General features: G+C 41.1%; 2 protein-coding genes across 6 annotated transcripts; one reads left to right on the plus strand and one right to left on the minus strand.

Moving 5' to 3' along the window:
- Positions 1-4,267: 4,267 nt before the first annotated feature.
- LOC113008964 (PH domain leucine-rich repeat protein phosphatase 1-like) lies at positions 4,268-26,933 on the minus strand. Its single transcript, XM_026146947.1, has 17 exons — positions 24,835-26,933; positions 18,519-18,715; positions 17,710-17,835; positions 15,572-15,720; positions 13,093-13,239; positions 11,087-11,314; positions 10,546-10,748; positions 10,404-10,464; positions 10,207-10,302; positions 8,692-8,847; positions 8,373-8,573; positions 7,937-8,099; positions 7,491-7,621; positions 7,286-7,402; positions 6,982-7,176; positions 6,659-6,896; positions 4,268-6,064 (listed from the first exon to the last, which is right to left on the minus strand). Exons 1-17 carry the CDS (start codon positions 26,408-26,410, stop codon positions 4,919-4,921), a joined length of 5,130 nt encoding a protein of 1,709 aa, XP_026002732.1. The 5' UTR covers positions 26,411-26,933; the 3' UTR covers positions 4,268-4,918.
- A 1,059-nt stretch (positions 26,934-27,992) lies between these two features.
- Positions 27,993-89,219, plus strand: LOC113008965 (tensin-3-like). 5 transcript variants are annotated; one of them, XM_026146948.1, is made up of 27 exons: positions 27,994-28,378; positions 32,913-33,086; positions 33,690-33,740; positions 33,824-33,946; positions 34,056-34,120; positions 35,519-35,602; positions 35,862-35,974; positions 36,855-36,915; positions 37,011-37,086; positions 37,686-37,815; positions 38,044-38,109; positions 42,485-42,589; positions 47,241-48,200; positions 52,111-52,238; positions 53,405-53,513; positions 53,600-53,668; positions 81,710-81,857; positions 82,423-82,856; positions 84,579-84,662; positions 84,810-84,938; positions 85,177-85,272; positions 85,505-85,582; positions 86,653-86,730; positions 86,823-86,991; positions 87,087-87,155; positions 87,957-87,986; positions 88,351-89,219. In XM_026146948.1, exons 2-27 carry the CDS (start codon positions 32,937-32,939, stop codon positions 88,490-88,492), a joined length of 3,747 nt encoding a protein of 1,248 aa, XP_026002733.1. In that variant the 5' UTR covers positions 27,994-28,378; positions 32,913-32,936; the 3' UTR covers positions 88,493-89,219. The 5 variants fall into 5 exon arrangements, with proteins under 5 accessions (XP_026002734.1, XP_026002733.1, XP_026002735.1 ...); XM_026146950.1 differs by having other exon boundaries at positions 27,995-28,378; positions 35,949-35,974; XM_026146949.1 differs by lacking the exon at positions 53,600-53,668 and having other exon boundaries at positions 27,993-28,378.
- Positions 89,220-144,179: the final 54,960 nt, after the last annotated feature.

The raw sequence follows: 144,179 nt of genomic DNA on the forward strand, positions 1-144,179 counted from the left end.
CTGTTTGTGTTCCCCTGTTCTGTGCCAGCCATGACATCACTGCTGTCACACAGTGGAGCGCACACATACGCAGGGAATCAAATCCCGCAGTGCCAGACGTGTTCTGCTGCTGAAGCCAGTGCATGTCCACGCCCGTCTGAAGTTTGCCAGAGAGCACATGGATGATACAGCAGAGGATTGGAGAATGTCATGTGGTCAGATGAAACCAAAGTAGAACTTTTTGGTATAAACTCAACTCGTCGTGTTTGGAGGAAGAAGATACTGAGTTGCATCCCAAGAACACCATACCTACTGTGAAGCATGGGGTGGAAACATCATGCTATGGGGCTGTTTTTCTGCTAAGGGACAGGACGACTGATCCGTGTTAAGGACAGAATGATGGGGCCATGTTATCGTGAGATTTTGAGCCAAAACCTCCTTCCATCAGTGAGAACTTTTTGAAGATGAAACGAGGCTGGGCCTTCCAACATGACAATGATCCAAAACACACCGCCCGGGCAACAAAAGGAGTGGCTCCGTAAGAAGCATTTTGAAAGTCCTGGAGTGGCCTAGCCAGTCTCCAGACCTCAACCCCATAGAAAATCTGTGGCGGGAGTTGAAAGTCCGTGTTGCTCGGCGACAGCCCCAAAACATCACTGCTCTCGAGAAGATCTGCATGGAGGAATGGGCCAAAATACCAGCTACTGTGTGTGCAAACCTGGTAAAGACCTATAGTAAACGTTTGACCTCTGTTATTGCCAACAAAGGTTATGTTACAAAGTATTGAGTTGTATTTTTGTTATTGACCAAATACTTATTTTCCACCCTGATTTACGAATAAAATTCTTTACAAATCCTACCATGTGGATTCATGGATTTTTTTTTCACATTCTGTCTCTCACAGTTGAAGTGTACCTCTGGTGCAAATTACTGACCTCTGTCATCATTTTAGGTGGGGGAACTTGCACAATCGGTGGCTGACTAAATACTTTTTTGCCCCACTGTATTTAACTACAGCAATGGAGTAAAAGTGCAGTTCCTTCAAATAATAATGTGATACTCAAAGAGAAACTGCTGCCACATCTGCTGCTGGAGTAGTTTTACACCTCTGTCCTGGTTTATCAACATCACAGATTAGCAGGAACAACAAAAGTACAAGTGAGCCATGAGTCTAGTGATATTACATCTGCATTATAATTTGCAGATCACAGTGGCTCTATAAAGGCAAAATGTTTGAAACAATGGTGTCGCATCACAACAACAAGAATAGCAGTGCATTTAATCATGAGGGGGGAAAAGCATCATGATAAATTAAGAGCATAATTGAAACTTGATTTCACACTGTCTCTGTAAGTTATAGACATAGGATGTGTGTTTGCATATAAGCTTTGACTGTTTGTAGCTCCAGTGAAAAACTTGCATTGATTATGGGTTTACACTAACTACAGCGGGACAGACAAGCATCCATGGCTAGTGCCATTATAGCCAAAACTTTGTTTGCTGTACTAAGCCTTTAGAAAACAGTAGTGAGGAATAAATACATCTGTATGTTAAACTGTACATAAATGTACATTAAATCTTCAAAAGGTGTTGAGGGATTTCTAAAATAATGCTGTGCAATATTTCATGTAGTGTGATGTAGAAAAGATCTCACCATGACTATTCATTCCTTACTCTACAGGTTTTTACAACTATGAAAAGTAATCATGGACTCATATTAATTTAGTGAATAAAGAAATGCAAAACACGAAAAATAAAAATAAAATTTACATTGCAAAAGAGAAAATGAAGGCTCAGTGACGCATCATAGGAAATCGTACTCATTCATTTATATTTAGAAATTAAAAAGCTGTTGCATACCCTTTTTGTTTAAATGCACAATTGAACACAGGGTGTGGTAAAGTGCGTTAGCAGAATGATTTGACAAAAGAGGAGATGAATGTCTGAATGTTCATGCTGTAAAAATGTAAACACACCCAATCCTGAGCTCACCTGTTCAGTATATAAAGTGTGGGAGTGCTCCTGAGATTTAGTATCACAGTCCAAGGAAACTAATCTGCAGAACTGACCTGTTCATCACAATGAAGCTGACTGCTCTAATTGTCCTTTGGGCACTCTCCAGCACAGGTAACTGCTCTTTTCCTTATCATTCAGGATTTAATTTAAACATTTAAAGTCTAAATTTTACAATAGAAGAAAAATAAAACCTTAAAGTTTATTTTATATAGATATTAAATGTCCTTTTCCAAGAACATTCAAACAGTTTACAAGATTAGGTAACTACATGAGCATCACACCACAAACATAACTAAGTTTTCTCTCAAAGCATTATCAGGAAACCAAATATCTGTCAGCATATATGTAGAGAAAACCGATCAATGAGTGTGATACACCCAATTAAAAAGCAAACAAGCAAACAAAAAAAAAACCAAACCAAAAAAACCCAAGACGCTCTGAGAAAGATATGCCATACATTTTGTTTTAGTTTATAAATTCTGTTTCTGAATCTGTTTGGCAAACTGATGTGGAAATCTTTTACTTACGCCAAATCATTTCACTGAGTGGATAAGTTCTACTTCATGCTGAGCAAAACTGGGAAGTGGACATTTCTTAAAGGACAGCAGTGATGTAACTGCGCTGACAACACAAACTTGTCAAAATTCCCCAGAGTGATAAAATGACCTGACTTCTAAATTTACCATTTTAGACAGCCTGATCATCACAGCAGCACTAACAAATTTCTTCTTTTGGTTATGCTCTTTTAAGTTTGGATATTCTGGTTGCTCAGCTCTGCCAACATACCTGTTTTAAGATAATAATAATGATGATAATAATAATAAGGCTGCAGATAACTCTTATTTTAAATATCAGACTGAAATAATTAGCTGACAGGAAACTGATGGACAAGCAAATGTTCTCCTGCTCCAATTTCCTGTGTTGTCAGCAAAGGGACGTGATGAAAAAAAATATATATAAAGCTATTAACAATTAAATATCTAAATTATATATCTAATAAAAAAATCGTGAGGAGCATTTTCCATCTTTAAAAATGAAGGAAAAAATGTGGTAGACAACAGTAAAAGTCATTTCACCTCTAGACAATTATTGACTTAATCTTCAAATACACGGTGACCATGTATCCTTGGGCAAGATACTGAATCCTGAGTGACCCCAATGCATCGGTGTGTAAATGTAAGAAAATGAATATAAAAGCATTGCAAGTAGGGCTGGGCCATATAATACCGTTCACGGTAATACCGGTATAATGTTAGGCAATGATAAAATGAAAGATCGCGATAGAATATGGGTAAAACGCGCATGCGCAGTGCCTTTGTTTTCATACGCACATGGCGGAAAAAGCATGGTGGCGACGGAGAATGAGAAGGGCGGAAGCAGATCGTTGAATGAAACGGATGAACCAGAATTTGTTTGTAAAAATGCTGAAACTTCAGTGGTGTGGAACTGGTTTGGCTTTCGTCCGTCAGATACTCACCAAAGCACAATTTTCAGTAGAACATGCAAGCGGGCCGTCGTTATCGGAAAAGAAGGGTTAGGGATCGGAAAGGAAATCAGTGGTATCGCACATCACTACATTACAGCTACCGTAGACAGGAGCCTCGGCGGAGTAATATGTACTGTGCTTCAACATAATATTACCGTATTGTGACTTTAAGTTTTGTGGATATTATACATCGTTATGCTCAGGATATGTGAGCCAATTTCCACTGGAAATGCCTTTAGTCAGCAAGGAATTTGCATTTGCACTGATACATTTTTATATAGCTTTAAATGCACATAAAAAAAAACAGCTGCTTGATTAAGTGAAAATACACTGATGGGGGTTTTTTTGCACTAATAAAGTTGTGGAGTTGTAAAGTATTTTGCCTCGCGTCAATGTAGTCAGTTATATCGTTATCGCAAATTTTCAAATATATATCATGATAAATATTTTTGGCCATATTGGCCTGCCCTAACTGTAAGCGTGTGTGTGTGTGTGTGTGTATGTTTGTGTGAGAGAGAGAAATTAGGTGAATAAGGCTTGTAGAAGAAATGCACTACAAGTTGAATTCTGGAAATACAATCATTTCACCTTCTCAGTGCAGCTATACACATACACACGTTAAATTAATTAAAAGAAATGAGTGAGCATGTGTGGACTGTATGCAGGTGACAACCGGAAGTTCGAGAAGCAGATGTGTTTTAATCTTATTACATAAAAACATAAAAGTGATACTGTGTGGATGGTTCTGAATGAGCAAGATTTTAACAGATAAACCCAAGTCCGACATGTTTTGGTTATCTGAAAACTTTATTATATAGCAAAAGTAGCTCTCTTGTGCGGTTTGCTGAAAACTGTAACACTGTTTTGAGAACATTCATTAAGCTGTCAACCACTGATCAGCATGTAGCCACTGCAGCACCACTAGACTCTGCACACCCCGAAAAACAAACATCTGGAATATCAGCCTTCACAAATAATCATCTTTTCTCTCAGAGAACATTAGCACGCTTCAGTGACGAGGTCACTTAAAAGTATTCAACTCCTAAGGGAGTTAGTCCAACCGTTTTGCTAACCCCAGTAACTGTAAGGCCATCAGCCATGGCGAGCAAGGAGAGAAACAGTCTGCTCTAAGACAAAAACAGACAGGTCCGACTCTAAGTACCAGTGAACATAAAATCAATGAGGCTAACACAAAGCAAAGTGCTTCAAATCAAAGATGTGGAACAAATGAATTTACAGGTGAACATTTCATCAACATGAGTGTTAGAAAAGTTTCATTGGTTTCAAGGTGAAGTAAACAAAACAAAAGCTGTAAGGAAACAGTGTCAAAGCCGGGTCAGAGTATTCTGAGGTCTTGAGTGAACTTAATGCTGAGCTCGTTCACAGACTCTGTGGTCTTGTGTGAAACAGACTGACTCCAGTTGTGGAGAGCAGCTGTCAGAGGGGTGTGAGGAAGTAGTCTGCAGGATTCTGGTAGTTGTGTGCTTGCTGGCTGTGTGTCTGTAGCTGCTGTTGCTGTTGTTGGATGATCTGCCGGACTTCTTCTTCCAGCTCCGGGGGAATGATGAGCTGATCATCGGGGTCTGGCTGGGCAGGGGCGTTGAAGTAGCCCCCCTGCTTCTTGACAGGAGCATCGGCAGCCTCCTCAATGAGGTCCTGGTTCCTGCCTTGACAGGCCACAGAGCCATTACCTCGAGCCTTCCGGCCCAGAGTTCCTGACCGAGCCTCCCCACCGAGGTAGGGAGAGGAGGGCGGGACGGGGGAGGCAGATGGGGAAGGGAAGGCCAGAGGCAAAGACTCACTCTGCAGCGTGACAGGGGGAGGGCTGTCTGTGCTTTGCTGAGACTGAGCACAGTTGTGTCGTAAGAGACAGTGGACGTCAGCTTCCACCTCCACACGGCTACCGTTGGAGAAGACACCAGCGATGGGCTCCTCGTCCTCGCTGTCAAGCCCGTTATCAGACAGTGCTCCAGAGAACTGCCTGTGGAAGCTGCTCCCCCTACAGGCGGGTCTGTGCGTGCCAGCTCGCCCCGGGAGGTTCGGGTGAGAGGTTGGGGGTTCAGCCTGCGGCAGCGGTTCCTCCGAGGACGCCGTTGATCCCACCTCGCTGCTCATCTCAGATGTGCTCAACTCGCTGCTCAACTCACTCACTGTTGCTGAGGAGGTGGGCGGCGGCTGTGGCAGCGGAATGCTGCCATCACTGCTTCCCGAATAAGGATGTAAACCGGGCTGAGTTGCCGGGCCAGGGCTGGGTGGTGGCGGTGGCGGCTCGCAGAAGCAGCAGCATTCTTCAGTGATGCTGAGCTTCACAATGACGGCACTGAGGCTATCAGAGCAGCCGTAGCTCTGAGCCAGAGTCACCAGCTTCTTTGCAGCAGCCAGAGCATCTGGTAAGTTCCTTACCGCCTCCACCGCCTCACTGGGCGACAACATGTCCCACAGTCTCCGGCTGCCCAGGAGAAAAAACTCGTCCTGCGGGGTAAGCGCCACCGTGGAAACATGGGGGTGAGGTGTCACTGATGGGCAGAGGAAGGAGTAACCCATAATCCTGGTGGAGTCTGTTACGCCGCTCACTTTGTTATCCTGCAGGGAGGAAAAGGACAAACAGAAGCATTTGTATTTCCCCCCTGGAAAAAACTCGACAATAATGACATTTATTTATGGTTTTGTAGGGTTGAAAACGGACTGCTGACTGTTTCAGTAACAAGCTGTAAAACAAAACCAATATTCTCTTGTTCCAAAGTTAATTTTTCTTTTTGTCTGTTTAGATTCAGTATTTGTGTGCTCTATATTGTTGGTCTCACCAAACTAAATGAATTGAATACAGTTTACTGTCAGTTATTTTAAAAAACATTACAAAACAGTCTGTGAATAGATTCGCCCCATCAGTAGTCCAAAAACTGGTGTGGTTTAAGACAGAGAACAGCTTAAGCCAGACAATATTTAGCTCCATTAAATGGCCAAAATCTGCCTTTTTTCTTATTTTCTATTATCCATTTATATACTATAAGCATGCAAATTCTGGCTGCTCATATTAACCATGGCTAAAGTTTCAAATATGCAAAACAACTCTATTAGAGTCCAAAAATACAAATATGGAGCTGGAAGTGAGAATCACAGGTGTCGATAAATGGACTTGTTTCAGCACTTTGTGCAGCATATGAAACGTGTCGTTACCTCAGTGATAATAGCGTTATGCTGCCGAACCCTCTGGTACTCGGCCTCGTCTTTGACAGTGTGGATGTGTGAAAGTTGCATAGCTTTGCCATCTCGGCACAAAACAGCCTGGCACCTGCCAACGTTGGCAGTTTTCAGAGTGAAGCAGCCACCATGCTCACTGGACGCTACCGGGTCATGTCTGATGTGACACAGAGCTGCTGACCCGCCCATCCTCTGGCCTGCTGTGCCCAGTTTCCTGCAGGAGATGGGCACACAACATCCTGAGTGAGGTGAGGCTGTTTTCCTTCCAAATCACACATCGTTTGGAGGTCAGTGTTTACCTTTGCATGGTGAGGAAAGTGTTGATGATGTAGTCCTCTTGCCTCTGGCCCCTCTGAAGTTCCTCTGCGAGCACATCTCCCATGGTGCACTGCAGCAGATAAGGCACCTCGACATTCCTGTCTCCATCAAAAACTCCATACAGAGCTTCATGAATGCCGCAGAAGCTGTCCAGAGCCAGAGCAGCCACACACAACCTGAGAACAGCAAGAAGGAGGCAGTTTAGAACAAGAACAATGACACAAAGCCAGAGATGGGGCATAAAAAACAAAACAAAAAAGGCTGAAGCATCAAAGAAAGACTGACTTGTTTTTCACTCCAGAGGCCTCCGTGTAGCCATGACTCCAGACTGCAGGGACTCCTTGGCTCTCACTCACACAAGGAGCTGAAGGTGAAGGATCCACCCTCAGACATCGGATATTACTACAGAGAGAGGGAGAACAGGACAGGTCAGGCAGTTGCTCTTTTATTCCCAAGCTCAGGTGGTGGTGTGTTTATGAGTGAGTCATACTTCAGGTGTTCCAGGCTCTTGTGGTCGAGGCTGAGTCGAGGATTTCCTGTGAGGTCGAGCTCCTGGAGTTTTGAAGGAAGGATCTCTGGCAGAGTCACCTCAGTCAACTCATTGCAGCTCAGATCAACACACTGAAGAGAAACACAGTGTCAGTCCTGACATGTGCACACGAGTCAGATTAAATTAAGTGTTTTTGTCTAATTTATCATCTTTTTCCAATTTGTTTTATAAACTGCATAAATTCAATTTTCTTTTTGCATTTCTTTTATTTTCTCTTTGTTTCTGTTCTGTAACGCTGGATAATCTATCCAGCATTAGCATTACCACAGCTACCTCCTCCTCTCAAATAATACTTCTGGCAGGTAAGCATTAATTCAGTGAGTGGCATTAGTACACTACAGCTACCTCCCTATTACTAGGTGAAAAAGAGTTAAGTTAAGATTTACCTTAATCTCAGGCAGCTGGAGGACTTCAGGGAAGGCGCTGATACAGTTGGAGTGGGCAGAGAGCGTGTGCAGGCGCTGACAGTTGAGAATGGTCGTGGGCACCGCTCTCAGCCTGTTGCCACTCAAATCCAGCTCCTCCAGCTGCTCCAGTCGAGCTAGTTTACTGCAGGACGTGGAGGTAAAAAGGAGTAATCATGACCTGCACCAAGGCTCAGATTTTATACAGGATGATGAAGGATGTGTACCATTTACTTAGGAATAGAACACCTTGTAAAAGCAAAGGAATGTGGGAATTGGTGGTTAGAGGTGGAGTGAGTGAGGATAGTGGAGCGGAAATGATAAAGGAACCCTACAGTTAAATCTAACATGTCCAGATGTAAAGAAGCCTTTATGGTCACATTTTAAAGCTCAGTTTATATCAGGTGCAGTATTTCACCTGGCAGTGAAGGTTTGCAGCTGGTTGTAGGCGAGGTGAAGCACTCTGAGGTGGCCGTGTCCAGTCAGAAGAGAGATGCACTTGTCAGTCAAGCTGTTATTGGTCACGTAGAGCTCTTGTAGGCTGCTGAAGGCATCCTCTGATAGGCTGGCTGCAGGGAGGTTCTCCAGCTTATTGGCCGACACATTTAGGTATCGCAGGCTGGGAGGAATTTCCAACAGAGGGTACAAATTTAGTACAAGATAAATAACGGATACATGCTGATGGGAAGAAACACACAAGAAAAGAACAAAAGGAGGGAAGAAAAAGATGTGTCCACCTCTGCGCTTTGATGAACAAGTTGTGTGGGAGCTCAGTTAGATGGTTGTGTTGGAGGTCCAGGACTTCTAGCTGTGATCGCTCCAGCCTCTCATCCAGCTGACACACATCGTTCCAGCCTGCCAGCAGCTTTCTCAGGCTCCCACTGGACAGCAGCCTAAACACAAACAGCACAGCCAACTCAGTGTGTGTGCTGTACATCTGTTAGTGGGACCACCATGCTGAGCACCATCTGATTTCCCATGGAGGTTCAATGAGTTCACTTTGTATTCAATTAATCTATGCTTGAGATTCATGTAGCTGGAAACTATCATCAAGCATGAATGAACCCAAATAACTGTGATTGTGAATGCAGGATTACATCATACGAATGAAAGAAAATCTGTCTGTTCATCCGTTTTTCACCCATCTCAACAACTATTCATAAGATCTGCTTAACACTTGGCAGGTGTGTTGCTCTAGGTCTGAATAAATGAAGTGGTGATTTTAGGCCAGACTTGATGAGCAGTTCTCATATTATGGCTGAAAGCACAGTGTTGACACTGTGACTGCTGCCTACTCCACTCTGTATGTGGAGAGAGACACACACACACACACACACACACACACACACACACACACACACACACACACACACGTTTGTTTTGCTACCTGTGTGAAGACATTCACTGATAATAATGCCATATTTACCCATAATTGCAATCATCACAAATAAGTGCAAAATAACTAATCTAATATAATTCTAATTAGAAACTTTAAAAACATGTTTTAACCCTAACACAGGCCCCTGAAGAGGTGTAAAATTGGAGCTGACAATTTTTTTTAAAAGTTAAAACTTCCAAATTTTGAGAATTCCAATCGGCAAAAATGTAAACTGGTTCTCACAGAAAAGCTTAAGGCGCTTTATTTAAATGCATCATTTTGATATCTTTGGTTTCCTGTGATAAAGGCTCTAGCCACTCATGTGGTTTGGATGAAAAGAAAACTGCAACCCACAATCTCCTCATTCTGCACAGCCACGTTTTAAACAAAGTAACGTGCACAGACACACAGACACATGTAGTCAGTGGATCCTTTTAGCTGTCCTCCTTTCTAAACAGTAACTTTATGATTATTGTATGTGATACATTTAAGGGGCACGTTTAAATTGTAGCTAAAAATGTTAGGTGATATCCCTCATACAATTAATCAATCAATATCATACAGTTTCACGATTTGAAAAAAAGAACTGCCTGAAAGAGATGTAGTTTTGTATTTTTTCATTAGTTTTTATTTTCAGTAATAACTTTCTTCAGTTTAGTTTAATTTTTGCAAGCTTGGTTCTTAAGTCTTTTTAAATGTAATTTAATATATTTTAAGAACCTTACCACAGGCACATTGAAGATCAAGTAAGTTCCAATGATGCATTATTATCAGCTGTTACGTCCAAGCTGCTTTCCCTCACTTTGATTTTTGTCATTTCCCCACCTGTTCTTTCATGAAAAGCATAAGAATCATGTGTCTGTGCAATGCTCACCGTACAGGCAGCTCAGTGACACAGTTATGGCTGATGTCCAGCACTTCCAGTCTGCTGCTCTCCCACACCCAGTTGGGGACACATCCCAGCTTGTTCCTTTAGGAAAACAAACAGAGTCAGCACTCAGCTTACAACAAGCACATGTTCTGTTCTTCTAGATTGTAAATAGGACAGTGAAGTATTCTTAGTTTTTATACCAGGATAAATCCAGCACAGTCAGATTCTCTGGAACAGGATGCACCTCCAGCTGCTTCAGCTCTAAAATCATAACACAACTCTTTATGGCACGAACGTCTTTCTGGATTTAATATCTCTCTAGAAAAAATTAAGTGGTCGTACTGTTGTGTGCAGCATGCAGGCTCTTGAGGGCGTGGCCACAGACTCTGAGGAGGGCAAGAGTGTTTCTGTCACAGCGGAGGAGCTCCAGCTTGCAGAGAGAGCTGACATCCAGCTCGTCTAGACCTGTATCCCTCAGGTCCAGATGAACAATGTGGGCCAGCTGCTCCACATCTGCCACTGTCGCCTTCTGAAGCTGGTTCAGCCTGTTCGAGGCATACAGCACAGAGAGGAACAGAGAAGGGGGAAGTAAAGGAAGAGGGAAGAAAGGACCAGAAGAAGCAAACACTTTAACCTCTGACCCGTTTCACATTTCAGAACCTGAGAAGAAGTTGTTAGGCATTCGTAGTACGACTGACCAAAATAATTAACCGACAGGTTCCCTTCCTTCACCGTCTCCGTCTTTATTTTGTACTTCAAAAGGCTAAATTAAACCTTTGTTGCCATTTCAAAGACCACCAAACATGAAAGGGGAGTCATGCAGAACTGCAGTATTTGTCATTGGCAATTCTAAAAATGTAAGCTACTGCGCGGACATTTTTACCTGAGATCTATGTAGCGAGCAGACAGCCACTGCAGGCCAGCCAAGTCCAGGACAGAGAGCTTGTTCCCTGCCAGACAGAGTCTCTCCATCCCTCCAAGTTTCTCTAGGACAGGGGGCACACAGCTGAAACAATTGAAGGATAAGCCGAGGTAGGTCAAGCCCTCCAGAGAGCCCAGCTCCACAGGCAGTGAACTCAGAAGGTTACCGTCCAGGAGAAGAGTCTGCAGGCTGGCCAGAGCCAAACAGAGGGAAGGGCATTTAGTCGTAATTACAGTTTTTCTCAAATGCTAAAACACATGTCACAAACGTTACCACCAGGTCCCCCAATGTCCAAACACAACACCCTTCTCTAAAGCTACATAAACACAACCACACCTTCCCACTGCAAAACTCAAACTCCCACACCAAGAGAGCAGCTCGAAGCTGTCAAAACTGTAAACACTATACACAGCATTACACACTACAGCAAAACAATTGAAAACACAATGCTCAATTTGTGAGAAGGTTCTTTGGTTCATAACTGCCAATGCATATTTTAGAAACTATACAGTAACGGATCGTCGTAGATCTCTGCAGAGGATTAGGCATTTAGATTTGTGAGTTTCATATGAGTAGTATAAATCTATAGAAAATCCTGCATGTACGTACACTACTGTAACACAATTCAATGCTAAAACAGAATCTATTGCACACAACAGTAATCTTGAAAACATGAACAGGGTTTGAAGTTTTTTTATTTACGTTATTCACACCACACACACACCACAATCACTGTGCGGCATCATGTCGCTGAGCTGTTGCTCGCATCTCGCCCGTAATGATGGTGCGAGGTGGTCTTGCTCTCCCTCCTGGACCTTCTCCTCTCCCATGTTGGCCTTCTCCTCTTCCTCGTTGGTCGCTCCTCTTCCTCCTCTCATTTGAACTCCTCTTCCTCATTGGCCTGCTCCTCTTCTTCCAGGGCCAGCTCTTCTCCCTCCTCTGCATCAAATTCCTCTTCCCCTGACTCTGCCTTCATCCATTGTGTTTGTTTGGAATCTTCAGCATACTGTGCACTCTGAACTTGCTTTTACATGAGGGTACAGCATTAGCAACAAGTGTCTTCAATTTTGAGTCATTGTGTGTAGTGAATGACGCCAGGTGTGTTCCCTGTGTTCAAAGATTGGTGACTGTGGCAAGCATTTTGCATCACATGGGTTTTCATTTGAGGATATGAGCAGAGTTGTTTTGCAACATGTGTTTTAGCAAGGAAAAATGTGTTTAGATTTATGAGTACAGAGGGTTGTGTTTTGTGAATTGTGTCTTCATGTGACATGTGTTTATGGTACTGGAATATGGTGGCTACATTTAGTAAATGTGTTTAGACTACTGGTCATTTGGGTTACAGGATTGGCTTTTGTGTTTTAACATTTGAGAAAAACTGTAATACAGATACTGTGTGTAAAAAACATATTTGCAAATATAGTGTTAAGAAAAGACTTCAGACACTAAACAGGACTCTGACATTTTTGTACTGACTTGTCTGTAAGTATAAACAAGCTTAATTTGGAACTTTTAAATATTACTTTATATTCAGTTATGGAACATAGCTGAGTATTTTACATTAAAAGTAAAATACTGTTTCCAAATAAACGCCCCGATTCCAAGTTAGACATAAAAATTGTGTTTTGCCTTTTGAAATTCCTAGAAAATTTCAAAAGGAAAAAAAAAAAAGCCAGCATATGCGCAGAAACTCCAAGCTCCCACATCACACAGAGACACTGTTAGTGTCACTGTGTACTATGGGCACTTGGACAACACCTCTAGATTTCTACGACAGAAGTCTGGTGCACAGCCAGCTGTTCGCTCAATAGAGAGATGGATTAATCAACGCTGATGTACCGTAATGGTACTAACAACAACAACTCCAAACTGATGTCTCTGTCAGCAAAATGCAGGTCAGTGAGGACACATCCCATTTTAGGCTTCATTCTTATGAAACTGCAAACCTTGGATCGTCATTTACTTACTTGTGCATTGTTCCTACTTCTGCAGGCACGGAGGAGAGACGATTTCCAGACAGGTTTAGCTCCGTGAGGGAGGTGATGTCACACAGGGCCAGAGGAAACTCAGACAGAGCGTTATTTGACAGACTAAGGCTTCTCAGTTTACAAAACCTAAAGAAAAGGGGAGAGAAAGAGAGAAGTATTCAGCAAGAGTGTGTGAGAGAGGAGGGAAGGGCAAGAGGAACAGGGCCAGACAAAGAGAGACAAAGATATTCATCTCTGTGCTATAATAAGACTCTGGCCTTCTTTAAAACACAAAAAACACACACAGTGAACAACTATTACTTACATAACACCTGCCAGATTAAAAAAGTAAAATCAGCACAGAAGAAGCTAATACAAAGGTTCAAGGACACAAAGTATCACGTTTTCAACAGAACAATGCAGCCTGTGCTTCAGGTAAGAAGCTTGTGTATATTGTTTATATTCATTGCGCTCTTCTCCTCCTAATCCAGTTCACAGAGCAATCAGAGTGAAAGGCTGATCCAGGCCCACATTCTTCTTAGTTAGACTCACCCGCCCACCACAGCAAGGATACAGTCCTTAAAACACTGCATGATATGCATATGCTTGTGCCAAAACAATGACGTGTAGAGATTGCCATCAGGCAAATTTCAGGTTTTGATGTCATGTTGCCTTGACAGGCATGGATGCAAGAAGCCAAAATAAAGGCAGACAGAAAGGAAAACGAGGCTGTTCAGATGAATGCTGCTAATCTCTGACTGTACATAATAGGTTTGTCAGTGCTGGTCACTTTACTTACCCACTTTACCATAAAACGTAACGCTGGTCACTTTACAAGACAATCTGCAGACAGTTTATGCTAGAAGTGTAAGCTATATTTGAGGATCAGGGCATTTTTACTTATCTATGCAAATTTTGTACCAAAACTTAAGAAAATAGAGATTGTACTGTCTCATACTGATGTCCTCATTAGCACAAAACTATTACTAAACACTTTTTTAGACTACACCTGCACTACTGTCAATTCTGAAAAGACGCACATGTCAAAAACAATGTGCAACCCCTGTCGTTGTCATTTTTATCCAAAGTGAAAAGTTTTCGTGCTCTACGTCGCAAATCAAAGCTTACAGAATGGTCAAATGTCTTTAAAATTGCTGCCAAGATAACAAAATGACACAAGGACCAAGTCTCAGTTGCTGAGAACACGTCTCTTTGATGCTCAGCGTAAAGTGAGAACATCTCTAAAAACTAGGAATGCTTTTATCTGCACAATAAGGTCTAAGTGATTTTCTAGAAATAATGAAAGGGCATTTCCAGATAATCAGTCAGTTTGTGGTGTTATATGGATCAATTTATTATTTAAACAGAGCAAGCTCAGGAGCAGCACACTACCATGGCAAAGTACAGTTGGGGAAAATAACTTTTTGATTCCCTGCTGAGAGTAAAGCATTATACAATTACCTTATTCTGAGTTTTAGTCAGTGAGTTTCTTTTTTAATTGACGTTATAAAAACAAAACCTGCTTTTCGTTTTTTATTTTTAAAAATTCAAAATAAAAACAGCCTCCAAAAAAACTATAACGGAATAAAGCAAGGGACTAAAGAGCGAGGCAAATTTTATTAGTGTTTTCCTGATGAGTTTACAGTGCGAGTTAATAGTGTTTTATCTGTTCAGCTGATATGTTAGATCTTGCATCTCACTGTGTAAACAAACTTTAAAGTTTGGTGCTTTCTCTGTGATTCATGAAAGCACCAAACCTCACTTTCCCACTTCTGCTGTACATGATAGCAGAAGCGAGAAATAAATAAGAGAAACTGATGAAAACTTCCATGATGAACCAATTGAAAAGTAATTAAGAAGTAAATGTAATTCATATTCAAGACCTGGAAAGTTTTTCCTCCGTGATACTAAACGGGTTTCAAGACCTCATAATCAAGCTTTTGTAAAAGCTTGTTTGTACACCAGGAAAACTGTGCAAGACAATTTTGCAAGACATTATACTTAATATTTTGTTATGAAGGTAGTGTGGAAAAAAGAAGCCAGAGATAAAAGAAAGTCAGAGAAAGACTGCTAAACCTCATAAAACCGTGACATCAGCAGCTGACGTCGCCTAATCTGACCTGGAAAACACAGAGAAGCCCTCTACCCGAGAGGCCAGACAGCTGACGTCAAATCTCTCATCACTGCTGCAGCTCTCTTTTAATCACTCACACACACCCAAAAACCATCATGCTTCCACCACCCATGGATAACCATGCACGAAACCAACCACACACACACACACACACACACACACACACACACACACACACACACACACACACACACACACACACACACACACACACACACACACAAAAAGAGGTAACTACACAAAATGTTTACTACCAGATCCTCCCCGTGCCATATCATTAAACGCACAGGGAGAGACGTACTCTGAGAATCGGTGTGTGCAGGAGAGCTGATGTGAGAAACTGACCTGGTGAGTGCTGGAACACCTTTGTGAGGGGACATGAAGTTGTTTTTGAGGTTGAGGTGGGTAAGGTCCTGGCTGTAAAACAGCTGAGCAGGCAGCTCCTCCAGGCTGCAGCATGACAGGTCCACCGAGTTCACCCTCTGAGAGGCGATCTGAGAGAGACAGAGAGAGAGACAGAGACAGAGAGAGACAGAGAGACAGACAGAGAGAGAGAGAGAGAGACAGAGAGAGACAGAGAGAGAGAGACAGAGAGAGAGAGAGAGAGACAGAGAGAGAGAGACAGAGAGAGAGAGAGACAACAGCCTTGCAGTTACTTCCATCAAACTAGCCATAATCGGGATCCATTAAGTTCATTTCAGACTAATTTTTATTCTTTGACTCTATTAAACTAGTTTTACATAACATACATACACTCAAAGTCTTCAATGATCCTTATTTTCATTATAATAGGTCTTGGTGCTGCCCTTAATCCTCTGTTTTCAACACACGCTTTTAGCTCCTCTGCTTTTCAGCTAAGTTTCTTCCCATTGGCTACCCCTCATAAACAGAAAGTTTGAATAGTGAGTGGGGCTGCTGTGCTTACAACCATCTTTGTGCCTGAGATGACCATATTAGGAATATTTACTGAATATTTAATGAATATTTACTAAAGAAAAAAACAACAACAAAACAAAATGGTATGAAACTGTGTGAGTATTTAGGTTTACAGATGGTGCAAAATGCAGCTGCTCGCATTTTAACTAAAAATGGAAAATTTGAGCACCCTGTAATGAAATCCTTTCATTGGCTACCTTGTCAGGTTCGAGCAGATTATAAGGTCCTGCTGCTCACCTACAAGGCTTTAAATGGTTTGGCACCTTCATACCTCTCTGATCTTTTGCACCTTTATGTTCCACCCCGTGCTTTCCCATCCCAGGATTCTGGCCTTTTAAAAGTTCCTAGAACCAGAAAAAAAAAAGACTACTGGGGAGCGTGCTTTTTCTTTTCGTGCCCCATTTTTGTGGAACAACCTCCCTCAAGATATTAGGCAGGCATGCTCTGTGGAGGTTTTTAAAGCTAAGTTGAAGACCCACTTGTTTACCGTATCCTGCATGTCTTGATTCTATGCCATTTTGTTTTTTTAAATTTTTATTGCTTTTAACTTTTATTATGTTTTGAACTTGTTATTGTGTTTTTAACTTGTACGTATCACTTTTATTTATTTATGTCTTCATTTCCAAATAGCTGTACAGCACTTTGTTTGAAAGCGCTTTATAAACAAAATTATTATTATTATTATTATTATTATTATTATTAGATCACATGGATTACTCGTACACACACTAAACTCATTAAATAAATTCTGATATTGTAACAGTAACAATGGTGTGACAGGAAATAATGAAAAGCAGAATCGGTCCCATTTAAAGGAAACATTCAAAAGCCTTTCAAAAACGAAAGCAAGGTGCTCGTACAACACCAAAACCGGTTTTGTGTTACTGGAATTATTTTTCCTGTTTACACAACACTCAACAAGTATGTCAACTATGAGGCTAATGCTCATATTTGTCAAATGAGTTCATAGATTCATCTTTGACTCCTCTCATTCACGTGCTTAACTGTCCTTTGAGCATGTAACTGAGACACGTGTTGCTCAAGATGGTGATCACTGTTTGGTGGTATGTAAGTGTAAATAGGTCCGTATGACCCACAGAAACACTCTGCTAACCCTAACCCTGTAACATCTCTAAACCAGATTCTGCCACTATATATTAATGAAATTGGAATTATAGAATATTTCTGGAACCAACAAGCATGAGCTGCAATGCTTAAACATAGTCTACTAGTCACATAAATCCATAGTTTCATACTGTTTTAATCCTAAATTCAAACCTTAAATTCACACAGATAATGATGTATTTTCTTTAGAAATGTGGACAGAGTACACATCCATAAGTTTGAAACTCAATATCCAGTATTATTCTTTAGCAGAAGAGATACTAACACAAAAAGGCAATTCTGCACTTGAGAAGCTTTAGATTTACACTTGCATACAAAGCACATAGCAAGTTACTGCTAGTAACCAGTACAGACAGAAGCAATGATGACAGCAAATTGTTTAAATGTTCAGATGTGCCTCTGACTACAATTGCACTTTGTACCTTTGAGGCTGTCCTCTGCCAGCGGAGGTTCTCTGTGTAGGAGTCATAGCTGATGTAGTAGGTCTGACTCTGGGGACCAGCTGAGCTGAAAGCCAGACAGTGGCTGTGTCTTCTCACTTCCTCCACCTGCATTAAAAATTACATTTATTGAGTATCTATCTTTCCAATGACATTCTCATCATTCAAATGAAATGCAGCCCTAAACCATTACAGAGCCTCCACCATGTTTTACATATGGCTGTAACTGTACCTCTCCTGAACTCCAATTTAAACCAAAAATCTCAAATATGGATGCGTCACTCCATACCTTGTTGCCACCGATTTCCCGTCTATATTTTTTAAGATATTTTCTCCCTGTTTCCATCATTAAAATACCTTCTTAACAGCCACTCTTCCACTGAGACTAAGGAATCACCTTACTGATGAAAAAAATACCCTTTTACACTTGTCACACCTATGGGATTTATTTTTTTGTAGATTCAATTGAAGACATGGGAACCAATGATGTGTTTTTGCAACAAGTACTAATGCCTAAAGATGCAATATAAACTTGTTTCTTTGGCAAGTTGTCTATTATGTGTAGAAAACACTTTTTAAGCTTGAATGATTCATTAGGTCAATATTATCCAAATCTCAACAAAGGCTTGCAGTTAAGCTAGAACGAAGACCTAGGAAAGAAGATCCTGATGCAGCAGGAACAAAAAGACCTCTGGTCTAAACCGCAGAGTATTTTTGTCCCTGATAAACAGATACCCAGCCACAGTACTTGCTTGTTGTGTGTCAAAGACATGAAACGTCTCACAAAGTACCTTTCCTCCGATGAGAGGGAGGATGTGCATCTTGCCAGTGTGGGCATGCTTCACAGACGAGACAATGAGGCAGGTTCCACTCAGAGTGACCTGACGTTTTGACCAGCGGTTCACGGGCAGTGCCAGCTTCCCTTTCCGCACGTTAAACACCCCGGACAGCTGCACGCGCTCAGAACCTCCCACACTACGAGGTTTACCTGCGGAGGGAAAGAATACAGTATGACAGAAACAGACTTTTCATAACAGCATTATAGAGGTTACTGTATTTTTTGTTGTTGTTTGCTCTATGGGATTTTGTGAATCAACTCTCTCTCAATGGTCTTCTCTTTCACAAAGTGAGAGCTGCGTGGTTATGTAAGAGAACTGTAGCTCAATAGCCTGTGGGCTGGCAGAGAGCAGTCACTCAGTCATCATTTGTTACATTAACCCTTTGCTGACACAAATTAGCTTCAGTAATGAATTGGAGCTGACTTTTGCCAGTATAAGCCAGAATACATTCTAGGTCTTTTAAAGCACTGACTACATTGTCCAGGGTTTTTAAATTCTTGGAAACTCAAAGTTACTTTATATGCTCTTACCAGTGAATAAGAAAAAGGGAGACACATGAAGAGTCTGAGCCACTGAGAGGCCTGAAATCAGATTACCTTGTTATGTAACGTCCTACAATGCCAGCACCTACATCCTCCCTACTGCCTCCTCCAGTGACTTACACACAACATCACCTAGGTTTCACCGGCCCTAGCTGACTCATCAGTAATGCTTCAGTGAACCTCAGTGCTTTAATGGTACTGAATGAAATCTGTAAAGTGCAAAGGATTTAAATCTGTCAGATATAGAGTCTTAAACTGAATCTTTTATTTTTTTGTTAAACCTATTTTAGACTCTTAATTCAAGCATGCAAACTAAACATTTGGGCTACTTTTTCCAATTCAGCTTCACGCACATCATGATTTATTGTGTTCTAACATATCATAGAATCACTGTATCATCATGTAAAATATATCTTATGAATTACTCACTGACTCCTGCCCTTGCTGGAGATTATATTCTTTATCAAATCATTTGAAAATCATTTACATCTTTAGACCTCAATATTCATATTGGATTTTTAAATCACCAAACACTGGCATCAATTTTAAAAATCCTATATCAGTGCAATATCTTCCAATTGTATGCTTTCCATGATCAGCACTAACACTGAGGTTTGTATCTATTACAGCAGGGTTAGGCAACCTTTCTGATGGCAAGTGCCATTTAAAATTTCCTCAGAAGTCAGTGTGCCATATGATTGCATTAGCAATAAATTTTATAACGCGCTATATGAACAGTTACACACTATATAGAACCACTTTATAGAATTATATTTGTTCGCAGATGTTGGCAGCTATCAGTGAATAGTTATCAGCTATTTTGAAACAAAAAAGACACCTTTTACCCATAACAAGAACTCCATAACAGCAAATGAACTGTACAACAGAAAATACAAATGCTATTTATGGTCTCCTCACAACAATGATAAGAAAAATAAACTAAGCCAATATGACATGTCTGTTAATACAGAGACACACATGTTATGTGATCTCTGGTCTCCCACTCAGAGACACAGGTCTCCAAGTGTCCAGCATCCAGACGGCTACCTGAGGACACTCATGTGAGAGAAAATCTGCTCACAGATATGTAGAGCCAAATACCGTCAATAACGCCTCTGCAATGTTCTGAAGAAGGTCAAACTTGTCAGGTAGTGATGTTCAGCAGGTGAAAATGCAAGCTCCATGAACACGCACAGCTGTGGATTCCAGCTGCTTCGATGTCGCATTAACTGGCATTAACTCAGCCAGTTAATGCAAGACAAATCCAGCTGCTCATTAAAGATTTCTGGTTTGTTCAGAAAATCAAACATTGGTCCACACACCTGAAAGTCCCAAAAATGCATTGTGTCTCGAGTTTACAGATGTATCCGTGTCTTTCCGTGGTGCTGATGCTGTGCTGAGCAGAAAGCTCCTGAAGCTTTTGAAGTGTTGGAATGTGGAAAGCTAACAACGTCCCTCTCACCAGTAGGCTAAGTTATTTTTAGCCAATTACAAGTTGAATCTGGTAGTTTGGGTTGTTAGCTAATACCGTCATTAAGAAGAGGCACAACTAATGTGTCTATGCGAGCTAATTTGCGATGTGCACCGCTGGCGCGGCCATTTATTTTTTGATGCACCTTCTCAGATTAATTCACTGCGTGTTGTGCCCAGGGCTGGACTGGGACAAAAAAAACCAGCCCGGCTTGACTAAAGACCGGCCCACCAGGTATTAAGGCCATAAAGCCTTTGAATGAAAACAAATGCTGTTGTGACAGTGATGTACAATCTTGTTGGTATATGTATGATTTCTATACATTTTACGTCAGATAAAAACTTTGGTTGTAAGCTTCAGATAATTATTTATCAGACATTTTAAATGAGAATAAGAAAGTATTTCTTTGTGCCCCCCTTTCCCTGTTAATGCCCAACCTTGTCCCCTGGCAACACTTTGCTAGACCCGCCCCTGCACAGTTACCAGCTGTCAGCTACTTAGAAAAGGATCCTGGTGTTATTTGTCTCTCAGAAACAGTTCATAGCTTCCGTTCAACTCATTCATGTCACCTAAAAGGTAAACCTGTTTCTCCATCACCTGTTCTGCTCTGATGATCCAGTAAGGACATCTCCTGGTTTCATCTTCATGTTTCCCTCTCACCAGATATACAAACCGATATCATGACCAGCAGCTTTACAGCTGTGGCTCCAGCAAACATCAGCTGATACTAGAAATTAATATTAAATAAATTCTAACAACAGCTGATCAAGCTTAAACGTGCTGCTGTTTAGCGCGACATCCGGCAGTTTCTTCTTTCTGGCGCAAAGTGGGCGATAAACAAACAGGAGAGAAAAGCCGATCAGCTGATCATTGATCAGTTTCATGATTAAAGTAGCAACAGCAGAGAGAGGGGGAGAGAATGAGAGAAGAAGAGGCAGCTGTGCAGCGTAACGACAGAATAAATCCACCTTTGTGTCTTTTTCCATCCTAGACAAACCCTTCTCAGATCATCACGAAACACGTAATAATTTCTCTGAATGCGGGACGATTCCGTCTTTTTACGGGACGGTTGGCAACTCTACTAACTAACCTTCTGAATAAAATAAAGTTCACTATCAGTAACATCATAGCACCGACCCAGCTGTATAGAAACTCTGTCGTGCTAGCTAGTACGCAGTATGAGTTATTGTAACTGACTGTAAAAAGTCAGCACAACAAAAATAAACTCCACCTAAACTTGGTTTATATCTGACCCAGATAGACTGCAGGTCATAACTTCTTACCTGAAGTTCAGTTCACCTGACACTCGGACCGGCGGCTGCCTCGGGTCTCTCCTCCTCCTGCCTCCCCTCTCCTTCATCCACCTGCTGGCCTCCACCACTTACTAATGTTACTGAATCTGTGGAAGCTCCGCGATAGCCACCACCAAACAACTGAGTTATTTTTACACACCAATCCACCACGTTTCATTGTTTATACCGTTACCAAAAAAAAATTAAATAAAATCATCGGCCCACCGAGCAAATGCCCGGTATGCCCGATGGCCAGTCCAGCTATGGTCGTGCCATCAGTTAACCCTTCGTGTGCCAACTGTGGCACGCGTGCCTAGGGTTGCCGACCCCCTACAGTATACCAAAAAAAAGGGGAGGAAAATCAGCACACCTGGAAAGCTAAAACCAGAATCTCACAAAAAGAGAAATAACAACAACAACAACCCTGAAAAAGTTGTCCAGAACTTCACCGTCACTGTATCATCTGCAATTTAAACTGATGGAGCAATCAGTTTTTTCAAATCAAATTTTATCATCCATCATCAGTTGGTTACCAAACTCTATACTTTTTAACGGTACCAACTGAATTACGTCTCTACCCTAATTAGCAGCAAAATTTTAGTACCAGTACCATCTGATGGAGAATGACACCATGATGTCACTTCTGAAGTGTGGCGAAATCAAACAAAAACACAGTGCAATAATGGCAAGCTGAACGCCACCTCAGGTGTTATTACACTTTTCAAAACCTGACGCAGACATTTGTAGTGCAAAATGCAAAGCTGGCCATGGCAACACACCTAATCTGAGGAAACTCAATTCATTTGCCATCTGCAAAACATTATATATTAATATTATAACATATGTTCTTATTATATATTGTAAAATACGTTATGCTTTCAATGGAAAAAGATTATATACTTAATTTGCTGCTTTACACACCAAACATTTCAGTTTTCTGCTAAATATCAGATGAAACAGGAGCAAATCCCAGAGAAGGTGGAGGCAGCATGTCTTGAATATTTAAAAAAAATTAAAAAAAAATAAAATAAAATTTAAAATAGCTAATATTTTAACATATCATTCAACATTACTTGTGTTTGAAATCATTTAGGAGACTGACATATAATTAAGATCTACTAACATGTCCTTTTCCCCTTTTCTAAATTCTGCGCATTTCCTCATTACAAACAGAAACAGTGAGGTCTGACTCTGCAGACACCAATGGTGCACTGAAATGTAGATAAGCTAGAACCTAATAAAGGAGAAGAGTTTCTCTGAAAGTGAAACAGAATGTTGAAAAGAAGACAGCCAAGAGTTACTATAGTTCATTTCATTAGCCTGCAGCTTTAGAAGAAAAAGATCTGTGTGAACTGTTGGGTTTAAACTAACAAACCTTATGATTGGTTGGTAAAATTGTTGTCATTATTGGTAGATTGATCAGTATCTAGTCCAAAAAATAATATATAATTAACATAAACATGAACACAATGAACAGAGCCCAGTTTACACTAAACAACACTGAGGAATGTGCATTGTGTGTGTCCACCCTTTCCTAGGCGGAGGAGGTAAGATGTTGGTTGTTAATACACACACACATACATGCCCTTTCCGTCCGTCTAGTTCTCTGAATGGGGAACATCCTGTCTCTCATGAAGCAGGCAACAGCCACACCCTACTGATGCTAGACCTCAACTTTTTCTTGCTTGTGTCCAAAAAAAAAAAGCATCTGACATCCTGAGCCACCTCTCGTGTCAAGTTGCTGAATTTTAGCCAAATCTGGATAAGAGTTGTAGTTTCAAGTTGGAAATGCCACTCAGACATTCAGACTCAAAAAAAAAGGCTGTAAAGTCTGGGAGAGTAAAGCTGCGACCTCTGGATGCTGCAGTTTGAGGCTGAAGAGGAGCCTGCAGCTGCAACTGTCTCAGAGGTAGCCGAAACACTGAGGAGGTGAAATTTGAGTTCCACTAAGGTCACTTTTCTCTTAGCGTAAGCACAACGTGTCAATGTGCATTTGGCTGCTGGGATTTCAGATGAGTCAAACTTCTTTGGCTCAGCTCGGGACATCAGAATTAACCAACTCGTGCTGTGCAAACACATACGGGACAACAAAACAAAACAAAACAAAACAAAAAAAAAACGTAGAGCAAAAATGTCCTCTCCTGAATTAATAGAAGGGCCCTCACTGTCAGCTGCACAACTCTATTTAGTGTTATGTTACTACTGTGAGACATAAAAGGAGAATGACGGGCAGGGGAATCTGTCCAGCTGCATTTTCAGAGTGCAGAGAAACCAGTTTTGTAGCATGTCACGAGTGTGTCTATGAGGGTTGCAATGGTATGTGTAATGGTCTATTTAATTATTTATTCTTTTTTGGGAGGGGGGGGCTAAAATATAAGGAATTTTAGCACATATCAAAGTCCAATCATTTCCTCCCGACTCTTATTTTGCAGCCTTTGCTGATGAGGTCAAAAATGAGGTCAAAAAACAATATCCAGCAATGCTAATCCCATAAGAGTCCCTGTTTTTCCATCCTCTTACCATGACAGTGGACAAAACAGGATCTTTTATCAATAACAACAACAACAACAACAACAACAACAAGAGGAAGAGGGAAGAAGACAAACTGATTCTATAATGCATCAGGATTTGGTCTTTGCTGACAGAGTACACCTGTTACCTCCAGATGTGTCTCCCTGCCTTACCCAGTTTACACGCACAACACAGCTTATTGTACTGCTGGGACAATTGAATCCACTTGTTTAACGGTCTGAATGACCAAACATAATGACAGCACTCATGGTATGGTGAGAACAGAAGAACAATGACTGTGTAGAGACAAGCCAAGCACAACTAAAGTGGCTTGCATTAGTTTGTGGTGCTCTTACATCTAACACTGCAGGATGTTTTAATAAGAATTGGGACAACTGTTGTCTTTACTGAGAGAAGATGCCTTTCCTTCTCACTAAAAATAAAGTGCTCACCAAAGTAGAAGCGGATCAGGCAGCCAATTTCAGGATTCATGCCCTCCTCCTGCACTCGCCATGGATCTTCAAACCCCAGATTAGTGAGGTACTCATTTAAGATCTGCAGAGGTCTTTCATCATCCCCAAGCCGCCTCACAGCTCCACCGTGCAGCTGGATGTAGAGGGCCGGCATTGGGCTTATATTGATGGGCTCAAGCCATCCTCTGCTCCCCCCAGGGACCTCTTGTTCAGGCTGGACAGAAGCTTGGCTGGTCAGAGGGCGAGCCTGTGAGCTGCTGGAGCATTTAGAAGGAGGTTTGATTAATATGTGTGTATCTGTGTGGTCACCAGCCCCAGCTTCAGTGTCAACACTTGGTCTTGCGGATTGGTTTGAAGTCTTGGGGATGTCTGAGAGAGAGATAGCTGAATGTGAGGGAGAAGAGATGAGGTCTGTTTCATCAGAGGAGCTCTCAAATGGGTCAGGTCCCTCTGGAGCGCTGTCACAGTTTGGGCTCAGCACAGAAGAGTCGGTGCCCAAACCCAACCCATCGCTGAGTGAGTCCCCGTGCTCCATGCTTCTTGGTCCCCCTGCACTGAAGTCCTCACAGGTGCTGCTCTCTATGTCAGAGCCTGAGTAGACTCCATAACAGTCTCCAGTACTCAAATCCACGCCAATGTCATTCAGGTAGACCTCAGATGAAGAATTACTAGCAGTTTTGTCATCAAGTAGCAAGTTAGAAGGCAGTTCCACATTTTTTGTGAGTTCATTCTCCTCACTTTGGAGATTTTTAATATCCACACTGTCACTGAGACTTTTCATGTCATCAGCATGGCCATTAGTATCTTTACAAAGATCGTTGAGGTCACTTAAAGCAGTAGGTTTGCAGTTAATTCTCAACACAGCCCCAGCTTTACTTCCTTCGAGCTTACAGGCTACCTCTTTAGAAGTAGTGTCCACTGTACACAGCACTGGTCGCGGGTAGGAGGGCGTGAGCCAGTCGTGGACGTGAATGCAACCCCGCCGGAGGTCCGATCTCACCCATGTTTTATCAGAGGCCTGAAGCTGCTTCGACTGCTTCTGTCGGAGGAAGGTTTTTCGATCAAGACTGAGGGTACTCAGCGGCGAGGATGAGGGAGCTGGGCTGGCCGCCTCCGCAGAGGACGCTCCGGTCGAACCGGTGGTCGGCGGAGCCCCCAGAGACAGATTCCTCTTGTGCCTGTGCCGCCTCCTGCTCAGCATAGAGTTTACCGAGGTGGAACTGTTCACCGATGTCAGACTGTAAATGTTGGCCGTTTTCACAACGGACATGGTTGCGTTTTTGGCCGCTCCACCGATAGCGTTGGCAACTTGGCTTTGATAAATCCCGTTCCTTATCGCAATCTGGAGAAGGGAGGTGGCCGCAAGCCCCTTCCCGAAGAGTTTCGCTTCTGCGCCTCCTCCGTCATCCTCCCCGATAGATGGTCTCTTTCCAGAGTGCTGCGGCGATAATCCGCTTGGCTTCACGGAGTTACTGTCACTGCTAGAATCAAGTGTTCCCTGCAGTGTCGAAGAAGACGAAATCGCTCCACACTCGTTTCCCTTCACACTTTCCATTCTGTTAGCTTGCAACAGCAGCGTAGAGTAGTTAGCAGCAGCCCGCAGGTAAACGCTAGCAGTTAGCTTAGAGCCGCTAGCTCGCCCTAGTCACTGCTGGCTGGTAAACGTAAACGGCTCAACATTAGCTTAGCATACTAATGTACAGCGCAATTGCTCTAAAGAATTAGTACGCTACATCTTCCCATGACATCGGACGCCCGTTAGCTCTCTAACGGGAGCTTACCGGCTGGTGGAGATGAGAAAACGCATTTCTAGCTGGTCGCCATGGAAGCTGGCGCGACCACCACTGTACAGACTGCTCACGAATGGTCAGAGGCACACCGTGGACAGGGCGGGGTCTCATCGGATATGAATTATGACACATTCGCTTGCTACCAGAATGCTCGGAATTTTCCCAGTGAACGTACGAAAAGCTTCACGATCAGTCAACGTAGTTAAAATAACGGGGAAAATCCTATTTTCTCCAACGCTGGCTTTTAAGGAACAAAAAAGCCTGACAGTTAAAGTTCTACACCACACCCTAAACCTTTAATCCCGAAATTACGAAATATTTACTTGGCTTTATGTAGTTTTTTTTTTTAGTCTAATACAATATGGAAATGAAATTATTTTTAGAAGTAAATATTTGTAAATCTATTATATGTTTGAGGCTTTGTACAAAACAAGCTAGGGATTAAAGGATCTGACAATATTTTGAAGACTATCCAAAAGAATACAATCAGCAGACGGACAAAGAGGGGAATTGATTGCCAGTTGCAGTTCTTATATGATTTGCAGAAATGTTTTCATCTAATTCACTTTACGATCCGCTTCGTAGGAGCCAGTGAAGGAAACATAAACTGTAGCTACATTAGTTGATTTTGTGTTAACACACCCGGCGTGTTAATTTTCAACAGTAAAAGTATCTTTTTACTGGTATTAATGATCTTTAATTCTTCAACACACATTTATAATTGTTCTGTCGATGATATTTGTGTTAAATGCCGTACGGGTCTTATTAATCAATAACCCGTCATCTGGCGCCATCTAGTGGAAAATGGACGTTATTATTGAGATATTGCCGACACTATGTTATAGTCGTTGTACTGTTTTTTTCATTATACATATTGTCCTCCTAACCCCGATTTACCATAACGATCAGTGATCAGTCTCTGGTAAAGCACTATGAAATGCATTTAATCTGTATGAAACTGCCTATAGAAATAAATTTGTTAGTGTCCAATAGCACCAAAAATATGTGTTTAAAATGCTATTGCAGTAAAATGTAAGCATCCACTGAAGTAGCCACATCAGTGCTAAAACATTGTGCTATTTATCTAGTGGTGGGTCTTGCATACATTAGATTTAACATTGCAACTGTTCAACTGCATGCAAAACAGTCATTTTTCACCAACTATTGAGTTTTACAAGTCAAATCAACCTAACTCAGTTTATTTGTATAACCCATTATCACACATGAAGGTTCAAAGGGCTTGGCAGACATAAACCATACAAGCAACAATTTAAGAAGTGACGTTACAAAGTAAATCATATCTTAGAGGACTCGGTTTCTCCACTCTCTAGTTTAAAAAAATGTGAATAGTTAACATTGAAATGTTGGGAGATTATGCAGTAGATTTGAATAGAGTTACCCTGGAGTGGAGATAACTTAGAACAAACATTTTTGTCAGCTCCCATGTGTGTTGCTGGCTGTTTTTTCAAGAGTACTGTGATTGGATTGTTCCAGCTGTCTTTTTCACAAACAGGGGTGGACACACAGTGAAGTCACACTGCAGTCCAACAGAGGGCAAAGTGCAAGCAGTGCTGTAACAGTGCAGTTTATCACGCTCTCTCTTGCTCTCCGTTCCTCCCTCCTCCCACCTCCTGTGAAGTCTCTCTCTCACACGCACACACACACACATGTACACAGACTTTCACTCATCAGGCTGTACATTTGACTTCTTGTTTGCAGCACCAGAGGCCGAGGTAAGCCTGTTCCTGTTCTCTCTTAACACGTTACAGTAAGTGTGCGGCAGTGTTAGCCAACATCCTGCTTTCCCGCTTGAAAGCTTTCCTTGAAATCCAGTAGCCTCTGATGCTGGTCCAAATCTCTTTAGTGGTAGCATGTGATGGATGGTAAATTCAAAACGGGGGGCTAGGATTACCACTCCCACGCAGATGCAAAGATTAACCCACTGACACATTAAGACACTGAATCCCAGGAGACGTGTTTCCACTGGGCTTTAGTCCGTCTTAAGTCATTTAATCTTATATTAAGTCTTAAAATCTTGCCTACATTGCCAGTAGGGCTGTGATAATTCCACTCATTTCCATTGCTAACAACTTGCTTTGAGAATTCCTTTGAGTGAAGTGACATGATTTTGATACAAATGTTGCTGCAGGATTCAATTCAGTGTATCTCTGGGTTGGGGTGGGAGAATGTGTAAGAAAATAAAAAAATCTTTGTGGGGATCAGTTGGACTAAATGGAGATTAGCTTAAAGCTCAGGACAAAGGAGACTTTAACGGAGAGCACAGAATTGGACAATAGATCCTGACCACCACAACCATGGTGGGACATCGCTGTCAATTTCACTTGTGTTATTTTGTGAAAACACTTTCAATTTCAAACAGCCCGTTTGGCTGAGTTAACAAATCAAACCCTGGCTCTGCTCCTTCTGCATTTAAGAGGGAAGTCTTTCGCTTGTGAGGAGAAAAATAGAGAAATAAAGATGGCTAATCCATTTTGAAATGCCTTCCTTTAAAAGGGGAAAGAGAGGCTGTAATTGGATGTGACCAGTTTGGGCTCCCTATGGCAACATGTGTATATGCATGTGTGCGGTTAAGTCGCACACTTCCGTTTGTTTTGCTTCCACAGGCGGAGCGCGGACAAATTTAGATTGCAGCAGTCTTAAAACGTTGGAAAAACAGCCCAGAAATACATCATTGGAGAGCAGTCAGTCATTAAGAGTGTTTACCCAACCCTGTCAGAAAGGGCTCACTCGAAAACAGCAGTGCAACAAGTCCAGTTCACAGACAGTTAAGATTTAAACCACCATGCTGTATATGTATGCGTGCATTCTGAGGCCAACGGGTCCCTGAGCACAGATGTGTAAAAGCCCCCCCTCCACCCCTGCCCCGCAGTCTTTTTGGTGTGTGTAGTAGTTTGCAGTAGTTTAATGATTCTTGGTTACCTTTATGGCTGAGTAGGTTTTTTATTTTTTTTTATCTATTTATAGTAATTTTGTAACTCTATCTGATTTGTATCTCATTTTAAGCATTAGCTATCTCTTTTTAGTCCTTTTTTTGTCTTTGTGTTGTTCTTAGTCTGTCTTTATGATTTTGCGTCCTCTCCCCTTAGTTTTTGGTACTCCGGCTTCCACCCGCAGTAGAAACACATGGAGTTAGTGTGGTTACATTAATTGGTGACTCTAAATTTCCCACAGGTGTGAATGAAAGAAGAAAAAAAGTCGTCTGTCTCTAGGTGTTGGCCCAGTAACAGGCTAGTGGTCTGTCCAGGGTGTACCCCACCTGTTGGCCTGTGGTACCTGAGATAAGAGAAGCAATAGGCTGTAGCAGCCTATTGCTTCTCTTAAGTGGTTTTGTGTCTCTTTGGAGTCATTTCGCATCAATGTCAGCTCATTTTGCATCTCTTTGCAATTTGTTCATGTCTGTTTGCACTTATTTTGCATCTCTCTGCTGCCATTTAGTCTTTAGAGGCTACAGTAAAGCTGTCAGCTATCCTAGCATATTCATTTCTTTCATTGTTGAAGAACTCTAGATTCTCAGGTTCAGTCTTGAGCAGCTTGAGGTTTACAAATCCTGGTCCTTTGCCAGTCTTTTTTGCTTACTACACTCAAAATTGGAGACAACATAATAACAAAAAAACCCAAAAACTGTATCATTCTCCAAAACGTCCTGAAGACTTTTTTTTACGCAGTTCTTGGACACACAACATAACTTAGAGCTTAATTTTTGGCAGCTAAATTAAAAAAAAAATGTAGTTCCTTTAATGACGCAGGCTGCTGCTGCAGTAGATTATTCCTGTATGTTGTTTCAATGAAAATGCCTGTCTCTGTTTACTTTGCTGTGGTCACATGGTCAAGATAAAAGCAGGTCAACCACTGCTCTTGTCACACTAATTTCTCTTCTACTGTGTGTGGGTATCACTCCTCTAGATATCAGAGATGGGCAGTAACGCGTTACTGTAATCTGATTACTTTTTTCAAGTAACGAGTAAAGTAAGGGATTACTATTGCAAAAACGGTAATTAGATTACCGTTACTTTCCCGTAGGAACACTGCGTTACTAAAACCGTGATTTTTTGCGAGAATGTCTCACGACAGTGAGGTAAGCGAGTGCGCAGTTAGTGACAACAGCTGTGTGCAGATCAACAATGGATCACATATGAGTGCAGAGAGAGTATGAGCGTGCAGCGTTTAAAGTGTGGAAGTACTGACCTTACTTTGAGTTTGATTCCATAAAAAGGGACAAAAACATTAGTGTCCGTTGTGCGTGGGAAGAAAACTTCTTTTTACAGCGAAAAAAACCCCTAAACTTCCGAGCAAGCACTGAGTGCCCTATCACGTAATGGGAAATTCACAGAGAAACTCGCGGATTCTTCCATTGACCGCGGCACACCTGCACCAGGGTAAACCTCCGCCTACCACAGTCCTGCTTTACAGGTGAAAATAGAGCAACAGGACCGCTGAGTCTTTGACTTTATTTATTTTCTGCTGTGTTTTACTTGCATCTATTTGAAAGACTGAGTGTAAACACACACAAAAAAAAATTATGTGCTGGAATGTGCAGAAAATAGGTTTAAATGTTAAACTAATTTATTCAAGTCAGAGAATGTTGCTTATAGTTTAATTTTTGTTTGATGCATAAAGTTAAAAGAATAAAACGAATAAAACAAGTTAAAAAAGAGACTTTTCCATTTGATTACATTTTGTATGATGGATTATGCAGAAAAAGTAGAATTGGGCTGAAAGATCTATCGCTTTATCACCTATTCAGGTTGTAAATCGTGTTTTTAAAAAGTAACTAAGTAACTAAGTAATTAATTACTTTTGAAAATAAGTAATCAGTAGAGTAATGGGATTACTTTTTTGGGGAAGTAATCAGTAATTAGTTACTGATTACTTTTTTCAAGTAACTTGACTATCCAATGGATTTTAAAGGGTAGACCTTTTATTTCTTTGTTCTAATTTTAATATAATTTTGTATGCGCAGCTTTTCAGCTTAACTTTTCACACTTTCACAACTGACAATAAAAATATTATATATATATAAACATATATAAACACAGTCAAACGATACCTCTCTGCTATTGCTTTTAACATGTTTTTATATATATATATTTTTTGCACATTTTTGTTTTGAGTTCTTACTATGAAACGGCACATTCATTGGTTGAGCATGTCAAGGATGATTCTTCTCTGAAATTCTTGGAAATTCATGAAAATTGACATAATGTTCTCTCTTTGACCTGAAAATAACAGCAAAACCCATAAACTTAAAATATTTACTGAGGTCGTAGAAGATGGAAGCTGCCTTTTTGTAACTACAGGTTATATCCACTTATCCACTATATCACTGTCAATAACTTTAAGTGATGAAGAATTCTATAACTTATTACAATATTTGCATTAATGTGACAAAATTTTGATTTGTGACTTGCTGAGTTGTTAACATTATATATGGTCTAAAAATGGCGTCAAAAGTAAATGTCTAAAGCATGTTATTAAGGACAGAAAGCTACTTCGACATTTTATACTAATGTTACATGTGTAATATAGTATGAATATTAGTTGCTGTCCACATAGTGAAGTGTTAGTTAGCAAAAAGCATTTTTAGTAGTAAATCTCATCAGGTTCAAAACATTTATTTATACACTTGAAATGGATATCAACATGTTTAAAAACTCTAAGAGGTGCTACTGTCTTTCTAGAATTATCATTTTTAGTACCCACTTGTTCCTATTTTAAAGAGAAACTGAGTGAAATGACTGACTTTGTCAGCTAAATAACGGAACAGAAAACAAAGTAGCATAGCTAGTCAAAAGGTTCCTGCTGATATGACTTTTCTTTTTTTCGAAATATAGGGCCAGTAATGCTTAAAACTTAAAAAAAGACCTTTGTCAAGCTGTTCCAGTCATGAGACTGAAAACAGCTCAGCCACATTTTCCATGTCTTGTCAGAATCAGTGTTTTCAGGTTTAGTGCTGATGAGTAATGAGGTTAAGATTTGGTGTTTGTGGCTCATTGTTAACTCTTCTGTGGTTGCAAGCTCAGTAAGGCTTCCGGTGACTAAGCTTTTGGTTGTCCATGACCTTGCTTTGTTTTAGCAACACATCATGTAAAAGGCTTTGTAAGACTGATCGCATTTGAACTCAGTCCCATGCTGTGTAAGCTGAAACGCAGAAGTGCAGCCGATGTGACACAAGCAAGTCTCACTTCTCTAAATTTTCTTCAGCTATTCTTTTTTTCACCTTCTGTATCACTACTTGGGTCTTTGCAGGCAACTGTGTGACTGAAACCAACTATGGAGGAAGCACATAGAATGGATCTGACCTACATCACTGAACGTATCATTACCATATACTCCCCTCCCGGGTGTCCAGAGGAGATCTATCTGCAGAACCTATGGGAGATTATTCCCATGCTGCAGTCCAAGCATGGACAAAACTACATGGTGAGACAAGTAGATGAGATAAAGGTAGCTAGAGAAATTTTATTTTTAAAGGTAATTGAAAAGCAAACCAAACTGATTCAGAGATTTGAGAGACAGTGGCCTGCTTTTATAAAAAATTAAATATAATTTAAACAATTATGACGCTTCCCGTTCGTACATTCAGTTGTTTTACTAATTTCTTTATTCCAAAACAATATGGAAAGCATCAAAACAACCACATAACACAAATCAAATGCATACTATGAGAAACTTAAAACATTTTATTTAGTTTATCATTTTTCTCATTACACTCTTCCTTTCGTTGTAGTATAATTTGTCTTATGTTTGGAAGTCTTTGTTTTCTGTAAGTCTTTGTTTTCTGTCCTTGAATGACTGGATATGTTTTATAAGTTACATATAGCTCTATATTAGGATAAATATTATAAAAGTTCCTTACTTGACCTTGCTTCCCTAATCATCATGTTCCTCATACCTAGATGCAAACATTCAGGTAACTGTAAGGTTAAATGTTAGTTAATAAATGTTAAACCACAGAAAAATCTTGTATGCAACCAGCAGAAGTGATTGATTTATTTTATCTCATGCAAACAACCCTTTTTTCAGCTCATCAACCTCTCCCGGAAGCATGACACTGTGAGCAGACTCAACCACAAGGTAATTCTAATGCACTCAGTTTAAATGTCACAATGTAAAACTGTAAGCAGGTACTATAGCGCAACTGGGGCTTTTTCCGTCAGGTTTTGGACACAGGATGGGTGGATCTCTTGGCTCCCAGCCTGGATCAGATCATCGGTGTGTGCACAGCAATAGAGAACTGGCTGAACGCCCATCTAAAGCATGTCCTCGTGTTACACTGCAGGGTAAACATCACTGTAGTCACTGACACTGGCATGTTCTCTAAAGGCATTTGTGCGATGTACGTAAGCACCTAAATTTTATTTATCCTGATCCTTTGACTGTTCCTAACAGGGAGGAAAAGGTCGACTTGGAGTTTTGGTGGCATCCTACATTCACTTCACCTCCATCTCAGCCAGGTAACACTGAATTTTTAAACAGCAGGGAAAGTTTCTGCTGTGCTGGATATTGGTTGTGCATTGGGACTAAATAACTGCACTGCCATTATGTAAAACAAAGCAATATCACATGGCTTAGGTCTCATCTTACACTAGTGTCCTTGGGGTGGAGTTAATATAAAGGGATCTAGATCACCCTAGTCATCATACTGGGTTCAGGCCATATTTGTTTATAAAATGTAGCCTGCTGTCAGTTTTCGAGGTTTTTCAAAGGAGTTCATCCTACAGCAAGATAATAGGCCAGGGGTGGGCAACTCCAGGCCTCGAGGGCCGGTGTCCTGCAGGTTTTAGATGTGTCCTTGATCCAACACAGCTGATTCAAATGGCTAAACAACCTCCTCAACATGTCCTGAAGTTCTCCAGAGGCTTGGTTGCCCAACACCGGTCTAGGCTTTATATGAGAGAAGTGTTACACATCTCCAGGGTCAAACCTTAAGTTGGTTTTTGGATGAACTAGAGAGAAGGGAGAAACTAAGCAGGACTAAAACATTTTTGAGACCTTCTGCAACAGTGTTAGTATAAACTTTTTTGTTTCATTTTGGTGTTTGGCTTCTGAAATAAATCAAGAAACTATGCACGGATAGCTGGATCAATAAACCGTCTTTTAAAATTTGGGATCAGGCCTAAACACAGGCCTCTTCTCTTCTTGGGAGTATAACCTTACATTTTGATACAGATATTGAAGTTTTGCAAAGGATTCATCCTAAATTCTCATAAAATGGACTTCTCGGAGTGATGCAAAAAGAATATTTTCATATGTTGTTGTGTCCAAAAAACCTTTCAGGCTCTGGACTTCACATGTTGGTAATGTTATCTCTGATTACATCAAAGTGCAGGAAATGGAGCTGTGAAGTATTGCGCCAGTAGTGACATTTAGTGCTGGACATGTTTGCAGATCAAAGAGTGCTGATTGAACAATAGACAGAGGGAATAGTGGCTGATCTGCTGCGTGTCTCCACCAGGCAAAGGGCAGCACGGCTGACAGTAGAGACTTTGAACTGTGATTATGTTTGATTTTTGGGCAGGGATCCTGTTTCTGTTGGACACCAGTGAATACATTTACACCGACTCTGAGCAAACACAAGAGCCTTCATAGCATCATCATATAGCTTATGTGTGATTTTATGGTCCACAGCTGAACTATTAAAATGATGTCCTTGTTTTGCCACATCTTATTATGGCATGTTGGGAAAGTTCAATTTGAGGCAAATCACTAAAAAAAAATGCAGAAAAAGAGGAAACTTCAGACACGTTGACAGTGCATGTGTTCCATACTTGAACACCTCACTCTTATACATATATATATACACATCAACATGAAACACTAGAACATTATCTAAAAATGTGTCTGTCTCTCAGTGCAGACCTTTCCCTCGACCATTTCGCCATGAGGAGGTTCTACAATGACACGCTCTCTGCTCTTATGACCCCTTCACAGAAACGGTAAAGATTTACATGACTGATTCCTGGAGGTCAAAGTTCAACTGTGGTTCAACTCTAAACCTCTGCTCTGTGACCAAAACATCTGCCATTGACCTCAGATCGCATGCTCATTGATCACCTGATTGACCGTTTTGTGAAACAGTTAACATAATAAAGCTACTGAGAACCAATGGAACCAGGGAATTCAGTGAAAATCTAACTATACTGTCTTCCATTTCTAATAATGTTATAGATACAGACTTTCTTTCTGCTTTTTCAGGTATGTATGGATGCTGGGCAGCATATTAAAAGGCAGACTAAAGATGTCTCCTTCTCCATCTTTCCTGCTCTGTGTTGTTCTTTATAGTCTCCCCAAACTAAGACCAGATGGAGGTAAGCAGCACAAACAGGTTTGGCATTTTAGCTCATGCAATCCTGATTTTTTTCTCTTTTTTTTTTTTTTTCAATTAGTTGTGACCATATATTTAACCTGGGATAGCTGGGATAGCAAAGCTCATTTGTAGTTCACTATAAGATTATGGGACGCAGATATGAGCTGATTAAAAACAGACTTAAGACACACCCCAAAAAACTGAATGTACAACTCAACAAGGTAAACTTGTGCATAACTTTATGGCTTATTAAAATTAAAACAGGTGAGCTAAATAAACATTGAAAGTGAAAAAGTAGTCATAGGAATCAAAACCTTTTTTTTTTATACCAGTCTGTTTATTTCAGCCATTTTGACATGAAAATCTATGGATTTTTTGTTTTGGAGCGAGCCTCAAGTGGTTATTTCACCAACTGCAGTTTGTGACATTCCCTTGCAATGTAGAGGAAGGAGAGATGTGATTTGAGCCTTTATGAGCCTAGCAAGATACCCATTGTTTTAATCTAGAGATCCTCAACACCTCGATCAGATCTTTACACATAACATGACACAATTTCAAAATTCAGCAAGGTAGTGAAAACCAAGGTGAGCCTTGCATGTTATTGTAACAGAAAATGAAAAAAAAAAAAATCTGTAAATGGATTCTTAGGGTTCTCTGAGTGTTCCTAGTGTAAGGCTGTGTGCCCAGCCTGTACACCAAAGACTGCTGCTGTCCACTGTGAAGTGCTTGAAAAGTGACGGTCTAAGTCTTTACCTTGCTATATAAAGTGCCTTGGAGTCACTGTTGTTGTGAACTTGCTTTATCTGTCTATCTTTAGTCAAAGTTTTCTTAAACTACCCTGTTTAACTTGAATTATAATATCTCTGTTGATGTTGTCTCAGGATGTTTCCTGTTCTTGAGGGTCTACCAAAGTCTACAAGCTGTTTGCACGTCTCCAATTTAGTAAGAAATACATAATCTACACACAGTAAACACAGTAACCGTGGAGCTTACATAAAGCATAAGGTACTAATATGTGCATCTCATGTTCATCTCAGCCATGTTAATGCAGCTGAGACAGATCGCCTCTACATTGTGCTTCAGCCCGCTCAGCTGCTCAAAGGGGACATCATGGTGAGTTGTGATACTCTGTATATTTTGATTTTTATCAGCTAACTGATGAGCAGATGTTTACACAAGAGTAAGGAGCTATTGTTTAATTTTGTAAGCAATTTTTTGAACATGTGTTGATTTTGAATTTTTCATTCTTCAAGAAATATGAACTTTCATGAATGAAAAGTTTATTAAAACTTTTCACCTGAATCGAATGCTCCCCTGTGGACTGATTTTTGAATATCTAGCCCCATGTCTAACCCCTCCGGCACTATTACTACTACTACTACTACTAATAATAATAAACATTTCTGTAATTGGAGGACACATCTGTGTTGCATTATTTGAATATTGCACTTGCAGTTATATGTATATATATATGGTTTTAATGGTTTATTTGTGCATCTGCATGTATGCATGAGTGTACATTTTTTTGCTTGAGCACCAACAGGACAAGTTAAACAGAACTGACCATTCTGTCTAATGCCAGACCCAAATCTATCTTTGTTTTAATCTGCCTAAATTTTAAATGTAACTTTTTAAAAGTCTTTACAAAAAAAACGAACAGTCATGTTTTATTTTTTATTTGTTTTTATTACCGTCTCACTGTCTGTTTGTAGGTGGTTTGTTATGACAAAAACAGCCGGTCAGCTAGTCGTCAGGTCGTCTTCCGGCTCCAGTTTCACACGGGCCTCATATGTGGACACGCCCTCACTTTCTCAAAGGCGGACCTTGACTGTGCCAGAGAAGGTATTTATGACCTGCTACCTCAGCCTACACACTGCCAGGTGCAGTCTTAGTGCAGCACCACTATCAAGCTTAATCAGTAACTGATAAATCTATCAGCCAGTCTGCTTTCCATCTACCTGAACTAACCCTGGAACCATATCAGCTCTGCAGGTGTGAAGGGCACATGGAAATATGCACAGAATGCCAAGTTAACTGTCCAGCTCTCTGATCTCTCCCTTAACATTCCAGATGCCCGGTTCCCAGAAGATGGAAAAGTAGAGCTGCTATTCTCTGAAAGTCCTGAAAAAATTGCAGGTAGGCTGTCTCTCACAAAAAACTTTCCTTTGATGTGTTCTTCAGTAAAGCTTGTATATGCATAATCATAATTTTGGTTAAAATATGATGCAGGTGTTGCAGTTTCTGGTGGATATTAAGAATTCTCATTGAGCCAGCTAAAGTCTTTTGATCCTGTTTAGAAACATAAAACATTTTTATATACTCCACCACTCATTAAAAGCAGATCGTTTGGCAGCTGCCATTTGTAGAATAACTACAGTACTGTTCAAAACTCCTGACCCACTCCTCATTTCTTTATATTTTTTTACGAAATAGAAAAAAGATGCAGCGCTTTATTGAAATATTTGCACAAGTATGGAAATACAGGATATAAGGTAAAAAACTGAGTTTGTGCAATTCTAATAAGCTTGGAAATCAATATTTGCTATGACAGCTTATTTTTCAACGCAGCCTGAGCTCTCTTAGGCAAGCTTGGGTGTAATTTCTTAAGTAGTCTCCAGGAATAGTTATCCTCTTCAAGGACATTCAAAGCTCTTCTTTGAACGTTGGCTGACTTCTGTTCTCTGTCGAGATGAGCCCACACTGCTTCGATAATGTGGAAGTACATTATCGAAGCAGTGTGGGGAGGCCAGCCTGGGGAGGCCAGTTCATGACTGAGAATATTCAGTTTTTCTATCCAGGTATGCTTTTACTCCACTGGCAGTGTGTTTGGGGTCATTGTTGTGCTGAAAAACTAAGCTGTTGCCAATCAGATGCTTTTCAGATGATACTGGATGGTTGATCAAAAACAGCTGGTGCTTTTCTGTTTTCATATTTCCATCGGTGTTGTCAGAATCTTCAACACCACTGGCTGAAATGCAGCTCCAAACCATGACAGAGCCTCCACCAATGAGTCAGACTTTCTCCTAAAAACGTTCTAAGGCTTTCAGATGCCTGGAAAACTATTGCTCTAAAGCACTTTGGCTCCTTGGAAGGAAAATATAAAGCAATACTATATACCAAGATACATTGTACTGTATCTTAAAAGAAATGTATTTGCAGGTCTCAAGCGAAAGATTTCTTCTTCATATAAAACTTGATCTGACTCACGAATGTACTAGTGCCAAGTTAACGCTGCATGACAGTTGCCCTAGAAGAGCATAGACATAGTGGGTCAGTACCGCACATGGGTATTAGTGTCAGGGTAGAAAGAAATTACTCATATGAAAGCATTACTCATACACAGATTCCTAGAAGTCAAGCATACTGTTAGATCAAGTCTAGTCTAGCTCACCTGCACTGATTTAATTGCCAAACCACATTTGCCTTTTTTTTAAATATATATATACTTTTGGCTCAGCTTGTACCCTTGCAACAGATTTCACAAATAAATAAATGCTATATCACTTTAGCTTGCCCACAGTTTCTGTGTGCCTTTAAGCAACTTTGCAACTCAGCCCCACTCCAAATTTGGAGTTGAATAATTCTGGAACAGCACCAATAACATTAGCATCACCAGCTCCTTGTTCACTGTTTGCTGCAGTCTTTTAAATTTCACTGGCCTAGTGATGGAGAAAGTGAGATGAAATATTTGGTGTCTTACAGAAACAGAGGAAGTTTTTTTTTTTTTTAAATAGTATTTGATTGCAGCCTTTATTACAGGCATTTATAATTCAGGTCACAGAACACACTGCATATCACCACACTAGCTATGAGAAAATATGTCTTGCTACTCTTTAAATCAGTAATAAGATACAGAAAAGATTAGATTAGATTGTTAATGCCAGATCCAGAGTCAGTCTCGGAGTCATTACTCCAAATAAGTGCACATTACACATTAGTTATTATTGTAGTAATAATTCTTTACTAATTATTACGAACTAATGTGTTAAATTATTCAGTTACTTCCTGGAGAAAGTCATTTCTTACACTACTTTAGTGTTACTCTGTAACAGGACATGAAATGCGCCGTTGTATAATTATTAGTTAACAGTACAAAAATTATGCTAGAGTCCCACACACTGACACAAATCTCTATCCTGAGGATGAGGGCGCACAAGGTCTTTCTTTTAGTGTTTCTATATCAACACAAACCCCAACAGCAAAGTTGAAAAGCAGCACAAAGAGCACTTCACAGCCATCCTCACAGCGACTGTACTGGAAATGGTAGCAACAAAGTCCTACTGCTACCTGTTACCTGTTTGAGTTTAGGTGATAGCTGCTTGTCTGGGGTCAGCATACAGCTTAACTCTTGAATTAAATTGATAATCCAAAAAACATGAAAGATATACTCTACTGTGATATTCTTTTTTCATATATTACCAATAAAAGTAATAAAATAGTGGAATTTTACAAAGAACATATCGATGAGAGTTTCCATGTTAAGTTAGATAGTAACTCTGTATTATTACATTTTTAATGTTTAAATTACTAAAAATGAGTAATCTTTGTGTTGATTGTGCATTTTGTTGTGTAACAGCTCTTTGCTTTTGTATATGTGTTTGTGAGCTGTCATGAAGTGTGGAATCAGAAGAATGCAAATGCGGTAATGCGGTAACCAGCAGATTAAACCAAAAACTAACCTTTAATTAAATCTGTAATGCAGTAAAGCAAATGTCCACAGAGGGAAAAGTCAAAATCCAAAATTCTGCAGAGAACAGGGAGCAGATGAGGAGAGCTTAACAGATGATCTGAAAAAGAACAACAGAAATTGGCTATAAATACACAATTAAAGGAACCAGGCAGGGTTGAAATTAATCAAGACAGTGATGCAAAAGAAGCAAAAAATGCAAGACAGAAGACTACCTAAATAAAAGAGGAAGTGAAATAGATATAGACAGAGACAAGAACTTTATAGAATGAATAACCTGAAGGCCCACACAGAAAAAGCACTGAGGGAACAACTTAAACAACTTAAACTCTAGCATAAGGACTACATTAAATGTATACTTCCAAGCGTTCCTGCAAAGTCTCACAATTTGACAAGATGAAATCCAATGGCGATGATAAAACAAGACACTTAGACAAGTATTGCAACCAGCTATACAACATGCCTACTTGTAATTTGTTTGATTGTTGTGTAGCCCTTGATGACATATAGATAACCTTTTAGAGTTTTCATTTTCAGTTTTTCAAGCATCAGCGCTGCCATCCAAACAAACTATGTTTAGTCATTTGCTCCAGAGCTGCAGTTAGCTAGTCAAATCACATTATAAATATGTTCCAAGAGGAAATGAAAAAGAAAATGAGCTCTGTGCTGTGCTGTACAGTTAGTAAAGGATTGCTAGCTTTGCTCATGCTAATGGCTAATAAAAACTATGCTAGATCTTTTTTGGGGGTGTTTCTATGGCAATCATACCAGCAATGATATGCCCCAAAATGTCACTTATCACACCCATCTTTAAGCACTGAAATATATCTATCATAACTTAACTTCAGTCAGCTTGGCTTACAGACTGGTCAGTCAGCAACCTAATGGCAACATTTGGACTTTGTTCTAAGTTTTAAAATGGTTTTCAGTAATAGCTCTCCAACTTTGCTTTGGATTTTGGCCAATTTTCTATTAATTTTAAGTGAAAAATAAGTGGCAACAGGTCCTTTTGGAATTCAGGTTCATGACAGTGACCCCAAACACATTGCCAGTGCAGTAAAAGCATACCTGGATAGAAAAATCACCCAATGCAACACTGTCAGTCATAGATTGGCCTCCCCAGAGCCTGGACCTCAACATTATCACTTGAAAGTGAACCCAAGATCCAAAGAAGAGCTTAGTAATGCCCTTCAAGATGCCTGGAGAACTACTGTTTTTGTCTCTCTGCGATACCCCTCAGATATTCTGACTTTTATTTTCTTGTTTGGTGAAAAACCTTGAAAAATCCAAACATGTAGCCTCTCTAATTGATGCAGCAAGACTATATTCATATTATTTGGATTAAAAGGCTGCACCAGGCTTCAATGTGTCTTTAATTCAAGCAGACAAGACAGGAGTCAAACTGAAGAATAACACACTCTGACACATTGCCTGTGAATGAAATGATCGGTCAGCCAGGTGGGGGCAGTGTTGGACACCACACCGGCCAAACTGGCCATCATCAACTGTAGTCACACTCCTTTCCTCTCAACAGGAAGCAATACACACACACACACACACACACACGACAGGAATTTGGATTGTAGATACTGTGCACACAGGAAAATATATACAGCCGGACTCACAAACACACACATCCAGACACACAGATCTTAATGAGCTGATAGAAATCAGAGTCTAACCCAAAATAAGGCTCACAGCAATATTTGAAGCAGATTTGCTGCAGGATCGGCTGTTGGGGATTTGCCCTAACACCAGTGTTTGAGTTTGTGTGTCTTGTTGTTGTTTCACTGACTCCTGACCAGCACTGTTTGTCATGTGCAGGCAGAGAGCTATGGCACAATGGACGCTCTGTGACAGTGGACTATGACACCTTGGACCCTTTGGTTAGACGAGACTCTTATCAGGACACATCTTGTCTAGAAACAGGTGAGGTGTATTTTAATATTTCTTAATCAGAAATTCCCCACATTCTTCTCCTTCTTTCAGTTTCTTTTCCTGTTTTTTGAATTTCTGTACTTCCTCTGAATTTATTATTACCCAGGGTTGAACAGGATAACATTTTATATGAATACCCCTTTTGGGAGATAGATTAGCTTGTCTTCACTGCTTTACCATAGTATATATAAATACAACAAGAAAAAAACAATAAAGCTATGTCTGTGATAGAGAAATAGTCGCAAAATAAAAGTAAAAATAAATACATTTAAAAAAAACGTTACACACATCTAAGCAGGTAGTGAACCAGTAAAGATGCAATTTCCATATGGGCAGATAGCTTTAGTACCTGCTTTACAGCCACCCTGTCCAATGTTACAAAATCTAGGATTACATAATCCCTCTATATCGTGCTCATGTTCACACAAAGGCTTTTAGTGAAATAAAGCAGACCAGTATAAAGCATAAAAATATCTGGGTTAACTTTGTCCAAAGTGAGAATTTGTGATTTATATTATTCACCCATTCACACACCTTTGTACAAGCCCTTGTTTCTACACCCAAGTAGAGCGTTCACACTCCAATGGACACAGCAGAGAGCTCTTTGGGATTCAGTATTTTGCTTTGGGACACTTCGGCAGGTAGACTGGAGCAGCCAATGATCAAACCACCAACCTTCTGATTAGTAGATAACCCGCTCTACCTCCTAAATACAGCCACACCAATAGCAATAGCAATAGCAAAGACTGTAAAGAATATTTTTGCGTTGAAAAACAAATGCAAAATAAAAGCTTACAATTGGTGAAATAACCCTTTACTAGAGCAAGCATTATAGTAATGCTCAAGTAGCCTACTAGGGAAGGACAGAGGTTTAAAAAGTGATTGCAGTAGCTCTGTATGCAGCCAGAGTTAAGCCAGCTTCCCTCGACAGCAGCCAACTGCAGCCACAATTACAGCTACTAACAGTAATTTAAAGCAGTATGCAAGTATCTCAGGAGCTTTATAAAAATATCCTGTTTGAGGTTAAACAAAAGTGATCACTTTCATTTAATCTGTTTTTAAGTAATGTCCAATGTTAGATTTCACTGGGCAAGGACTGGTGGCCTTGCTTATCCAAATGGAATGGTGTAACTTTGTCTTGTTACTTTTTTAAAAGAAAACTTCTCTGACTTCGATGACCTCCCCTTCAATATTATATCCTTTTCCGTCTCCAGCTTTTAACACAGCCCATACTATTAAATTGTGTACTTGTAATCCTTTTATGGCTATCTGCGCCTCTACCATGTGAGTTGAATCTTCTGCAAAATAGAGACCCCCTGTATGCCATATTCCTGCCAAGAGCCTTTTCCCCAAGGCACCAATGTATGGTGCCCTGATTTGTTGATATCAAAAATGGACTAGAAAAGTATTTTGTTGACATTTGCTGAAAACTACTGGAATATATCAGAGATACCCTTTAAATAATATTTATCTCAATTTGAAAGAGAAGGTGATGTTTGCTGTCTGAAGGTTGTGCTGAAAATGCAATTAAGAAAGTGGTCCAAGGAACATAGTTCTTCCAAGCAATCTGGAGATGGAAGAGACCACGCCTGGCAAATTTGCATCAAGCATATCTTTCGAATTTAAGGTCCAATCCCAGAATTTTTTTACAAGGTGATGATATGTCAAATATTTATATATCTGTGTGTGTTTTCTAGCTTTTTTGGTAACCTTTCCATTACAGTACCTTTGGCTGTTATGTAGTAGTTAATACCCTTAGATCCCTGAGATTGCTGTGGCCAGTCTTGTGGGTAATTGCCTGGTCATCAGTGTGACAGCTTACAACTGTTGTGGTCACAAAGGCCTCTTTGACATTCCTGGGAACGGGTGTAACGCCAATCTTTGAGAGCGCAGCCAGACCAGAGCTGTGTGTTTTGGAGGCGGGTGTGGGTTTTTAAAATTTTTTTTATACATTAGGTGGAATAAATGTTCACACACAGGAAATAAACAATACAAAACAAGACCTCAAAATCGAGACAGCTGAAACAATCACTTGTAAGTGGAAGGTTAAGGCTTCGGTTCCAGCTGTTTTGCTAAACCTGCCCATGGTCAGCCATGTAATTTAGAGCTTTTACAAGCGGCATGTAAACACACATAGACACACGCTCACATGAATGCAAACAAATAGGCATTACACGTTACACATAAGCGTAATGAAGGTGCAATGCCAGTTAGCCGCACAGACACTTGCAAGAACATTGTTTTCAATCACAGACGGTTCTGCTTTGCCCTCCCACACACTCCTCCTCACTTTATCTCCTCATCTTCTTGTACTTTCTCCCTTCCTCTTGTCTCCTTTATCTAATCTCCTATCTCACTCTTTCTACCTTCAAGTTCAAGTTACAGGTTGCAATTTGTCCAATGTGTCCCCATCCCCCTTTTCCAGACAATCTCTCCAAAGCCCGCCTCCATGTTTACATTCCCCTCTCCATATTTGGAGAGCTCAAGGTCCTTATGCTTTGTTTGCTTTTTGTTTTTGTTTTTTTGGTGTGTGTGTTTTTTTCCCTTGAAAGTGCAATATGTGTGTTGTACACACTTTTCCACCTGTGTGTTCGTGTGTGTGTGTGTGTGTGTGCGTGCGTGCGTGGTGTGTGTGTGGTGTGTGTGTGTGTGATTGCAAGTCTAGTGAATGATCCACCCTTCAGTTTCCTTTCTCTCCAGTTTCCCCTTTGGACATAAAAATGCATGAGTGCACTCTCTCTCTGCCTACCTGTCGCAGCCTGGACAGGATGCAGGGGGGAGGGCAAAAAAAGGAGGCAAAGCAGAGCGAATTACGTGTTGACGGCAAAGGCGGGGATTCATAGTGCAGGGACTGAGTGCAAGAATGACATGAAAGAGGGGAAAGAGAGAGTAGGAGGGGGGACACTGGAGAGCTCTTAGCACCTTAAGAGAAAGAATGTTCTTTGCTTGTCTTCCTGTGGCAGCCTGAGAGACAGTGAGGACTACAAACACTGTAAGAAGAAGAGAAGCTAGCCTAAATCTTTTTTCACTTTGCTTTCACTTCCATCCTTTTCATTCTACCCTCGTCCCTGTGTCTCTTTCCATTCTGCTTGTCATCTGTTCCTGTTTTCCTCTTTCTGTGACTCGGGTGGTTAGGCTTCAGCAAAGCATTTCCATCCTGTTTCTAGTCTGCAGTGGGGCCAGTGAAAGTTTACTCCTAGCAGTCGAAAAAGTAAGCTCGACTTCATTTATTTATTTATTTACTTCTATTAAAGTGATGAAGTTCTGTAAATTGTGGAGTTATGCAGCATGTTTGGAAACTGTGTGCATCTCTCTGTGAGAGAGCTATTAGACCAGCTGTGAGGGTTTACCATGCATGTCTGGTATTTGAGTTTTATTGCCTCTCTGGACTTAAGAGGCTATCTTCATACAGCTCTGGTATGCACTGTACGTATTGTTGTATTTACTATACAGGGCAGTCCTGTCGAAGTGCAGCACCCTGTTTTGGAAGATAACTTGCTCTTTTAGTTATACAGCACTGTTTAGTTTTCTGTGTTTCACGGATACAATGTGCAGATATTTTCATTTGGTCTATAACAATGTCAAAGACCTAGCTTACTGTCATATGATATACAGTGTTTAACAAATTTATTAGACTGCTTTTATGTTCTAACCATAAATACTTTATACATAAAAGTATGTTTAAAGTATTGAAAATCTAATATGATGCTATATTAAATACTTTAGTGGTTAATCCACCAGCATGGATAAGCTCTTAAATCAAAATAATATTTTTAATGCTAAAATAAAACTACCAGTAATGATTGTTACACTGAATTACACTCATTCTGTATTGCAAAGCACTCTTTTGTTGTGAAAAGCGCTACCTGAATGAACCTTACTTACCTAATTTGTGACTTCTCAGCAAAGTATAAAACATGAATTCAGTCATTATTAGTTTTACACAGGATTTCTAACATATTAGTTTTTTGTTGTTTTTATGACAGGTGGTCTAATGAATTTGTTAAGCACCGTATATGACAAAAAAATAGCAATTTGTCCCATTTCTGAAGCTATATCATTGCAGGAATTGCAGGAAGACAAATATATTCTCTTGTTGCTACACCCAGTTAAAGGATAGAAAAGCTGTGTGCGTGACCATGCTATCGGTTGTATCTGACCCAAGGTAGACGTCTATGAAAGACACGTCCTTTGTGTGACACATGCATCTACCAGCAAACACAATGGGGCTCTGTGTTATCTCCATGGAGTGTGTCTGCCGTAATGAGTCATGTACAGTAGTTGTGCAGGCACAGAATCACCGGTAGCAGGAATATGTTCAATTCCAAGGTGCTGTTTTCAGCTTTAAATACAGTTGTCCGAGTGCAGCTTTGACCATTTTATGCTGAAATATCACATCTGTGTCCTCTGATTGTGCTGCTGACGTAATACAGTTTAGCAATTTGAAAAAAAAAATCTGCTTCAAAAGAGGTAATTAGCCAGTTGTCTGTTGTACTCTCCTGTAATGGCAGTTAAACATTAAGAACTCCAGTGGCATAAAAAAGTCAGAAATATGAATGCCATATTATCTCTGACTAAATTACTTTCTATTTTATTTTGCTTTAAAAAAATGATGGTATAATTCTGTTTCATCTACCCACAGCTCCCCCCCATGCCCTGGACCCTGGAAACATTGTTTTGAGTGGCAGAGAGAGGAAGACGAGTAGTGAGGAAGGAGCTTCATTCCCTTTAACTACCTGCAGTGGTAGTTGCAGTGACCGAGCTCCATCTGCCAGCAGTGATTCTGGCTTGTCTGTTGCCTCACAGGGGCTGACTGGAGCCAGACTGAAGAGAGAAGCCAACCAGGACAAGTGCACCCAAGCAGGGAAGCTGGTCTCTGAGGTGGACTTTGAGCTTCCTCAGCGTCTTCAGGAAGTCATGACTGAGCTGGCTTCAACTAGTGGAAGAAAGGAGGAGATAGCTAGAGATGAGTCTGGATTGGGACACACAATCAATGGAGAGGCTTCGTCCAGCGAGAGGGAGACTGACATATTGGATGATGAGGATGAAGCAGATAGTGGTGCAGTTCCTGCTCTAGACATTCCGAACTCAAGTAGTATTTGCTCCCTCTCGTCCGAAAATCTGCCCAAAACTCAGAATCTAGCCCAAAGTGAGTACTTGACGCACTCCTGGGTACAGCAGCAACAAAAGGCTGCTGTCAGTGATAACTTCATTACAGTTGATGGGGATGGGAAGTCGAGCAGGATAAAGAAAGGGAGGCCACCACCTCTGGCTGCATCTGTGGCTGCTCCAGACACTCCACCTCGAGGACTCAGCAGCAGGGAAGCAGTGCAGAGAGGGCTGGTGCATGAGAATGATGCACATATCATAGATAAAACACAGAACATACACTCTGCTAATACCACACAAACGTCAGCTTGTCAAGAAGACGAACTAGCGTCTTTATCCACAGACATTGATGAGTCCATAGAGCAGCTCAATCAGCTGATTCTGGATTTGGATCCCACCTTTGTTCCTGTTCCTACCTGCTATTCCCCCTTAACTCGCTCTGCTTCCCTACACAGCAATGGCCTCAGCAACAAGGGAAGAACTCATCAGTCAGGTAAAAGCAAACACAATGCATGGCACATCAGCTATTACAAGTAATATATTCATCAATGAATGGGAAGCCTCAAATTTTAGCGATTCCTCTCTTATATCCGAGATATCTCCAACACCAGAGGGACATTTTAGAGGTCGACATTTGTGTGTTGGAGTGAAAGACCACCACACAGTTGTAACTATGTTCCCCTAAGGATTAATAATAATAATAATAATAATAATGATAAACTTTATTTATAAAGCACACTTAAAAACCAAGGGTATGCCAAGGTGCTTAACAAGTAACATAGATTAAGTTTAATATATTCTGTGAACAAATAAATGGAAATTCTACTTATTATACACATAGAAGTGTGGCGAATACTACTATAAAAGTGAAAAATATTGATTAGCATCAGTGTTGACTTTAACATCTAACCTGATCAGAATAGGTCATTTTATAAAATTGTTCTCGAGATTCTTGGCAATCAGAGGACAAATGATGGACGTCAGAATGATGGATAAAAACAATTTTTAAAAAGCCAGATGTAGCAAATACAATACACATTTGTTCGTGTTGTATGAAAAGAGAGAAGGGTGAATGGGTGTGATTGGGTGAATGTGGCATGTTGTATAGAGTGCTTTGAGTAGAAAAGCGCTATATAAGATTCAGTTCATTTACCATTACCACACCTGTGAAAATTGCTTGTGGACAGATGAAACTTGTATTTTATATATCGTTAAGCTCAGTTCAGTCTGAACACATGGAAGCTTTTATAACCCTGCCTGCAGTGCCGATGCACTCTTTGTTGTGAGCTACATCTGCATTTCTTACAGAAGGTGTGTTTGTAAGTGTATTTCCTGAGAAGGAGGAAGCATTTGATTAAACAGCCTTACATATTCTTGCTATGTAAGCAGTGTAAAATCAGGCCCTCACTGCTTGCTATGCAATGATGTGTTTGCCCTCCAGTCTGTCTTATTTTGAATGGAAATATACAGAGGCAGAAATAAAAGGTTACATAAATAAGGTATGTGTGGTTACAGACATACTCGACTTCTTGCCAGTGAAAGAAATCAAAACAATCCTTTTTCATAATTTAATTTTATCCAAATTCAGTCGGGAATGTCAGATGCTCTTGGATAAAGTTAAGATATTATACATTTGTCAGGAGACAGTTTAGTCTTATTGCAGATTTAGGACTAAGGTTTACTGATTTACTTGTCGTTAAATAGTTACAGACTTTGATGTGGCCCTATCCCCACAGGTTAACTCAGCAGACTACTTGATGGGTGCGTAAGTTTTGATTGGCTTGTTTATATCTGGCATGCTTAACTCTGAAATCTTTGTGTAATGCAATTGAAAGTGGTTGCACAGAGGTTGAACGTGCAACACCCTCAACCGCTATATGAGCAGATGGTTGCCGCAATTACTTGCAATCTGAATGGGAAAGAATTCAATGCATTTACCAGCCAACCACTGAGTTGGTAGTCATCTGTGGTCAGTGGGTTTTAAGTGTACAAGTGATGTTATCATCCACCAGTGGTTCATGTAAGACCACCCCAACACTTGAGCGCTTGCAAGGTTGACAGCTCCTAAATCGTTCATATCAGTTCTTAAAATGTATGTTTGTAGCTGATGAAGTGTATCAGTAGGCTGGAGGTTGATCTGTAACTAACACTTCACTTGCTTAATTACTGTGGAAATGTTTCGAGGTAGGAACGTGTGAGCAATCAGGAATGCTTTTGAAGTTGCGACACAACACTTTGCTGTCCTTCTCCCTCTCATCATCTTCAGAAGAGAATAGCCCTCTCACAAACACGGTGGGCACGAAGTGATACTCGACACTGCTCCCTCGGCAGCCCCGCCGGTGTGTGACAGACAGTAACTGGATTAGTTTCAGTTGGTCCACTTTAGCTTTGCTTTCATGTGATTCTGAGATGATGAATACTCACAGTGAAAGCTGAGCTCACAGTGTTCCTTGTCACTGTTTATACATGAATCCACAACTGAGGGTGATCTCATGTACAGTATATCTGTATTGTGACTCACATCAGTCTGTGGTTGCTGTGTTATGGTGTGGTTTTGGTGATTGCTGTTGAGTAAGACTGTTTTATAACTTACAATAATCCCAAAATATTTGCCCAAGTATAGTTTTAAAAAAAATCCGCCTTTACTTTGTGGTCACAATTGCATGTAAAAATATTTTTCTTCTTTGGTTGAAACATATAGAACTGTGTGTAATCTACTGATGTAATCTCCACAGCATAAAACCCTGATTTCTGGACTCAGTGTCAGTGTTCTGACTGCTGTAATTCATACCTAGAAGGGATCATGCTGTGGTGAGAGGAAGGAGTGTACTCAGTGTGTACTAGTGTTACTAAGCAATGTTAGCAAGCTGCAGACAGTGCTGTAAACATAAACATATAAATATAAAGATACAAATTATAGAATTTAACTTTAACAGTGCCTGTTTCAGTGAAAACAACCATGATCCTTCTGTCCCCCCTTTCTTTAGCTGTAGATATGCTTTTTAATGCTTCGAAGTGATACATTTTAATATGGGAACCTATGGGAATTGACTCACTAGGACAAAGACCCCAAATGAGTGTCTGAGCCCACAAACTCATCAGGAAAAGTGCTTGCAGAGGTCAAGACAGAAGCTATCACCATTGGCTTTGTTTTTGCAACTCGGGAATTGTTTCTTACTTTTTTTTTTACTTTTTGTGTTCTTTAATGTAGACATTCCATGAATGTCAGTTTGTGGCACTACCACTTTGACTTTAAATATCTGTCAACAAATTTGGGTAACTGATTTATAGTTATAATATTTTATTTAAAAACCCCAAAACAGGGATACAATCCTCTATTACAACACATGAGAGAAGAACCTAGTGAATGGTTGGTTGGTGGCGTGGGTTGCTGATGAGTTTTGCACATGGGGAGGCAAGCGCTACCATTGTGAACAAAGCTGTGGAGTTAGATCAGGTTTTGCAAGACTAATACTTTGTAAGACTTTAAAGCTGTTCATTGAAAGAACCAAGCAGTGCTGCCTTTTTGCTCCATCCAGATGTGCGTAGGTTGGATGTTGTTGTTTCTTAAAGTGATGTGATTTCTGGAACTGCAAGGTTAACCATAAGGAAAGGGGAATGCGCTAAGCAATAAGCCGATGGTGAGAGGCTTCATACAGTCTACATTTGGTTAGTCAGCTCAGGACGTATCTAGTTGTTTTTCTAAGCTGTGTGCACTCAGCGAGGCCAATACTAAGCTAACTGTTGCAGGCTCTTAGGATGATTTAAGTTACAGTAATATTGTAGTTATCTCATACTTCCTTATCAATTGGTTGACTTTTGGTTCTTTTTGAATCTTTAGCTATCAACTATACTCTCTTCATAGTTCCATACAACAAATGTTGTACTTATTGAGAAAGATCATTTAAGTATTTCTGATGTTAGATAAGATCCAGCTCAGGGGGCTATCCACTCATATTTGAAAAGAGAACAACTGATTGTTTCAGCAGATGGTTTCCAGAGAAGCCGCCCCGATGTTCCACCATCTGGTCACAGTGAAGTCTTGCTTAGTCATATAAGCTCTGCCCTTGTGATAGTCTCCCTGCTTTGTTGATACATGTATACTAATAGAAGCTTTTTGTCAGAGGCAACACGTCAAAGAGGAATCACCGTCATCAGCTTTTCTTTCTTAATTTGCAACCGGTCAGAATAAAGTCCAACTACTGTTCAGTGTTGTTTGTATTAGAATAGACAAAACTTTAAGCATATGCAATGGAGAAGAAAAAGGAATGACTGAATTTGAATCTGTGGTTGACTGCATTTCAGATCATAATCTGACTGACTGTCTGTTCTCTCCCTTTCTTCCTCACACACCACTGCCCTCCCCAACCTCAACCCTCGTTATCACTTTGCTTTCCAATCAGGTTGGATACAACAGAAGCAGGTCACTGATGTTACAGATTACGCTGGTCATCATAGTCCAGTATGGAGAGAGGGTGGACATCAGAGCCTAAGGAGTTCCCCAGGCTACAGTCCTTCCTTGCCCTCTCAGGTAAACACACTTTTTAGGTTTCATTTTAGTAAAATATATACTACATACTGGGATATATCTGTAAAAACAATTTTATTTAAACCTTAATACATAAAATAACACATAAAATAACAACACAGCAAACCTGCCAACGATCTAGCCTCAGTTAAGAAGCTTAATCTGAAATGAGATGTAAGCTATGGTAAGTGGGTTATTAGAAATGTAGCATTAAATGAAACAGATAAACTATCAAGAATAGAGCTAAAATATTTGAGCTATAGCATTAGCTAGTGTGACACAAAGGTAACATCACGTTAGCTTTGCACATTACTATAAATGGAATATGCAAAGCTAAAATATCACCAATGGAACTAAGCAAAAAGCAGCAAATCATCATCAGCTAATTTGAAACAATGCAAAGAAAATATTAGCAGTGCTAGAGAATCAGCAAATCTAATACAGTAGGTCACAAAATCAAGCAGGGGTAAGCTAAAAGCATGAGCAAATTGGCTATAAAGCTAACATTGCATTGGATCATGCATAATCATCTGCTTTCAAAAAGCTACATTCTTTGAAGTAATCACCCTAGAAACATGCTATAAATTTTAAAATGCATGCCTGAGTAAAAGTAGTCAATGTGTCTCCTTCTGAATGCAAGGCATATGCCCAATCAGTAGTCAAACTCGACCCATTCTTTTACAAGCACGTCTGGGGTTATTCCAGTGGCTGTGGTTGTTATGCTACATGCTGGCAACCGCATAAAATGCATGAATGCCCTCTTTCCAAAAGTACGTGTTTCATTCGTCACTAGTGAACGGCCAAATTACCCATGTTTGTGTGGACAGGGCTTTACTAGATGTAGCACTTTCAATTTTGTTACAGAAGGAGATAAAGAGATCCTGATTGTGAAACAATGTCTACATCTTAATGTTGATGTTTCTTTGTCTTTGCTCTTATTTTTATTATTATTATCAGTCTTTTAGTTTTGCACTCAGTCTTACAGCTGGGTGGAATGAATGGCCCAAGTGTTTACACCAAAACACAGGCTGCAGCCACACACAGATCACAAGACTGATGTCTGCTTGTGTGTGTGTCTTGTCATCTTTTAAGACTTTGTGGGGAAAAATGGGCTTTTTACTTGTCTCCCCTTTTTCATACGTCTTTCTTACTTCTTTCTTTTTAAATAGCACGGACATCTCTATAAATACAACAGTGTGGACTATCAAGGACGGACAGTTAGCTCTGACATCGTCCCTCCCACTCCTGCCTTCCCAGTGTCTCCTCCAACGCCTTATGGTAAGAGATCATGTCAGAATGAACACTTGTGCTCGTGGGTGTGTTCGCATTAGCAAGTCTTATCAGTGTTCTCCTTCTCTTTCCAGTGAAACATTTCTCAGAGTTTTCCCAGCTCAGGACAGGCAGGCAGTTTGACCAACACAGCTTGACACAAGGTACATTTTGCCAGGAGTGTGTGAGAGACCAAAAACATAGATGAGTGTGTTACTGACAAAAGCACTCAATCCAAACACTTGAGCTCCTGATTGCTGTTGGACAGGGTTCAAGAGTTGGCTGGAATGTCCTTCTGGCATAGGATACCAAAAACACACACTCATACACATACCTAACCTATGCTTTGTTGCTATTAGCTGCATATGCTGGCATGGCTTTTGTTTTTGGTCATTTGTGTGTGGTCAGGGTAGATATATGCCTGATTTCTAGACCTTTGTCTTCATTATTTTCATCTATGTCTTTATATTATTTACGGTAAACCAAAAGGATTTCGATATCTTGTCATGCAGGACAGCTGATGCTGGATATCCGCTAATAATAGTTTCTCGGTAACAGAGGAAGAGACCACTGCTGGCAGGATGTCCACTCATGTCCTGTTCTGGGAGGGGACAGGGGGAGAGGGGAGGGTCTTTTGTTGTTGGGACATCCTGCTTAAGGAGGTGCGTACCACATAGCTGCTGGAGGAGTTTATTGTGCTGTCAGAAATGAGTAAAAATGAGCATTTAATCATACTAAGGCAACATGGTGATGTTGTCTCAAGGCCAATCGCACATTATATGTACAGGTAGGGATGGGTACCGGTGTCCGGTGCCATGATGGCACCGGTTCTGACATAAACGGTAGTAACCAGACCGAAAAGCAGCGCACATTTCGGTGCTTTATTTCGGTGCTTTTTTTTCCTGAGCTGTGATACACTTCTAGCCAATCATTTTACGTTTCCCAGGATAGTAGGCGGGGCCAGGTACGTACGTTCAGTTAGAGCAGAGCTACAGATTAAAAATGTCCAAGGCGAAGCGGTCAAAAGTCTGGTTGTACTTCACAGCAAAATATGCAAACTCAGCAGCCTGCAAGAAGTGGTTTAAGCTGATACTGTGATACTGTCAAAGGAGGTAACACCTCGAAACTGATGAAACACCTGGCGACGCATAGCGTTTTTTTTAAAAGCCGAGAAATGCGCCGTATTTGATAGCTTGCTGCGAGACCTCACACTGTGCACGTTGGGTGGGTTGCCAGTTATCGGACCCGGAGCAACATCCCCCAAAAACCCGAAGAATAGAGTCCTGGCCCCTAGCCCTGCCAGTGTAGCAGAAATGATGAGGATGATGATGGCAGCAGCCGTTCTTCTCTGCGTGAGTAGCTAAATGTTGTTCGTGTGTAATTTACGTTGAGTAGGCTAACCACGTTATTACATTAATGCATGTAAGGTGAACTAGCAAACATCATCATAGCTACATGCGGCTGTCCTCTTGTTTGATGGCAGATACTCCTTTCACCCTGGACAAAAAGGCTAAAATGACCAAAGAAAAAGTGGGAAACAGCTGAACATGAGAGGTTTTTGGACAAAGTTTGTGTTTTTTTTTTCCATTGTTTAAGCACTGCTTCCAGCCAAGAGTGATACCATATATGCCCCATAGCTGCAGAAAAGGCTAACATTGTTATCTTTTTACAAAAAAAAAAAAACAACAAAACAGCTGAACATGGGAGGTTTTTGGACAAAGTTTGCGTTCTCCATTCTTTAAGCACCGGTTCGAGCACCGTTTAAAGCACCGGCACCGTTTCAAAAGTACCGATTTGGCACCGGTATCGGATAAAACCTAAACGATACCCATCCCTATGTACAGGAGTTGCTCTGCTATTCAAAACTATGCTGTGAAGCTCCTGGTGCACAGTTCTTGTGCTGATGGCAATGGCAGAGGCGGTTTGGAACACTGGTTGCAATGGTGATATCCTATTATAGAGATAGTAATTAAAGTGATATTTATGGTGGCATTTTGCATTGTATTGCAGGCAGATTAGTTTGAGCTTTGAAACAGCGGGTCTGCCTGTTTATTGTAAACACGTTTTTCAAAGCAGAGCGGCAGCAGGATGGAGTAATAGCTGCTGAAAGAGTAATCATCAGTTATGTAAAAAAAGGCTTTTTTTTTCTTTACTGCATGGATGAATTAACAAACAACACCAAATATCTTTCGCTCGGGGATCAGACAACAGTTTCCTGTTCCCCAACTTAAAATTAAACTGCAGTCTGGGAAACAGTTTGCCTTGTCTGGACAAAACAGTGACGTACCACATTTGAAATATTTTTTTAATGTTTACAGTCATTATTGTAATCACAGTCTGACCTTAGGCTACTGCTGTGGACAGCATCAGGCAGCTAAAAAAACAACGGCGCACCCAGTCAGACACACTAACGCTCCAGTAACGACTACCGAGGTATTCACAATAGGGCTGCCACAAACGATTATTTTGATAGTCGACTAGTCACCGATTATTTTTGCGATTAGTCGACTAATCAGATCATCATCCATTGAACGTAAAAGTACAGCTTATTGCACCAGCAGCATCTGCTCTTATATAACTATCATTAGCTTACAGCTTTAAGTGTTTAAGGTCTGTGCTAACTAAAAATAAAGACAAGATGATAGTTAATTGAATTCTAATTAAATGTGCAGATTGTTTCGGTGGAGTTTAATAAACTCAGCCGATTTACTCAGGAACAAATAAAATACTAAAAAAAAGCCAAACAATAACATTTTTAAGTTATCTAAGTGACTTGTATATGTTTAACCTGAGTAGGGCGGTGGGTTTGAAAACGATCTGCCGGGAGTCCGGTGCTCTCATGGCCCCCGGCTAGCTATCGAGCTAGTGGGTAACAGACGCCTCCGAAAACGTCGGAGCGCTTTTGAAAATATGTGGTGTCTTGATAAACTGAGCAGATATTTGAGGTTTACACAGCTACATTCTCGCCTGAAAATATGTTAAACGTTTATTTTGTGACCCAGAAAGAATAATAAGAGTAATATTAAAACTAACTAGCTGCTGCCATTGTTGACAACTGCGCTGGGCCGCGCTATGAATTCTGGGACACAGTTTCTTCTTCTTCGGGGTTTAACGGCAGCTGGCATCCTTGTACATGCAGTGCTGCCATCTTCTGTTTCAGTCCGTTATTACACTCTTAAATCCTGCTACTTATTCCTGCTTTTGGGATCTTACAAAGCTTCAAATGACGCGTCGACTATTAAATCAGTCGTCGACGATTTTGATAGTCGACGTAATCGTGACTAGTCGACTAATCGTGGCAGCCCTAATTCACAACAGATCCTGGTGTGTCATATGTGCTGGTATTTTTATGAAGCTTGTAGAATTATAGTGTACATTTTAGTATTCCAGTGAATTTGATAGACTTTTTTAAAGTCTACTCTAATTTGAGTCTAAAAGGAAAACTGAGTTTATTAAACTAACATGTGAAAGTTCTTTTTATTTAAATAAATATAAATTAGGGGGAATTGTCTTTTGCTTCTTTGCCAAGAGTTTAGTGAGATGCTATTACTCATTCTATATCTCTGGAGTTAGAGGGCAGTTAGCACTTGAGCAAAAGTATGCAAAGATAAAAAGCAGCTACACATAGGCAATATAGAGTTAGACAGATAATAAACCAGAATATGAACTTGAAAGTCTTATCTAACCATAAAAATGATCTAACTATAGTGTTTCTCATTTCCTAATAAAGAAAAGACAAAAAATGTAAAACAAAAAAAACATGTGAAACAGGTAAAGCAGTCACAGAATTTGCCAGTTACACTTAATGCATTTACTAGCACCCTAGTAGCACAAAAGCCAAATCTAAAAGTATAATATAAAGCAGAAAACAACATATTGTTTATTTCTTAAAGGTAAATAGCCAAAAGAGAAGAGCTGCTGCATCATAAAGCTGAACCAAAACTATGAAGTTGGGGACCATACCCAGAAATGATAGTAGGGTAAAACACATGATAGAACTAGGGTTGATTTCAGAGTTAGGTGGTAATTATTCAAACATTGCATATAACATATGGGATGTTGTTATAAAAAGTGTTTTAACCAGTCAATGCATTGCGTATATGCTACTATATGAGTGCCTACAGAGATTTCTTACCAAAACAGAGATACCCCACACATGCTATATGCTTTAAGGCTGTTTAGTAACAACACTAAGATTTTTAAAATGGATAGCAGACTCACATCTAAGCCTTTGGGAAACCAACATTACAGTACCAGGCAATCATCAACCTAAAGATGAACTCTGCTGCGGTTTCTGCACTTGTGTACTTTCATATCCTCGTGATGGCAAGCTCAAATTCAAGTGTTATGTAATGATAATTTCTGTGTGTACTTTTGTATGAATCAAAATAAACACTGATATATATACAGAAGGTCTCAGCCAGCGGAAGCAGGCTTTAGCCAAGGAATGTAGATGTAGTTACGAGCTGAGGTTTAACAGAGTCAGATGGTTTGCTCAGATAGACACTTGACTTTCTGAACCTCAGGGGTGAAAGGTCGGGAGCAAGTCAGAGGGTATAGCACAGAGGGGAGCACGACCTCTTCAAACGGTTGCTTTTTGTTGTGCTTAGTGAATAGGAGTGAGCTAAAGGGTCTTTAGCTAAATATTTCAACGGTCATTGTGTAGACATGCAGTATAATGATCCAGATGTCAACAAAAGACTGAAAGTTGCCTGTAGTATGCACAGTGTCATTCAAAATAGCTTGCATAATGAATAATGTGATAATTTCACTCACTACACATGTGTCTCATAGAAGTTACGATTATATACAAGATGGATATACAAAGCAACTAAAGTACTTTGCTTAGTTTGTCACACTTGGGGTGTCCCAGTGCATCTCAGCTTGGAGTCTGATAGTCAAAAGAAGACTGTTTTCTCATTTGAAGTAATTTATATTTGGCCATAAAACTCCACATTCTTCCACATGGAGAGCAACAGCAAGATCCCATTACAAAACAGAGCAGTCATCACTGATAAGAGATATGACAAAGATGAAATCATTAACACCAAAAAGCAGCTGGAGGTGGGTTTCAAAGTGGCTTGCAAGCTGAGCTTGAGTGACTATGCAGCATGCCTGAGCTAATGCAACACTCGATAACTCTTTTTGATGCTGTTTAAGGCGTGTGTAGATGAGTAACTGAAGTCAGCAATTCAAGTCAACTTCATCTCTGTAAATGTTACAGCAGTGTATAGCAAATTTAGCAGTAAAACTAGCATGCATTTTACAAATAAAAAAGGAAAAAGAAAAAACAAACAATGAAGATAAAACTAAAATCCATTCCATCTCATTTCCTGTCAAAACCAGGCATGCAGCGCATGCTTCATTTCAAGCAAAAGTAAACACAATTCAATTCATCAGGAGCTTTATGGTGTAATTTACGAGGTGCTAAGATTAGACACATGGCAGGAGACGCTGTCAGTGTGTCTGCATGCCTTTTCCTTTGCATTTGTAGTGAGCAGATGGTGGGAGTGGACACACATGCCCTGACAGAGAGCTCATAGAAAGTCTTCAAACCCCACCACCACCTCCTCTCTCTCTCTATGGTCCATAAAAGGCCACAAGTGACCTCTGACCCCTCTGGTATCCACTCTGATTGGGGGAAAGTGCTCACAGTAGCTGAGCAGGAACAATGCTCAGTGGTCAGTAAGAGGGAGGGAGTGGGGGGTTGGGAGGGCGGGGGGGATTCCCTACCTCTTCTTTCTTCCGCCCTCTCTTTTCTGTCCCTCCCTTCATACAAACCCAGAAGTTGTGCGGAGTCACAACACGCCAGGAACAAACAGGGGAGCTCATTTTTCCATCTGGGATACGAAAGGAATTGGGCATGGCAGCGAAACTATCCAGCCCCTGAACACACACACACACACACACACACAAGAAACCTCCAGTGAGTTGAGTTCACATTGCTTTGTTGCATACAGAAGTGAAAAAAGGGAGAGAGAGAGAGAGAGGAGGAGATTCTTGGTCACAGGGAGGCTTTCATTCACACAGTGAGGCAGAGCGTAGTAGAAAGAGATAGAGGTTTTTGGAACAGGAAGGGGAGATCCTGGAAGTTTGGGGGTAAACAGGAAACCTACAAACAGGAGGACAACTTCTGAGAGTGTCACCGTCATGACTGCATCTCTTGGTATGTACGTGCACACACACATATGCCAGAAAGCCTGAATGATTGTGTATGATTGAATAGTTTTGTTCACAAGTGTGCGTACACACCGGCTGCAACCACCTACAGTCATGATACACCGGTGAGCTTTTAACAGGTTTCCTTGTGTTCTTTATTTTTATTTTCTCAGTTTTCCTTATATTCTGTCTCTTGTTTATGAAATGTTACCTCTCCCTCAGTCCCTCGCGGAATTTTTAAGGAGGCGCACATGCAGAGAAACACTTCCCCTCGCTTCTCTCTAATCCAGGTCTCTGGTATTAGCCAACACTTCCTGGAATTTTTCCTTTTTCATCCACCCCCATCCCTCCTTAAAAACCCCACATTCTGTCTCTTTTTGTGCATGAAAAAACGATTTAGCGTGCAGCCCGTCTGACATCTCACACTCGGTGGGATGGTGAGGTGGTTTGTTCCATTGCCGTGTTCATGATGTCATCCCTTTAAAGGCTATTATGGCCTGTGTTGTGCAGTCATGGAGGCTGATGTATTGGTGGTTAACCGAAGGAGGTCCCGTTTCCCCCTTTTTTTCTGCCCTACTGACCTGGGTTGAACTGAAAAGTCTTTGAAGATTTTCATTTTTGTTGGGGTGCTTATTGCTCCCAGCATTCCCCCGGGATGTCACACTCAACAAAATAAGCCACAAGTAAACTTCAACTTTATTTTTCCTCCAGGAACAATCTTTGTCTTGGTTTTAATTTCTAAGTGTTGAAGTCAGGTTTTGAACTTGGAGTAAGTACAGCTGGTCTTTTTGATATTTTTATAATACTGGATAAATGAAATTGCAAAATGGTGCATCCTTTGAATTTGATGCATTTTACCGCTATTTCTGGACATTTGATAAGCAAAAATATATGAAAAGCTTAAGGAAATGAGATACAAATTTGCAAAACTGGTCACCAGGACTTCTTCAGTGCGGTGGAAATAATAATAATAATAATAATAATAATAATAAACTAGAAAGCGAAAATTTCTGAAGAAATTTTAAGTGTGCCTATGCCGCCGCTAATCAGTATAGTTTGCCATTCAAACGGCTACAGAGAGCAAAACTCAGCAGAGCAGCCATTCTCCACCATGAACTATGGTAAAACCAAACACCGCTCGCGCCTCACAGATGACAGCTTACAGTTTTGTGTAAAGATGAGGTGACTTCGTACAGCCCCAATTTGTAGACGCTGTGCGCAGAGGTTCATAAGCAGACCCGACAATGTTTGCATGAACACACTTTGAAGCATTACGTTATGGACCACTTTTCACACATAGTTGCTGTACCCACACAGCCGGCTGTAGCTTTTCATCTCATAGCCCGACACATACACAAAAAAAAAAAAAAAAAAAAGCAGAGAGAGCACAGACTTTACACCTGAGAGGCGTGATTGCAGATGCCGCTGAGGTGGGTCCACCTCCCCTGCAGCGGCACTGCAGACCATGCCCTGCCACACACATCAAACACGTAAAATAAATATTTATGCACTTTTCATTCACTTTTTGTTTTTTGTTATTTTTACACAGTGTTCTGAATGATTAACAATGGTCTACAGCCAATCTTGTGTATTATTATACAAACTTTGGTTGTAAGATTCAGATAACTATTTAATAAAAGCTAAATATTTTATATGAGAGTAAGAAAGAAAAGTATCTTTGTCTCATACTCTCATCAGACAATACATGAACCTCTCAATAAACAAAATATATGCTCGGCTTAAATGACAAACCGCTATTTTACACAGTGGAACACTTATTTTTAAACAAAACCAATGCAGTTCGCCACTGACAGTGCTTACCTTTGCACATCACAGTAAACACTGAACCAAGATGGCGCCCACGCGAACGAGAAATCTGAACTACGGTGTCCTGCAGAGGACAAATGGTCAAAATTGCTAAAATTTACAACATATATGCAGCTCAACAGCGACACCTTGTGACTTATTCCAGTCACTACCTTACATATACATAACGTCTTACCTGACATTCAGTTCACCGGACACTCATACTGAATCACCAGCCCATATAAATAAAAAATAAGTCCAGCAGCCAACCAAGAGTCATCACGAAAGACTAGGGGTGACACGACAGCGTGAGCGGGCCTGGGTGTCAGCCAGCCCAGCCTGGGTGTCAGCCAGCCCGACCTGGGTGGCAGCCAAGCCGCCCTAGCCAGCTAGCCGGCTAGCCGCCATGCGGCGGTGAAACGAGAGCGTGAGCCGGCCTGGGTGTCAGCCAGCCCGACCTGGGTGGCAGCCAAGCCGCCCTAGCCAGCTAGCTGCCATGCGGCGCTAGCAGTAACATCGTGAGAGATATGGGACTTCTTGATAAAATATGGGACTTCTTGATAAAACGAGCAGATATTTGAAGTTTACACCCCTACATTCTCGCCTGAAAATAGGGGAGGCTGTCATAAAGTTCAAAATCAGTAACTTAGCGCGCATAGCTGTATAGAAACTCCGTCGTGCTAGCTAGCACGCAGTACAGTTATTGTAACTGTCAGCACAACGAAAATAAACTACACCTAAACTCGGTTTATATCTGACCCAAATAGAGTGCAGTTAATAACGTCTTACCTGAAATTCAGTTCACCAGCCGCCTGCTTCTCCTGCATTGGGTTTCCCTTATCCACGATTGAGCTCCGCGTTAGCCACCACCGGTCGATCGGTGTTTCTTTCCCCGCATATGAGGGGAAGAGACATATACCGGTGGCTAACGCGGAGCTAGCTAGCCACCGGTATATGAACAACTCAGTTATTTTTTCCACATCGACCAGCATCATCGGCCCATGTAAACGAAAAATAAGTCCAGCTAAGACAAAGACTGTGTGCGGAGCGATCGGGGGTGAAAGGAGTTAGAGACGCCTCACTGAAAGCCAAGCCTGGGTGCTTTTGAGCGAAGCGGCGCCGGCTAGCCGGCCGGCCGAACTAGCTAGCCGGCCGGCCGAACTAGCTAGCCGGCCGGCCGAACTAGCTAGCCGGCCGGCCGAACTAGCTAGCCGGCCGGCCGAACTAGCTAGCCGGCCGGCCGAACTAGCTAGCCGGCCGGCCGAACTAGCTAGCCGGCCGGCCGAACTAGCTAGCCGGCTAGCAGCAACATCGTGAGAAATCTGTTGCTAATATGGGATGTTTTGACAAAACGAGCAGATATTTGACGTTTACACACCTACATTCTCACCTGAAAACCGGTCGATCGGCGGCCGCCTCACATGTTTCTTTCCCCACATATGAGGGGAAAGAAACACATACCGGTGGCTAGCTAGCTCCGCGTTAGCCACCACCAAACAACTCAGTTAGTTTTTCCTCATCGACCAGCATCATCGGCCCATATAAACGAAAAATAAGTCCAGCTAAGACAAAGACTGTTTGCGGCGCTATCGGGGATGAAAGGAGTTAGAGACGCCTCACTGAAAGGCAAGCCTGGGTGCTTTTGAGTGAAGCGGCGCTAGCTAGCCAACATCGTGAAAAATCTGTTGCCAATATGGGATGTTTTGACAAAACGAGCAGATATTTGACGTTTACACACCTACATTCTCACCTGAAAATATCTTAAAAGTTTACTTTGTGACCTAGAAACACAAATAAGAGGAATATATTAAACCAAGTGGCAGCCGCCATTGTTTGACTGGTAGAGGCGTGCTTTGAATTGTGGGATATGCAGTTTTCCACCAAGCATACACCCTTGCCGTTACCGTAACTATTCAATGCTTCGTGCAACCTGAAGAATTCCAATGGTTCCTGAAAGCACCGACGCTGTGCGCGCCGTTCATATTGTTGTCATTATGGTAATCCAAATACGGGGACATACCACTAGAGTGAGCCAACACACCACAAATTAAGTGAGTGAGCAAACACACCACAAAGTAAGTAAAGTTTCACTTTCGTTCGTTCCCATTCATTTGAATGGGCAAAAACTTGCATTAAAATATTCATATTTAAAAAACTATAGAAGTAATTGTTATGGTAAGGACTAACTCAAGAGTTCATGCAGCACCCTCTGGTGGTTGTGCCGTGTGTATTGTATGTTGCAGTTTGGCAATAAAGGGAGTCGCCACGATAAGACAGAGCTGTCCCAGTGTCGTTTATGGCGTTGCTATTAAAGTCACGAGAGCTACCAAAACATGGTGTCAGAAGTGCTCGGGAGAGAAGAAGAACATAACGGAACACGGAAACTTCCTCACCGGAGAGAACTCGCCCTGCAAGGTTGCAATAACAGCCACAGTAAGAGCTAAGCTAACAAATTAGCAAGAAGCGCTAACTAGCATCTCGCGACTAGCAACATGGCGGCCGCACCAGCAGCCTTTCAAGTATCACCGCCGTCGAAGTTTGATTTTTCAAAGCCGGAAGAGTGGCCGAAATGGATCCGACGCTTCGACAGGTTCAGGATAGCATCCGGACTCGAGCTACAATCGGACGAAAACCAGGTTAACACTCTGATATATACAATGGGCGATGAAGCTGAAGACGTGATCACCTCGTTGAACCTGACCGAAGAGGAGGCGAGTGAGTACCACACTCTCAAAGACAAACTCGAGGCACACTTTGTAGTCAGAAGAAATGTTATCTTTGAACGTGCAAAGTTCAACCAAAGGCAGCAAGAAGCAGGAGAGACTGCAGACGGGTTTATTACATCCCTATATGCCTTGGCTGAGCATTGTGGCTACGGGGCGCTGCACAGTGAAATGATAAGAGACAGACTCGTTGTCGGAATAAGAGACAAGAGACTCTCGGAGCAACTACAAATGGATGCGGAGCTCACATTAGAAAAAGCAGTGATACGGATTCGCCAAAGTGAACTTGTTAAGAAACAACAGGATCTTCTTAAAAACAACTTCAAGCAGGAGAATCTTTGCAACGTGGACATCGTTAAAGCAAAAACGAAACACTTCAAACCACGAAAGACTGTACCACAAACCACGGAGAGGAATGTGAAAAGCCAATGCAACCGATGTGGAAAGACACCCTTTCACAGCAAACACCAGTGCCCAGCCAGAGAGGTACTCTGCAATCAGTGCAAAAAGAAAGGTCACTACGCAAGAGTATGTAGGTCTGGGGCAGTGGGAGAAATACGTGCAGTGGGTGGTAACAGAGAAGAAAGAGAAATAGCATTTCTGGGAACGGTAGCCTCAGATAGAACAGAGGATGCGTGGTTGACTAAAGTAAAAGTTAACAATACAGACTGCTGGCTAAAAATTGATACAGGAGCGGACGTAACCGTCTTGCCTGAAAAAGAGTACAACACTCTAGCACAAAAACCGCAGCTGCAACCCACAGATCTGAAACTATATGGGGTGGGAATGTCTCCATTAACAGTTAGAGGGAAATTTACTGCTAACTTGAGCACTCCAAGCAAAGCTACAGTACAGCCTGTGTATGTAGTAGCAGACCTGACACAAGGATTACTAAGCCGCATAGCGAGCGTAGCACTCGGGTTAGTGGCTAGAATAGAAACTGTGTCACTCACTTCAGTAGAAACAGTGAAGCAGCAGTTTCCAACACTATTCAGTGGGTTAGGCCGGATGGCGGGGGAATACAAAATTGAGCTTAAAGCAGACGCCAAACCGTTTGCCCTGTCAACTCCAAGAAGAGTCCCGCTTCCCCTGTTACCCAAAGTCAAAAGAGAGCTTGCTCGGATGGAAGAGTTAGGTGTAATCTCCAGAGTAGAGCAGCCTACCAACTGGTGTGCAGGAATGGTTCCAGTACCTAAACCAAACAGAGATGAAGTGCGTGTGTGCGTGGACTTGACCAAACTAAATAATTCTGTGAAAAGAGAAAGACACATGTTGCCATCAGTTGAGCACACCCTAGGACAGCTAGAGGGCGCAAAGTTGTTCTCAAAACTCGACGCTAACTCAGGGTTTTGGCAAATACCTTTGTCCAAACAGTCAGCTCTTCTCACAACCTTCATCACGCCATTCGGAAGGTTCTGTTTTAATAGACTTTGTTTTGGCATATCTTCGGCCCCCGAACACTTCCAAAAACGAATGTCTCAGCTTTTAGAGGGGCTGGAAGGAGTCGTCTGCCAGATGGATGACATTCTGGTTTATGCTGACACACAAATCCAGCACGACAAGAGACTGATCGCAGTCCTGGAACGGCTCACAAAAGCTGGGGTGACATTGAAAAGTGAGAAGTGTGAGTTTGCAAAGACCTCAATCAAGTTCCTCGGACAGATCATCGATGCTGCAGGAGTCAAAGCAGACCCGGAGAAAGTGAAAGCAGTCAGCAACATGGAAGCGCCCACGGATGTGGGTGGAGTGAGACGATTCCTAGGAATGGTTAATCATCTAGGCAAGTACCTTCCCCACTTAGCAGAGAAAACACAGCCGTTGAGAGAACTACTCAGTACCAAAAACATGTGGTGTTGGAGTGAGGCTCAACAAACAGCATTTGACAACATTAAGGCAGAACTGAGTAAACCACCGAACTTGGCACTCTACAACCCCAAAGCACAAACAACAGTATCAGCTGATGCATCCTCCTATGGACTAGGAGCGGTGCTACTTCAGAAACAAGAGGATGACGCAACCAAACCAGTGGCCTTTGCTTCAAGAGCATTAACCCCCACGGAACAGAGGTACGCTCAAATAGAGAAGGAAGCGTTAGCCATAACCTGGGCATGTGAGCGATTCTCTGATTTTCTTATAGGCATTGAGTTCCATGTTGAGACAGATCACAAGCCTTTAGTACCACTTTTGGGCTCCAAGAACTTAGACGAACTGCCACCACGAGTACAAAGACTGAGAATGAGATTAATGAGGTACTCTTTCACCATCTCACATGTCCCAGGCAAACACATCGCAACTGCAGACGTGCTGTCCAGAGCACCAGAAAAAACTGTTTGTGACGAGACATTAAGAGACGAAATGAACCTGTATGCACATCAGGTGATCTCAGGTCTTCCTGCAACAGAGGAGAGACTACAACAAATAAGAGAGCAGCAAGACAAAGACGAAACACTAAAACAAATCAAACTCTACTGCAAGAATGGCTGGCCGGACAAACTCAAAATACCAGGTCCATGTTTCCCATACCACCAGCATGCAGGGGACCTGACGGTTGAAGATGAACTTCTCCTAAAAGGTATGCGTATAGTTATCCCAAAAATATTACAAAAAGATGTTTTGACACGACTGCACACAGGTCACCAGGGCATTGTAAAGTCCAGGGAACGAGCCAAGCAGTCGGTATGGTGGCCAGGACTGAGCTCTCAACTACAACAGCTGGTAGCAGAATGTGAGACGTGTGCAAAGGTGAGACAGCAACCCAGAGAAACACTCATGCCAACTGAGTTTCCTACACGGCCGTGGGAGTTAGTTGGTGCTGATCTTTTTGAGTGGAGTAACAGCCAGTATTTGGTTGCAGTGGACTATTTCTCACGATACATAGAAATAGCTAAGCTGTCCTCTACCACATCAGCAGCAGTGATTGACCACTTAAAGTCCATATTCGCACGCCACGGCATTCCAACAGAGTTAAGGTCGGATAACGGTCCACAATTCTCCTCAGAACATTTCCAAAAGTTTGCTTCAGGGTGGGGCTTTGCCCACACCACTTCCAGCCCGAGATTCCCTCAGAGCAATGGTGAGGCTGAAAGAGCAGTGAGAACAGTAAAGAGCCTTCTACAGAAAGAAGGAGACCCATATCTTGCTCTCATGGCATATCGCGCCACACCACTTGCCAATGGACATAGCCCTGCAGAGCTTCTGATGGGGAGGAAACTTCGTACCACAGTTCCCATACTTCCATCCTGCCTCAACCCAGGCTGGACAAACATCACTAAACTGAGAGAGAGAGAAGGGAAGGAGAGAGAAAAACAGTGGAAATGGTTCAACAACAGACACAGAGCACAAGACCTCACAGGACTACACCCAGGAGATCAAGTCTGGATAACAGACATGAAAACAAATGGAACTATATCAGGCAGAGCAGAGACGCCGCGTTCTTACCTTGTTGAGACCCCGAGAGGACTTCTACGTCGAAACAGGAGCCATCTCATCACACTAAAAGAGACCAAGACGGAACCGACAGAACAGCAGATCCCTGTCATACCAGAAGACAGCAGCAGCCCGGTTTCGAACCAGGCACAGCAGTGTCTTACACCACCGAATGACCGGATTACTGAGAAAAGATATCCCACCAGAGACAGAAACCCACCGAGGTACCTTAAAGACTTTGAAGTAGGTAGTAGGTACTCTTGAGCACCTGAGTGACCAGCCAGGGGCAGAATAATCCCCTCACTCAGCGGAAGGATTGGGAAGTCTACCCCACCTTCATAGTTGGATAAGTTCACACAGTTAAATAAAATAATTGTTATAAAGTGGAAACAATAAATGTCCGTTACAGAATAAAAGTTAACGTAACAGCATTGAAATATTCAGCTACAAGTTAAGTTGCAGTGAATGTAGTGTTGACATAAATGTGGATTAGCACAGGAAACATTATGGTTATAATGTACTCAGAAAGGGGGATGTTATGGTAAGGACTAACTCAAGAGTTCATGCAGCACCCTCTGGTGGTTGTGCCGTGTGTATTGTATGTTGCAGTTTGGCAATAAAGGGAGTCGCCACGATAAGACAGAGCTGTCCCAGTGTCGTTTATGGCGTTGCTATTAAAGTCACGAGAGCTACCAAAACAGTAATAAACACCAAAAGTCATAGCACACCATTCCTGATCCAGCCGCACAAAATGATATAACATATATGAAGCTTGTGTCAGGCTGAAAAAGGAAAATAATAATAATAATAATAAATCCGAGCAATAGTAATAAGTGTGCCTTTTGGCATAGGCACACTTAATAATCCCTGCTTTGCAACAGAGAAGGAAAGTTAGGCACAGACATAACTAGAGAAGAGTGGCACATTAAAAGAAAATCACCTGCTTCATTATCAAAATCACTCCTTGAGTAACCCTTTTATGAAATGGGTGGTTTCTTTGCCATATTTCAGGCCAGCTTGTAGAACAAAATGGCTGAGTTTACATCAGAAGTTAGTGAGGGGGATCTCTGCCTATGCAGCTATCCTAGAAAAAATATTCTAATTATCATCAAACAAAATCTTTATTTATATATACAGAGGTGTCAAAACTGATCATTGAGGGTACTTCTTTATGGTGGAAAGAGTTCAGGTCTTGAGTGTACCATATGCCTCCAGAACAGCTTCAGTGTGTCTTGACTTGGATTTTCCACATCTCCATAGAGAAGTGATCCATCATTTTACTGCTATAGAGTTTTTCCAAACACAGTGGTTCACAGTCTCCCATAGGCAATCAACTATGTTGAGATCCAGTTTTATGATTCACATGATTTGGATTTTCAGTGAGTCTTTGTTCCTATATGAACAGGAGGCATTGTATATCGTAAAAGAGAGCACTACCTTGGGCACAGAATAAAGGTGATCCCTCAGAACAACACTGGGTTGATTTGTAGTGCAGTTTTGGTTCACTTGTCCCTTCAGGATAGACAGGAAACTGCCCCCAACAGCATGATGACCAGATCCCTAAATAATAGGGGTCAAAAGGGTCACTGTTTCCCTTTATTTTGTTACCCACCTGTGGTTAATGAAAACAGTCCAACATTTATGGGTAAAGAGAGATAGTCTGTCAGGCGTAGGCAAAGAACAGGTGTAATTCCATTACAAAATGTTAAACTGCTTTAAACTGCAGACAAGAGTAAAATACCAAAAGCACAAAATGTCTTGATAGAAACATGAAAACTCAACACCACAGAGAAAGAACAGCTACAAACTAACAAATAAACAGAGTCATCTCTCTATGACGATTGTTATGATGCTGTTATGGTTGATGCATTGGTAATTGTTGGCATGATGTCAACACTGCCCTGTAGTCAGGATAAAAGTGAAAGAAGTGGTTTCAAAGTTTTTGGCACAGTGTCTTTTCCAACGACTGCACCAGTCTCAGGTTTTGAAATCCATCTCCACCAGTATCCAGACATCATTGCCAAAACTATGTCGCATGCAACATTTATGCACTGCTTGGGAGGTGGGTTCTTTTCTTTTTGTTACCACTGGCAACGTACAAAAGTCTCTTGCATGACATGCGGAAATAAAAGCCACAGCCACAGAAATGGTTGAGTGTTATGGTGAAGTGGATGTGTCATGATGTTTCCTCGATGTTGCATTCAGAATATGTTTTTGCTGCCCTCAAATGTTCAAGTATTCTGACTTTAGCCCTTTTACTGCGTAGAAGCTTTTTCAAATACTAATAACTATAACAAGTAGCTATTTTCAGTTAATTAATTCTAAATAATCACCAAAAAAGTGTATTCAATGAGAATTTGACACTATTAAGTAGTAAGAATTAAGTACTATGGTTAAAGTAGAGCAATTCAAGAATTTTTTTTCGTTTATTACCATACTGCACACTAAAATTAAGCACTATCACTAATCACTAAGTTTTTTGTTTGTTTTTTAAATTTTCAGTTCAGTTGTATTTACATAGTGCCAAATCACAAAAACAGTTACATAAAGCATTTTATATGGTAAGGTAAAGACTGGACAACAATACAGAGAAAACAGAAAACCCCAACAACTAGATGAGTCCTGTGAGCTAACACCAAACCGACCACTTGCTGCAACCAGTTGGGGCTGAAGGAAGGAAGACAGAACAGGACTAGACAAAAATATCAAGGAATCTGAAGATAGTTGTTGTTAGCATAAGTAGCTGCACAGTGTCAATAACAGGTTCACAATTTAGAGAAGTTTAAAAAAAAAGCTCCATTTCCCTATGGGACAAATTTATTGACAAAGGCTGCTCAGAGACACTGTGCAGATGTTTGACTTTTGCTGTGGCGCAGCAAAGCAAGGGCAAAGATTGAGAAAATCAAACCACAAGATGGAAACTTTTGACAACAGAGCAGACAGAGGGCCTGTTCAGGACACAGGCACCAAGATGGAAAAACCGAAACAAGGATTTTGTTCCTCCAACCATTAATCAACAACTGGTCCGTGTTAAAGCTCTGGCTATGTGAGACTAACCAGAGCATACATTGTCTAGCATGCGAATGCTGATGATGCAATCATTTTTAGTACATCTGCACTTTGGAACCATATGACAAAGCAGGAAGTATGGAATCTATAGGCAGTCCATATGATATGATCTTTGCACAAGGGTGGAGTTTATGGCCAGATTTGAACAGGGTAAGGTTTATCTCTCAGAAGAACTAAACAACGATATAGACTTATGGAGCAGCAGAAATGCTCACAGAAGAGGACTTACATCCAGTTATTTTGTATTCATTATTTTGCTGTAACTATTATTTCCACACAGACAGATTAAAAAAAGTGCAGCATTTTAATTACTTGTTGTGTTAAATTTGAATTTAATTTGAATTAAACTGAATGAATGGCTGTATTAGACTTATCAACATGTCTATTTGACCTACAGTGATTTGAGACAGAAAAAATAAATTGACAAGTTGTTTTTTAGTTAGCATGTCTCCACTGTGTTAGAAAGGCTCCAACATGTGATTACTTCTCCAGACGGGTCAAGTTTGAGGAATTTCACTTGAACTGATCAAATATCTGGGTTGTTTACATGCTTTACTGATACATGAAGAATACTGATATTCATCTTCATCTTGAGGGAGCTAAAATTGAATAACATGAGCATGTGATGATTGATTTGCATAGTTATGTCATTATATTATGAGTGAAACCATAGCACTGAATCTGACTGTGGTCCATAAAATCATTGTCATCATGACAATGCCCTAATAAAAGCCCGAGCGATGGTCTAGTCCCTTCAAACACAGTCTTGATTACTGGACTTTATTTAAGAGATAAGATAAGATAAGATAAGATAAGATAAGACTTTATTGATCCCACAGCGGGGAAATTTTTGCGTCGCCTCAGCTCAGGTACAGATATATGAAGGAAATACAAAAATACAAATAAGTACAATCAATGAAAAAAGTAAGATAATACACTATATACAATGGTAGCATACACAGTATGTGATTATGGATATAGTTGGAAATATGGAAGACATAAACTATATAGCTTGGAAGGTCATGGAAGGTCCATTATGCATGAAGTGGTGACCGTGGATGTTCACAGTGTCCAGTGACTTATGACATCGTGATTGAGGAGTTATAGAGTCTAACTGCTGTTGGGATGAATGATCTGCGAAAGCGCTCCTTCCTGCAGCGAGGGTGTTTCAGTCTCTGACTAAAGGAGCTGCTCAGCCCACTCACATACTCATGCAGTGGGTGATGTGGGTTGTTCATGATGGATGTCAGCTTTACTAACATCCTCTCCTCACCAACCACCTCCACAGACTCCAGGGGACATCCCAGCACGGAGCTAGACCTCTGCACCAGTTTGTCAATCCTGCTCCTGTCCCTGTCCATGCATCCACTCCCCCCAGCAGGCCACTGCATAGAAAAGGGCAGATGCTACCACAGTGTCATAGAATGTCGTTAACAGAGTCCTGCAGACTCCGAAGGACCTCAGTCTCCTCAGCAGGTGGAGTCGACTCTGGCCCTTCTTATACAGGACGTCTGTATTTGTAGTCCAGTCCAGTTTATTGTTGAGGTGAACACCCAGGTATTTATAAGAGTCCACTATCTCAATGTCTTTCCCTTGGATGTTCACCGGTGTTGTAGGGGGTGACTTCCTCCTGAAGTCTATGATCATCTCCTTTGTCTTGCCGACGTTGATTTGGAGTACGTTGGTCTCACACCAGCCAACAAAGTCACTGATGACCCCCCTGTATTCCCGATCATTCCCGTCTGATACGCATCCAATGATGGCTGTATCATCTGAGAACTTCTGTATATGGCAATCGTCCGAATTATAACAGAAGTCTGAAGTGTAAAGGCTGAACAGGAAAGGTGAGAGAACCGTGCCCTGTGGTGCCCCCGTGCTGCAGATTACCACCTCGGACACACAGTCATGGAGCCTCACATACTGTGGTCTGTTGGTAAGGTAGTTGATGGTCCATGCAGTCAGCTGTTTGCCTACTCCGGCTCCCTCCAGCTTCCCTCTCAGTAGTGCGCGTTGGATGGTGTTGAAAGTACTGGAGAAGTCAAAACACATGATCCTCACAGTGCTCCCCGCCTGCTCTAAGTGAGAGAGGGATCGGTGTACCAGGTAGATGACAGCGTCATCCACCCCAATTCCAGAATGGTAGGCGAACTGCAGGGGGTCCATCTCTGAGCCCACCAGTGGCTGAATGTGGTGCAGGATGAGCCTTTTCATGGTCTTCATCAGATGAGAAGTCAAGGCAACAGGCCTGAAGTGGTTGGGCTCCCTGGGGTGTGCGATTTTTGGCACCGGAACCACACAGGAAGTCTTCCACAGTTCAGGAACCCTCTCCAGGCTCAGGCTCAGGTTGAAGATGTACAGGGCCACCTGACAGAGCTGCTCTGCACAGTCCCTGAGCAGTCTGGAGCAGATTCCATCCGGACCTGCTGCCTTCCTTGCCTTCGTCCTCTTGAGCTGATTTCTCACCAGTGTTGTTATGAGAAATCTGTTGTTACAGTGTTGTTATTCGTCACTCCCTCTCCTTTGCCAATTTACTGAGTTGATAAAACTGTCAGTCTGAACACTAACAGAGAGCAAAGGAATCTGTTTCACATACAACCTCCTACTAGTTTGCCTTCCCCACAACTTGGACACTAAGTTTCTGAATAGCTGAATGGGAGGATGAGGAGGAGGAGGAGGAAGGAGGACACCGCAGAAACTCAAATTGATTGAGTTTTTTTTTTCCAAGTAAGGCCTTACCAGACAGCTGATTGCATTCTGATTTAGGGCCAGGTGATACCAAAGAGAAAGCTGCATGCCCTTCTCTCCCCAGACTCAGACAAACAGTTGATCCGACTGCAGAAAAATGGGCTAAATTTGTTTAAAGTTGCTTTTGGAGATACTTTTGGCAGCTTATCATCTTCATTGATGGTTAGGTCCTGGCTAAATTGCCCATACAGTAAGGAGACTTAATCATAATTGTATTGTTCAGTTTAGAAAATCAAGAAAGAAAAACAGAAGCAAATGTTTTACATGTGCCAGATGAGTTGGATGTGGATCACGTTGGTTGCTGGCACATTGCTGTGGTTGTCATTTGAAGAGAAGAAACTGACTTGTCTACAAACACTGATCTATAGTGAAAACTGCAAAATGAACAGCAGATTGACACTGTTTGGCTTCAAAGCCCATTAGCTAACTTTTAACTTGAAGGCTTTTAACTTGAAGGCAAATCTTCTACATTTCCCAAGTGCTACTACTGCTCGTCTAGTAGTGAGTGAGTGTTTGGCGACAAACATGAAAAATTATAGGCAACCATTAAAATCTGTTAGCACCAGAAGCAAACATTAGCAGGTTTTTAGCACAGCAACCAATTTCTCCCAATGAGAGTATATGAAACTATATACTGAAATTTGGCTTTTAGATAAAAAGCAAAACATAACAAGAGCCAACTTAGCAAAAACTGACTTAAAATACATCTAATGTGTGTGGAGATTCTTCACAGAAATATATTAAACAAGCTGAAAAGATATTTTCATCATGCCTTCTGCCTTTCTTTTAGAGGACAGACGTCTTGTTAGAGATGTAGTAATTGTTGTTCCTTCTTCTGTAATGGACGAATACTCCTCAACTGGAGAATTAGCACCAGCAGTTTTTATTCCCCCAACCTAAACATCATCAGTTTGCAGATGGAAATGGTGATTCATGTGCTTTGTTCAATATGCTTTAAAAATTTGCTGTAGTTTTTGCACATATATACCATCCATTGTATGTAGTCTGTAAATATTTTTGATAAATTACAAGAGGTTTGGTACTTACATATGCAAATGTTACTTTGAACTTATTTAATAGATTTGCTGTTGATTTCTAAACAAATGCAGATTTCATTTTGTCTTTTAAGTGATTGTAAGTATTTTGCTATTTATCATCAAAATTCGACTGCATGCTGTCAGGTATCGATCAAATAGGCAAAAAGTATGAGAAATGCTGTGTACGCACAGAAAAAGTCCATCTCTAAGACCTCAGCATATTTTCAGCCTTCCTGTTGCACACTCGGAATTGGAGTTGTTTATAAACAGGAAACCAGTACTTAAATCATCCAAAAACTCACGTTGGCAGATTTATATAGAAATTAAGCTTCAACTCGGGGTTTGACTTGTTCTCATTAAAATTAAGGTTTCTGCTGTCAGGGCTTAACTTTTAAATTCACCGGAATGAACAAGAACCTTACTTAAGCTAAACTATTTTTGACATTATTATTTCTTCATAATACATAGTCTCACTGGGTATATGGGTAGCAGCAGGTGTCTTCCTCCCCTATTGTTTCTCTGAGAAGCTGCAGTCTGTGATCCCAGTGAACAGCTGTACTGTAACATACTGTGAAACTCCAGACGTGCCAGCCTAAGTCTGTGTGTGTGTGTGTGTGTGTGTATGTGTGTGTATTGAATACTTGCACTCTGCATTCCTGTGGTCAGCATGCCGTTTCTCCAGCAGAGCTGCATGCATCCTTGTGTTTATGTATGTGCGTAGGCTCAGCCTTCTCTGCTAATAATGCACCACACAAAGTTCTTCTTTGTCAGATAAAACATTAGCCCGCTGTATCTTACCTAATTTATTCAGCAGGCTCTGCAGTCTGAGGAAAATATAATCTCCAGATCAGGTTTTATTTTATTGAATAGAATTCATATTTGTTCTAAGCAAGAAGGTATACAGTACACGCATTCACAGTCTGATCCACCTAACCATCACTCACTGTGATCAGAAAAGTGTGTGTGTGTGTGTGTGTGTGTGTGTGTGTGTGTGTGTGTGTGTGTGTGTGTGTGTGTGTGTGTGTGTGTGTGCATGCGTTTGGAGTTGGAGGGGTGGAGGTGCTTGGCAGTTGTGCCCACATGGGCTTGTGCCATTTGGAAAATGTTTTGCATGGTTTAATGGTAAACTGAAGAGGCTTTGTTCAAGTGAGAGCAAAACAGTGCACAGGAAAACGCTAAAGGAAAAAAAATCATCCTAAAGTTTCAATGCATAGTTTGTTCAGCAACTGAATTGGTTACTAACCAAGTTTAGCATATCACGCTAAGAGCTGAAAGTGACGAAATGAACAAATTTACAGTGCAACAGGGAAGGAACTGAAACACAAAATGTCATGTGAAAACTTGAGCTCTTTTGGTCTGGACCAAAGTGATGGACCCACCAATATAACTCTGGTATCTTGAGCTACTGTTTTAGGAACAGAAACATATTTTTCTGTAAATAAACTTTAAGCAGCTAGAAGTTACATGTTTCCTGACTTCTTTTTAATAAAGCACAACATTCAAAGACTAAAACTATTTTTTCTGTTCAGCAGTTCAGGGTAAATAACTGTATTTTACCATCTTAATCAAAAACAATAATAATAATAATTATTGAATGGTGATTTTAGTCAGAAGTATACTTGATTATTGATTGATTAATGTATTTAGCAAATTAGCAAAAGACCATTTTCCACCTGAACATGAGTAAGGATGACACAAGGAATCTGATTAAATCATTAGTTCCAGCAAATAACTGAGACTTCTAGCTGCCATTGATAGTAATGACTCTTGTTTACTGTGAGCGGAAACATGAACCAGTGTGAACCACAGGTTGCTGAGAGTGGAGGTTGGCTCAGCAGTTTGGATTTGACAAAGATTTTGTTGCTTTTTCTGTTTCAAATGAAGAAATGACTATCCTTCCCAAAACATCATCTTCTTCTTTTAACCCACACTATTAACATAAGTTGATGTCTTACATGCCAACACTTTTTTTTCTTTCTTTTTTTTTTGAGCATCAAATTTTCATCATTTTACTTAAACCACCAGAGTGTATAGTATCTGGCAAACCTGGATGGTTACACTGTCCATTTAGTTTGTTGTGGAGTATATTTGACTCTAGACTTCATTGGCAACATTCAGTCCATTAATTTATACATTTTTTTCTATTGCATGTCTATGTCTGCCTTTATTTGGATGATAGCTGTGATCTTCCTGGACTTGGATGAAAGCTGTCTATCAAAATTCAGTGGACAGATGTTTCACACATAATTCCTTTCAGCTCCTCTTTCCTGGAGTTATGTTTCTTTCTGCTTTACCTTCTTCCAAGCTTCTTTAGACTGGCAAGATTCATTGTATTGTACATTTATAAATATCATCTTCCTGCATCTTTTGCACTCAAGCAGCCTCCTGCCTACACACTCTGTTACAGTTAGCACTAAGCTTGCTCTTGTTATACCTTCTGCACCTGTGATTTAGCTTATGTTTATTTATTCAGTAGATGCTTCAAGTGAATCCATGTTGAATGAGACACAATCCAAATAAAAATGTGTTCATGCACTTCAGTCTATCCGGAAAGATAAATGCAGATTAACTCACCTTTGTTGCTTGGAAATTGTGCTCTGGGTTCTGTAGTTTCGGTGTATCCAGTCTGTTTGTATGTAATTATACATAAGGTTATATCCTATGATTTGACTAATAGAATAATACAGTTGGTCTAAGGTGTTATATTTTTGTATCTTTAAAACAACCGAGGAGATTCACCAAAGCCCAGTACTACATGAACAAGCTTTATTTTGAACTGAGAATCATTCAAACATGAACAAAGCAAAGAATCAGTAAGTGGAGAATTTTATTCTTAAGAGCATATATATATATATATATATATATATATATATATATATATATATATATATATATATATATATATATATATATATACACACACACACACAGTGGGGCAAAAAAGTATTTAGTCAGCCACCGATTGTGCAAGTTCCCCCACTTAAAATGATGACAGAGGTCAGTAATTTGCACCAGAGGTACACTTCAACTGTGAGAGACAGAATGTGAAAAAAAAATCCATGAATTCACATGGTAGGATTTGTAAAGAATTTATTCGTAAATTAGGGTGGAAAATAAGTATTTGGTCACCTCAAACAAGGAAAATCTCTGGCTCTCACAGACCTGTAACGTCTTCTGTAAGAAGCTTTTCTGTCCCCCACTCGTTACCTGTATGAATGGCACCTGTTTGAACTCATCATCTGTATAAAAGACACCTGTCCACAGCCTCAAACAGTCAGACTCCAAACTCCGCCATGGCCAAGACCAAAGAGCTTTCGAAGGACACCAGGAAAAGTATTGTAGACCTGCACCAGACTGGGAAGAGTGAATCTACAATAGGCAAGCAGCTTGGTGTGAAAAAATCAACTGTGGGAGCAATCATCAGAAAATGGAAGACATACAAGACCACTGATAATCTCCCTCGATCTGGGGCTCCACGCAAGATCTCATCCCGTGGGGTCAAAATGATCATGAGAACGGTGAGCAAAGATCCCAGAACCACACGGGGGGACCTGGTGAATGACCTGCAGAGAGCTGGGACCAAAGTAACAAAGGTCACCATCAGTAACACACTACAACGGCAGGGAATCAAATCCCGCAGTGCCAGACGTGTTCCGCTGCTGAAGCCAGTGCAGGTCCAGGCCCGTCTGAAGTTTGCCAGAGAGCACATGGATGATACAGCAGAGGATTGGGAGAATGTCATGTGGTCAGATGAAACCAAAGTAGAACTTTTTGGTATAAACTCAACTCGTCGTGTTTGGAGGAAGAAGAATACTGAGTTGCATCCCAAGAACACCATACCTACTGTGAAGCATGGGGGTGGAAACATCATGCTATGGGGCTGTTTTTCTGCCAAGGGGACAGGACGACTGATCCGTGTTAAGGACAGAATGAATGGGGCCATGTATCGTGAGATTTGAGCCAAAACCTCCTTCCATCAGTGAGAACTTTGAAGATGAAACGAGGCTGGGTCTTCCAACATGACAATGATCCAAAACACACCGCCCGGGCAACAAAGGAGTGGCTCCGTAAGAAGCATTTGAAAGTCCTGGAGTGGCCTAGCCAGTCTCCAGACCTCAACCCCATAGAAAATCTGTGGCGGGAGTTGAAAGTCCGTGTTGCTCGGCGACAGCCCCAAAACATCACTGCTCTCGAGAAGATCTGCATGGAGGAATGGGCCAAAATACCAGCTACTGTGTGTGCAAACCTGGTAAAGACCTATAGTAAACGTTTGACCTCTGTTATTGCCAACAAAGGTTATGTTACAAAGTATTGACTTGTATTTTTGTTATTGACCAAATACTTATTTTCCACCCTGATTTACGAATAAATTCTTTACAAATCCTACCATGTGGATCATGGATTTTTTTTTTTCACATTCTGTCTCTCACAGTTGAAGTGTACCTCTGGTGCAAATTACTGACCTCTGTCATCATTTTAAGTGGGGGAACTTGCACAATCGGTGGCTGACTAAATACTTTTTTGCTCCACTGTATATATATGCTCTTAAAGATACATGTCCTGTCCTGCAATGCAGTCTTATAAGAAACTTGTAAAGAAATATATTGCATGAAAAATCAGTTTTCTATTTTCATGCGTAGCACAGGTTGGGTTTTTTTCATCTTTAATTTGTACCTTCCTGAAAGTGTGTAGCTATGGATACTGTGTAGCATAGCTGCTGCCAGTGAAAGGTGTAAAGCAGGCTGTGGATTCAGTCACAGAGCAGAATCTAAGGTCAGAGGTCAGGTTGGGGTCAGCTGGTGTTGCCACACGTATGGCTGTTCTGTAATTAAGCAAACATGCTGGGATGAGGGGAGATGAGCCACAGATGTGAAAAATCACGGTGAAGATAATCGACCGTGGGAACGGTGGGGAGATGAGAATTGGCTGCATTCCTGGAATCATCCCCAGAGAGGAATATAGACAGTGACTGTGGGAATGGCTGCTGCTCTCCCTTCAGTGTGTTCCCCGTAAGAGACAACGACACCAACACAGCCCTTCAAAACTCTGTAAGAAAAGGAAGCCGTTTTAGCCGAAGCACAGGTAGCTGTACCTAGCTTCTATTCAAATTTTGTTATTTGTCAGACGCGTTTAGAAATTCAGTCACCAACTGACCAGAGAAGTGCCAGTTCAAGTGGCACCAGTTTCTAGTTTAAAGCATACAAAATAAACTTTTTGATATGTTTGAAAGGAGCCATTACCACAGCAGCTGCCATTATATTGACACTTTACATTTAAACTTTAGGACATTTGTTATGCCATACAGAGTGTTGGCACTGTAAAAATGTATGTGAACATTAAGCTGTGGGAAATTCATAGCATCATGGCAAGAAGCCATAGCATTTCACTAGTGGCTGATGAAAAATACGCTCATTATTTGCTATATTACTCCTGGATTTAATTTAGAAATGTTCCTTTATACCACTATGTTTTTTGTTTGTTTTTGTTTTTTTTGTTGATATGCACCAGAATCCAGACACGGTTAGTTAATAATAACAGGACTTGTCACCCAGAGAGTTGATATTGTCTTTTAGGTAACCTTAGGAATTTAAGGACAGAGAACATGTAAGCTAGTTAACTTTAAGTTTTACTCTTTAAACTGTTGCACAGTTTATTCTGTCACACACACACGGTGTACTTTACACACTGGGCCTTATTTGTAACAAATTCTTTGAATTCATTAACTCACTGTCAGCATGTAGGATTATATAATCCACTTGAGATGATGCCGCTTGTCCAGTATGATCACAAACAAAGCTCAGTCAAAATGCCTCCATCTACCAGTACTTGAATGGAGAGAACGAGCGGAAGAGAGGAAGGGGGAGGGGGGGGGGGGGGCAGCCAGCCAAACAAGGAGCTCTTTATAGTGACTGACTATTTTCTCGGTGACTCATCGTAGTTCACAGTCCTGTCTGCAGTCTGAGGAAGCCTGCCCTCATGTTTGCTGAATGACACACTGCATGATCAGAATGCCCAGTGTGGATGTTTGGAGTGACCCCCATCTCTCCTGGAACACACACACAGACACACACACACTGTCAATTCACAGAAATGTACTTTCTTGGCAGACTGGCTCCGATAACCTCTCCCTAACTCTCTTCTGTATGTGCGATTTGAGTTTTAACTGAATGTTAGTCCCGATGGTTACACAGAATTTTTTCTTAAACAGAGCTTAAAAAATGGTCAGTTTGGTAAAGTCAGCACTACCGAAACATCAGCCATGTATCCTTTACTTTTAGCTCTTTTACGTAGCAACTTAATTAAAAACAGAAGCCATGTGGGCCTGTTATGTTTTCCTCATTTTCTGTGATAGTCTGGCCATTTAGCAATCCAAGGTGATAGTCCATCCCAGCAGTACTGAGCAATTGCTAATTCACATTATCGATAGTCAACCAAGAAAAACCACAAGTTTGACCTTACCTACATCTTTAGCACAACAACTATAGACTGGAACATTTACAAATACAGTATGTATCTTGGTCAAACTGTTGTGAACTACAACCTCAGCTGTGTGCATGTGTCTGTGCAACAACGTGATTGGCTCATATATTTTTGTAGTTCAGCTGTTAATTGGTTGTCTTGGGCGAAGAAAAGGAGAGTCAGCTTTCTCTTTATCAATGCAGAATTCTCCCAGAGATTTCTAACTGGGATTTGTTGAGTGTCCAACAAAATAACCAAGTGCTGTTCATACCTTCTGTTTGCAAAAGGCAGCCAATCAGAATAAAGTTGGCTTAAAGGTTGTGTGATCTTAATATACGGTACTGTGTGACGTGAGGTGCGCAAGATTCAGTTTAGGACAAACAAAAATTATTTTGGATCATGAATCATGCAAAGCTAGTCTACTAGAGTCCAAGAATAAAATATAACAACGGAAATCTACACAATCTAAACAAGTCTCCATAAAAGGTGAGAACAAATAAATAAATAAATAATAAATACTTTAATATACTTTAAAGAATTATTCCTTATATGAACAGTTTCTGTCAAACCTCAACAGGTGTGTTTCAACTCTCAGTCTATAATCCAAACAAAGGTAGGGTCCCAAACAAAAGCTTAAACAAGCACCAGTTAGCAGTGATTTTGTGGGCTAGTTTCTGGAACTACGTCGAACCCTCGTATGTTTTTTTTTTTTTTTTTTTTGGACACTAAACACAGTAGAATAGCAGTTGCTTCATTTTGTATTCCTTTTTTTTTTTTCCAGATTCCCGGAGTTTCCTGGACAGCATGAACCACGGCAGCAGCTCCACAGAGGGAGAGATATTCAGATCAGACGTTCCTGCTTCCTGTCAGAGGATCTTTGGCTCCATGTGCTCAGTGTCATCGGGCAGCCACCTCCCACACGCAGACAGGTACACAGACACTTCCATACCCATACTCACCGGGTATGTTTCCAACGAGCAGTTTTGAATGACCATATGAATGCTGGGTAGAATCATTTCTGAAGTTTTACAGCTGCAAATGCTGTAAGTCTCCATTCCTACCACACCCCAAAAGCACAAAGGTGTTCTTTTGAGTTCAGATCTGGTCCAGCCACAGAAGCACATTTTCATGCTCAAGGAACCAGTTTAGGATGAATGAAAATAGCCAATATAACATGATGCACATAGTCAATAACGATACATGCTAAATGTAAACAAACTGATTGTGGCTTTTGAGACATGATTGATTGGTTGATAAGAAGCCTAAATTCGCATATCTGCAAAGGGTGGGTTGACAGCATTTTAAAGGCTGTGGCTTAAGAACAGGATGTCACTCCAGATCATAGGCCTGTGAAGGCAGAAGCCAATACTTTTGGCAATATAGTGTATGTTGGCTGTAACACTTCACACTGATGCACTGCCTGACCTTGTGTTTTTCTTTTGTCTTTTTTACGTGTATGCTTTAAATTCCACATCATAACCTTCTCTCCCACAGCTCCACTCCTCCTCCAGTGTGGCACGACCATACTTCAAACTCCCTGAACTCCCCGTATCCTTCCCAGCCATCACCTCCTCTATCTCTCAACTCTCCCAATGCCCACAGTTCTCCTCATGGGCCCGCAGGGGCCCACAGGGGGAGGGACAGCACAGACTTGTCCTCATTATTGTTGGGGAATGGTGGCCTGGAGGAGAGCCTGCTGGAGGCAATGGAGGGCCTTGGTAGTTTTAACCTGTTTGGAGAGGAGGGCCTTGCTCCACTGTTGCCTGAGAAAAGAAGGGGAGGTGAAGGGGGAGAGCTTAGCTCCCGCTCCCCTTCACTGAGTGGATATTCTAGCCCTCGTAGTGGAAGCAGTCTCAGCATCCCTTTCTCATCTTCCATGACCCCTGACCCCTTAAGAGGAATCAGTGGGGCCTCGTCACCTGGAGCAGGTAAACAGTCCCACATAGATTCTCTGAATGTGTCACTGATAATTTATTTTCTCTGATCCTGACATGAACATTTCAAACTATAAAGATAGCTTTGTAAAACTCACCACCCCAAACCCAGTCTTACTATTAACAACTTTTTGAACCAGAACCACACAAATGCAGCAAGCATCCTAAACTGAAGATGACTTTCATTTCCTTGACCAGATACATCAGACTGTGCACTACACCAATTGGCTTTCTTGAACTGTCCTTGTCAAATCAAACATCCAAAGCTATCCTTTTGGTTTATTGAGCTGGGGTTGTTACAGGATATGGTAAAAACAGGAGAGATTTATATTACAAAGTTGATCCAGTGGGACATTTTATGCTTCCACCTCAGGATTGAAGGTGGATTCTAATATCAAAAGAATCTTTGTTTACATTAAAGTAAAACAGAAAATGCTTCACTGAGTTGACAACAATTAAAGGAGAAAAAAGGCTAAATGCACACATCAGGGAAAGCACCAAATAACAACAGTCACTTCAAGGTGCTTTATATTGTAAGGCAAAGACCCTACAAATAATAGAGAGAAAATCCAACACTAAGATGACTCGCTTTGTGCAAGCACTTGGTGACGATGGGAAGGAAAAACTCCCTTTTAACAGGAAGAAACCTCCAGCAGAACCAGTGCTCAAGGAGGAGTGGCTATCTGCTATGACCACTTGGAGGTGAGAGAAGAGAGACAGAACAAAACCAATGCTTTGGAAGAGAACCAGAGGTTAATAATAACTAATAAATGAATGCAGAGAGGATTGTAAACACATAGTGGGTGAGAAAGGTAGTGAAGAAGAAACACTTCTGCATTAAGGAAAAGCCCCTGGTAGCCTACAGCTATTGCAGTGTAACTAAGAGAGGATTCAGGGTCATCTGATCCAGCTCTGACTATATGTTTTATCAAAAAGGAAGCTGGTTCCACAGCAGAGCGGCCTAAAAGCTGAAGGCTCCGCCTCCCATTCTTCTTTTAAATGTCATAGGAATAGAGGGAGCAACAGTAATAGTGATCCAGACGTCTGAGAGCAGTCTGTGCTCTGTTGGGGTGATGTTGTGGTACTATGAGGTCTTTAAGATAAGATGGGCACTTCTCCTCATTTACAATGAGAAGTGTTTTTCGAAAGCTCAAATATGTCAAAACAGGCATCACTAAATTGAACAGCTAGCTAATTAAGGTGTAAGAGTGTTTGAAATGTAATAACAAAGAGCCCAAAATATATATGTATAATACATGTATAATGTAAAGCTGTTTTCAGAGTCAAATCTGGAAGACAGAATTTGTTTCATAATGATATCCCATTACTATCTGTCCAGCATAGTCACTCAGTTCAGGGAGAAAAAGCTGAGTCACTCACAGGTCTTTTGCCTTTTCAATCCAATTAGCTAATTTCATGTTCTATATTATAATATGTTAAAATGATCAAGGCTCTTTAGGAACATGATTCAAACGTGACCACATGTTGGCTGTTAACTTACCGTTGGTCACTAGTTAGGTTTTGTTATAGAAAGAGTAAGAGCAATCTTAATCTAAGTTGCAAAGTGGTGGCACCAAAAATCACGAATCAGGCTAACTGAAGATATTTTTGTCTGTGTGGCTACACGATGTGCTCACCCTTTAACTGTGAGTCTGGTCATATTTGGCTCAAAGTTGGTGTGAAACCTAACAGAGAGCTTTAACCTGTGTCTTGCAGACTCTGGCAGTAAGCAGGACACTGTGAAGTTTGTTCAGGACACTTCCAAGTTCTGGTACAAGCCCGACATTTCCAGAGACCAAGGTAAATATTGGTCTTGGACCACAGTGGTTAATGGCCACTTGTGAGAAGATAATACACCCTCGTGCAAAGGTTTCCTCTATGTACAATGCAGACTGAGTCTAACTTTAGCTTATCTCTGCTTCCTCCTTCTGTTGACCTACTGAACAGCCATCGCGGTGCTGAAGGACAAAGAGCCGGGTTCGTTCATTGTCAGAGACAGCCATTCATTTCGTGGCGCATACGGTTTGGCCATGAAGGTGGCTACACCTCCTCCAACAGTGATACAGAGCAAAAAAGGTGGGTTGAATGCCATGTTCTGCATACACAAACTTTCTGTGAGCTGCCAAGAGAGCACTGCAAAAATGATATTTAAAGGTGCAAACCTCAGCACTGTGAGTCAGCTAAATGGGAGTGTGCTTCCTAGTATTTTGGACTTTTATCACTATTTTAATTTACAGTTCATGTTAATTAAATATTAACCTTTGATGTAATTTATAGATATGAATAAACTAAGCCATGAGGCCATGTTTTGCAGGAGGAGATCTGTCTAATGAGCTGGTGAGACACTTCCTGATAGAGTGCACACAGAAAGGTGTTCGGCTTAAAGGATGCCCCAATGAGCCTTACTTTGGTGAGAAACATTTCACACGCTATGATCCAGATTAAATACCCAAGTAAAACATAACAGCCTTGACCTGATCAAAGTCTAACGACAGCTAGGAGAGCAGCATGCTTCCTCATAGCTGTTTATAGTCCATCCCAGGTCATAACAGACAAGCACCATGCTGCCCCCTACTGGTCATAACACTGGAGTGCAGCTGACTCATCTCAATAGTCATACGCATGATGATTTTTGTTGACAGGAAGTCTCACAGCGCTGGTGTGTCAACACTCCATCACGCCACTGGCTCTGCCCTGTAAACTCATTCTGCCTGACAAAGGTAACGAAATATAAATTTATATCACAGAATGGGAACACAAGTGGAGCAGGGAATCGATTACCTCAGTCAGTTAAGCACAGGATATTACAAAAGGGGCACTGCAATGAAGATGCTTTAAATACAGTACTGTGCAAAACTCCCTGAGCGTTTTCAGAGCAAGTTTTTTCTATCATAAAAAGTCACTGCTTTTCCTAAATGTTTTCATTCTTTGTTTGACATCTGTATATGAAAAAGGACTTCACAAAACAGTGCAGTAAATACCTAAATACATTTCCAAATGGAGTGTAGCACAAAGAAAAATGCTTTGATACATTTTGCTGAAGAACTCATGGGCCATATCTCACACCATTACATTTCTCTCCACACTTTGCTTGGATGGAGCTGAATCTGCTTACATTTATTTCCATCTATATTTTCTTATATATTCATTTTGTTTACTTTTTCCAAAATATGCAAGACAAATATTTTCAAATTAGTTCCTGGTCTTTGAAAGTCACTCGGATTTCCAAATCATTTTATCTGGAACACGCTTGTCATAGTTATTAGGAACTGAATTTTATGAGTAGGTTTTACGTCGTTTGCAAACAGCAAGACTTTCCAAAAGGAAAACAACAACCAATTGTTGTTTTCCTTTTTGTATATTTTTGTACAGTTATGGTTACAGATTCTCCCAGCGTGTCAGTACGCTTGTATTTTTAGGGATTCATTTACACCAAACCTACCCTGAATCAACTCCATCAGTCAAGGCTGACTGTGGCCCAAAGAAAACTGGATGGGCCACAATTGGGCTAAAGAATGTTGCCATGTACAGTCTTTGTATGCTCTTTCCAACGTCTCGACATGTGACTACGATATATTCAAAAAGCCCAAACTGAGAAAAATACTTCAGTTAGATGGTTTATCCCCACGCTTCTGAATATTCACAAACTTTTACACTACCATGTACTAGAGATGAAGCAGGAGTTACGTACCTCGTGTCTGCTTGGTTACAAATGCAGTTTGTTTTGTTAACGCACTGGTGTAATTTGTGAGTTTTTTCAAGAGAGCTCATCACTATCTTGTGTTTGCAGATCCACTAGAGGAGCTGAATGACTCCTCTACACAGACAGCAACGAACTCAGCAGCTGAGCTTCTCAAACAAGGAGCAGGTATGACATTTTAAATTAATCTGTGCACACAGAATATTCATTTATTATCAGCAGAAGCTTGTCAGACTTGTTCTTTCTTTGTGCCGTTGTAGCGTGCAATGTGTGGTACCTGGGCTCCGTAGAGCTGGAATCTCTCACGGGCCACCAGGCGGTCCAGAAGGCGACCACAGTCACGCTCTCCATGGATCCGCCACCTCCCTCCACTGTCGTACATTTCAAAGTCTCAGCGCAGGGAATCACACTCACTGACAACCAGCGGAAGTGAGCATTTTTTGCACCTGCAGGCCAAACATACACAAACACACACCGATAAGAAATCTGATGTGTTCACACAGACTCTTTGTTTGACTCTGCAGGTTGTTCTTCAGGAGACACTACGCTGTCAACACTGTCATATTCTGCTCTCTGGACCCGCAGGGCAGGAAGTGAGTACTGGACACGGATAACAAAAATACAGCTTTGCACACACTTCAAGGCATCTGTGTAACAAAACAAAGAGAGGTTTCTCCAGGTTCAGTCTGTACTCATGAAGTAGGCGTCTGATACTTACAGGACTATGGCTGAAACATGGCTTTCAAACTGTGAAACAAAAGCTTCTTGGGTCACTGTTAACATCCCTTCATGACCCACTTTAAAGGCATTGTGTGAGAAACATAGGATGCTAACTGCTACTAAAGACAACATGAACAGAAAGTGTGCTTTGGAATAACACAACTAGTATAATTCCGCCATGGTAGCAGCATGGATATCAGTGCATATCCACATATGCATTTCCATAAACTGCATATATAAGATGGATATAACTTCCAAGTCGAAAATGTCTCTCAAAATGATTGAAGAAAAATACGATTTGTTATTTAATTCAGTAAGCCTAATAGTCCAACGTTACGGCGGATGGATGCATGGGAAGAATGTGTATTTTCCAAAACAGGAAACAAATTTTTAAGAATTCACAGAGTTTAAAGAATCAAAACAGACTCTGGCCAATGTTTACAGGAAAATGAGTACAAAAAAGTGAACAGGTTATATTACTGAAGAATGGGAGACGTTTCATGGAAAAGTGGTGAAAAACACATCCTCAGTTTGTACCTAAAATGTCCTTTTTCGCATCAATGAGACTTTCATTTCATTCATCAGGGTTACCTTATCTAAACTCAACTCACTGAACATATTGTGTCAAAAACTGACACAAGTGTCATGATTTTAATTTCTTCTGTCCCAAACAGGTGGACACGAGACAGCGGCTCCACTGCAAAGTAAGTCAGCTTTAGAAAGGGTCTTCTCGTGCATGTTGTCAGTTAATCAGAGTGTGCATTAGAAAAATCATATGAATTTCTTTTGTAAATGTACTAAAGCTGATTAAACTGTAGAGCTGGTTCTATATCAATATTAATATCGATCAATATCAGTGGTACTCATTTTTGAAAATCCAGTTGTTTTGTTTAATCTTTGAACTATTGCTAAAAATGTCAAACAAATGGAGTCTTACTGTACTTTGGTGAGGACCACAGCTCGTTTCCATCTAATCCATGTTTGGCGTTAAGTCTCTGTTCTGAGAGGTGAAAAGTTTCCCTGCTGTTGTGTAAATTTCTCTTGTGTGTCTCTCTCGTTTTCTTCCAGGATCTTTGGATTTGTTGCCAGAAAATCTCAGAGTGAGACTGAAAACGTGTGCCATCTGTTTGCTGAGCACGACCCTGAGCAGCCTGCGAGCGCCATTGTCAACTTTGTCTCGAAGGTCATGATCGGGTCGCACAAGAAGTAGCGAGAAAGAGACTTGAGCAGTGGAGTAAAGAACTTGGACTTATAGGAATCCTGCCCAAAAGGCATATAAATATGAAAAACTTTGAACCCTTACACTCCAGCGCTTTCAGCTCCTATTCCTACCTGCGGAGTACATTTGTCTTTTGCACTGCAGGATGCTAGCACCAGAGGGAGCCAAAAGTATGAAAGTCAGTTCACATTTTGGCTATTTTCTTGAAATTTTATTTTGAAACTTATTCTAAACACACTTATGACATTGATCTTGCTTGTGGCAGACAGTGAAAACTGCCCATTGTAACACACTTATTTCAAATCAAGGAATATTAGATAGTCCACACACAAACACATATTCTAAACACAATTTCAATTCTGATTTTTCTGTGTTTTACTTGTAAAAAGAGTCAAAACAGGTTTCATCATCAGCTTTTGTAAACTAATTGTTATGTTCAGTGAAACCAACAATATTTTAGCATGACAGGCAATATTTTGGTTTCCCTGTACTTAAGATGAATCATTTATGTCATGTTTATGTATTGGTTGAGATATTTATCCATTTTAAAGATGTGTCATTGTCTTTATTTTCCCAAAATATATTTGTCATATATTTTTTGTATATTAACACATATTGTACATTAGCATTAAAGGAAGTGAACTTAAGAATTTATGGAGTTTTCTTGCAAATTGTGGAAAAATACTTTGTAATGTTTTACACAGTGAGCTATTACATATACAGTTGTTCATGTGTCTTTTATTGATCCGGTTTGTGTGCAGTTATTATGCCCTAAATTTTCTCTTTGGATCTTTTGATGAATGTCGATGAATCTCTGATGTATTGTTACTGTTTCCATGTTACAAAATGGTTTTTTCCATTCAATTACTGGAGCATGTCAAAGATTAACTTTTGTTTGTTTCTGTCGCTCTGATGTAAAGCCAGAAATCGAGTGTACCGTTTCAGTCCACCGCAGCTTAACAGTTTGATCCTGAGAGCAGACACGTGTCCCTTGACAGTTTTATCTGCCCATTCAAACTCTGCCCAATCAGACATGCAGAGCTACCCGGTGTAGTGACCCCTTATGATTAAGCAAGCTGAAAGTAACTTCAGATCAACTGATCTCAGTGTCATCACATTGGCTCACTCATTTAGGTCACAGTATTTAAGCTCCTGTAGCCTGTCTACATTTATGTATCTGCAAGCCGTTTTGCAACCCACCTTCCCCTCAGATCCTTCTTTCTAGCTCCATCTGAGTTAATCACTGTCATCCCTGTGCTGGTTTCCTCATGAGAGAAGTCTTAGATCAGAGCCATACTGCAAAATTAAAATCACTGTAGGTGGAAGTGATTTAAATGGGGACTGGAAACTGGAGAAGGTGGAGTGGTAAATTGACTGATTCTTACACACTGCTTTTGTACTCATGAGCACTCAAAGCGCTTTATTTATAGAACTTGCCTCATTCACACCAGCACTTGTTTCTGTGCTTTTTCTATCTAACATTCACACTGTGATGGATGCATCAGGGAGCAGCTTGGGGTTAGTATCGTGCCCAAGGATATTTGACATGCAGACCGGAGCAGGAAGGATTTGAACCAACCTTCAAATTAGCAGATGACCTTTTCTACCTTCTGAGCTACAGCTGCCCGAGTCTGGATGAGTGTCAGAAATGTATAAAAGAATGGAAATGCCATTCTTCTTTAACTATATTGTTATTGACTAAAATTTCTTTTCTTTTTTTTTTCTTTTTTAGCAAAAACTAGTTAACTGTGATTATTATTTTGAAGTTCCTTTCAAAATTAATTCCATGTCCTTCCTTTTCTGAATTTTACAATATGATAAAATCCCACAAGAGCTTCCTCTTCCTCTCATTCTTAGGAGCAATAATAATGTTCCCTCTGCTTGGTTTAATCAAGTTTTAATTTGGTTTTTAACACTTTGAGAATGATTGAGTGACTGATCAGAAACAGTTGCGCAGTAAAAAACTATTAAATAAGGTGATTTAAATGCCATTCACTATTTATTAATATTTCTACTAAGCCTCCTTATGGATGAGTTGAGCGCATAGATGAATATATTTGACCGTTGTTATAAAAAAAGGAAGCGCAATTTTTCATTGATGTATGTAACCCGAATTAGTTTAATTTACTTATTTAACTAGAAAGAGTGTGTTTGGTGTATATAATGTGAAAAACGATGTTCAGTAATTTTGGGTGAGGATTTTAAAAACCATTGTGTAGTTTGCAGCATTGTCAACAGATGGTAGCAGTCAGTCGCCATATCTTATACTGAATCCAGAACTCTCAAGTATTGCTTAATTTTCTGATGTTTCTTGGTTTCGTTTTCCTGACTGCACTCGTTTTCATATTAGAATACTGCAGACCAAACTGAGCAGGTCCACAAATGCGCGAGGAACCACCCTCTTGAAAACCAGCCGATGCCAGTGTGTGTCCAAGCTTGTGTCTCAAGAGGATGAGGAGTATCTTTGGGACACTTGTCATAAAAGGGTGCTTTACATGCCTGTTAGGTCTCAGGGGGCCTCATAGATTGACTGATGTCTGTCTGTGTCTGTGTGTCGCGCCTTGCTTTAGGAGGCCAGATCATCAGATACCAGCTCTGAATCGGGCTCTATTCAAGTTCTTGCTCAGTGGGGAGTGCTGAGGAACTGGAAGTGGGACACGCTGCCATCCTGCAGTCCTGCCTGGCTTGGAGGGACAGCATGGAGGGTGGGGGTGGGGGGTTGGGGTAGTTATGGTGTGTGTGTGTGTTGGGGTGGGGGTAGTTGCTGGTGGTGGATGACCTCACCATTACGGGAAACTTTCCCACAGCCTGAACACAAAGAAGGCCGTCAAAAGGTAAAAAGGATGAGAAAGAATAGAAATTTAACACAGTGTGTAAAAAAGGAGGCTGTGTCGAAGGGGGACTCGTGTTCCCTTTTCAGCAATTCAGAGATTTGGAGGCTTGATAGAGGCTCTGCTTTCACTCTGACAGGCCTGACATAGACTCTGCTCACAGCAGCGACCCTCAACCCGGCTCTCATTCCCTCTTTGCTGAGTCACCTGCCGCCATTTTGTTTCCCAGCTGGACATCTTCTTGCACTTCCTGTTGCACTTCCTGTCAGACAGCCCGCCGGCACCTGGTCGCACGGTGGTTTTCACAGTAGCCACCACCGCCGCCGCCGCCGCTACTGGACGACACCACATTCCTGGCATTGCTCGCCCCGAATGGTGTTTGGAAATCCAAAGACCAGCTTCCGTTGGGGAATGCCACCCTCACAGAGTCCCTCTCAGCCTCTGATCCCCAGCCTCGTCTCACTTTATTTGAGTTAGCTATTTAAAGCCCATGCTAAGTGTGCTGCTGGCTGCACAGGGAAGCAAACACACGCTCCATCTCGCACGGTAAAACCACACCACAAATAATCCCTCTCCTATTTTTATTTTGAGCAGGGCTGAAGGGATATAGCCTGCAGGGATGACTGGAAAGATGGGCTGATTTTGTTTATGTGTCATTTCATGATCATCCCTGGCTGATTAGACGGTATATAATAACAGCTAATTACAGGGGGAAAAAGTCAAGTAACCAACATGACTAAATATTTAAATATTGACTTTTTTTATTTTTGTTTTTTATCTGACAGCTATGGTAACATGTTGAATAGAGATATTGTATAAGGAACACATTCAACTTAGAAATGTACAACATTGGCTTACTAAATTTTCTGATAATTCAAATGTAGAATTATATTTAGAAACTTGTCTTTAATCAGTTTGAGGAATCAAGCATTAGGCATTTTTAGTGTCCAGGTTTTACTAACAGTTCCTGCAACTGAGGACAAACAACCCGGCTGTAAATGTAAAACATTGCTAGCACTGACTCTCAACTGTCTGAGGCATCCCCACACTGTGTAGATGTAGAGAGTAAATGATGAAGCAGAAATTAAAACTAGTATCTTTTATAGGATGTTAGGATCCTTATACTGGTAACATGAGCACAAAGCATTCCTTATTCAGGTTTTTGGCAGCGTAAGTGGTACAGTGAGCTGAAGACCACCAGAAGAAGCTTGCTGTAAGGTTACTGGCGTCTTGCATGCATATAAGGAAGACAGTCTTGTTGTAATGTTTTAGTGTGTATCTTAAAACAACATCCACAGTCAGTGTGAAACCCAGTAACCTTGACCTATGATTTGCCACTTAAGCACTTTTTAAACATGACCTTCAGTATTTCACTATTTTTTTGCAGTATTTTCCACTGTTGTCTTTTCTCACTCCACAGCTGATGACTTCTTACTATGGGAAATACTCCATAAGGATTCAACAGTTCAGCTGCCTGGAGCTGCATGAGGCTGCACATTCGGTAGCAGTAAATTCAGGAGGCAACCTGGCATCGCTCTGACTTTTTACATGTAAGTTAGCAGGTTAAAGGAAGGCTGAAACAATTGTGTCTCACATTTTTTTACACCTCTAAACTACTAGAGACGTTACGGTCTGAAGCACATACTGGAAATGTCAAACCAGGTCATTGGAACTGCATATTGTTTATTCAGTGGCTTACTGGCAATGCACCCTTTGCATTCCCATTTGATGAACACAGAACATGAATGCATCATAGATTTATGACTCTGAGACATCCAGGCGGCAGTATTTTGTGTGTGTGTGGCACACTTTCACAGATTTCACACAACCATGTCTCATGAGCCACACACACACACACACACACACACACACACACACACACACACACACACACACACACACACAAAGTGATACATCCACTTGCACAACAATCAAGGTTTGTGGCCTACGTGAGCTCCGGCACATGCTGAGAAAACAGGGCCTTTATGGCTGTCCTCCTCATTGCATTGTCTCCAGTATAACTGATTGAAACACTGTTTCACACACATACACAGGCACGCAAGCACACACAAAAGGTTTGGTACTTGGGTATCAGCGTCAGTCTTAATGAACCTGTCTCCAGGGGGCGGGGCTAGGGTAATGTCCCACACAAAGAGCTCCCGCTGGGCTGCTGAGCCAACCAGAGGCCAACAGATTAACTTGCATTACATCAGCATCTCCACAATACGCCTAATGAGGGAGGGATTATGTCCATATGCCTGACTGTGTAAATGTGTGTGTCGGCTCTCCTGGCACTATTGCATCACTAATTAAATGCGATGACTCACTTTTGCTGATTCAGTGTCCATTCAGCTGTGCAAATTTAAGAAGCACACACAGATGTATATTTTAACATACAGACTGTGTGCCCCTGAAGCTCTGCTGTGCTGGAGTCTGCATACGATAATATACAAAATATACGAAAATCACTTTGGGCTCTTGGCGAGCGTAGCGTTAGCATGCTGTCTTTGCTTGGCGCTTGCAAAGAGCTGAAGTTGTGTTAGCAGCATCATGCAGTTGTTTCTGTCCTTGATGCAGTTTTCACTTTACCGTCAGGCCCTTGTACTTTTGTGTATTAAAATTAAAATATTTTTCATATCTGCACTGAAGATTCTGCCACTAATTTCCTCCTCCAGCAGAAGAACTGAAATCAGCTGATTGTAGCACACAGGATCGATAGCCAAGCAGATTAACAATTCTAAGGAATGTGACTACGATTGCCATGCCTATTTGTTACTGTACTTAAAAAGAGGTATATGTTCTATACTTTAGGCATTTATTTTTCTGGCAACTTTTAACTTGTATTCCTTAAATTTTAACACAATCATCTGTGCTTGCTATTGCTTACACTTTCATAACAAACTTGTTATTTTAGGTTTGCATATAAGGGAAGTTTTTGTTTCATGTCACTGCATGCCTTCCAGCCCTCAAACTGAATTCAGCTAAAAGAAGGGACAATAACAAAGACAATCCTGTTGATGTAGCCATCATTGGTACTTATCGCACATACCAAGATGATGTGCTGTACTATACTCTGGGGTTAAAGTGTGCCGGAATGATCTGGAATGTTATTTTTGGTGCAGGTGTCCAGAACTTTTATTGTGGTAATTTAGTAGCTACTTAGCATTGGAGAAGACGAGCGAGCATAAAGGGAAGAACCTTTCTTTTTAAATGACAGGTCATTTTAAATGCAATATTTCTAACAGCTCAAAACATATCAGCAAACACACAAACTGTTTCTGTGTAGTTTGTTGCAAAGTGTATCTATTAGCTAAAGATGCAGCTTCTATGTTTCCCAGGGAGACAAGAATGTGAGATAACTTAGACATCGAGAACTATGTAACAAAGACAGGACAGGAGAAGAAGAAGAACTAAAAAAAGAGATAGTTATTTTTAAAGGTAAGGATCCCTTAGTGATATTTGATAAACTGAAAAATTAAAGCTTGTGATGAAGTCTGCTGTAGAGGACTATGGTGGCCTGCTGCAGAGTGAATGTGGTGTTCAAAATGAACGGCAGGAGACATCTATTTAAATTTAAGTTAATAAAGCAGATGAGATTCACTCGCTAAATTCCACCTGGATGAGAGCCATGATAACATCAGCTCATGTCCTCCTCAGCCTTCTGTCACCACTTCATACATACTACCTGCTCAACATGAGCTGATGTTGAAATACCTCTTATCATAATTTTGGAGTTTGGAGTTTTTTCCAAACAACAAACAAACAAACAAAATAAAACAAATATTTCATAGATACTTGAATAGATTATGTTTAAGTATGTTTTCACTACTTCCACACAAATGAAAAAAGGATGTGTTTGGTGACAAGCACCAGGTTCTGTTTGCAGATTTCATTTGTTTATCTAGCATATTTCATTACACATTAAATGTGCATTAAACATAATCTGCCCATCATTACAAGATATTAAGAAATCTATGTAGCTCTATAAGAGAATAAAAATAATAATAAAACGAAACTTTACAAAGAAATCTAATGCAAGTATAAATACAAATATACATACAACACAAACACACACATTTATTACCAGGAGATTAAAAAGATTCTGAGTCTGTTTTTGAATGTAGTTAGTTTGTGCTCAGTGCTTAGTGAGAGCATTACAAAGTAATCTAAGTATTTATAAAAAAAAAAAAATATATATATATATAATTCTCTGTTGAACTGGGAGTCAGTGAAGTGACTTCAATTCTGGGGGTATTATGTTCAAATGTCTGTGTACATGTCCGGACTCTGGCAGCATTCTGAGCAAGCTGAAGTTGTCCTGATGACAATTCGGATAATGTGGCAAATAAAAAGTTGCAGTAGTCTAACCTGCTTAAGTGATAGAAGGAAATCCTGGTAATCTTATTAATATGATTATCAAAACTGATATTTATAATTATTGATAATTATTATTATTGCAGGGCATTTACATTATAGGGCAGCACGGTGGCACGGTGGTTAGCACTGTTGCTGCACAGCAAGAAGGTCCTCAGTTCAATTCCAACATCAGGCCGGGGTCTTTCTGTGTGGAGTTTGCATGTTCTCCCCGTGTTTGCGTGGGTTCTCTCTGGGTACTCCGGCTTCCTCCCACCGTCCAAAGACATGCAGCTTGTGGGGATAGGTTAATTGATTAATCCAAATTGTCACTGTGAGTGAATGTGAGTGTGAATGGTTGTCTGTCCCTGTGTGTTAGCCCTGCGACAGACTGGCGACCTGTCCAGGGTGTACCCCGCCTCTCGCCCTATGACAGCTGGGATAGGCTCCAGCGCCCCCCGCGACCCTGAAAAGGATAAGCGGAAGCGAATGGATGGATGGATTTACATTATATTATAAAGTGCATGGAAAAAACTGTTACTAGTATTTGGCAGTATATAAATACATTTGAACTGAACTGAGATCATTGACTAAAATGATGCCAAGGTGCCTGACCTGCTCGCTGTGTTTTAGAGAAATAGATGATGATAAATTATAAATATGGACACATTTTCTATCTCTGACTTTCTGAACCTGGACCAGTATTTATGTCTTGTCTTTGTTCAGTTCTAGAAAGACATCCAGCTGTTAATGTCAAGCAGTGGAGCTCATTAGTTTGTACACCATCAGAGAAAAATATGTACAGCTATGTATCATCTGCATAGGAATGGGAGGACATTATTATCTTTATTATAGTACCAAGCAAGAGTGTGTAGAGGTTAAAAAGAGCAGAGCTGAGGAGAAACGACCCTTCGGGAACCCCTGATTAAATTTGTATTTCTGCAGATGCAAAGTACTAATTAAAACATAACAAATTCTGCACTTAAGGCATGATGAGAACTAATCAAGAACCTGACTTAGTTCCCTGACAGACTGTTTTTGTTGGCCTGCCTATGCAATTACAGGCTAAGTCTATCCTTAACCTTGGAGAGACATGTGAAATTACAGATTACAGAAACTTGGTGGCAACTTTTCTGATCATCTGTGTTTCTTGTTTTGTCACTATTTTTTGTGAGTAAATTGCTATGCTAACTGTTAGAAATTGTGGACAACATTTCAAAAATACGATGGTAAAGTGCAAATTGCATACAGGACAGAACCGTTATTGTTAAAACAAATTTGTAAGCGTCTGCACAAATAGTATGCAAATACAAAGCTAGCAAAGAACCCACAATGATGTATGCAGACGCTAGCTCAGCAGCCAGAGCCTGACTTTACTGATCTTATCTGACCCTGTACATGTTTCTATGGTGGAATCAATGTGGCGATTTCACTGAAGGGATTTGTGTGGGACTGAATCCTATGATTTATATTGTTATCTGTAATTATGAGACAATGTGTTTCAGGACATTTTATGTAATAATGAGAAAGAAATGTAATGAGTAGTGTAACAAATTACTTTATCTAACAGTAATTAATGTGCAGCATTACTTTTAAGAAGCATAACCAGTAATTTGTAATACATTACTTTTTTTGAGTCATGATCCCTACACTACTGGCACTATAGCAGCCATATGTGACACAGGAAAAGTATGGAAAGATAAACATGTGTGTAGTCTGATACTTGCATTAGGTTGGAGTGTTTCCTAAAATCACTCTTTAAATTAAAACACCCACACTTGCATCCACACCTGTGGTCAATTTAGAATCACCACTTCACCTACTGTAACAAGCCTGTCTTTGGACATTGAAACACCTAAGGAAACCCACAGAAAAGCACAGTTTGACAAGAAGATTTGAACCCAGAACCTTCTTGCTGTGACACTAACTATTGCTTCACAACTGTAATTTTAAATTAAAATAACAAACAAACAAACTGTTTTCAAATTAGGCTTCGCAGGACTGTGAGTAATTACAACGGTTGTTTAAAATGAGTCAAGCCAGATCTTCAGCTGATGTTATTCTCGTCATTTCACTTTGTTAACCTCTGTAAGCCATCCAGTGTTACAGGAAGATGAGTCACCAAAACACTACAAATAATCAAATACTGAGAATTACCAAATGTACTCCTGAAATGGCTAATTTGTGTCAGAAAGTCTTATCAGAGGCTTCTGGATTAGAGCTCATCTAACCTACCTGGAACAGCTAATCATGTCAGAAAGAACTGATGAAATCTCTTTTCTCTTTACTGAACTTGAGCCTTCAGCTTGAGCCCAGCCAGTGTCAGCTGTCAGACGTTTTGTCCCCCAGTGCTATTTGGCCCTCCTCCTTCAGACTCTGCTATGATGTAATGCTGCAGTGGGGGCTTTTAGAGGTGGAAGGCACATGGGCTGTGTAACAATGATGCCTGAACCCTTGACCTCCTTGTCGTGACCCTCTAACACTGAATCAGCTGGTAGGTGGAGCTTCTTCTCAGCAGACCATCCCTAATATGGCAACTAGCCTGCTGTTAGCATTAGCATGCGCTTGACCTCAAGGCCAGAAGGTTGAGGGAAGACCCTCAGCCAACACTTCCTTTCCTGAGTCCTCACATGACTGCATACAGTCAGCTGCATTTCCACATAAAACAGGAAACAAAACAGAAAAACAGGTAACTTGATGCACATTCACTCATGTGAACTCACACATTTAGTCAGCCACAAATTCAGGAACACATGCACACATAGGCAATCCCACCCAGGTAGAGTTACCTTTAACATAAACATCTACACCCAAAGAAAACAACACTTCCTCTCAGGGACACATTCCTGTATCCTGAGCTGTGCCACTGATAAGCGTCCTGTGTGAAGCAGATCATGGGCTGAGTTTGGGCTAATTCAGCACCTGGGAAACCGTTCGCTCTGGTCCTCCACCCCTGTCTAAGTCCTTCTTTGGGAACAATCCCAGCCTTGTGCAACTCCCAACAACGTCAGTGACACTCTACACTGCACCATTGCCACTAATTGTTAGCTCACAATGCTTCCTGGTATTGTATTCAACAATGCCCACTCTGAATAGAGAGTCTAACCTACTTGTATTGTTGCTAATTAGTTTCTTGAGAGGAGTAGAAAATGGGGAGAGAAAGGCAGCGAGAAGATGTTGGTAATGGACTGCAGTTTCATTGGAGTTGCCAGTAAATAGAGTTGACAAAAGGCTTTGTGGGGTCGAGGGGCGAGGGTCGGAGGTGAAAAAGAAGAGGCGCACCTGCGCTCTCCACGGGTCGACAATGAGCTTATTCAGCTGTTCTGCCCAGCAGGACGATGGAGGGCAGAGGTATTGGCTGAGCACCGAACAGACTACTAAACAAACACAGGGTTAAAAGACAGAAAGAGTGATAAGAGGAGTGAAAAGACTGTCCTCTTACCTCGTAAAGTAAGGTAACTATGAATAAATGGGCTTAATTTCAAAACAATATCCTGATGCCTTTTTAAAGACAATGGAACAGAGAAGAGGCAGGTAGATGACAAGCAAAGGAAGTTGAAAAAGAGCACAAACTATAACTAACGTCATGCAGGTGTATGTCTGCCAGTCAATCAAGTTGCAGTTTACATCTAGTCTGTCGAGGCTCCTATAAAACATCCTTCACACACAAGTTCAGAAGGGCAGGTCTCTGCAGTCACGACAAAGTCAAGGGGAGCATGAAAGGTAACTGAAAACAGTTCATTCTAAGTTTTTTGAGTTACATTATTGAATAATGATCAGATCATGATGTTATTATGAAACTGACCCTTGACCTTTTTGACAGAAAAAAATATCACCATTTCATTCTTCATGTTTGTTGAAATTTATGATAAATTTTGTGAATTTACTCATGAATTCTTGAGCAAATGCTAAAAATGTGAGTAAAGTGGTCACATACTTCACCCTTTAACCTTTTACGATCAAATTCAGATTCAGAGCAGTTCATCCTGGACGATTGTGTTATTGAAAATGAGATCGAAGAAAATCTGCAAATGTAATGCTTATAGAAACTACAAAGAAAAAGCACAGAGGACAAAAACTGAGGAACTCAAAGAAGAATGACAAAGTCAAAATGAGGGGAAAGAATTAAAACAAGGAAAAAAGACACAAAGAAGAAAAGGGCGGGATATGAAGTCAGCGGTGTTGAGTGTTTTTAAAAAAACCTGTTACTTTACAGCAGGGCGATGTCGTCTGCGAAGTCCAAGTCGGTGAGATTGTGCGCTTTATGTCAGGGGACACCGATGCCATCTTGGTCAATTGATTGTCGCATGATGAAGTCAATTACCAACAGGAAAAGGAAAGGGGATAGCACGCATCCCTGTTGAACACCAGTATTGAGCTCGAAGAAATCCGTGCAGCCGCCATCCATACGGACGCAGCAGCGGGAGTTGGAGTAGAGACCACAAAAGACGTCTACAAAGTGCAGGGGGACTCCATAGTGACGTAGGATAGCCCACAGAGTTGGCCGGTGGATGCTGTCAAAAGCCTTCTTGAAGTCAATGAAATTAATAGAAATTTTCCTTTGGTATTCCAATGTTTGTTCAATGATCATGCGGAGGGTGAGGATTTGCTCAACGCATGACCGGCCACTCCAAAAGCCAACCTGCTCTTCTCGCAATCATTCGTCCACTGCGTGTCGTAGCTGATTCAAAAGAACGAGGCTAAGCACTTTTCCAGGTACCGACAGCAGCGTAATGCCCCGCCAATTGTTACAGTCTCACAAATCGCCTGTCTTTGGAAGTTTGATAATGATGCCTTTTGTCCAATCATCGGGTACACGCGATGTTAAACAACATGTGTTTAGGAGTCTTGTAAGGGCGGCTTCCAACTGGGCTTCAGCATTTCAGGGAGGGTCTCATCCAGGCCAGCTGCCTTTCCACTCCTGAGGAGTCGGATCGCTGTTTTTACTTCGGCAATGCTGATTTGTCTGATATCGACAGGGAGAAGGTCAATGGAGGGTGCCAGGTCTTCGGCCTCGAACAGGTGGAGTGGCTCGGGTTGGTTCAGAGTATTCGGCCCAGCGTTGGTCTTGCTCAGCTGTAGTAAGGAGGACTCATCCATTTTTGTCTTGAATTGGGACGCCGCGGCCACCATGAGCCCCTGTTAGATCTCGTACAATGCGATATAAGGTTTGGGCATTGTTCCAATCGGCTGCTTCTTGGTCTTCCATGCCTTTAGTTTTCATCCACTTGTCATGCCGGCAGCTGCGTTTGACCTGTGCCAGCCATGGCCCTCTCACACTGCAGGAGTATGCGGATTGGAGGCCACCTGGTCCTGAAGCGACTTTGCCAAAAGACCCCGATCGATAAGGTCCCACCTTGTTGGCGACCAATCTTCGATTCTGTGGCACCGACAACAGCCTCCTTTAGCTCATCCCAGAGGGTAGCTGAATTTTTGTTGTTTCCTTCCTTTCCTTCCTTGGTGAGGAGCTGGAAGTGGTTTCTCAATTCGAGTTGAAATTCCGCTGCCATATTTGCTCTTCTGTTGGAGTATATACTTGAAGAACTGTGACTTTCACATGCCCAGCTTGGAAACGAGCCAAGATTAGGCGGTCTGAGATGGTCTTCCAGCCCAGCAACAACGTTGTTGCACATCACTAGAGAACAAAGCCCACAAAGCGCACATGGTCTCGGGGGATGGCCAGGGTAGAGCACCATCTTTCCATTGCTTACCATCTTCTCACTTCATGTCCACCGCATTTCAGAGATGCCCAAGATGTCCATCTGGTTTGAGTCAAATTCATGTAGAAGCTGGCCCACTTTACCCGTACAGAGTCCGTACATTCCATATTCCATAATGAGTAGTTTCTTTTGGATCGAGAATTGATCGACACATTAGGCAATGGACGACCCGAGAGCTTTTCTCCACCGCTGTTATCAAGGGTTGCCGATCATCTTCGCCCTGGTTCAGTTGATACTGAGATTCGTTTGCTGATTCTGTAGCAGTCGGGGTTTTACAGGGTGGGGTTGCTAGCCCCACACCCAACCCTCTTCCTTTCTCATCCAGGCTTGGGACTGGCAACTGCGGAGTTACAGAAGGACACAACAAAAAATATTAATTCAACAAATGTAAGATTCAGTGCACTTATTCTTATTCTTATTGCTTTATTAATAAAACAATTTTAAATTAAAAACTGATTTAATTGACATTGCGTTATGTATTTTGTACAAAAATTGTAATTTGTTTTTCACTGTAAACCAAGGCGTAACCACACGTACCCGGGTATTTTTGAAAACGCAGATTTCTCTATGCGTTTGCACCTTTCATCCACATGTAAACTGCGTTTTCGGTCACTGAAAATGGAGATTTCTAAAAACGCCTGCCAGGGTGGATATTTTCGAAAACTCCATTTTTGCATTTACGTGTGGACAAGAAAAACGGAGAAAACGGAGAAAATGAAGCGTCAAAGATGTGCGCCTTTTTTTGACGTCACACTGCGCCACATTATTGTTTCGGTGAAATGAATTTCTACAATACTGTTACTGTTAATTGTACTCTCTGCAGTTTTTAAATGCTTACATATACACACACAGTTACTGTCCCTCCACACATACGACTCGGTTCTGCTTTTATGCCCCATCTTTGTTTACTATTTCCCACCGAGGCTTCTAGACTTCTGATTGGCCAACATTTCTACACGGTTAGGAATATATCGCCACCTATTGCTTTGGCATGTTCCTTGCAGCATTTTCCTTCATTTCTGCGTTTACGTGCGGACGGGATTATTTTTTAAAACGAAAACGGAAAATCTCCGTTTTCAAAAATACCCGTGTACGTGTGGACGTAGCCCAATTTTTTCTTTTATTTTCCTCCTTCAATAAACCTCACACAACTAACTTGTAATTAACATGTGTATAAGTAGCTGTAAGTAATTTTTCCTTTATGTATCAACCCAAGTACTAATCACTCTGCAGCTTGAGCACTGACCCATCAGCAGTGTATGCTCAGACCCTGTGCACCAGCAAAGACTCTTCTTCTTTAAGCTCAGGAAATATATATATCACCTTTCAAGTCATGTGATTTCTATCCACGTCAAGTCATGTGTCCTAAAAGCCTTTTGTTTTTTTATTCTGAAGTCATCTTACTTCTGGCAGATTTACAGTGTTTTTGCTAGTGGCACAAAAGTAAGCTGATAAACCTCGCCACACCCCTGCACAGTTCTGCACCATCCAGATAGTCCCTTATAAGGACACAGAGCTTTAAAGCCAATGTTTCACTGCATTTAAGAAGGTGCCTTTGTTGCAAGGAAGTATTAGTGAGCTTATTTGGTGTTTTCACTTAAAGTTAGAAACTCAGCAGACTAAAAACAGAGCAATAGGTATCGTGTAGCCATTCCGTGTTGGCTCTTGTTAATGTCTTTTCTTTTCCACCAGATGACTCTGCCTCCTATTTTCTCAGTTGTTTGCTTAGTCCATTTTTGGTATCTTTTATTATCCCATGGCCTACTTTTTCATACATATCTCACTCCAAGGAATCTACACTAGCTTATATAAATAATATAACTCTTAACTACCTTTTATCCTTCAAATTCAAACACACAGAAACACACACACACACACACACACACACACACACACACACACACACACACACACACACACACACACACACACACACACACACACGTTTAAACATGTATTCAAAGGAGGGAAACACATACTGAGGCCCACTGCTGTGTGTGTTATATATTGTCACAAAGTCCCAAGGCCATGTTTTTGTTGCCGTTGTAAATGTAACTGAGTAAATTCAGGCGCTGCTGACGGGGGAGTCATGGCACTGGAGACCTCTGCAGAATGTAAAGCCTTCAGTTTTGCATGGTTACACTTACTGAGAAGATTATGTGTTACAGGGTGTGTGATATATCTGTATCTCTGTGTCTGTAAGATGAGCAGTGTGCATACATGTACATTATGCTGTGTAAATTACATAACTTTCACATTGTGGAAAAGGAAAGATATTGCAAGCATACCTCATAAGCGTTATTTTAGTAAGTGCTTCACATTAATCTCTATGAACTTATGCTGGGTGACATTGCTGAAGGTGTCAAATTTGTCTAGCAAAGTTAAAAATTTCTTTCAACATCCCCATTATCCACATAATTAATAAATAAAAATGCAAATTTAATGCAGGACATGCTGTAGTCTGATAAGATGATAATATAGCCCTTTTATGTTGCAGCAATTCTATGTTTACATACTTGCAACGCCTTCAGCTGCACATCCCTGACATGCAACATCTTGTAGTTATGCAAATACTTATCCTTCTAACAGTGATGTAAGATGGACATGATGCAAAAAATAACATAAAATTGTTGGACAGGAAGATGTCAGATCAAAAACTGCTTTGCGGCTCTGCTGGTTTGGGCATGTTGTCATGATTACAGATGAGATTACTGTAAATATGACTCATGATGTGACACTTAGATAACAGATTTACAGTATGAGTCTGACTTGTAACAGATAAGATCACGACACAACTGTAACGATTTCCACGGAAATTTATTGTCCTAGTGGCGGTATCTTGTGGTCGCCCCATTAGTCATGTGAACTGGGATGTCAAAATAGCCCTAAAGCCATTTATACTCATGTTAGAGGTAAATGGTTAAAAACCCCAAACAAGCACAGACGCCAACAAAGGGAGGCAATTAAAGGAGGAATGCAGATATTTCTGAGATAAAAATAGACATTGTGACAAAGGGAAAGACAAGACTGTATATCCATCCATCCTCCAGCAACCCAATTTTATTTTACAACCGGTTTCGGGTCACGGCAGCAGCAGCCTGAGCAGGGAAGTCCAGACTTCCCTCACCCTGGTTACCTGTTCCAGCTCATCTGGGGTACACCCAGTCGACTACATGTATAATATATTTTTATATACATTATATGTATTATATGTATTTCTTCTGGGCGTGGCCCTAATACTCCGTCGTAGTTGGAACAACATCTAAGGAGGCAGAGGAAAAAGCTGACTCACCCAAAAGCGTCTAGCTGTGCATCAGTACCAGTGCTTGTCTAAAGGTATGTGGCACTATTTGCCAAATGCAGAAGACTGATTGGTCAGATCTATTTATTTGCATGTGAGAAATTAAAAAAAAAAATCTGTCTTAATTAAAAAAAATAAATAAATGCTACAAATTAATCCTGAAGAACTTTGATGTTGGTAAAAATGGCTGCATTAAGAATAGGTGAATCCAAAAAAATATAATTAAGACATAAATTATTTGCATGAAAGTTACATATCTGGTGTGTAAAGACTTTAGGATTAGAAAAAGAGTGGTTGTGAATGGATGAATGAATGAATGCATAAAGTACTTTGAGTGCTCAAGTACAACAGCCCTATGTAAGAACTATACCATTCATCTATTATCATGGAAATGGATGCACAATCTGCTTGGACACTTGTAACTCCAGCCTGACCATGGTGCCAGTGCCAGGTTAATACCTTAGGCCTCTATAATCGCCACACTGGTTGTGCTGCATGCAAACAGAAGTAACAGTCAAAGTCAAAACTTCTCTGTGTAACTTGGGAATCTCTGAGCTTCTGTATTGATATGTCATTAAAATGGCAATAAAAACCAATACACAGCTTGCACCGAGGTATAATGGGCCCATTACTCTCCATTTTCACAGTTTCAGCTTTAACTGGAGATTTATGCGTCAGCAGGAAATTTACATTGTACCTATGTTGGAACTGCAAACCCCTCTGAAACGCATTAACCTATGGCCTAACCTAATGTGCAGCTCCATAGAAAAGTAATTATACATTGAGGCTCACAGCTATTGCGATAGGCTTCTTCAGTACTGTCGATTCCTCCTGTGCTTTTCCTGCATTAAAATTGTTTATCTTAATTTTAAAGTTCTTTTAATGCACAAGCACATAATGCACAGGCCAACAATGGTGTTAGCCAGTTATGTTGTTAAATCTAAATCAGGTCTAGGAGTTACATGACATGGCTGATCTGTGGATAAACATGGGATGAATAGACTCACCTTTGACCTTTACCAGGAAGATTTAGTTTCCTAGTAAAACTCATAAAGCAAGCATAGATATGGCCTATCAGAAAGTGTTAACACAAGTCACCATGTCATTCAGCTTTACAAAACACCAACAAGTTACTAACATTGTTATTTAGAGTGAAGTACTCAAATTTTGTCCACAATTTGAACATGACAACGTCCTGAAATAGTAGACTCAAAGAGACAGTGGAGGGAATAAAAGCAGTAATGGGAGGGAGCAGGAAAAAAAAGCAAGCAATATAGGGGAATGGGCGAGGGGTGTGTTATGTGGTCGTAAGAGAAGGCGACAGAGTGGAAAAGAGAGAGAGCGGAAGAGAAAGGTGTTGGTGCATTTTTAAATAGCCTACGTGGAACACCAAATCCCCTCACCAGCACAAATCAGCTGACTGACTGCCACTTGCCAAGAAGTAGGTGGGGGTGGGGGACCAGCGCTTATAACTCTCTCCACTGACACATTCAACATGCAGAGACGAGAGAGAGCTTTATCCCTGTTGGCCCCGAAGAACTCTATCCTGTTTAAACATAGATCAGATGGTGCACAGGGGCAAGACGACAGAGAATGGCATGGAAAGAAAGAAAGATCAAGAGAGGTCAGCTGTCCTTCTTTCTTCTTGCCATGCTGCCAGTATTCATATAATCAATTCTCTTGTCAGGCTTTGACAGTACATATCACTGCTTTATTCAGCTTTTGTCAGCGCTTTTACGCTTTATGGTTTGGTTTTCCAGAGGGGCTTCCTATACTCACAGAACCCTTTAGTGATTCAAACCTCATAAAGTTTGTAGTCTGTCAGTAAACACAGAGCCACAAAGTAAAGCTGTTTGGTTAATTTGTGAGTTTATGATAAATTTGTGGAAACCAGCCCAGGATTTTCCTCCTTCCAGATCAATAAGTTATAAGTGAAACACTGTTAAAAAAATCAATTCTAATCTCTCTATAAAAAGAAATCAATTCTTTTTATAGTCAGTACTTGACCATGAGATGCAACTTAACTCTCACCCAACCAAACCCAACTAGAGCCACAGGAAGCCCTAATACTAACTGTGCCATTTCTAATTCACTGTCATGCAGATCATTGACAGCCAGGATAAAATGGGACCTGTGTGCGAGTGTGTGTCTTTGAAAGACTGAGAGAGAGGGAAGAGTTATTAATGACAGCCTAACCTATTTAAGTTTTTGTGAAGTTACATCATCTTAAGCCAATTTTACAGATATGAATATTGTTGGCTTTGTTAATCCCTTAAAGGTCATTCAAACATTTAGACAGAGCTCACTTTTATGTTAATATTCCTTTCAGCTTTATTTGAACAGTACAACAACATTAACAGAGCAATCCATAGTGCTCTTCATGAGACATAAAGACATTTAGGTAACTCCTCATGCCTTAAAGGCAATCCAACGCAGACTCTGTCCACATGGGAATTTGTGTAAAAGTATTTTTTTTAAATGTATTTTGGCCTTTGTCCACATGTAAAGACTGTTTTAAGTCACTGAAAACAGAGCGTTTGAAAAACTCCAGTGTTTGAATCACTTATGTAAACTGTTTCTGCATTTACGTGGGGACAATGAAAACAGAGATGTTTTGTGCACCTTTATTTTTTTTTCAGTTCAAAAAATATAGATTCAATTGCACTGCTCAAAACAATTCACGATGGGTGAAAAATGAACTCTGGAACAGAAAAAATAGACTTGCATGACTGACTTTTTATCCTGTCCTCAGCTCTCCTGTAGTGCACCTGCTTTTCTGCCATCTCCCCCCAAAATATGCAGTTTATGATACGGGCAGAGGGCCATGCTTTATAAATGGTCGTGCTTTATAAATGGCACTGCCTAAACTTTCTCTCCTTCTATGTCACCCTCCTCCAATCTCCACACCACTCCATGACATTAGTGCATGGAGAGTAAATGAGCATGCCTGAAACACAGAGGCAAAGAGGTGTTTTAAAAAGGTGCATGCACTGAGTCACAATAAAATTATTTATCTATGTATTTTGAATCTATGCCTTTTGCTGGCAACCAAATTTCTCTCATTTCTTTACACTTTTATTCATGTTCCCTTTTAACTTGCCGTTATAAAGATGACCAATTAAAAACCATCAGTCTGTTCTTGGAAGCAGTTTTCAGAATTCAGATGTCATTGCTCAAAAGATATGATATGAGATGAGATAGCCTTTATTTGTCAGTTGCAGTTGCCCACAACCGAGATGACAGACCTTGCCGACCATACATACAATACACAAACATCACATTGAGTAGACACGTCAGGCTAGGTAACAAGGGAAAAAAACATCGAAATGTGTAACACAAAAGGATAATACAGGAATGCACAGATATCAACGCACCATAACACAATAAAACACAGACAAGCAACATGGGAGAGTATTCCAGTGTGTACAGCTGATCTGGGACCGATGCAATCTTGGATTGCACCTCCCGCTGATCCGGTGTCCACATTGGATGGGAGGTAAGCAAGGGAGGAGGCATTGGATTCAGGGGAGGGAGGGTGATAGTGAGGGCATATCACTATCAGTGTACATGTTCCATGGATGTGAATGTGTGTGTGTGTATCCCGTGTTCGGCTAAGAGAAAGTGTCACCACGCCCGGTTAAGCGAAGGTCAACAGTCTCCAGTGGACCCAGGTGGCCTTGAAGGAGGTACAAAGAGTTCTGACAACAATCCTGTTATCATGGGAAGAATTTGTTGTTCCGGTCAACTTCGACCTTGGCAGGCCTTCAGCTGGCGCCAGAGGGGCTGCATGAGTGAAGATGGTGAATGTTTGGGTTTAGTGCGAACAACTGCATCCAATTTTTACAGTTGGTCTAATGTCCATCACTGGTCACCAATTATCTCAATTCCCGTTGTTGTTCTCCAAGATGTTATCCATATTGCGTTCAAAACACAGTCTGAGTACTCACAGCCCTGCCAATCGTCTATCATGTCGGCATCAGCCTCATGGGATTTTGAACAGCTGTAGCCACTTCTTGTTCTTCGATAAGCCAGGTCCAAGCCAGCTCCAGTCAGCCCAAACTCTGTTATCGTGGTTCCAAATTGGTAGATGTCGTTCATTGTCCTCGATCGAGAGTGTCGCCAGACACACGACGCAACCGACCATCGAGTATCCGGCAGCAATCGTCTCCGCAGGACAATCGGGCTCTCCCAAGCCCAGCAGGGTTAAACTTTCCTCTGTTCTGTCATCAGCTCACCTCTTGCCCTTTCTCGACCATTTCTTTTCTCCTTCATTTCTTCCTCTTTGGTGTTCATTAAGGAATTTTTTTCCCACCCTTATCCTTTGAGATGTTTGTCACCTGATCAAGAAGAAAAAGACCAGATTAAGGTGTGTCACATGTTTGTGACTGTCACGGTTCTGGGTCAATTTTGACCCAGCTTTTCTGTTTCTGCTTTGTTTTGCTAAATAGTTGAATTATTTGGGTTTTTGAGTTGTGCTTGTTTGATTTTGGTCTTTACTTTATTTGGTGTCCTGGCCTTTAATTTAGGTCACTGTCTTCTGTTTTATGTGCCATATTTGTTCTGTGTTTCTCTCTGTGTCAAGTTTGCGTTTTCATGATTTGTTTCTTATTTCCTGTTTTACTTTGAAAGTTCATGTCTCATGTCAGTGTGTTCAGTTTTACCTCTCCCCTGTCTCGTTAGCCTAATTTCTCCCAGCTGTGTCTCCCTCCTGTTGCCCATTCCCTAATTACTCCCCCGTGTATATAAGCCCTGTGTTTTCCTGTGCTCCCTGTCGTGTCGTACCTTCAACTAGCTGTGTGTTTGTTATGTCCAGTCCTCCAGCACCTCGGTTTAGAGTTTTGTTGTTGTGAGTTTTATTTTGTGAAGTGTTCTTCCAGCAATAAAGCTGCATTTTCAGTTTAATTCCCGTCTCTGAGAGTCCTGCATTTTTGGGTCCACCACTTCTGCTTGCCTTCCACACAGCCAACTATGACAGTGACAGGTTCCACAACAGATCTGTTGTCATTTCAAATGCTCAGCATAATGTTAAATTCAGAAGAAACATGGAAGACGGATGGTCTGAGTTTTGGCTACGACCCCTGCTTCTAGTTGGCCTGAACAAAGCAATACAAAATTATTCAGTTTGAACAAACTAAATCTTACCAGATATATAAAACGGGGAAAATCAGACAGTTCTTCTCCAAAGCCTTTGCACTGGCTTCTGGTTGGGTAGATATCAGTTTAAAATTCTCACTCTTACTTTTATGCCTTTACCAAGGGAGGCCTCCACCTATATCACCGAGCTTCTTCACCCTTATTCGCCAAACCGGATCCTTAGATCCACTGATCTAAGGATCTGACTATTCCAGAGACCCATTTGAAAACAAAGGGGGATCGCATTTTCCAAATCTGTGGAACAGTTTACTTCCCCCTCTACGCACCATTGACTCTGTGGCTTCTTTTAAAAAACATCTGAAAACTCATCTATTTAGACATTTGGGTAATGTTCTTGTGTAATATGTTGTTTTGTATGTTATGTCCTTTGTGATAGATTTGTCTTAAAAAAGTGCTATATCAATAAATTCAACTTACTTACTATAACATACTCAAACATATATCCCAATGCTATAAAACATTTTAAACCCAACTGCAGATCATTCTGAAAAAGAAAAGCGTTGCTTCTGGTTTCAGTTATTTTTTGTGCCTGGTTGCTTTTTAGATCACAAGTTCTAGTTCCCGGAGCATTTGGTGGACAAATAGCTCCATTTCATCCATACTCAGGGCCTTTAACCAGTAGCAGACTTGTGCCTGGGAAATCGTTTTCATTAAAATTAATGCTTTTAAATGCTTTCCTCTGTGCAGTAAATAATGGGAAATTCTCTTCAGTCAATTTGTGGCATGACAGATGTGACAGATTTTGAATGATGGCCCAAATTAAATTCCACTTCAATTAAAGAGTTAAGCTGAAGTGGCCATACCAGTGGGTTTAAACTTGTTAACAAATGCTGCAAATGACAGTCCAGACATTCTCTTACTGAAAGACATTCAAAAGCATGCAGACATGCACCACACTAACGAGAGGAATGCTTGCACTCGCATCCAAACACATACAGACTTTGAAACCAAGCAGGCGTCCTTCATCCGTAACCGAGTGGAGTGGTGTGCTAACAGCTGCAGCGTCCTGTGGCCCTGCAGCGAAACATAATAAAATGCAACTTTGATTACATTCCTTTGTGACCGATCACATCCCACTTTTCATTCTCTTTGCTGAGTGTTTTATGCACAACCCCTCAGTATTCACGACACCGGGCAGCAATCTAGTCCCTGTGGCAGTGACTCAGTCATGATGCATCCTTTTGATGTCCTGAGCTTGGGACCTCCCAACATTTTATGTCCCACCTGCCACTTAGGTTAGAGGTGGGCCTGGAGTGAATACATGCACAGCTAACATGTGTTTGATGATCAGTTCATTACTGTATACTGAAAGGAGTTAACCCTTTCAGAGCTTAAGGCTCAGAACAGAATTAATTATATTTCATGTATATAATACATTTTTGTTTTGTTCTTATTTTTTGAAGCTGTTCCATAACAAAAAAAAAAAATTCTGTATACAACCAGAAATATTTTAATACGTAGGCGAGTCTGCATTATTCACACAAAGTATAATTTGTTTAAACAGAAGTTTCTGCTCAATGTGACCATGATACTTTATAGTATCTGTGCATTTAAGTCTGTGTCTTTTGGACTAATTTGGCAATCAGTGACATCAGGGGCTTATGTGTGTATAGTGTTTACAGAGACTAATGGAGGAACAGGCACTAAGTTTGAAAGACAGCCTTGTTGAATTTTCTTTATGGCTTTGGAGTAGGTTTGGATACAGTTAGCTTACCAGGACACTATGGTGGAAAGAGCAAGTAATGTAGTTTCTGTGGAACATCTTTTCAAGATAACAGCAGTATTTGAAAAAGACTAGATTGCTTTCTTGTCATTATGCTAGCTTGTGATTTTTAAATCTTGCTTGCCGATCTCATCATCAACAAAGTTCTGCAGATATCAAAGATGCAATGGGAAGCTAGATGGGAAGAAACATTACTGAGATTAAGGATTTCTTTTTCAAGATTACCCTGGGCCCAGTGAGGCAGCAAACCCACAGTGAGAAAAGTCATTTACAGAAGGAACTTGCACAGGTTTGAAACCAGGAGGTAAGAGTGCCAGCATGTTGTGCATTGGGCCACTCTTGTGCTCAAAATGTCCTGAGGAAAGACCATCAGACCCCCAACTTCCGCTGACATGTCCTTTTTGTGTTTTTATTGCATTGATAAATTTCAGGTTCTCATTACCAGCAGTGTTCCTGCACATTGAGACAACAGATTAGGGAAACCTGCAGTCAGCTGAGACTGAAGAAGTCACTTAGATGAGTGACAAAACATTTCTCCCACTGAAAACCCTACGTCCAGATGAACAGAATCAAACTTTGGGGATCCTTTGCGTGTTCTTTGTGGGTGTCCAGTTACATTCAGCCATCTTCACTAGTAAAAGATTTCAATAAACATTTTTAAGTTTAAGTAATTCCTACAATTTAAAAAAAGGAAATGGATAATAAATACAACAACAACTAAATGAAGTCTTCCTGTTGGTCACAGTTTGCCTGATGCAAGAGCTCTGGGGAGTTGCATCATTTTGCAACCATGATTCAACTGTCGTGTCACTGTGAGATGCATGTCCAAGTATTCAGTGTTTTGTTTTAATATGTTTTACTTGTTTTTTTTTTTTACTTTTTTCCATTTTTCCTTGTATTCCTTACTGTATGCGAGGTATCAGTGTACGTCAGTACATGTAATGCTTGTGTTTATTTTTTTTATTTCATTTTGCCAGTCTTTCCTCCTTTGTTCTCTCCTCTCCTTTTTTCCAAGGAGAGGAGAATTGCACAGGCTTCTATATCATCTGTGTTGACTTGCTTTCTGTGGATTTCAGTCAACCGGCCTAATAATTTCAATCAAGTAGTTTCTTTTTTACCCTTTGACTGCACAGTTCAGGAGGAAGGGCTTGTGTCCAGCTATGGGTTAAGTCATTGGTTGTGACAGACTATGCGCCTTAGCTGTGATTGGCTGCTGAAACCTCCTGATCTGTCTCCACCAGTCCTCGCTAGTCAGGTGACCTGCTGGAAAATCAATGTTATCAATCTGTCCTCTCAATGTGCAGGAACACTGCTGGTAATGAGAACCTGAAATTTATCAGTGCAATAAAAGATCCTTCTTTCTCTCCTTTAGGAAAAATAAATAACTTCACCTCCTTGTTTTGGTGTAGATTTATTAGGATGCTCTTTGTAAATGGACTGGGTTATGAGCTATGACTGTTGCTGTTTCTTTTTCATTCATGGCCTCACAAATAAAGAAATTTTGTGATCACGAAGAGGCAAACACAACTGAGGCACAAACTGCAGATTTAAGACGTCACTGGTTTCAATGGCACTCATAAATGTTACTGTGTGACATCGTATCTTGTCTCCCTTGTCCTTTTTGTCAGTGTAAGGAAGAGGACTCCCTTACTATATTTATTTATATTATATTATCTGTATAGCACTTTAGAGCACACCTTTCACTTTATTAAAAGCACCTTATCAAGCACTTTATTTAGCATTGCACTTTAAGCATGGATTTGCACACAAGAAGTTTAAATATTTATGGACTATTTATTGGGAATTTTAAAATCAGTTGGTAGCCTTATTTCAGATCCTGCACAGCTGCTCCTCGTCAAGGAATGTGGTGGTTGTCTGTCAGGAGAGAAGAATGGTGATTGAGATTGTGATTAAGGCTGACCAGTAAGGAAAACTAATGCAAATGTGTGTGTGAAATCTAGGAATAAAAGTGGTGCAAATATGTGTAAGATAATGATTACTCACCTTTCTTGCCTGTGTCCTCTTCAAGGTGTTTGGGCAAATGTTTCCCTGGGGGTCCAGACACCATTTAAGGGTTCCGGGAAAGAACATTGGTAAAGAGAGTGTGGTGAATCTTTTTGTGCTTGGGTTTCTGGGTTTTTATAATATTGGGTTTGGTGTAACATTGAAGTGTGAAATATTTATTAATATGTAAATGTGAAAATGTATTTATTTATTCTAATTAATATATTGTATACTGTGGTGGAAGGTTGGGATTTAAGAATTTACCTGAGAATAATAATGGATTGGATTTATATAGCGCTTTTCAAGGCACCCAAAGCACTTTACAATACCACTATTCATTCACTCTCACATTCATACACTGGTGGAGGCAGCTACAGTTGTAGCCACAGCTGCCCTGGGGCAGACTGACAGAAGCGAGGCTGCCATATCGCGCCATCGGCCCCTCTGGCCAACACCAGTACGCTAAAGTGTCTTGCCCAGGGACACAACGACCAGGACAGAGAGCCCAGGGATCGAACCGGCGACCTTCCGGTTACAGATGCGATTCCCAACCCCCTGAGCCACGGTCGCCATGAGAGTGGAATAATGGTTAAGTCTGTGACAGCTGAACATATTTAAGGCTGCCAGTCCTCATTAGAGGATGAATTTTTGTGCTGTGAAGAATCTCGACAAGTTAATTGTTGTAAGGAGAGCTGTATAGCAAATAAATACTTTGTTCCACTACATTTGCCTTGGTCTGTCTCACTGTGTTTCCAGCCACTAAGGGCCGCCCTGTTACAGTCAGTATTATGCCAAATAAAGCAAGCCGCTGAAGGGAAGAGGTTGGTAAAGGAAAAAGTGTGATAGTCAGAGAGATAAAGAAAGTAGACAGGAGTACTAAAAAGGCCTACTGTAAGTGGAATGTGAGACTGGACACTATGGAAAGAGAAAAAAAAGACTTGTATTGATTGGCTAGACAGAGAAACTGAGCTGGAAAGGATGTGCAGCAGGTTAGGTTGAGGACAGAGACGTAAATTAACTAACAACTGAAGAGAGTACACACTCAAGAAGGTGGAAGGAGTACTTTGAGGAGCTTGTGAAAAATGAGAAAGATGGAGGAAAATGAATCAGGAAATGCAGAGAATTAGTACAAAAGATGTGAGGGCAGCTATGAAGAGGATGAAAACTGGAAAGGCAGTTGGTCCATTTGACATACCTGTCATACCTTCTCTGAGAGAAGACAGTGGACCTTTTTGCCCCATCCATTTTCTGCCTAAGCTTTTTTTTGTGTGGGACAGTCAATCAGAACATTTGAATCAAGAGAGTGGGGGAAAAAGTTTGTTTTGGATGATAAATGATCCAAGGGGCAGCACCAAGGCCTGTCTCAATGATTAGTAGTAATAAGAATGCAAAGTTGATCTAGTCCAAAGATTTGATTGAAGAGCTGTAAATGTGCAGATTCAATCCCCTACAAAGTGATTTTTTTATTCTTTATATGCTGTTGTACAAACACGCACACACAAAAATAAGTAAATCAGGAAAATCAGATCTGTCAACAACAACATCATCATGCAGTAGTAAGAGCCAACAAGAACAGTGTCAGAGACACTGCAAAGCGATTGAGATGTGACTGTGTTTGGCTGGACACCATGAAAAAGCCAAAAAGAAAAACAGTGTGTGCAATCGCTTAAAGATGTCACTTCATGGTTTCATGGAAACTTTTTTCACTGTGGTTGGCTGAACAATATTAGTAACAGAAATCGAAGTAAACAGTCAGCCGATATCACAGTATGGGAACATGGTGCCATAATATATATTTCAGAAATTTGTCAGACAGTTTTAGTTTGCAATTGTTACCAATGACATACTGGCTCTTAGAGAAGGTTATACATAATAGTCAACAATCTTCACCTGACATCTAACATTTGTGGGGCAGGGTGTTTCCGATACCATCTGACTGTCCAACAAGCAGGTCAGACAGACCGCAAACCTAGCCTAAGTGACGGTTAGCAGAGTTCCCAGTTTTGAACAAGGAGCTAAAGTCTGGAAAGTAATTAGGCACTTAAATACAGCCTATAAACAAATGTGGCAATAGAGTGTCAATCCGAAATTATTTCTCTGCTGATTGGTCCTGTTGCTCAACACTCAACACAGTTCTTCAAAGTCTTCCTGCAAACACTTCCCATTTGCACATGTGTGATGTTGGCGTTGTAGCTCTGCCTGCCTCTCGGTGTGAACGCTGCGGCTCCGGACACCATGTAGTTATGTGGCCGAAAGCGGCACTTTCAACTTAATGAGACCATGTACTGCCTGATTCATTTACTCTAAAATACATGTTGTGGAGACGAGAACAGTGTGTCATTAGAAATCACTTGACGGGCACCCAAAACAGAAACTGTTTCTTCTTTCTTTCTTTTTTCTTTCCATCCACACAGAGAGGGAAATGGAGACAGACGGAAGTCAAGAGGCAGGCAGAAGAGAAAAATAAGAAGGAGGAGGAGCAGGGAGAGGAGGGTGAGGGGTGTCAAAAAGTGTGAACTCCTGTTTCTTTGTGACCTGTTAAAATCACTCTGTGAGCATTCAGGGTCAGTGAGGACGAAGGAGGGAGGGGGATCCGTCCTTTCTCTGTTCAGCGGGGAACAGCTCATGCCTCACTGCCTCACTTTGGACCCAATCTATATGCTCTTTCTTCTCCCCTTGTATCTGATTCTGAAAGTGTGTCAAAGCCAATCATTATGTTTGTTGCGGATATCGTTGACCTCTGTGTGTGTTCATGCACGTATCTGTGTGTACTTGGAAGGGAAACCTGCAGGCGTTTTTTTCTCATGCGCTGACTGTTCAGCATTGTACCAAAACCACACAGCAGAGGCTCTCTCTGGGAAACACAGCATTTCTGTCAAATCTGTTTTGAGATGCATGCAGCTCCAGAGGTCTAATTATGCTCGGTTTGAAAGTACAGACACCCCGATGTCAAAGACAGACTCTATAAATCACACACAGTCATTAGTGGGAAAATATACTTTTTTTCTCTATTCTTTTGAGGGCTTGGCAATACAACATAAGCCATGACAAATAAAAGCAATAAACTATTTATTGTTGAAGGCTTAGAAATGGTTGCATTACTCCACACAGACAGGAATGGCATTTACGCAAACGAATTGGCTGTAAACGCTTTTTATTTGAAACCCGGGATATAACTAGAAACTTGTGGCTTTCCATGAAAGGATATGTATATATGCATGTCTGTGTGTAAGCATGTGTGTGCGTGTAAGGCTGACAATCCCGTGTGCATGTGTGACAGTGTGTTTTCCTTCTCACTCACTTTCTCTTCTACAATATGTCAAGTAGCTTCCAAATATTTTGTGTCAGAAATAAAGTTTGCATGAGGAATTTCACAGAAGGCCGTGGCAAAAGTACATTAGACTATATGGTCAGGAAATATGAATCTGAATGTGTACAAGAACAGAAACACTCCCGAGTCTTTCTTTTCCCTACTTGTGGGCCTCCAAGTGTGAAGCCTCCTACAGGAACCAAAAGAGAGAAAAAAAAGAAAAACAAAAAAAAAGAAAACATCATTTTACCAGCCACAATCATGTGAGTTTGTGTGTATATATGTGACATGACAAAATGAGGTCCTGGAGACCATGGCAGAAACACAGGTTGTTTTGGGTACTTTGCCTGGTGTAAGTTTCTGTGGGTACACCTTACATACAGGTGAGTAATTCAGGTCAGAATAAAGGAAAAGATATGGCCTGACCCACTAATACTAGAGCAAGTATTCAGATAATAATGTGACATCAGGGAAAAAGAGTTAGAATAAGAAATCATTTATTCATACAACATCATCTAGCAAAACTGTTGCTAGATCCCACCAATAATGGACAGTTCATGATTTTCATGGTTCTATATGGACACCCTGCACATACTGCACATGTGCAGTCACACTTCACATGCAACCTCTTGGTTGAAAATAACCAAGCTAATATCCTGTGGGACTTCCAGATACAGATGGAGAAACTAATGATGGCTAATCAACCAGACATACTAGTGATGGATAAGCAGAGGAAGATGGCCGTATCGATAGACGTAACTTTACCAAATGATAGCAACATCAAGAAGAATCAACACAAGATTGTGGGCTGATAGAGGAGCTAGAGAAGATGTGAAAGGATGGAGGTAACAGTGGTCCCTGTGGTAATCGGAACACTTGGGGCAGTGACTTCAAAACTTTGTGTCTCAAGCAGATTCCAGGAACGACATCTGAAATCTGTGTGTGTCACAAGATCAGGTACTGTCAGAACCCAAGAAGGCAGTTTGGCCATGCATGCTCAGTTAAGTGGACTGTATTATATAGTGAGGGGTCATGAATAAGCATGTTCAACTTGGGAGAGATCACAGGTCTTCTGCCAGAAAAGAGTATAAATTAGAGTGGAATCCAACAGGAAGATGTTGAAAATGTATGTTTTAGTGATCTCTACTTGGATCTAGCGTGGGTGGTGAGCTGAGTTGGCAGGTGAATTTCTAGAGTGGGTAGGGAATGAGCTGTAAGTCAGTTGGAGTGCAGGCAAGTGTTCCTTTGATTGATGAGGAGGTGCAAAAAGGGACCAGATTTGTTGGAGCCATCACCAAAAAATGCAGGCCAGTGGGTTCCAGACATACACGGTCCAGATGAGATTTTCAAGTTAGTTACTGGTGGAAGGATTTACAGACAAGGTAGCTGTGGCAGGGTGTGGACTATAGTGATGCTGCAGGGAGACTGTCACACCGGAGCTGCATCAGCTCATCACGCCTCCCCTGCATTAAAGTCTTTGCTGGGTCCTGACTGTGTTGTTGTTGTTGGTCTGTATGTTCGGAGGATAGTCAAGTGAGGAACCATGGCACCACCTGTGCGTGATATACTCTGCCTAATGACTGCAATGCAACCAGGTGTGGGAGAAATGACTTGCACTGAGATGGTCCACCTCTGGGCGGAAACCATCAACAAAGCCAGCACAGCAATTTCACCTGAGAATAATGAACAGAGGGCAGGAAGGATGGGAGAAAAAGAAAAATAACAAAAAAGACTTCTGCATTTATCAGTTATTAGGCTCACATCTGCTTCCACATTTTAATTCTTGGACTGCGTGAGAGTAGCTTTTCACAGTTCAAAATAATCTTTATTTTCAACTATTTCTTGGCGAAGCTTCATCCAACTTTATCCATTTGGGGGTGGCTGTGGCTCAGGAGGTGGAGCAGGTTTTCTGCTATTTGGAAGGTTGGTGGTTTGATCCCTGACTGCCCCAGTCTGTGTGACAAATATCCCTGAGCAAGCAACTGAACCCCAAGTTGCTCTCCAATGCGTCCATTAAAGTGTGAATCTTAGATAGAATGCACTTTCATAGAAAAAACATTGTATGAATGGGTAAATGAAGCTTTGAGTAGTCTGATAGAATAGAAAAGCAATATATAAGAACCAGTCCATTTACCATAGTCTGAAACAAGCCATTTTGAGTCAAAGCTGTGTGAGCAGAGCATTCTCATTCCCAACGCAAAAATACGGACAACTTGTCACGCCCCTAGGCGTCTCATAGTGAAGCAAAAGGTAACCTTCCACATATATATAAACCAGCTTGCGGCGGTAAGACACGCTTAGAGAAGAGGCTCCAGCTGCTCATTTGAACACAAAAATAAAAAAGTCTCATTGATAAGTCAACAATAAAATAGCTTGATGTAGTGGCCATCACATAGTGTTTTCCCTAGTGACTCAGGATCTGAAAATGAACAGATTTAATGTACATAATGCTTTATTAGGTTTATTATTTTTACTTGGCACGAAAAACACATCAATTCATTTCAACCCGCTCTCATTCCCAAAGGGTAAAGACGACTTATCACAATCGTCTGTATTTTACACATTGGGATGAGAATGTGTTGGTGTGAGACAACGGTATAAAGCTCCTACCACTTATGTCATAAAGAGCCATGGAAACCAACTGACTGGAGGAGTTTGAAGTTTGCGTTGATAGACATGCGGACCTCATTATTTGAAACATTTTGTGGTGACAGACGTTTTTGTTGCGTTTGGTGATGGTTTGTGCTGCTATCATTTTAAAGATATTAAGAAAAGTTTCTAGAGGTCATCAGAGGTCAACCAGCCCCCCCACCCCTACCCCACCACACACACACACACACACACACACACACACACACACACACACACACACACACACTCTTATCAAATCAAACAAATATTATGTCAGTCAGTTTTACTTTCATTTCTGAAGACATTTAAAAAGGCCTGCCACTTGGTGAGTATCGGTCGGACCTGAATCAGAGGTTCTGTTGATGAGTTTGGTCATCAAAGGTTAATGGTTGGTTGACCTTGGATGACCTACAAGCATGGCACACCTAGAAACTTTTATCAATATCTTTTAAATGATAGTGGCACAAACAACAATTTTTGCAGCACAAACCAGCACAAATGTTTGTGGGGGGGTCAACTTCACTCTGATGTGAGAGGGGATGGGGTGGAGCAGAGCAGTAGCACCAGTGACGACAGCAAGTAGATGAGAACTCGTCAGTCTGCAACCAAAGTTTTCTAACAAGTGGTAACTTGTGTAAAACCACAGTAGGACAGAGGCTGGCAGACCCCAAGCGTATCGAAGACCGATGGCAAGGAAGCTTATTCTGGTTAAAGCACTAGCAGCCCTGCTGCTCGGTTACAGCTGAACAAACACAAGAGGGCACGATTGAAATCTCCTTTCATTTAGCAGGCATAGGTGGAGTAACACATTAGAAGCAGTGAAAAACTTCCTTGGTGGAGAACAGTGAACTAGATTAGTTTGAGATATTTTCCTTGATAACATCAAACTGATTTTCTGACTGATGAGTTTGTGTAAAGCTATGTCATGAAATGTTGAATTCTGCCTTCTTAAAGCTAAAGAATCCTTCAAAAAAAGAAATTCTGCATCTGCATGTACTTAAAACGTTAATCACCCTATTAGTTTGCACTGATTAAAAAAGGAAGAAAAGGTAATCCTGCTAACACAGACAAACACACAAGCCAAACCAGTCACACAACATCCTAGGCAGAGGCAATAAAATGAAAAAAAAAAAAGCGTTGTAAAAGTAAAAAGAACTAAAAGTAAATCATCTGTCAGCACTGGAGGATTATCACAGACTGACATTATGCAACTTACTTTTTACTTCTAACAGGTTCTTGCCATGTTTGGAACATCTGTGAAATTATCCATTAACATGATTTAGATTTTGTTAAAAGTGACTTATCCTGACAAGGTTTGTACAAACACTCCAGCATTCTGCAGCTGCACAATGCAGAGCAGGTGGCATGGAAACACAAGTTATAGGAGGCTGGAGACAGTGATTTTAGTTTCACTCCTGGCATCTTTATTATTGCTCTCCCCCACACTCCCCAAAAATCAGATAATACTATGCACGCTTTAAGCCTTTCCTAGCATCTTCGCCTGTCATCTCTCCCACGCAGCCTTCCCAGCACTGTGAGAGGACAGGATATGACCGCGCATGAGTTACACAAGATTAATCTGCCACTTGATGGGAAATGTGTTCTCGAGGTCTCGCATGGGAGTTAGGATTTAAAAGCCGGAGTGAGATTACATTTCTGTTCTTCTCTTTTTCCATTGCTGACAAAAGGAGCCCACTTTATTTACTTTACCAACCTTTTACTGCCACTCCTCCCCACCACCACCACTGTCTCAACCAGCATCTCTGCTAAGCCATGAGCTGGGGAACCATTTACACCCCCCCTCACCACCACCACCACCACCCCATGGTCACTCTTTTTGTTCCTTTAAACAATCTTCACAACTCAACTTGACACATGAATAAGGTAGTTTTTTATTTTATTTATTTTATTTTTTACAAAACACACACTGTGTGGAACTTTTCCTTCAAGGGTTTACTTAGTCAAGATTAAATGAAAAGAAGGAGTAGTGAAGCAGCGTGGAGCCTACAAGACTTATTTTCTTCAACAGCCTCACATTAAAAATTGATCTGATGTGCAAGGTTGCAGATTGTCCTGTTTCTGGCATGTGACACACACTTTTACTTTTAACCTCACAGAGTAAAGACCAGCCTCAAAGCCAGTCCTCTTGAAAGAAAGCACATTATTTCCTTGTTTTTTTAATAAAAGACATGTGAGGTCATCAGACTTGTTCCACATTTCAGCACTACTCCAACACTCATCCATAAATGCCAGAAAAAATGCATTTGACATGTTTGATTTGCCCAGAGGCATGACTGACTGTAAGCGGTTATTAATCAGATTCACCAGTGAAGCCCAATCCTGGTTTGCCAAAAGTGTCCAAAGATGCTGAAGTTGCATTTTTTGCTTTCAGCCATTCAGGTTTATTAAGAGCCTTCAGAGGATCCACAGACATGCCTCCAAAGCTGGAGAGTAGCACAAATTTACAAACATGGCCCAAAAGCAGTACTCCATTAATATTCCATGACTACCAGTGGTCAGTCAAGACCTAATAGTGAAACACAAGCTACAAAAGCTGACACTCAGAGGCACAGTTTTCACTGTTAAATCAGGTTTTACAGAGCAAATTTTTCAGGATCACAAGTTCTAAGCTGCACTGCAGAGATAATATTTATTTATATAGCCACAAATCACAACAGTCGTCACCTCCAGGGACTTTATTTTGTAAGTTAAAGTCCCTACAATAACACAAAGAAAACCCCAACAATCAGACAACCCCCTTTGAGCAAGTACTTGGCAATAACGGGAAGAAAAAACTCTCTTTTGACAGGAAGAAATATCCCGCAGTGCTAGGCTCAGGAAGGGGCAGTCGTCTGCTGTGACCAGCTTGCAGTGAGGGAAGAAAGAAAAATTAAAGCTTAGATAGAAATACTGCAAAGTCATTCAGTGTTACATAGCATGAATTCCCTGATTTTATGCATTTTATAGCTTAACTGTGGAAGTAGCAGTCTGCTGTCCACTCACATGTTTCTTAATTATTTGACATTTTTTTCTAGAGGCAGCGGCCATTGAGAAAGCCCTGGAGATCTATGCTCTCACGTGGATATTACCGTATTTTTCAGACCATAAGGCACACCGGATTATAAGCCGCATTAGGCAAAACAAAACAGTCAGATAAGTCAAATTTTACTCATCTCATTCTTCTTGCTTCCTCCACTTCCGTACCATTGATTCATTAATGTTGAATTCTCTTGCAGCTGCTCTATTCCCATGTTGTTGCAGTATATTAATGACTAACCTCATATTGTGGATGGATTATCTCAGTTGTTCTCTCGACTGAAGTTTGGTCCATTTACAGCATCCTGCCATGCAATTGCCTTTGTCCCTAACCATCAGGAACCCTCACGTTAACTGTTATCCAGTGGAAAAAAGTTAGCGTTCATCCTCCAGCTTAACTTTGTTTATATTATGCTAACATAGCTGTGTCGCTAGCGATCACATAGCACATCATTATATACCAGCTAGTCCAACTTCAGTAACCCTACAAACATGCTGCTGTTTAGTTTTCTGTCTTCATTTATGTTGGAAGTGAGTGTTAATTTTTTCAGAAATCTCTCAGTCAGAATATGCTATATCATGTTTAGTTGGAAACTAGCGAGCTAACTTCCTGCTAACTTCTAACTCCGTTAAATGTAATAAATTCTGTTTTCATGGGTGCCTGGATGTTAAACTTAATTGTTTCACCTTGTAAAGCAGTAACGCTGATCATTTTATTAAAGATGAAAGAATTTAGACAGTTTTTAATTCTCAGCGATGCCGCAGTGTTCGTTTGACTTTGGGACCTGAGGCGGATGGAGTTTTGGTCCCAGATTACTCCGCGAGGCTCCTGACTACGGTAGCTGTAATGCTCCGAAAATCCATCAAGCAGTGCGGATTATAAGGTGCATTGACAACTTTTGAGAAAATTAAAGGTTTTTAAGTGTGCCTTATAGTGCGGAAAATACTGTAATCACATTACATGCATACTATGCCTGACACCAGCTGAAATTAATCTGGGCTCACCCTTTGAAGTATGCATGCAATGATCATAACAGTGGTCCAATGAACTGGACAAGAGAACAGTTGCACCCAGATAGCCTGTGAGTATGGCCTGTAGAACATAGCAATAAGTGTCATGGTAACAAATTAAAATACATTCAGTTATGTTATTAACTGCTGAATGAAGACGAATACTATCCATCTGGAAAGAATTTGCAGTGCTTCACTTGTTCCACATTTTGCCTTGTTACAGTCTGATTCAAAAATTTATTACATTCATTTTTCACCCTACAATTCTACATAAAAGACCCCATAGTGACAAAGTGAAAAGGTTTGTTTGAAAAAAATGTATTAAAATAAATAAAAAAGTAAGACAACATGTACATAAGTTTTCAGCCTTTGCCATGAAACTCAAAACTGCGCCCCGGGTCACACTGTTTCCACTGGTGTTTCTACAACTGGATTAGATTTCACTTAGGGTCAATTCAGTTGACTGGATGTGATTTGGAAGGGCACAAACCTGTCTATGTGGGATCCCATAGTTGACAATGAATGCTGAGGCACAAACAAAGCCATGAAGTCAGAGGAATTGTCTGTAGACCTCTGAGACATGATTGTATCAAGGCACAGATTTGGGGAAGGGTACGGAAACATTTCTGAAGGTCCCAGTGAGCACAATCTGACTGATCAGTGTAGAAGGGCCTTATTTGGGGAGGTGACCAAGAACCTAATGGTCACAATGACAGAGCTTCAGCATCTCTCTCTGGAGCAAGGCGATCCTTCCAGAGGACAACCATTTCTGTAGCAATCCACCAATCAGGCTGGTATGGTAGAGTGGTCAGAAAGAAGCCGCTTTCTAGTGACACATGACACTCTGCCTGGAGTTTGCCAAAAGGCACCTGAAGGGGTCTCACATAATGAGAAACAAAATTCTCTGGTCTGATGAAACAAAGATTGAACTGTTTAGCGTGAATATCTGGGGTACACCAGGCACCACTTATCACCTTGCCAATACATCCCTACAGTGGAAGCATGGTGGTAGCAGCATTGTGCTGTGGGGATGTTTTTCAGTGGCAAGAACTGGGAGACAAGTTAGGGTCAAAGGAAAGATACAGCAATGTACAGAGACATCCTTGGTGCTAATCTTCTCTGGTCCAAGTTGTTGTGGACCTTAGACTGGTGCACAGGTTCATGACCTTCTGCACACTGTGAATGTCTGAGAGCTCAGACTTAAACCCAGTTAAATATCTCTCATCTGTAAATAGTTGTACACAAATCCAGCCTGAAGCAGCTTTACAGGCTCTACAAAGAAGAATATGAGAAGCTACCCAAAATAGGTGTGCCATGCTTGTAGCGTCACAGAACTAAAATGGTTTTGGGAGCAACAAAGAAAAGTATTGTGCTGTAACATCTTTTTGTGTCTTTCACGCACAGGGGACCTCTGGCCTATTCAGGCTTGACTAAATTTGTTCTTAGGAGCCTGTGGCAATAACATGTGTAAATGTTACATACTATACCTTTAAAGAAGCATTCTAGTTTCATGGCAAAAAAAAAATTGCACTTTACAGGTAGCACATACATGCACACAAATACATGTACAATATTATTAGGAACATAGAGCTTCTAATAATAGCAAAAACTGAGGAATGGATGTCAGAAAGTGAGTGCCATGCATTACCTTACAGGTGGAACATTGCGGCAGCGCCCCACCAAAATTTTCTGTTAAAGCCTGTAAGTCCCTTCACATGCAGAAGATGGAAGACATCCATAAGAACATGGCTAGGTGGACTGAGCAGCTGTTAGTTGGATGACTGTAAGAGTTTAGAAACATTGTGGTGTAAAGGGCTCCACATCCTGACCTAATCAGTTACCCACAATCCAAACAGCATGTCAGACGCACAGGTTTAGCAGGCGGTAGGGTTTAGACAGATCCACTCTGCAACTGGTGCGAAGGACATGCTGCTTTTTACCCAATTCAAACACACAACTGCTCAGTGTCAGATCAGGCCCCAATGTATGTCAAAATACAAAGTGTTACACTCATACATAATGGCCTACACTCTGATGTTTTTGACAGCACACTCTGGAGCAGTAACATTTTATCAGAAACAGAGGTTTTTTTAAGAGGTCTTTTAATTTGAAATCCATAACCCTCTTAATATTTAGGATAAGATTAACTTTATTCCCAGAGTTGGGAAATTCAGATTGTTATAGCAGCAGAATGGACAGGGCAGGAATAAATAGATGGAGCATAACTTAACAACACACACACACACACACCCATTGGAAATGTGCACCCATGCAATCCTCCGAAATCCCAACACGCACATTGCATAATGTGAATAGAGTAACATCCAGGGGTCACAACTTTACTCCTCCAAGGTAAAATTTCAAAGCCAGCAAACCTGAACATGACATCCTAAATCATTGCATTTTTTTTTTTAGTTTAAGCAGTCGTGCCAGCATAAAACTGCAAATCAAACTACATGTCTTGTTCAGATTGGGCTGAAATGAGCGTCAAACAAAATTTGGGAACTACTGCCAATAAGAGCTAGCTGGTGATACCATATAGTAACATCAGAAACTTTGCCACATTAGAGTTCTTTAGCAATAGGTGAAGCACAAAATAAAGATCAAAGATTAAAAATAGAGTGAAAGGTACAGACAGTGGCTGCACCAGACACTTTTCATTTTTTTTAAACACTTGGTATGTTGGAACTTGTTTTTTGGGCCAACAACATCACAAAGACGAGTAGCCCCCAGACTAGTTTTACTATATATTTTTTACACTGCCCCCACCTGACAACAGACACTCCCTGCAGGTAGATGGGTCGTCTGTAGCTGCCCATGGACTGCCAACACACTGCCACAGAACCTTAATTTTCTCTTTACTTGTCATTAGCTCCCAATTATTACATGTTAAAAGGTCGTCCCAAATTGCAAAAAGCATACTGATGTTGAGATGCCTGTTTCCACACTTGTATTTAAAGCCTTTTTAGGGTGAGTCAAAGTCAAGTCACAATTCTTCACTGACAGTTTTAGTGTTTTCTCTGGATTAAAACTTGAGTCACTGCAATGCTTTTGTGCAAGTCTCAAGACTTTACCTCTGTGAGATCTTACATGGTGAAGTCTATTCATCTTATGGTCAACGTCAAGTCTTTGTCTGTTTGTCCTCATTAACTCTTTTAATTTAAATTGTTATCAAGGAGCATTGCAACAAGGAATGAGCTTAAGATTGACACATCTCTGTGTAACATCCACCAGGTGATTTGTGATCCAGCTTATGTTCTTTAAACATTCACTCCTTTTAATAGTATTCAACTGTTTGAAACACCAAATGGTGCTTTACCTTTAATGCCAAAATGAATAACACTTTACATGAAATGTAACGTGTTAAAGTTTCATAAAATTTGAAGTTCTTAAAGGTTGAAGAAGAAGCGTCTGCAAACATTGTTGCTTTTTGAAACAGCATGCATAGGCTGAACACATACTGGCGACTTTGTTAGATAAACCTTGCTAGTTAGTACGAGGTTGGACCAACTTTTGCCTTCATCATTACACCACCACCAGCGTGAACAGTCGATATATGGCAAGATGGATCCATGCTTTCATGTTCCTTGCAACATATTCTGACACTACCATCTAAATGTCACAGCAGAATTCAGACTAATCAGTGCATACAGAAATTTTCTAATCTTTTATCTTCCTATTTTGGTAATCTCGTGCAAATTGTAGCCTCTTTTTTGTTCTTACCTAACAGGAACAGCATCCAATGTGGTCTTCTGCTGCTGTAACCCATGTACAACAAGATGTGTCCAGAGATGCTCTTCTTAATAAATTAGCTGTAACGAGTGGTTATTTGAGTTATTGTTGCCTTTCCATCAGTTCAAGAGTGTCTGGCCAGTCTCATCTGAAATCAATTTGACATTTTCACCCTGTCACTGTGTCAAGACTAAGAGCATTTAAATCAAGCCTTTGATTTAAATGCTGGTCAGAGAAGTTCAACAGGTTAACTGTGAAGATTAAGGGCTGACACATTAATAAAGCTGTTTAGGAATGAGGGAATGAGGCAGCAGACAAGTAGGTAAGTCAACAGATTTAGTTTGTTTCCACTGCAATATCTCAAAGTCACAAAGCACAGAGGGAAGTGAGGTGAGTTCTAAAAAAATCAACACATAACCCCAAAAATCCACAAGGCAAAACAGCACAAAGAAGCCAAACCACGGGTAGTGGTGTCTGATCGGACTGCTGTCGAACAAGGGAATTCTTCAGCTTTAAACCCTGGTGACCTATCCAGGGTGTACCCTAAGACAGCCCCCCCTGTCTTAGGGTACACCCTAAGGCAGATGGAAACAACTGATTGTACCCAGTTGAATAATTGCTGACAGGTGTGAACCAGGGGGGCAGGGAGTCCCCACCCTCCAGGAGGGTGTGTGAGTAGTGTCAATTTTCTCTCTCTCTCTCCCTCTCTCTCTCCCTCTCCCTCTCTCTCTCTCTCTCTCTCTCTCTGAAATACTGTACATTTCACGTTGAAAAATGTTAATAAGGTTTGATCAAATTTCCCACACAACCTCAGGCAGAATAAAACCATGCTCAGAGAGGGGCAGCCATCTGCTGAAAGAGCAGAAAGTAGAGAGAGACAGGATAAAAGGTAAACAATAGGAGAGACAGCCAGAATTTAATAATTGTTAATGATTAAGTACATCAGTGTTGTACAAGCACACAGAGAGTGAAAAGAGCGAATGAGCGAAGAAGAAACAGTACATAATCAAAAGTACCCAAGCAGCCTAGGTCAATAGCAGCATAACTAAGGGTTCAGGGTCACCTACAAGCCTTCACTGTAAGCTTCATAAAAGCCTAATCTTAAAAGTAGAGTCCTGAATCCAAATTGGGAGCAGGTTCCATAAAAGAGGGACCAGAAAGCTGAAGGTTCTGCCTCCCATTTTACTTTAATATCCTAGGAGCCACAAGTATGCCAGCAGTCTGAGAACGAAGTGTAATAGTAGTGATGCTCAATAGTGTAGTGGTTAACACATTTACTTAGCAAGTGAAAAGTTGGTGGGTCATTCTAGCCATGAACATAAATCCCTCTTGTGGTCGTCTCAGAAAGAACAAAACTCTGCCAAATCAAACATTTGGAGCAACCTGTTTAGAAAAGAGAGGAAAGTAGCTTTTTCATCTACATAGCAATTACATGTATGCACCATTTTCAAATAATACCTGCTAATGGAAGCATGTATAATTTAAAATACTCTAATCTCTGTAATAAAAAATTGTGGTCAGCAGCATTGAACATGGCACTGAGGTAAAGCAGGACAAGCACAGAGATGAGTCCACTGTCAGATGCTATAAGAAAATTATTTGTAACCTTCACCATAGGTCATGCATCATAGCTGTTTCTGTGCTATGATGCATTCTTAACCCTGACTGAAACCATACCTTTGCAAATGACATTAATGACATGTCTGTGGGATGGCTGTGAGTAACTTTTTTTTTCTCTAATGGTTAAGCTTTTATTCACAAGGCTGTGTTCAGCTCTTTTGAAAAGAAATCTAAGGTTGTTTCAGTTTCCTGTTCAGTGATAAATAGTGAGATGTCCATTTCCTCTCCAGCTAACGTGTTATCTGCTTTATGGTGTGTTTGTGAGTTCTAACAGGGAGTCAAGCATTTGGGGCTTCCTTTTTCAGAGAAAAAGGACGTACACACAGTATGGATGTAACACTATTAATCAGATAATCAACCTCTGTCAGAGGAGAGTGAAGGTAGCTGCTCTGCACTGTGCTGGCACATGGCATTGAAGAAGAGCACAGTGGAGGAATCACTTCCTCACACTTAAAGCACTCCCAGAAAAGCTTGTGCTTGTGCTTTAACGTCAGATGCTGTGTATTCTATAACTGTAAAATTCAATATTATCAAAAAACAATCAGACAAAAGACTGTTTTCAGGAAAAACTGTTGCATATCCAGTTTGTATGTCATACGTGTGTGTGAGTGTGATTAAAACAATGAATGAGATTTTGAGAGAAGCCAATTGAGTCTAATAATGAATTAAATGTTGAAGATGTTATTTTCAACATATACAGGGTGGGCCATTTATATGGATACACCGTAATAACATGGGAATGGTTGGTGATATTAAAGTCCTGTTTGTGGCACATTAGTATATGTGAGGGGGCAAACTCCTCCAGATGGGTGGTGACCATGGTGGCCATTTAGAAGTTGGCCATCTTGGATACAACTTTTGTTTTTTCAATAGGAAGAGTCCATGTGACACATCAAACTTATTGGTAATGTCACAAGAAAAACAATGGTGTGCTTGGTTTCAACGTAACTTTATTCTTTCATGAGTTATTTACAAGTTTCTCTTTGTTCAAAGGAGCTTGCAAAGAAAAGCGTCTGGACTTCTTTAAGTTGCTTGAAGACGTTTCACCTCTCATCCGAGAAGCTTCTTCGGTTCTAAGGTCAAATGGTGGAGAGTCCCAGATATAAACCTAGTGGGAGTAACCCCCCACAGAGGGACAAAAGGACCCCCTGATGATCCTCTAATCACCTGAGCCAAGGTGTGAAACTGGGTGCGGGTCCCAATCAGCCAGAGTTTCGGGTGAGTTCATTGTGAAACCTGGCCCCACCTTATCATGCGAATTCCTGAGATCAGATGGCCCAGGATGTGCGTGGGCGTTAAGGCGTCTGGGAAGGGATCTCAAAACTGGATTATAGATGGCAGAGAGTTGGTGTCGTAAACCCCCGCCTCTGTTCAAAGATGGTTGCTCACAGTGGACATAGATGGCTTCTTTCACTCCTCTTTCAAACCATCTGTCCTCTCTGTCCAAAATGTGAACATTGGCATCCTCGAAAGAGTGTCCTTTATCCTTAAGATGCAGATGGACTGCTGAGTCTTGTCCTGTGGAGGTGGCTCTTCTGTGTTGTGCCATGCGCTTGTGAAGTGGCTGTTTGGTCTCTCCAATGTAGAGGTCTGAGCATTCCTCGCTGCACTGTACAGCATACACCACATTGTTAAGTCTGTGTTTTGGCGTTTTGTCTTTCGTGTGAACCAGTTTTTGTCTGAGCGTGTTGCTGGGTCTGAAATGCACCGGGATGTCGTGCTTGGAGAAAACTCTCCTGAGTTTTTCTGATACACCAGCTACATAGGGGATGACAATGTTGTTCCGTCTGTCTTTCTTATCCTCCCTCGCTGGTGTCTGGTCTTCTTTTCTGTGCCTCTTTGCTGACTTTAAGAACGCCCATTTAGGATAGCCGCACGTTTTGAGTGCTTCCTTTACATGTGTGTGTTCCTTCTTTTTTCCTTCAGGCTTAGAGGGAACATGTTCTGCCCGGTGGTGTAGGGTCCTAATTACTCCAAGTTTGTGTTCCAGAGGGTGATGGGAGTCGAACAGGAGGTACTGGTCCGTGTGTGTGGGCTTCCGGTAAACTTCGATGTTGAGTTTGCCGTTCTCTTCAATGTGCACAGCGCAGTCCAGGAAAGGCAAACTGTCGCGGCCTTTTACGTTCCAAACACCAAAAAGGTCCAAGAAAAGGCCGTGGGTGGCAACGGGAGGTTTGTTTTAGAACGCACTTCTGACTCCATTGTTTAAAAATCATATGCCGTTTATTTCGTGGAAAATTATAAACAAAAATCAGCCAAATAACTTCTTAAAACTTAAAATTAAACGAAAGTTAACTTAATTTGCTTTAACAACTTCAAAAGTGTTCAAAAAATCATTTTCTAACCCTCCCATCTTCCCATCTGACATTTGGCAAACAAAAAACGAAAAACCTTTACCACACCCATCCGGGGTGCTCTTAATCTCTTGATTAATGGGAGGGTCCATAAGCTAATAAACCAATCACTTTCCAAAAGCTTCTCCAATAAAATTAATTACAAATTTACATAACAAAACCAGGTCAGAATATTCTTACACCTTTAAAGAAAAAACAAAAATGAATACAAATTGCATTTTATAAACATTCAACAAAAATGGCCACAACATTCCGGCCCCTAATTCTTGTGTAACATGAATTAATTCTTTCTAAGTGGCCATCACAAAATGCAATACCAATAATTTTCTTCAGTAGTCCATCCTTATAAGTCTTCTTAAAAACCAAACAAAAGGAAAGGTCAATGTTCTATGATTTCAAGTCTCTGTTGTTCATGTGTTTGCTTTGTGTGTATTCAAAAAAGGTGTATGTTGCATAATGGAGTGTAGAGCAAAGTGAGTGTCAGTGTAAATGTAGAGCCAGAGGTTCCAGAACTTGGCTCAGTTGGAGGCAAACATTCATTGTTTCCTCTAGATGGCCTCCACCAGGAGACATATTTTGTTGATTGGTCTCTCCAGCTCATTTGTTCGTGTCTTAACTCTAACACGGCGAACTACTCCGTGTGCTCGGCCATGGTTTCAGTGATGCAGCCAATGGGCCAAGAATTTCTTGGTGCAGCTCCATCAACAACAAGCACAACATCACCAATGCAAAAGTTCCTACGAATCTTGTTCCATTTCTGTCGTTCCTGCAACATAGGAAGGTATTCTTTCACCCACCTTTTCCAGAATAGATCCACAATATACTGGGCTTGTTTCCATCGTCTTCGCAGATACAGATCCTCTTTTTTAAATAAACCTGGTGGCAGCACAGGTTTGCCTTTTAACTGGAGCAAGTGATTTGGAGTAAGAGCTTCTACATCATTGGGATCGTCAGAAGAAGGTGTGATTGGGCGGTCATTCAGTATAGCCTCCACTTCACAAAAAACTGTATGCAAGGTTTCATCATCTAGTACTTGCTGATTTGTGATAGAGCATAATATTCTCTTTATTTCTTGCACCAAGCGCTCCCATACTCCACCATGATGGGCCCCATAGGGCGGGTTAAAGGTCCACTTTATGCCATCCTGTGCTAAGCCTTTTTGGATTTTACTTTGGTTTAGCTCTAACATAGCTTGTTTTAACTCACGATTCGAGCTGACAAAGTTGGTTCCATTGTCTGACCGGATTTCTTTGACCTGTCCTCTGCGGCAGATGAATCTCCTGATGGCATTAATACAGGAGCCTGTATCAAGAGTATGTGCCACCTCAAGGTGGACTGCACGACAGGTTAGGCATGTGAAGAGAACTCCATATCTCTTAACAAGACTCCTGCCTCTCTTTACTTCTATTGGTCCAAAATAATCAACACCAACATAAGTAAATGGTGGAAGATCAGCTGAGATTCTGTCAATAGGAAGATCAGACATTTTCTGCTCACCTGGCTTTTGCCGTTGTCTTTGACACACTATGCAATCTTTGATTATTTTTCTAGCTGCTGAATTAGCATGAGGAATCCAGTACTGACGGCGAAGTGTTGAAAGCATGTGATTTCTTCCTCTGTGACCAATTTTTCGTGAATATGCTGAAGAATAAGCTTTGAAACATGGCTTTCTTTTGGCAAAATTGCAGGATGTTTTGTTTCCTCAGGTAAATCCGCTTTGCTCAGTCTTCCACCCACTCTCAAGACAGCATTAGCAACTACAGGATCAAGCTTATACAGATGACTTGACTTCCTTACAGTGCCAGAGTTTAGGGCAGTCATTTCATCAGCAAAATGTTTTCTCTGCACAAAGCTCACTATAGCTTCCTCAGCCTTGGACAAATCCTCAGTTTTGAGCAGAGTGTTCCATTTATCATCTTGCTTAACACATATTTGACTTCCACAGTGCGTGCCCAGCAACTTCTGTCTTTTCCTTGTTTGCAGTTTAAGTCTTTCTTTTACTTTCAGGATCCATGCCACACACCCTTTTAATTTTGTCCAGCTGGAGAAGTACAACAGCAGCTTAGTAGTGGGACACACATCTTCTTTCAGCACAGCTGCACACAACACTTTTACTTCTGGGTCAGCTTCCAAATGGACAGATACACAATTCATGCCTACAGGCCAGTGAACAACAGGTTTACTGAGAAATTCTGGACCATTGATCCAGGTGGAAGATTTCAGGAAACAGCCAACTGTCATTCCTCGAGAGGCTGCATCAGCTGGATTCAGCTTTGAACTGATGTACCTCCACTGCTCAACTTTTGTCAAAGCATACGTTTTGAACCGTGTGGTTGTGTTTGCAATGTACTGTAGCACAGTTGTGCTGTCAGACCAAAAGACTGACTCACTCAGATTAAGATTGAGTTCAACTGATAGCATTTTGTCCAAGCGCACAGCTAAAACTGCAGCAGCCAGCTCAAGACGTGGGATGGTGACTTGTTTTAACGGCGCCACCCTTGCTTTACCAATAATAAAGGAAACACACACTTCCTGCTTGCTATTAGATAGCCTAAGATATGATACAGCACCATACCCAGTTTCACTGGCATCACAAAAGTGATGCAGCTGAGCACTTTTTATCTCCCCAAATCCTTTGGGTGTGACACATACTAATACTAAACTTGTTAAGAAGAACTAAATCCTCAACCCATTTTTGCCAAGTTTGTGCCATTTCTGCTGGTATTGTCTCATCCCAGCCAAACCTCAGTTTACATAGATGGTGCAGAATTTGTTTTGCAGGCAGAATGACTGGAGCTAAGAAACCTAAAGGGTCATAAATGGAGCTGACATTGGACAGAATACCACGTCTTGTAAGTGGTTTGTTCTTGTTCACAATACTGAATGTGAAAACATCACGTTCAATATCCCATTGCACACCGAGAGCTCTTTCTGTGGGTAGCTGATCCCGACTAAGGTCCAGCATCTTTACACCTGTGGCTCTATTTTCCTCCGGGATCTGACAGAGGACAGAGCGATCACTACATACCCACTTATTGAGCTTAAATCCCCCCTTGGCACACACTTCAGTAAGCTGCTGATAAAGTGAGATGGCCTGCTCAACAGACTGAGTAGATTTAAGACAGTCATCTACATAAAAACTATGCCTGATTGTATGTATAACCTCCTCTGGGTACAGATGTTGGTTGTCATCAGCAGTCTTTAGTAGTGCATAGGTGGCACAGCTGGGGGAGGATACTGCACCAAAAATGTGGACTAGCATTCTATGTTCCACCAGCTGTTTTGTGATGTCACCATCGGGCCACCAGAGAAAACGTAAAAAGTTTACGTGTTCCTCAGCTACTCTGACCTGATGAAACATCCCTTTAATGTCTGTCATAAGCGCTATTGGACCCTGCCGAAAGCGAATCAGCACACCTAATAAAGTGCTAGTCAGATCTGGGCCTTGTAATAGCTCTTTGTTCAGTGATGTTCCAGAAAATGTTGAGGCACAATCATACACAACACGCAGTGTTTTCTTGCGGGGGTGGTAGACCCCATGATGAGGTATATACCACACCTTTCCTTCCTCATTCTTCAACTGTTCTTGTGGTATGATTTCTGAATGTCCCTCCATACTAACATTGTGCATGAATTCGTTGTATTCTTCAAAGAATAACTGATCCTTCTGAAACCGTTTTAGCAGATATTGCACCCTCTGCTGAGCCACCTGCTTGTTGTTTGGCATTCTTACTTCAGGTTTACGAAAGGGTAATTTCAAGTAATAATGGCCATCCTTAAGTACAGCTGACTCTGACATTATGTTCATGAACTGTTTATCTTCTACAGACATTTCTGCACGCTCATTACACTGGTTCTCCACAAAATCTTGATTATACTGCTTAACCAGCATTTCCTCTAAACTACTTATAGAAATGCGGTGTACCTGAACAAAACTAGCATCATGCTCATCCTTTTCACTACCCTGATTGAGTGGCCCATTGACAACCCAACCGAGACGAGTTAGCACAGCATAGGGTCCATTACCCTCACTGTTAATGATTCTCCAAGGTTCCAGCGCTTTGGGAGAATTTACACCAATAAGCAGCCCAATGCCAGCATTTATCGGTGTCAACTCAACATCCTTTAAGTAAGGCCATTTTCTTAAGTTTTCTTCTTTAGGGATATTTTCTTTAGTGACAGGAATAAACTTTTGAGTGTACACAACAGGCAACCTCAAATACTCATTCTGTTTCAAAGCAGCTACTTCCATACCAAAAAGTTTATAGCTACTTACTGGCCTTTCCTGACCCATAGTCTTTAACATGATTTCCACTTTCTTTCCAGATGCATTTAACTGCATCATCAACGCCTCAGTGCAAAAAGTTGCAGAGCTGCCGGGATCAAGAAAGGCGTACGTCTCCACAACCTTCGTCCCATTTTCCAACTTCACTTTTACTGGAACAACTGACAAGGCACATTCATTAGACCCGGCCCCAGTATGGCTACCAAAGTTCAAAGAAACAAGAGCATTTGAGACTGATGATTCTTTACATTCAGCTTTAGCTGCTTGCCACTGCCGTTCTTTTGAGTCTATGTGAAGAACAGTAGGGTGATTTTTGTTACAGGTGTGGCACGTCAAACGATGTGGACAAGCTTTACTCATGTGGCCTCTCTTTAAGCAACCAAAGCATAAACCTTTACTCTTAAGGAATGTCACCTTTTCTTTGTTGGCTTTTAGTTTGAATGAGTCACATACGTCCAAAAAATGAGTTTGGTCACAAAACAAGCATCGAGTTTGATCTAACCCTTTATCTTCATGGTTTATCTGAATCCATTCCGGTTTGTCATTTTTCTGTTCTGAAACTACAGCAACAGAAGTAGCAAAGCTACTGCTTTTAGTTTTAAGCGGTGTCTTTGATGGTTTTGAAGCTATCTTTTCTTTTGTGTTTTGACTCTCTCCAAAAACAGGATCTAATGCAGCTCTTGTTTGCTTTTCAAGAAAATCAAGAAGATCTTTAAATCCTGCTCTGCGATCGCACTTTTCTGTTAAATCAACGATTATTAGTCGCCATTTATCACGAAGTCTAAAAGGCAACTTTGAAACAAGAATCCTCATATTGGTTGAATTTTCCAGCTCATCAAGAAACCCAGCTTCATCCATTGTGTTGAAGCAGCTTCTTAGAAAGAATGTGTAAGCTCGTAATGCTGACGCATCATCAGACTTTAAAACTGACCAGTTGAGAGCCTTGTCTATAAATGCAGACGTTATCTTTGCTCTGTTACCAAAGTTCCACTCAAGCTGCCTTTTTGCCTCAACATAAGCTGTCTGTGGACTCATGTGCATGCAACTTCTCACTAAAATTCTGGGCTGTCCTGTAGTAAACTGTTCTAAATAATAAAGCCTATCCTGCATATTATCAGTTTTAGTCTCTATTCCTTGTTCAAAAGCCTTAAGAAAGGATCTAAAACGCAAAGGATCACCACCAAAAACAGGAATGTCTATAGCTGGAAGCAGTGACAACCTCTGTTGGTTTACAAGCATCTGAGTAATTTCATTTTGCTTTCTCATAATCTCTATTAGGGCACTGCTGTGAACATCAACCTGTGAAGAGATTGGCCTTGGGCTTTCCCCTTCTGGTTTGACCTTAGCAGGTGCATGTGTCTCTAGGGGCATTGGCAAAGGAGAATGAACTAAAGGGGCTTTCTTTGTTCTTGGAGCCTTTCGAGCTGTAGCAGCAGGTATGAACTCAGTAGATGTTCCAGAAGGCGCTGTAATCCCGCCTTCTGATTCAACCTCAGCCCTGGATGCAAGGCTCTGCCGATCCTGAGCAGAGGTGAGAATTTGCCTTTTTGCATCAGCCTTAACCAACTTAGTTCTTAGAGCCAATGCTTCTTTTCTTGCTTTTAATTGAACTTCTTCCAGTTCGAGCGCATGTTTTTCTTGCAGTGCGTCCACCTCCGCTTTTAAAGCGGCTCTTTCCACTTCAGCTTCCATCAGCGCCATTGAAGCTGCACGCGAGCTTTTACTCCTTAAACTTAAGGCTGCAGTAACATTACTGGGCGCTTTACTAGAGCCCTTGCTGCCAGGTTTAGCAACTCGTTCAGAAATCATGTCGCTCGCTTCTTGCGCTACTTGTGAGACACTATCATACGGCGCAATGTCACTGTCATGAGATGCTACCTTTGATTCAACATTAGAGGCTGCAACTTCACCCTTTTGTGGATCAGGGTCTGCATTTATCCAAGTGTCGATTTCATGCAGAAAGTCTTTAAAACTGATCAGCTTAGGTTCATACCAATCGCTGTGATCTGTTTCTTTTTCATCATCGTTCAGCAATTTTTGAACTGAAGTCTGTAAGTCCATAAGCTCTCCCAAATAATCGTTAAATGTTCTCATGTGTTCATCTATGGAGGCTTTTGATTCTCCAGCATCAATGAGAGCATTAATGTCATTTCGTTTTCTTGTCAGAACGCCAAGCTTCGCTCTGCGTTTTTTAATTAAATTAAAAAGCTCTCTTTCTTGTTCCTCCATTTTAACCAGAAAATTCGTTTCACAAGGTCCAAAAGATAATTGTTTAATACAAATGTTTCAAGTTGCAGCTCAGCATCTCGGTTGATCCAAACAAAGTTTCGCATTTACTCACGAACTTTGCGTTATTTTTTCAGTCCATTCTGCGAAGATCCAATCTTCCAAGTCCAATCTTGCAAGCTTTTCCATCTTCCAAGTTGACATCCAAGCGAGTCAAAATGATTTTTTGACTTAAAAGTCGCGGCCTTTTACGTTCCAAACACCAAAAAGGTCCAAGAAAAGGCCGTGGGTGGCAACGGGAGGTTTGTTTTAGAACGCACTTCTGACTCCATTGTTTAAAAATCATATGCCGTTTATTTCGTGGAAAATTATAAACAAAAATCAGCCAAATAACTTCTTAAAACTTAAAATTAAACGAAAGTTAACTTAATTTGCTTTAACAACTTCAAAAGTGTTCAAAAAATCATTTTCTAACCCTCCCATCTTCCCATCTGACATTTGGCAAACAAAAAACGAAAAACCTTTACCACACCCATCCGGGGTGCTCTTAATCTCTTGATTAATGGGAGGGTCCATAAGCTAATAAACCAATCACTTTCCAAAAGCTTCTCCAATAAAATTAATTACAAATTTACATAACAAAACCAGGTCAGAATATTCTTACACCTTTAAAGAAAAAACAAAAATGAATACAAATTGCATTTTATAAACATTCAACAAAAATGGCCACAACACAAACAGTTGTCCTTTGTGTCTTCCCTGGTGAACTTGATGTTTTTATCCACAGCGTTAATGTGCGCAGTGAAGGATTCCACTTCTTGTGTCTTGATTTTGACCCAGGTGTCATCTACATATCTGTACCAGTGGCTGGGTACTCTCCCTTTGAAAGAGCCAAGAGCCTTCCTTTCCACTTCCTCCATGTAAAGGTTGGCTACAATAGGTGACACGGGGGAGCCCATGGCACAGCCGTGTTTCTGTCTGTAAAAGCCTTTGTTGTATTTGAAATATGTAGTGGTGAGGCAGAGGTCTAACAGTGTGCAAATCTGATCGGGTGTGAAGTTGGTCCTGTCCTCCAAGGAGCTGTCTTCTTGTAGTCGTTTTCTGACAGTCTCCACGGCCTCCGTGGTGGGTATGCAAGTGAAGAGAGAGACTACAAAGGACACCATGGTTTCATCTGGATCCAGGGTAAGTTTCTGGACCTTGTCGGTGAAGTCGGTGGAGTTCTTGATGTGGTGTGGGGTGTTCCCCACGAGAGGAGCAAGGATGGTAGCAAGGTGTTTAGCAATGTTATAAGTGGCTGAGTTTATGCTACTGACTATGGGTCTGAGTGGGACTGCTTGCTTGTGGATTTTAGGAAGTCCGTAAATGCAGGGTATGGCATCCCCTGGGTAAAGGCGGTGATATGTAAGGCGGTCAATAATTTTGTCCTTTTCAAAGTCTTGAAGGCAAGCTATAACTTTCTTTTTGTAGCTGCTTCTGGGGTCTCGCTTTAAGGCTTCGTAGGTATTGTTGTCACTGAGGAGAGTGGTGATCTTTGTATGGTAATCTGTAGTGTTTAGGACCACGGTGCATCTTCCCTTATCAGCTGGTAAAACAGTGATGTTGTGGTCTTTGCTCAGGGAAGCGACGGCCTTCTTTTCCTGTATTGTGAGGTTGGATGGAGGGACTTTGGCACTGGAGAGCGTGGCTGAGACTTTCATCCTGATTTGCTATGCTTCTGTCTGTGATAATTTATTAATCCGTATGGCAGATTCTGTGGCTGTGATGAGGTCCACTATGGGCAACTGTTGTGGAGAAATGGCAAAATTGAGTCCTTTGGCTAATACTCTCTTTTCAGGTTCAGTGAGAATCCTGTCTAAAAAGTTCTTAACCCATTTCTCCTGACTGACTTCAGGTGTGTTTTCTTCTTCCATTTGACCTTAGAACTGAAGAAGCTTCTCGGATGAGAGGTGAAACGTCTTCAAGTAACTTAAAGAAGTCCAGATGCTTTTCTTTGCAAGCTCCTTTGACTACGATGACCTGGATGACTGAGAACCTTCACAGACATATTTCTCTTTGTTCACAACCATTGACATGTCGAAGAGGTTAACACATGAGGAGCGGATCGAAATTGTGTTGATATCTGGTGAATGCAGTAACCAGGTCATTGCAGCAGATTTCAATGCAAGACACCCTACGAGTCCACCCATCTCCCATGCTACAGTTAGCAAACTGCTTGCTAAGTTTCGTGAACCTGGTTCAGTGTTGGATTTGCCAAAATGTGGACGCAAAAAAACCTGTCACTAATGAAGAAACATCAGTGGCTGTCCTAGCTTCATTCAGCAAGAGCCCACAGCGTAGCACTCGCCACATGTCACTGGAGAGTGGCATTAGTCTAACATCCCTTCGGCGGATATTAGCTACTCAAAAATGGCACCCTTACAAACTCCAGCTACTGCAGCATCTCAACGAGGATGACCCAGATGAATTTGCAGAATGGGCAAAACAAAAATTGGAACAGGACCCTCAGTTTACGCAGAAGATTTTGTTCAGTGATGAGGCAAACTTTTATGTGAATGGTGAAGTTAACAAACAAAAACACCGCTATTGGTCTGACACTAACCCACATTGGATGGATCCCTCCAAGACTGTTGGAACAACAAAAGTGATGGTTTGGTGTGGTATGTGGGGTACAACGGTAGTGGGTCCATTCTTCATCAATGGAAACCTCAAGGCCACTGGATATTTGAAATTGCTACATGATGATGTGTTTCCCTCTTTGTGCACTGAAGCTGGCACGTTCCCTGAGTTTTTCCAGCAAGATGGTGCACCACCACATTATGGGTGCCAGGTCCGAGCATTCCTAGATGAACAGTTTCCTGGAAAGCAGATTGGTCGTCGTGGGCCAGTTGAATGGCCCCCTGTCACGATCCTGGGTCTTATGACCCAGCGTTTTGAGTTTTAGATTATTTTGATGTTTATAGTATATGGTTAAGCTCATTAGGTTTTCTAGTTCATTTGTTATTAGATTCCCCTTGTGTCTTCCAACCCCTGTTAAGTCTTCCTTGCTCTTCATGTGTTTCATGTCTGTTATATTGTCAAGTTCATGTAGTCATGTCTGCGTTTCATTAGGTTTCCTATTTTATTTTCTAAGAGGTTTTGTGTTTTGTTTTACTCTTTCCCTGTGGCGTTGTTATGTTCACCTTGTGTCTACTGTGCCTTTCTGTCCCATGTTTCAGGTTCCCATGTTCTGTCTCCCCAGTTGCTGTTAAGTTTACATGTTTAGAGTTCAGTCAGTGTGTTTCCTGTTTTACTTTCAAGGTCCGTGTCTCATGTCAGCGTTTCTAGTTTTGCTTCCCTTGTCTCGTCCAGCCTGATTACTCCTAGCTGTGCTCTCCTTCTGTGGCTCATTCCCTTGTTATCCCTCAGTGTATTTAAGCCCTGTGTTTCTCTTTGTCAGTGTTGTAGTCTCCCTCATGGCTGTCTTTCCCTATGTGTCAGTTTATCCATGTCCCAGTTTAGTTTTGTTATTTTTTGTGCCATTCTGCAATAAAGCAGCTTTTTGAGTTTAATTCCTGTGTGGTGAGTTTTGCGTTTGGGTCCTTCTCCTGCCTGCGCACAGCCAAAACATGACACCCCCAAGGTCTCCCGATCTGACCCCTTAACACTTTTATCTTTGGGGTCATCTGAAGGCAATTGTCTATGGTGTTAAGTAAATTAATTTGATTTGTGTTATTATTACTTTTATGTGATTTGGGTCTTGTAATAATACCACGGTGGTATTATGGTTTCTCTGTCCCAAATACCCATTCACAGATTCTGCTAATGGATTTGTTAGCCTGCCTGTTCAGCTGTCATGTGACTGCATGTGAAGTCCCAGAGCAAGCTGTGCTACACCAAGATCCAAGATTAGACACGTCTCTACGTCACATACTATGTCATAATGCTTTTCCTCTGTCTGGATGTTCCCTTTCTATAGAACCGATTCCAATACCTTACCTCACAAATCTATTTTGCTCCTCTAGCAGACCTTTGCCTGCTTCTGACCAGTAGAGTTTCTTGTGTTTTTGTTGTTTCCGTTAGACTGAGTCCAGATTCCATACTGCAAAACCCCACTAATTTTGGAAAGCTTGGAAAAGTGTCTGAAAAGTTGGTGCCTGATGAACAGCAATCCTGAAGATTACTGAGTAGTGCTAGCTGAGTATGTGTGTCATGGCAGAAAGGGGAAACTGATCCTCTTAGCAGCCTGGAATTGGCCCACTCTCAGGAAAGTGTCACTTGAGTTGGTCAACCTGAGAGTGCCAGGCAAGATTGTCTAGCCGTGTATCTCCTTCCCATAGCAACCTCCTACCTCCGCCAACTCGCAGTGGGAGTACTTCTGACCTGAAGACAATCAGCACTTGTGAGCACATGACTCTGATCTTTCCTTGAAAGTATGCCAAAGCATGCTGTACCTTGCCTCAAGGCACAAGTTCAATCCAAGGTGCCACACTGCCTGTTTGTACAATTAGTGAGCTTCTGCTGGGCAGGACCTCCTGCTGAGAGCTGCCAGGCATACCAAACTCTAGTCCAACAGAGCCCAACAAAAGACACAGACCTCACCGCAAACACATCATAACACATACGCGAACCCTAACTTCTTTGCGTCGCTTTGCTCCCACATGTAGTTTCCTTGATTTAAAAAATGTAGAGCTTGTGATCTTTTTTTATTCTTCCTTCACCTTTTTAACTCCCCACATTCTTCTTCTCGTCTTTCTTTCTTGCCTCCAGATGTTTCTCTGCACATGTCACGCAGACAGTGACAGAGGGCCGTCAAGCCATGCTCATTCCATCAATTTATTGAAAACAGATACAAATATGAGTTCATTCCTGAAGTGCAGCCCCCATTGTAACAATCAATAAAAGAAGGGCTGGTTTTGAAAGCATGCTTGGCATCTGACTGATATCAACAAAAAGCTGTACCATTGTCTCTAGGAAAGGCCTCCATTATGCTATTGAAGAAAAACCTGTGTCACAAATTTGCAAGTGAAATAACAAAAAAACATATTCTATTTTTGTATATTGTTTCAAAAGTCAGCACTATGCTTTCTAAGAATGTACATCCCTATGTCACTCTGGTTGCTGCGTGGAAGAGTCATGTCTATGCAAGTGGGAAAAACTATCAGGGAACATTAAGAGAAATTCTAACTGATGTGACTACAGTAACATCAACTGCAGGCCTTTAAGTTTCTGGAAAACAATTCAACTGTCAGTCCTGACCTCAAAACAGCCAAATTAATAGGGCCCAAGGATGGTGGTTAACAAAGGCAGATGTCTGCCACCCAAGTTGGCATCCAACATATGGTTACATCCCTTCTTCTTTAATTTGCTGAAGTCAAAAGACAGCTAAAAGCATTAAACAGTAATGTTAACTGTCAGTTCTGATTATGATAGGGATAGCAGATTCCCATGATCCACCAAGAAATCCCTACATTCTTCTAAGTTTACCAGATTTTACTACATGCTTTACAGTCTTGTCATTTGAGGCCCCAAACAGCCCAGAAGCAATTATCAGCCTGCAGAAAAGATCCCGGCTTCATTAGCCCATCTACGTGTTCCACCATGATGGACGAGGCCTGTCTTTGCTGTCAGCACCCGGGTTGAGTTAAAGAGCACCAAATGATTTTCTTCAACATGCTGTTGGCAGTACACATTATTTATGCCTTTTCTCTGTAAGCCACAGTCAACATAATTCAGACAAATTACATGTTAATCATCCTTCTGATGGGAAAGCATCCCAACACCTTAGAAAAATAGTTAACATTGAAAGTGGCTCAGCAGTGCAAATAAGTGGAACTACATAGCAAAAAAATCTTCAAATATTTGTGCTGCAGTTTGAGGATGCATTCTGTTGATAAGAAAGACCCTTATTTGGCTGCTTAAAGGAATGCCTGATTATTTTTTTTCTCATTTCACTTCGCCCATTGGGATGCCATAGGAAGATACAATAAAACAAAAATATGTGAGGAAGTGTTGAACTAATTTTACTGTGATGAAGAGTCATGAGAACAGCAGAGTTCAGGTAAATTTAGGTTGTTTGTTCAGTCATCCTTTAAGAATGAGTTGCTCTTAAAAGACTATGGAGGGATAGATTTCTTTTTTCAAGAGAGGAACTTTTTATATTAATTGATATCTTGTTTTTATGATTTTAATTTTGGCCATCATTTCAGTAATGTAACAGACCCTCAGAAACTCGGTGCACTGTCTTTGCTGTTCCTAGGACTGCTTCTGGACAGAGACCTCTGGTGTTCTCTTGGGAATCTGCTGGAGTCGCTCTTCCAGTTAGTACGGTCACAGCTCCGAATGCTCCTGTTACCATTACGACCACTTTAGACTTCATATACACGTAGCCAATCACAAGGGGGGCTG

This window comes from Astatotilapia calliptera, chromosome 17, assembly GCF_900246225.1.
Source record: "Astatotilapia calliptera chromosome 17, fAstCal1.2, whole genome shotgun sequence".
Taxonomy (NCBI): domain Eukaryota; kingdom Metazoa; phylum Chordata; class Actinopteri; order Cichliformes; family Cichlidae; genus Astatotilapia; species Astatotilapia calliptera.

Coding starts and splice junctions, on each gene's coding strand:
- LOC113008964 (XM_026146947.1), bottom strand. CDS start 26,410: ATGGAAAGTGTGAAGGGAAACGAGTGTGGAGCGATTTCGTCTTCTTCG. Junction 18,716..24,834: donor CCTGATCCGCTTCTACTTTG/GTGAGCACTTTA, acceptor TTCCCTCCGCAG/GTAAACCTCGTAGTGTGGGA. Junction 8,100..8,372: donor CTGCAAACCTTCACTGCCAG/GTGAAATACTGC, acceptor CACGTCCTGCAG/TAAACTAGCTCGACTGGAGC.
- LOC113008965 (XM_026146948.1), top strand. CDS start 32,937: ATGGAGGAAGCACATAGAATGGATCTGACCTACATCACTGAACGTATC. Junction 82,857..84,578: donor GGCCTCGTCACCTGGAGCAG/GTAAACAGTCCC, acceptor TGTGTCTTGCAG/ACTCTGGCAGTAAGCAGGAC. Junction 86,992..87,086: donor CTCACTGACAACCAGCGGAA/GTGAGCATTTTT, acceptor TTGACTCTGCAG/GTTGTTCTTCAGGAGACACT.